Source organism: Cyprinodon tularosa, unplaced genomic scaffold (genome assembly GCF_016077235.1).
Source record: "Cyprinodon tularosa strain WSP-4 unplaced genomic scaffold, ASM1607723v1 ctg48, whole genome shotgun sequence".
In the NCBI taxonomy this organism is placed as follows: Eukaryota; Metazoa; Chordata; class Actinopteri; order Cyprinodontiformes; family Cyprinodontidae; genus Cyprinodon; species Cyprinodon tularosa.
The window spans coordinates 1494525-1638703 of record NW_024039207.1 but is presented as its reverse complement, the minus strand read 5'-3'; the positions used below and the strand labels follow the sequence as shown (position 1 = coordinate 1638703).

The window sequence follows — 144179 nt, the reverse complement described above, 5'->3', positions numbered from 1 at the left end:
AATCAGCCTGTTTTGCTTTTACGGCTATGTTACATGTGCTGGCACTAATTATACAAGCTAGGTAGTCCTCGCATATTCAAAAAAGAAAACTCGACCATTTTTGACATGTTCATTTAAAGTTACTAATCAGATGTAAATATGCAAAGCAGGTCCCGATGGGATTTCTTTGATATGCAAATGGAAAGTGCAAACAAAGGTGGAGGAGATGAAGGTTTTGTTCTTTTAAAAAAAAAAAAAAAAAATTAAAAAGGGGGAGAAAAAAAAATACCTGAGATGGCTTTGTATGACATTCTGTTCCGAAGAGAAAAATGTAAGATAATAAGTCTAACAGCATTTTGTAGGCAAAATCAAATTCTGCATGCATCTTTGGAAAGGATTGCACTGCTTTGCTTTTTAAATGTCGTCTTTTTGCAACATTTCATTTCTTTTATTGGATTTTTATTGTTGAGTGTAAGAAAAACTATGACTGGATTCAAGATTTTTATAGCAAAAAAATCTGAAAGGTGTGGCATGCACATGCATGTTTAATACATTGGAATAAAATCCAGTGCAATCAACCCAAACAGAAAAATGTAGGCGTGCAAATTAATTCAATCACTTTTATTTAATAATTATAAATATCTATTTATCTGCATGAGTCCCCTAATTATTTAATTTATAGAAGTAGCTGCTTTTTGAGGGTCTTTCTTTTATATATTAATGATCAAGCAGCTAAAAAAACATGGAGGGTTGGACTTCAAGCAAAGAAAATAAAAAACAGGACATCACCCAGTGAAAAAAAAGGTTATGGATATTAATGTCGGGGATGAATCGAGAGGAAATTCTAGAACACGGGTCACCAACGCGGTGCCCGTGGGCACCAAGGTTCCCCTTAAGGACCACATGGGGGGCCCTCAGAGTCTTCTAAATAAACAACAACCCACCAGTGGGCTAAGTTTGAAATTTTATTTTATTCTGTTGCTCTTCTTTTTAATCATTTATAGAGATTTCAAAATGACAATGTCTAAATAAACCTAGAAATTAACAGAAACAATAAAAATATGTTGATAATGAGCAACGTTTAGGCTAACACTAACCCTTGCAGCTTATGGGTCAGTCTCCTACGTCTCGGTACCCTTGAAGTGGCCCTCAGCCTTAAAACGGTTGGTGACCCCTGTTCTAGAAGAAGCTTTCTTTGGGATTTTTATTTGTGGAAACATTTTGAAAAGTTAGAATGATTTATCTATTACTGTTTTTGTGAGACCAGTGTCCAATTCTGAGAAATTCCCCAGCCAAACAGATTACCCTGGTGCATAAATCAAAAGGAAGCATTTGATACAGATCTCTTCCTGTTTGATTTTGACTGCACTACAACATGCAAACAGACATGACAGTGATCCCCCCCTCCCCTTCTATCATAGCAGCACCTTACTGGTCGCTTATCTGTTTGATGGGATGTTAATGGAAGGTCAGCGTTTCCATAATTTACCCCTGACCCATAGATCGCATTATATGATATATTTTCCGCGATTTTAAAGGCTTTGTTTTCTCCTTTGTTTCACTTACTGTCAGCCTCCGCGTTCAGATTAATCGCTGGACGGATTTGTCTTTTCTGAATGCGTGAACAACATCAGCCGTCCTCCTCTCTTACTGTATGCCGACAGAAGTCCCTTTGTGGTCAAGCAACGGGAAGCAGTGGAGGGAAACTGACTTTTATTGACACAAGGCTGTCAGAATGGAGACGGCACCGCTGTTCATTTCCAATTTCAGCCCGCAGATTGGAATCTGCCACTGGGCTCTCCAGTGTCTCAAGCACCATTTTCCGAACCTATGGTGTGGAAAACATGATTTAATTCCTGTTCAATGCTTTTCATCAGATTCTCCATCTCTCCAAATCGTCTTTCAGTGGCATCATTTTGAAGGAGTAATTGTGCATCACTGTGGATGGAGGAGTGCAGCATCCTCTGGTAAAGCAGGAGGTGAAATTACAGCTGAATGCCAGGGAAAAAAAAAAGGAAATAACAATGAAGTGGAACTGTAAAGAGAAAAGTTACAGCTTGATTTGACATTCCAGTTTTTATACCAACGTCAACTCTGGGCTGTTTTTTTTTAAAGTGACTGTAATTGCAAGAACAGACTAATGTTTAAAGCTATCAGCCACAATAAGTTAATATAGTCTATAACTATTACATCTCACTAATTTACTATAGATGTAGGTTGCAATTAAAAAATGACAATAACTAACTAAAATGTTGATTCTTTCTGTTTAAAGTTAATCATTTTCTAAACAGTGATGCTGATCTAATACTTTAGATTAAAGGAAGTACACTTGCAAAACGATACAGAAATAAGTAAAATATACTTAAATTAAGTGTATTTACCCTTAATTTGAGTAGTTAAATGAGATAGTTTGCCAATGGAATTAGTATTTTTACTCTTAAAATAAGATAATTACATAATATGCACTTGAAATAAGACAATGCAATTTTTTTTTTCTTATTTTAAGTGTAAATTGTCTTGTTTCATTGGCAAAATGTCTCTTTTACCTCCTTAATTAAAAAAATTAGTTATCTAGATTTCGTTTTTTTCCCCAGTGTAATTGGACTTTCTTTCCAGGGTTTGAAATATAAGTGTTCTTACTCAATAATATCTTGTACTACCTTGTCTTTAAAGCTAAATGTAAGTTTACACTCCTATAAATGTTTCATTTTTACAAGTAAACCCACTGAAGCAAGAGAGCTTGTGATGCTAGCCAGGGAAATTCGTGGCTTCCCCTCTTGCTCTGCTTCAAGGACATAGCAACGTAAATGAACAACTTCAGCAACAAAAGAAAAAAACAATTAGATGTAGCCCTGATTTTAATAAGAACAAAAAAAAAGCAATTAAACAGATCCTTCAATATTTGTTGCTGCTTCCATACAAGCAAGCAAAGCGAAGTGAACTTCCATAAGACTCAGCTTGAAAGCTATTAAATGGCTTGTCAATGATTCACTGGCCGCCGTAATTATTATAATATAGTCTCTATTGCTGTTGCTGGGGATGTTGCTTTAACAAACAGTCATAGCATGCTGTTTTCTCAATTAAAGCGCCACAATTTCCAATTTTAAAATACCGTATTTTCACGACCATAAGGCGCACCGTACTAAAAGGCGCAGTCTTAGTTATGTGTGCCATTTCTGTATTTAACACACACATAAGGCGCCGGACTATAGGGCGCGGGTTTTATATAGCGGTACATATCCTCTACTACGTTTAAATACCTCTACTGCGTATTTAGAAATAGAGCGGGAGCAAAACTGAGTATGATTGTGCTTTATTCATGTATTTATTACAAAGTATTAATCAAACCCATCAAAGTCATCATCCTCTGTTTCTGAATTAAACAGCTGCGCTAAATCAGACATGCCAATTTCCCCTTCTTCGCTGTCAGAGTCACTTTCCGTGCAGCGCGGCTCCTCATAAATGATGCCGGCTTTTGCGAAAGCTCGAACAACAGCGCCAGCAGACACGTTAGCCCAAGCATCTACAATCCATCCGCAAACGGTGGAGTAACTTGCCCGGTGCTACCTTCCACTTTTCGTGAAACTGTGGTCTCCGTCGGTCATCCATCGCTCCCACGCCGCTCGCAGCCTTACTTTGAACGGCCGGTTCACACCGATGTCGAGCAGTTGAAGTTCCTTCGTCAGACCTTCAGGAATAACAGCAAGCACAGCGTTCATTTGTTTCACCTTTTTTTTCACATCAGCTGTGAGATGGGCACGCATGGAGTCACAGATTAACAGCGATGGTGATGCTCCTTACATTCACCTCCCTCAGCCACGCTTTCATCATCTCCTCATCCATCCAGCCCTTTTTATTTGCCTCAATAACGACTCCAGCTGGAAAAGTCTCTTTAGGCAAAGTCTTTCTCTCAAAAATCACCATAGGCGGCAGTTTCTGCCCACACTTCCCCTTTTAACGTTCTCATGGCGGTCTCAACAACGTCCGCAGTAACAACACACATAGGGCGCACCGCACTATAGGGCGCGCCACACATTTTGAGGGGGAAAAAAGACGTTTATATGCGCCTTATAGTCGCGAAAATACGGTAGCAGTTTTAACAAAACCAAGGCTTCAACATGAGTCCAAACTCTAGTCCAGAGGAAATCCAGAGAAATATATAGTTCGTCAATAAGATGTATACATCATTTTCAGTGTTGGGCACGTTACTTTGAAAAAGTTATTAGTTATAGTTACTAGTTATTTCTCCCAAAAAGTAACTGAGTTACTAACTGAGTTACTCCACAATAAAAGTAACTAGTTACTAGTAAAAGTAACTATTGCGTTACTTTTGCGTTTCTCGCCCCCGTAACCCTCACCACCCGGCCCCCACCTTCTCGCCGTGTGTTTCCAAAGCCAGCTGAATAGAGCGGACGACAAAGACAAGAACCTGCAGAGAGTTTAGCATTTATTGCAACTCAACATAAATGACATCAGGGGGGAACGCCATGTGAAGTTTTTTAACAGGGCATTCAGATCTGGTGAGTGTATGAAATTAATAACTGGGGATGTCTAATTCTGAAATCCTGTGTGTTTGGGTTGTTATAGATACTGCAACATCTATCTATCCATCTATCTATCTAGATGTATACTCTGTGTGTGACATAAAATATGGATCTCCATCCCTGCCACAAAGGCCATCAAATAATCTTTAAAATAAAAAATACAGTAGGTTGAAAAGGCAGAGTATCCATCCATCCATCCATCCATCCATCCATCCATCCATCCATCCATCCATCCATCCATCCATCCATCCATCCATCCATCCATCCATCCATCCATCCATCCATCCATCCATCCATCCAGATTTCTCTCTTTCTCCATGTAGGCTATCATTTGATCGTTCACGCTCTCCATAGTTCTCCTGTGGTGCAAGCACAGGGCGACTATTGCGCGCCTTTAGCGAGCATGCGCGTTTCCTGTCGCTTGCGCGATGAATCGTGCCGCCTGCGCTGTGCGGAGATGCAGAGGAAACCGTATGTGATGGAGAAACGCAGCTCGACATAACACCGGTATTTCCATCCGGAAAACGTTGTTTTGCTGCTGGAGTCATCCTCACTCTCCAACTCTCTGTGTGTGCTGTACGTTAACACCCACAAGCGGAAACACCCACCTACCCAACTGACAGACGTAATCTCACTATACATCAGCCATTCTCATCCTTCCCTCTCTCATGACAAGGCGCGCACGAGTCCTATCATGAAAAAAGGTTCATTGTGCGACCTGAGTAACGCGCAGTAACGGGGTGTCTTCATAGGTAACTGCGTTATAGTTACAGTCAAAGTAATTAGTTAGATTACTCGTTACTAAAACAAGATAACGGCGTTAGTAACGCCATTACTTTAAACGCCGTTAGTCCCATCACTGATCATTTTTAGCTGCACCATCCACTCCCTAAAATTAAATGGGGCAGTAGCATTCTGTGGTTATAGTTTTTCTTCTGCAGGAACAGCACAATAATATGCACAAAAAAAGTTAATTCATGTTACAAAGATTATGTGTAGGCCTACTTGTTGACTGGCTATTGTGGCTCACCATGGTCTGAAAGTATAGGAAGAAAAATAAAAAGAGAGGGATTTATTATCCTGTATTGAAGTTCACCCCAAAAGAGCTAGCATTTCACAGGAGCTGCATGCTGACCTTTCCAACAGCCAAAAATGTCATTGAAGGTTTAAGGCAAAGAAATGCAGTCGTATTTAACCAAGCCTTCAAAATCTTTGACATTTCTTCTGATGTTGCCACAGGATGGCACCCTGAAGACTGAGAGCTGGCCTCCTCATAGAGAGCTATAGCTTTCTACACATACAGGCGTCACATGGATGCTGCTCTTGTGCAAACACCAGTCTCCACAATGAAAGGAGAGGATTTAGAGATATGGCATTATGGCTGATAGGAGATACGATTTTATTCTTTTGCTAAAGCCTCTCTTTGTCCTTTTCTTTTCTTGCCTGAATGGATTACTAATTAGGAGAGACTTTGAGCATTTTAGAGGTATTTTACTTTTCAGCTCTCCTTTGTGTTTTCCATCAACACATACGATGTGTAAATATTTACCATTATTTACCTTTATACCCTTCTGTATCATTGGCTAGTGAGTGCATCCAATATTGAATCCAACCCCCATGTAGGTGTGTATGAGATTTATGTTACCTTAGAGAAAAGAAACAGCATTGTTTCACCGTAGGACAACATTTAGAAATCTAAAACAAAAAAAGAACATAACAGGCCGATTACTGTGGTTATTATACGTTCTACTTTTTTTCATTTTCACACATTGACCCATGCAAAAATGTAGAATAAAAATAGAATGTCAATTAAATTAATTAAATGGGATGTAACTAGGAGGTATTGAAATCAGATGCTTGAACCATTTCAGTTTCCATTTAATACAGATGAGTAGTAAACCACTACTTTAAGCTCCCCTTGATGATTTAGCTCATTATGGCTGATTTTAGCTTCTTATCCATGAGGTCCCAGTCCATCTGTCTGTTCCCAGTCCATCAGCTGGGAAAAAGACATCAAAATATTTGAACATTTCTGCTTTAGCCAGGGACCATCCCTTAACCCAGAGGGAATGAATTCAATTCAATTTCAATTCAGTTTATTTACATAGCGCCAATTCACAACACATTACAGAGACCATTCAACCAGATCAGACAGTCAGATTGATTCACAGTTTTCTATCCAAGGAAAAGCAGCTGATTGTATTGACTCATTGACTCAGTAGCAATCCCTCACACCAAGAATACTTATAGTGACAGTGGAGAGGAAAAACTTCCTTTTAACATGAGGAAACCTCCAGCAGAACCAGGCTCAGTGTGAGCGGCCATCTGCTGGGGCCGACTGGGGTTCAACGGGACAGAAGTAGACATACAGAAAGAGGCAAAGATACAAAAGGTAACTGTCTTTCAGCTCTACAGGCGGACCTATCCAGGAAGCACACAGCCAGGCCGGTCCAAAGCAGCTCCCATGTCAGAGATAGAGAAACAGGACTACACTGAAAAACAGACCAAGTTCCAACTTCTATAAACAAAGGTGTTGATGGCAGCAGAACAGCTGATATTCCTCTCCAGTATAGAATCACAGCCAAACAGGAACAGACCAGAGGAAGCTACAGTACTATGATGAGAAAAAGCAGAGAGAGCATAACGGTAGAGATTGAAATAACAATTTCTGCAGAATGGGAGAATTGAGATAGAATGATGCAGAATGATGAAAAGTGGTCCATATGTCTTCCAGCGGTCTAAGCCTATAGCAGCATGACTATAGACATAGCTCAAGATAAATGAAGGTTTTAAGCCTTGTCTTAAAAGTAGGCAGGGTTTCTAACCGTAATATTTTTTTTCTTTCTGAGAACCAAGGCGGCAGATGAAAGAAATGTATTCTAATTTTGGACAATTACACTTGACTACAAACTGCATTTGGAAAAAGTTTTACTTTGTGCTAAGATTCAGTAAAAGTAAAAAAAAAAAAAAAAAAACAATCCACTTGACTTGGTTTCCAAGGTTGAGAAAGCTTCCTGGAGGGGAAGTGAAACGTCTTCAAACCTTGGAAACCAAGTCCAGTGGATTGTTTTTTTTAAACATTTACGGAATGACTATGACCTGGATGACTGAGAATCTTCATCTGCATATTTGTGCTAAGATCACGCACCCAGTCCTTGTTTTTGGTATTCAAAAACCATGTAGTCCTTAAAAGCAACCCAGATAACTGATTTTCTTGGAGCATGTCACAAAAACTCCGATAACCTCCTCAACAACTCTACACAGTTACATTGATGACATGGAAGCTCCTGAATGAAAGGTTTGGCAATTTGTCCAACTATTGCTCCAGTGTCGCATGTAAAAGATATGCAGTAAACAGGGAGCATGAATCCACAGAGGAGGAAGTGTGTGGCCTGGTGGAGGTTGGTTATTTATTTACTTCGATCGCCTTTGTATTTGTTTCGGTTACAACCCCGTCAATGTCCAGAGCCTTCAGTGTCTCGTGTGAATGTCCCCTCCTGTCCCCTTGTCAACTTCTTACAAACCTCTGTAACCTTTGCCATGGTGATAGTCCCACCTTCCCCCGGAGACCTGGCTCTTCCTCCACCACCCAACAATGCCCTCAGTAAGCAGTCCTCTACCCCCACAAACCTCACAATCTACAGGATTATCTCTACTTTCTCTTCTTGAGTCATCAAGAGTTCTATAGAGTCTACTTAAGACCATCCTAAAGTCCATTTCTTATAGCATTTTAAAGTAGCATTAGTTAGCTATTCACTCAATATGTCTGTTTGGTGAACAGTAATAATCATTTAATTTTAAAACCTCATTAGCTTTATATAAGTAATATGTGGCACTACTTAAGCTACCAACCATTTTTTTTTGGGGGGAAATGTAAATTTTCTATAAGTAGTAAAAAAAGATGTATGAGAAGAGAATCCAGCTAACCAGCAGTGTGCAGCAACAAAAGGAGCTCGGGATCTTATCATAAGGATTGTAAAAAAATGTACTGGTCCATGCCTATACCTCCCCCACACACACACTTACAAACTCTCCATTGAATCAGTGTAGTGTCAGTCCGCATCTTCACTGCCACTCAGTAAATTGGAGAGAGATCTGCTCTGCGCTCAGGCAGACCTAAACTCGAATGTGCTAAAGCTGGAGGCAGAAACAAGGGACAGAAGTGGGGGAGCGAGGAGGGGAAAGGATGGGTTGTGAAAGAGAACAGAGGAGTGGAGGTGCTGAAGGTGGTAGAAGAAGGAGTTGGGGGTAGAGGGGTGTGACACACAGTCAACAGCACTGGGTACCTCCACGGTGGTCCCTCAACGATTCACATTCCCTTAATCTCAGTTGGCAACCTCTTGGACAGGCACACTAAATGCTGACATACACACACACCAACACGCACACCACCCCCACGCTGCTCTAACTCTCATTTTCTTTTAGAAAATGAAAACAATGGAGTGGATGCTCTAAGGAGAGGCAGAGCTCAGATTGAAGTCTTTCCTCTTGTGTAGTAATCTCACAGGATTGAGAACAGCTGAAAGAGACTGACAGCAAGTGACAGAACTGCTCAAGACTTAAACCTCAATCAAAGAGCACTCACTATAAGCTATTTATCTAATCACCGAAGCAAAAAAAAATACTATTTTTACTTTTAAATGTGTGTACACATTAAGGCTTCTTTGTCCGAGTTAACTCAGTTTATTGGTTTGTCATCCAGGGATCTGTCAAAAAAACTGAGGAAAACTTTTTGATGACATTTAAAAAAACTCAACAATGTGTACACAGATAACTCCCAACTTTATGTTTCTGTGTAAATTAGGACTGAAGCAATTAATTGGATTAATCCCAATTAATCGAATATAAAAATAATCCTAAACTAATTTAGTAGACTGTAAAATATACCTTTAGCTGACAGAGCGACCCAATTAGAGCAGTAATTATATAAAAACTGTAAAAATAATATATTTAAAAATGTTGTGTTTAAGATAAAAAACAAAATGTTTTCATCTGTCACTATGATCTATCCAGAACAACTCAAGTGGAAAAGTTTTAGTTCCACCGAGTTTAATTTAGCAAAAAGTCTTCTTTAAGGTACCTTGGCTATCAGATTATTAATTGAAAAAATAATTGACAGATTAATCAATTAGCACTTGCAGTCCTAGTGTAAATACCTAGTTGCCACATTTGCTAAGTCACTAAAAGATTACATCCATATTTGCAAAGAGTGAATGGTTGTAATTTCTTAATATTTGGCAGAAACACATTTTTGATTGTATGAAATGGAGAAAACAGTGTGAGCTAATGTTTCTTAAGTCTGCACAGTAGGTTTGTGGAATTTTGGCCAATTCCTCTTGATAGAACTGCCTGTAAACCAGGTTTGTAAGCCTCCATTCTTGCACACTTTACTATCATCACTCCAAACACTGATAATATCTAAGCATTCCCTTCCAAGCTGATGTGCTCCAATGTTTACTCAGAGTTTTTTCCTCGTGATGCTGTTGTTATAATTTTACTAAGGTTCAGACCCAAATGCTGAAGACCAAACAGACCAGGGAAAAAGGTTTAACAGGTTTTATTGAAGAGATAATTCAGAGAGAAGTGTTGCTCTGAACACTGCTCAACCGGAACTGAAAAGTGAGGGGAAGACACAGCGGTTAGTTCAGGCTCAGTGGGAAATTTGACTCGTTAACTTGGAGATGAGGATTTGGTTGCTGACTCACGTTTCCAGAGAAGTTGTTGAATACTTGACTCCAGTCTGTATGCTGTAGTTCCAGTGTTTGATTCGGTGGAGGGCAGCACAGGGTTTATCCAGAATGCGGTTGTTATAGGTGAATGGAGAAACTGACTGCCACTCAGATTTCCTGCGGTACTTGAACGGGTCGTAGTGGAGAATAATCACTTTCTCAGTGCGAAGCTCAAACGACCTCTTGGGGAAAGTGGATCCAAACCTGCTGTTTGAAACCCTGCTCAGTTTGTAGCTCAGTTAATCCTTCCAGGGAGAGAAGGTCCGAAAAATCCAGTTTGCAGGATGACTTCCTGCCGAGAGGCAAAGACAAAAAACAAAGTTAAAACTCAGGTTGACTAGAACTCATTTTGACTCAGCAAAACTCAGCTTGGCTAGAGTATCCAAAACTGGCAAACACTCTGGCTTCGAGGTAGTGGCAATCAGCAGTTTAAGAACACTCTGTTAACGAGGAGACTGTCGGCAGGTGTGTGAGGAGACAGACCAGAGCTAGGCGCCTCCTGGTGAAGGAAGGGAGACAAACACAGAAACACAAACACTCAGACAGGAGTCCTGACAGCTATCTGTTTTGTGTAATGCATCAGACTTTGATTCAGCAAAAAAACTTACAAAGCACAGTTTTCTCACCCACGTGGTTCAAAGTCAGGGTTGTGTTTTCAGGTGAGAGCTACCCTGTTTTTTTAAATAGTGACAAATCACAATTGCACTTGCAAGGCATAATCTTACTTTTTGTGTTGCTGTTCTTGCATTGGCTTCTTCTTTGCTGAATGGTCTTTCCGCAGTTGAGTTGTTTGATTGTACATAACCATTAACCAAACTTTGAGTTTATACCCAAGTATTTTTGAATTTTTTTCTTGAGTTGATTGTTGCACCTATACACTTTCATTCCTGGGACATAGAATCCATCTTCTGTCTAAAATGCTACAAACACAGCAGCAGCAAAATATTTTGCCTAAGTTTGAAAATTCTTGTCTCTGATCAGATCACAGGAGGTTAAAAAAGCTGGATCTGTCCTCTGAACTAACGGGCAGCTGGCCTTCTTCATGGTAATAAACATCTTGCAGTCATAACTTTTGCTATTTCTTCTTTTCATGTCGATTTCCTCTGAAGTTCTCCCTCATTTTGGGTAGCCTTCTGCCCCCACACTCTGTGATTCCCACTGATTGCCATGCCACAGAAAAGTAGTTATTGGCACAGATCATCCAGCATTGGGGTTAAAATAGTTTGCGACCATCTGATTGCTGGACATGTAGAACATATTGTGCTCCTAGCTCTGTTTAATCTCCACCAAAAACACTGGATGGTTGCATTATCTCTGTTGAGCATTAACTAACCCTCACCTCACAGGCCTACGGGTTTTTGGCACAGCTAGACTCATGTTGCGCTAATTAGTTGCTGCTACTGTAGCAGGAGAATGTGTGAGCCAACTGTTGCTCAGCTGAGCTGTTTACTGGGATTTGCTGGGGGCACATTTTGATATTTATGATTTTTACCAGCAAAACATCTAAAACCTCTAACTTTTTACTGGGTCTCTGTCACTTCTTAACTCTGACCTTTGTGGAAAAGCAGCAAGGAGAAATTCTGTGTGGAAAGAAAGTCATAAAAAGGCATGTATGCAGTTTTTACACATGCTAAAGGAGGCAGCAGACACAGCCAAAATCAAAATCAATGATTTTTGTCAACTGCAAATCAAAGTCTGGCAAATCCTGCTAATCACACTGAGGACACTATCACCATGTTAAAACATGGTAGTGGCAGCATTATTTTCCTTATCAGAGATAGAGAAAGTGGTCATTGTTGATGGGAAGATAAATGGAGTTAAAGAAATTGAAATCCTGGAGAAAACGGGCTGCTCAGTGGGGCAGTGGGTAGCAGCAAGAAGGTTCTGGGTTAGATTCCCGGCCCGGGGTCTTTCTGCATGGAGTTTGCATGTTCTCCCTGAGCATGCATGGGTTCTCTCCGGGTACTCCGGCTTCCTCCCACAGTCCAAAAACATGACAGTTAAGTTAATTGCCTTCTCTAAATTCTCCTTAGGTGTGTTGTATGTCCTGTTTGTCTCTGTGTTGCCCTGCGATGGACTGGCAACCTGTCCAGGGTGTACCCTGTCTCTCGCCCATTGACAGCTGGAGATAGGCACCAGCACCCCTCGCGACCCCAATCGGGACAAGCGTGTCAGATAATGGTTGGATAATGGATGGAGGAAACCCTGTTGATATTCAAAAGACTTGAGACTGATTTGGAGGTTCTCCTTTCAGCAGGACAACCCTAAATATACGTACAGGGCAACAATGTAGATTTAGATATGTAGTATTTATATATTCAAATGGTCCAGTCAAATTCCTAACCTTTAATCCAATTTTCCGCCACGCTTTATCCCTGCGGGACTCGCGAAGGGTGCTGGTGACTATCTCCAGGTGTGAGAGGCGGGGTACACCCTGGACAGGTCGCCAGTCTATCGCAGGGCAACACAGACACATAACAGGACAAACTATTCAAGCACACACCTAAGGAAAATTTAGAGAAACCAATTAACCTAACAGTCATGTTTTTGTACTGTGGGAGGAAGCCGGAGTACCCAGAGAGAACATGCGAACTCCACACAGAAAGACCCTGGGCTAGGAATTGAACCTGGAACCTTCTTGCTGTAAAGCGGCAGTGCTACCTGAGCAGGCTAACCCTTTCCACAATTGTTTATTTTCATAACACTGTTAAAAATGACTGTAGCAGGTAGAGTTATGTCTTGTTTTTTGGCTTTAATTTAGAAACAAATGATTTCTTTCCCCATTTAGTGTCTGGGAAAATGACTCCACAACTGATAGATCCATCACACGATAAACTATGTAAAAACCTATATTTCAGGGATTAATGTCTGGAGTGTTTTCTTAATTAAAATGGATACGGGGTCCGACAAAGTCCGACACACACCTGCGGGCTTGGCTCCCTGCCAGGAGCGGTGACATGCAGAGACACTTCGCTTTCATCCATCTGGCCGAGGCGCTTACATTTTACTTTCTTCTACATCTTTATTCCCGTTCAGAATCCCAAACATCTGCGATGGTATTCAGACCCTGACCACCTGCACAAGCCTATACCTTAAAGCTTGAATACATGATACAAAAGCATCTAGGAGGCTTTGACTTGAATACATATCTATATAAATAGGAGAAGGCATCGTAATTGAATTTTCCGCAAAGTATCAGGTGTAATTTTGACATTTTCGTCCTTTGCAGAAACAATAGCCTGGCAATAACAGGCCAGATTGTTCCCTTTTGATATAGACAGTTCGTGGCCAGTCATTTAGGAAAAGCTGGGAAAGATTTTCTATATGAATTAATTACAAATGCTTGGAAATGTCAAGTATAGATAAAGCTTAATACCCTGTCTCCTCCCTTCTGCAACAGAGAAGCTTTTAAATGGCTCTCTGCCAGCCCCTATCTGCCAAACGACACCAAGGTTACCAGGAGAAGCTGAAATATTCATAATATATGCAAAACCACCGCCGTCCATGGACAGTGTTCATTGGAATTCAAGAGCGAGCTTCAAACCTTTGACAACTGCTTAAGTAATTAGTTGCTGGGAGAGCGAACGAACCCCCCCCAACCCACCCTGGCTCCACCAGTCCAGCTCTCCCCCATTCCTCTCCCTCCCTACCCATAGCGCCTGAGTCTGGCAAGTAAATATTAGAGTATTTTATCTTTTCAGTTTGATAGCATAATTGAATGTGTTAAAAGAAAGGTTGTTAGGCATCTTGTAATCTAAATTCATCTAAAGATTGTTTGATATGAAACAAGCCACTGTTTAGGTTCTTAAATTGACTGGCTGAAGGGACTCAGCTGATTTAAACTACAAAGCTGGCTGTTATATTTCTGAAGAACAGGACCGAACTTCAAAGAGACTCTTCTTCTGTCTTTAAAACTCAAATCTGTGGTAAAAACTGAGAGATCGGAATGAACGAATCTGCAGGCTCTGCTGATTCTGATTGAGGACGGCCGTTTGCGAGAGTAAAGAATTCTCCCCAATTTGTGTTTATTTGACTTACAGATTTTGGCCAATGTATTATTAATAGAAGACAACAAAGAACAGCATGTTTTGTGCTGAAACAATAGTAGAATCCAGTGTCTAACACGGGCTGCTTGTCTGCAGCGCCCCCCACACACACACACCCAGCCCCACAACTGCTCCTCACCGGTCACTATCGTCAAGGCTGGAGAGCTGCTCGCACAATGGGAATCATGCCCGAATTGGAGCAGAGCCAGAAACCCATTCAGAGCAACTCCCCATGCCTAACGCATTACCCCGGCTTATTAATCTGAAGAGATCGTGTGTTTTTTTTGTGTTTACTAAGCACGATTCGCTCCTAATTACAGTGAAATAATTATACTTCAAAGGAGCAGGGAGGCAGGATAACTGTTCAAAGACGAGAGCACCTCTTGTCATGGGGAGAGTTGCTTGCCACAACAATTCACAGCAGCTAAATTAATCGCATGGCTTGCCAGGGATATTAAACACTATCTATTACAGAAACAAAATTAGAGAAATTATTAACACAAGCACCTGGACACTTTAAATATGTCATAAGGTTTTTTTTATACCTGCTAATAATCATGATTTTATATTAACTTATAGTTAACCTGAACATAAGAATAAACATCATTTGTTTTTTTTGTTTGTTTTTTTTAGGAAATAGGACAGTAATCTAATTATTTAATGTTTCATATAAATAGTGTAATGTTTTTTACTTTCCAAAATAATCAACAGACGGATCTTTAGAGACCAACTTTTTGCAATTCAGTGGCATCTTGATAATTTTTTGAGAGTTTGAAAACCTCTTTGTCATCACCCTAAGTTTTAGCCCCCCTTACAGATTGTCACTCAGATTTATTTCAGGGTTCTTCTTGGGGCGCTCCAAGACTTTAAAATTAGGAGTCTGATTTTTATCTTTAAGGTTTAAGAATGCAGTCCTTCAGGTCACTTTAAAATATCTAGACTCTTTAGATCTATCTACAACGAGTGTCTGTCAAAAGCTGTTGCGAACCTTAAAGCTTTAAAATATAAGTGTTTATATGACCTTAAGCTACAGTGATTAACTTTTTATACTCAGGAATGGTTTAAGGATTATTTTTTTTATTTATCCAAATGCAGCATTAAAGTAGTTTTATTAGAACTGATAAACTCCTGCTAAACTATAAGGGTTCTTAGAGACGTAAAAAAGGCCAGAATCAACAGGAGTCTTTCCCCAAACCAAATCCACAGGCGATTTAATCAATGTCTTTTTTTTTTAAATCTTTTAATTTGAATGAGTCTACTGTCACTCAACGTCTCAAATCAGGCTGGAAATGACGTCGGGGAAATTTTTTAGACACCTGTTCATAGCTACTTTTCCTAGCTCCTATCTCTTCACCTTCCACATAGTGAACAGGAAGAACACTATCCTAGGTAGGAAAAGAGCCTCTGAGTGCTGTGCTAAATCTGGACAGCCTTTGCCCTTCCGGGTGTCATTAAATGCCAGGAAGCTAATGGATGACGCTAGCCATAACCAGGAGTGCAGCCTTTAGAAAAATAACTACAATCAAATAAAGCTACACAGATTTAACAAATGGCTAAAGCTCTCTGTTATAAAACCCAAAACATATGAAGGTGTTTACATTAGGATGTGTCACACAGAGAAAAAATGAATAAAAATTAAATTTTTGTTAAACTGCATGAAGTGGGCTCTGCCTATAGGTCCTGTCACGCAAAGGATTGTGGGTAGGATAAATCCTATGTGCCACTTAAGAACGTCGGGAGCTCCCTATGCTAACTAGACTATAGATAGGAAGCACCCTACTTCCTTTCCCTACCTACAGTTCTTCCTTTACCAATTTGCACTATTCAGACTGAACCCCAGTATCGGTGCTGCTTCCCTTTTTAGAGCAGCAGACTGATTATCCCTCTAAAAGGAAGACATGGTGGCTGAATTTATGAGCAGGAAGGCAAGCGGTAAAAACTAAGCAAACAGCTTTGTCCGACCCACATAAATCAATAGCGGATCACAAACTTTGGATTCCTCATCGTTTTCCTTCAAATCATCACCTTTTAATAGAACCGAGATTCATCCCACCCTTTATTTATGATCTATTGAGTTTCTCTATGCTAGATAGAGTCCTTAATTAGGTTAATTTATTGTCCAAGATCTAAGTTTACACATTTAACAGCCAGACCTTTTTAGCCACAGCACCCTAACTGTGGAAGCAGCTTCCTCTGGATCGCTGCTCAATCACTGACCTGGGTTTTAAACCCAAACTTAAGGAACCTTTAATTTAGAGCTTATGATACTCTATATAGGCTATATAAGTAAACAAATGACTAAAGAATAGATGAATTAAAGTCCATAAAATATCTTCCTTCTTGAGATTTCTCTATTTTTCTACATAATACAATTCCTCATATGTTAGGTTGATCAATATTCATTTAATCCTTTAGTCGATTAATTACTTGTTGCTGTTGGTTGTTTTTATATTACTCAATTAAAAGGGATTTTTTACTTTTTAACATTTAAATCTTCATAAGATATCGTGTTTCTTTTATATTTTTTTAGTTGGAAGGAAAACATTCACTATACTGAATTACATTTAATGGATTATGATATTGACTTATTGATCTGGATTTATACAGCCTATGCTGTCTTGGGAAACTTTCTCACATCCAATCTTTGTGAATTGACCCCTTCATGCATATAATGATAATCCAATGCAGGATTTTCTCTCTTCCTGCTTGTTTCTCACTCCTCCTTGATCAGATCTGAGTCATGACTTTTTAGAGCCTCCTTTTTTCTACCTGTTTAATTTTGTATTTTAACACTTAGCATTTCAATAAGAACACATTAGAGTAGCGTTCATTAATTAAAAGAAAACTTCAAATGTAAATAAAACAGGTGGTGTGTAACCGTATAAAATACAGCAGTAAAAATTACGGAGCAGAAAGGCACAGCTCTTTGTGTTGTGGAATGTTGTGTAGTCCGGAAAAAGTGTTTTAACTTAAAGCACATCGAATAAAAGTTTAATTAATAAATAAGTAAATTATTTGTGTTGAACTAATGTTTTAAGACCATAAGAGTCACAATAATGCCGAAATTTGCAGGACACATTTTCCCAGTGATGCGTTATGCCTGGACAACGAAATAATGGAAGTTTTTTTCTTTCAAATAATCCTCACTTTAAAATTACAGCAAACATTTTAAGTTCTAGGTTGTTAATTACACCCAATGACAATGAACTGGTTATGATTTTGTTTTTATTTTGACATATACTAAAGAAGGACTTTAATGTACTTCCAAGATACGTACCTCTTATTTTTAATTTGTTTGTTGTTGACTGCCGTCTATGCTAGCATCAAGTTTTTCGGAACTTGTTTGGGCTGCGCAGAGGGGGGCAGTGTGTAGAGTAGGACACTTGCAGAATTTCCATTAACCATCAAATTTAGCAAATTTGAATTATGAAAATAAATTTGCACGCTTTGATGAGGTGATTTTTTTGGTTGTATTAAAATTCTTATACTACCAAGGAAAACACAAGCAAAACTACTAGAAAACACTTATCGCACTTTGTTTAGTGCCTTGTAAATAGACGAAGAAGAAGAAAGGAAGTAGCTAGAGGAGGATGGCACGGCATATTTTGATACATCGTTACATTTAGCTCATTAAGATTAGGACTAGAGCTGTGCCTTAAATATATATGGATATGTCTTGTGTGTTTACATCCTCCGCTGCCATGTTGTTTTTGTTGGGAGTTATTCCGTGAACGAAACTATTCATGTGAAATTTGTATCGTATTTCTCACTTAAAGGAATAATACACCCAAAACATGATTAGCCTTCATTTTCTACTCACCCCCATGCTGAACAACACTCTGGAGTACTTTTTTGATATCTCAAATGCATCTGGAGATCTGGGAGGCTTCTTGCTGTCTGCTGACATTCAAATAATGGAGGTCTATGGTGACTGAGACAGAAAGGTCCATAAAAGTCCACAAAAAACGTGTCAATATTCCTCTATACTGCTCTTCCAATGTATTCCAAGTGTCCTGAGTGGGTAGCATCCAGAATTTACTTGAAACGAAGTCATTTAGAATGTTTTTAGAGCATAAACAGTAGTGTATAGGATTTCCTAAAAGCGTGCACATGCGCGCTCACGACGCTATGGAAGCTGGCAGACCAAACCAGCGCATTCAGCTCGGCAAAGAACTCATGCTCTTCCTCAACACTGAAGTCCTCAGACATTTTTCTTTCGTTGTTTCTTTCTTTGCACAGGTAAACAGCACATTTCTTCTTCTACGCTTGCATCATCGGCAGAGCAGACGCTGAATGCGCACTTTCATCTGGCTTGGTCTGCCGGCTTCCGTAGCGTCGTGAGCGCGCATGTGCGCGCTTTCAGGAAATCCTATACACTACTGTTTATGCTCTAAAAACATTCTAAATGACTTCGTTTCGAGTAAATTCTGGATGCTACCCACTCAGGACACTTGGAATACATTGGACGAGCAGTATGGAGGAATATTGACACGTTTTTTGTGGACTTTTATGGACCTTTCTGTCTCGGGCACAATAGACCTCCATTATTTGAATGTCAGCAGACAGCAAGAAGCCTCCCAGATCTCCAGATGCATTTGAGATATCAAAAAAGTACTCCAGAGTGTTGTTCAGCATGGGGGTGAGTAGAAAATGAAGGCTAATCATGTTTTGGGTGTACTATTCCTTTAATGGAAATACCGCAATTGTGTAAAAATAGCATTTTCATAATTAGCAGATTATCAGCGTAGTTTTGCACTAATTTGTTATGAAACACAGCTACTGTTGTCTAATGAAACAGTATTAATATGTGGGACTATTTAGTTAACACCTACGCACACAAAAGCATCTGTTGAATTGAGGCTAGGCGGAAGTTCAACTGAAGAAACTGATTGCTCTCCTACATCCACCTGCCTGTTCATCTTAAAAGGCCTCTGATCCGCAACTTGTCTGCTGCTTGGTGCGCAGGCGGTGGTTGCGCTGTCTGACTTCATTCAGATTAGCCCGTTTCAATCCACCTCCAGCCCCTCCTCCACCATCGTAGCTAAAACTGCGTCTCATTTCAACCGGTCTGGCAGAAGCCATGTTGATCCTGGTTCTGCCAGAGGTTTCTTCGCAACAGGGGAGTTTTTCCTCTCCACTGTTGCTTCATGCTTGCTCATCATGGACAGGTTCTCTGAACCTGTGTTATCCAAGCTGTACTTCCATCTTTCAGGTCCCTGAGTGAAGCTCTAGTATCAGCTCATGCAGACCACTGGATCTCCCCATAAAGCTCAGCAGACCGTCTCACTAACCAGCAGTCTACAGACTGACCAACTTCATCTATTTCCACTCCATCACCAGTTTCACTCCTGGGGGGGAAACAGCACTATTCTTTGTTCCTGTTCATGCATATCTATCAAAATTCAGCGCTATGTTTCCTGCCGAGGTCTGAGCGCCAAAGACAAAGTTATTGTATTAGTAAATTTCTTCTAATAGTCTTTTCTATTTATGTGAGTTTTTCATATTGAAATAACTGTCCAATCAGCATAAAAGAATTAGTGCGTGGGAAAATGGTGCCCAGAACACAGCGTTCACTAATGAAGCCAACAGCTCACTGAACGTGGTAGCACCTACACTTAGAGAGGAAAAAATAAATCTGTTAAGTAAGAGGTGACTAACTGGGCATAGTACAGACACGTTCAGCCTGACTCTGAGGCTTGATTCAGCAGCCTTAGTTGGTGCGAACAATCGGACCTCCCCTTTTTATGAGCACAAGTGTCCTTGTCCTTGGCGAGGCGAAGGTCGATTCGTTCCCTCCTCTCTCCCCTGCTGTGGTGCTTCCACTGGCCATTCATTTGGGCCAGTGATGGCTCTAATAACATCTCCATCGAATTAAAGCCCAACCAGGCTGAGGAGATGTCAATACTCCCCCTGCACTTGCTGCCGGGAAATTGGTCATGTATTACAACAAGTGCTTTTTAAGAGCCGCTGTGGCCAAGCCTGTGGTAACGACAGATATTCACGGCTGCCTGCGTGTGAAGCTCTTAACACAGTGGATTTTCAAGTTGTGACAGTTCAAGGGAAGCGGCGCTGTTAACATATTCAGAATGGTGGCGTAGCAAGGCCGTTTCTCCAATTCCTCTTTGAATCCCCTCTGCTCGGCTGACAAGGTTGCCTGGGATTTTTTTTTTAAAGAAGATTACAGAGGAATGTTTTAAACACTGAACTCAAAGGCTGGGTCCCTTTTTACAAGGTAATACTAAGGTGAATAGATAAAGGCAGTGTCAACATTTTTACCGCCGGTTTGCTCTGAAACAGTTATTAATTAATGTTGTATGATTTAGAATCTGAAAACGGATAAATATTTGTTTAACAATGTTCTTTAAGTCAAGTGAAAAAAAATCGGTAAAACCTGTGACTTCCTCTGTATTTTCCTAACTGGTTTGAACGAATATATATTACTTTACTGGAATATTAAAGTAATGAAGAGGACAATAAAAACATAAAACAAACATCTGCAAAATCCTATAATGCTACGTTCACACCGGACGCAGCAGGCGCAGCAAAATCACGTCTGCTGCTTCCTTTTTGGTGCTTGTACCAGTTTAGTTCTGACGCGCGGCTGAAGCAGCTTTGCTGCTCTGGCTCTCTGACGCGCGTTGGGCGGAGCTACTCTATCCTTTTTCTGCCTTGCAGCTATATTTGCTGTGATCAGTGGGAATAAAGTAGTTTTAATATGTTTTTAAGTGAGAAAATACACCTGAAAACTTAATCATTGCAGGCAGTTCATCCAGATTACCATCCTGTCTTCCAATATTATTTCTGTCGGAGCCGCTCAGACCCCCACATACCAGAGGTGCGCCGACAGTAGGGCTGGGTATTGTTCAAAAATTTTCGGTTCCGGTACCAATACCGGTACCTTCACTTCGATACCAGTTCCTGAACGATACTTTTTTCAATACCAATTTTATAGTATCAATTCGAAAAAAAAAGAAAATTACACAACATAAAAAAGTACAAATCTTGAGTTTTATTTTAAGCTCTGATTTTTCCATTTACATTTTTCCTCTTACATAAAAAAATTAATTTTAGTGTCTAATATTCACTGTTACATTGGGAGGACCTTTTTACTTAGCAGTTTTCCTTTAGAAAAATTACCATGTCTGACAAACAAGCCCGTTGAATGGGATCCTATTGACAGCGCACCGCTCGTATGTGGGGGTCTGAGCGGCTCCGATAGAAATATTGGAAGGCAGGATGAACTGACTGCACTGATTAAGTTTTCAGGTGGATTTTCCCACTTAAAAACATAATAAAACTACTTTATTCCCACTGATCACAGCAAATATAGCTGCAAGGAGAATAAAGGATAGAGTAGCTCCGCCCAACGCGCGTCAGAGCCACTTTTCGACCGCGCAGCCAGAGCAGCAAAGCTGCTTCAGCCGCGCGTCAGAAGCTGGTACAAGCAGCAAAAAAGGAAGCAGCAGACATGATTTTGCTGCTCCTGCTGCGTCCAGTTTGAAAGCAGCATGATTCACTGCACTCTGGCTTTGCTCTGCCTACGGGCTGATGAGAGGAGGATGGTCGCGGCGGCTGCGGTCCGCTCTTCTTGCAGTCAAACACTGAGCAACTTTCTGCTCTTAAATAGTTTCCGTGCACGATGTATTGCATTGCGCACTATTGGCATCAGTTTTAATAAAGTGAAGTCGCACTTTTGACCTGGGGGGCATTTTAAAGGGGTTCCATGACGCTCGCAACCAGTTCACAACTGATACACATGAACCCTGGCTGTAGGCGTGACCACCTGTGTATTTTTCCTGGATGACGCAATCACGTTAAGTGTTACCCCTTGCTCACACTTGCTCCGGTGCAGTTACCGAGCCGACGGAGACCGCAACTCCCGCACACCCCCTCTCACACCGCCCTTTTGACTACGGTGCGGTGCGGCTCTGCGGCTCCGGCAACAGGTCCGGAGATTTAACAGAAGTTCACTTGAGTTCACGTAACTTCACGTGATAACACGGCCCAAATAAGGATATTTGGGAGAGCTTGTTGCGGAGGGCTCCGGCACGCCGCAAGGATAGCTTTCTTGCGGAATTTTCTGCAGCGCCGGAGTGTCCCGGTAACCGCAGCCGGACAGCTCAGCAGCCGATGAGAGAGGTTTACGTCTTTTTAATGACTTGGAATCACTGCGGCGCCGCACCCACCGCACCGCAACGGTAAGACCGGAGTCGGTGTGAGCCTGGGGTTACAGCCAATCACAGAAACTTGGTACCGAAAGACGAGGCATGTTTCGATACTCTGTAGAACCGAAGCATTTCGGTCGGTACCATAAAAGAACCAAAGTTCGGTACCCAGCCCTAGCCGACAGTAGGAATCCCATTCAACAGCAGCCTCTGGCCGGGTCGCCTCCTCACGGTAGGTGTTTTTTATCTAAATAATCTAAACTGCAGGCAGCAGGATAATAAAAGCGAACATATTCTGTCGGCAGGTTTCAGCATTCTAAGTTAATTTGTGCGTCAATAAACTGTTTCAGAGGAGTGATCACAGCGCTCTGTGTCATCAGCGATGTGTCTGTCTCCCTGCCAGCTCACAGATCAGCGTCTCTGATTGGTTGACGCGGCGCATCGAGCAGCAACAGTTCAATTTTTCCATCTCGAGCAGCAACGCGCCGCGCCTGCTGCTCAAAACGCCCTGCGGGACCTTTTGCTGAGCCTTGACGCGCGTCAACTATTGACTTTGCATGTAAACTCGCTGCGCCTGCTGCCTCCGGTGTGAACATAGCATGAGACTATTCCATTCATCCTGAAAAGTAGATTAGTTCTCACTAGATTCAGGTGGGTTAAATCAGGGACACATAAAATATGTTTTTTATTCAGAATTTTGTGGAGTTTGTCCTTTTCTAACTTCAGATGTTTAGTTTGGTGCTTTCCTGAGTGGTAAAGCTAGAATCAACCCCATGTTGAGGCTAAAAAAGGCTTTCTGATGCCCCCAGAAATCAGATTGTTCCAGATTGTGGAAGAATCAAGACACAAGATATTCAAATGTGTCTAAAAAGCAATAAATTACAATCGGCGGCATCGTCTTCCTTCAGTTGACATAAAAGTTCATGTCTAGTGAGAAAACATTACACAGGCCTGATTCACCTGTAAGAAAAACATAACATAATGCAGGGAGAAGGCAGACAAAGCATGGGACCTCTGTTGAATGCAGCGGATGAAATTGAGACTCATTAGAACCAGGCCACAATTTTTCCAATCTGTCAATGTCCAGTTTTAATGAGCCACTGTAAATCGTAATCTCATCTTAATGTGCTTATCTGAGAGGTGTGGCCTCTTCTGCCAGTTGGCCTCTGCTTCTAGCAGCGTTTGTAGATATTTTGTTGGAATATCTACAACAAAAATGTAGGCGAATATTATGATGATAACCTCTAATAATGGTAGAGAAATGTCTGTTATGGTGTGAACCAAACTCGACTAGGCAAGGCAAGGCGAATTTATTTGTATAGCACAACTCAGTACAGTGCTTTACATGATTAAAATACAGGAAGATAAAACAGAAACAATGCAAGTAGGAAAAAAAATAAATAAAATAAAACAAAAAATGCAGAAACAAAAAAGAATATTTAAAACAGTTTGATTAAAGAAAATATGTTTCAGTTGAACTGTTTAACTAAAACAGTCGAAGGCAATCCTAAACAAATGTGTTTTTAGTCTTGATTTAAAGGAACTCAGGCTTTTCCGCACTTTTACAGTTTTCCAGAAGTCATGAAGTTTGTTCCAAATAAGTGGAGCATAGGAACTAAATGCTGCTTCTCCATGTTTAGTTCTGGTTCTAGGTATGCAGAGCAGGCTGGAGCCAGAAGACCTGAGTGGTCTGGAGGGTTGATACACTGATAGCAAGTCTGTGATGTATTTAAGTGCTAAGCCATTCAGGGATTTATAGACTAATAGAAGTATTTTAAAGTCTATTCTCAGATACACAGGGAGCCAGTGTAAGGACTTTAAAACTGGGGTGATGTGCTCTACTTTCTTAGCCTTAGTGAGGACACTGGCAGCAGCGTTCTGGATCAGCTGCAGCTGTCTCATCCACTTTTTAGACAGACCTGTGAAAACACCGTTGCAGTAATCAATTCAACTAAAAATAAACGCATGGATTAGTTTTTCCAGATCATGCTGAGACATTAGTCCTTTAATCCTGGAAATGTTCTTCAGGTGATAGAAAGCCGACCTTGTAATTGTCTTTAAATGCTTTTGGAGGTTCAAGTCTGAATCCAGTACTACACCTAGATTTCGGGCCTGATCAGTGGTTACTAGCTGAAGCGACTGAAGCTGTTTGCTAACTAAGCCCCTTGGATACCAAAAATCATACCAGATTAATAAATCAAATCTAGAGTTACCTCTCATTGAGTAAGCAAACAGTTTAACTGGCCGCTAAGTATCAAAGTTGAATTAATTCATCCACGACATGAAGTGCAGTAGTGCACAATTTAATTTAATTTCCTTTGGCCAAATTGTAGAGTTTCTCATACATAGTGAGGCATTGTGTTGCAACCTTCAAATACTGTGTATTTTAGCGCAAATGAGCCATTACATAAAAGGATATTTGATGAGTCTCCTTTCACAAATCTGACAAATCGAGGTCCCATTGTATAAATGTATAAAGCTATCCATTGATTCAGCCTGCATTGATGGCAAAATGTTGCATTGAATCTTTATTACTGCAAATCTACAAATAACAATGACGGTTCCTCAGTCTGTAGATTTGATTTGCTTCAGACTTTTCTTTGACACCACCAAGGTAGCCTCTGACATTGGTACCCATTATTTTAACTCCAGGCTGCAATGTTTTATATGATTATCCTAAACAATGAATAATGTGCAATATTAACATCTACATCCTCTTTAAATTGATGAAGAAGCAGTATATTCCTTTCAGTATAAAGTTGGGCTTTTCTAGTCTCCATTAGACCGAGGCTGTGGTCCTTGGCTAGCTGTCACTGTCGGTCACCATGGTGAGGGAGGGATTGATGGCACCCGTTGGCTAGTGAAGACGTATACATCATGTTGGTCCAGGGCTGCTGCCTCCAGATGGACCTGGGCCATCCATTGTCTGTCAGGGACACAGCTGTCTGAAGAGCTGTCCTCCTTTCTCCTTCTTTCTTGTGCCTCTAACGAGTCTTTCATTCGCTACATGTAATAAAGTCATGGAGGCTACGTGTGTTTTCTGTCAGCCTGCAAGGTTGTACGGTCCTCTAGGTTTCTGACGTCTCTTTACAACATCAAAGCCAGATTTTATTTTATTTTTTGCAGAATTTAAAACAAATAGTTAAAAACATATTCATCTTTATGACGTTATTTTTCTAATTTATGTTTTATTTCAGTTTTGCTAGCTTCTTTGACTGTTAACTCTCAAAACAAACTTCTAGAGAGTGATAATGTGCTCACTGCAAAAAAATTTAATCGACATAAGTCATTTTTTCTTAAAATAATTTCATTTTTTCTTGAATTGAGGAGGAAAGTGAGACATTTTGCCAATGGAACTAGACAATTTACACTTAAGATAAGAAAAAACAATTGCGTTGTCTTATTTCAAGTGCCTATTATCTAATTATCTTAATACTAAGAGTGAAAATACTCATCCCATTGGCAAACTATCTCATTTACCTACTCAAAATAAGGGTAAATGAACTCAATTTAAGACATTTTTACTTATTTCTAGATAATTTTTCCAGTGCTGGCTTAGAGACAGAAAAAAAACAGAAAAGAACCCAAAAAAAACAAAACACATACATTTAGATTCAATGTATGTGTTAAAGTCAAACATATCAACCTATTCTCATTATGAGTGCGTATGAAATCGTACGAAAAGTTATGCACCGTAATTTCGTAGGTTTTGGACGTTTTTTTCGTCGTATGCACATGCGCATCTGATGCACCATTCACGAATATAGAATATAAATGACAATTAGACCTAACCCTGACCCTAAGATATAAAACAGCAAGCAACGTAGTTAGAGACATGAATAAGTGATGATTGCACTGTTTTTCCCAGTTTTACGTCCATCCACGGATCTGCTTTTTTTTTTTGTCTGCCAGCGCATGCGCACTGATGTGGTTTTTTGAGGAAAAACGTCCAAAACGTACGAAATAGTGTGCATAACTTTTCGTACGATTTCATACGCACTCATAATGAGAATATGCTGAACATATATATTTTTCTTCTTCTTATAGCCTGCGGTAGTTAGTATCACCCTCTGTCAACATGAATTATGTCCCAGATATCTGCTAGACCCTATACAGAGTTCATAAAATAGCATTTTCAAGATCAAATGTTTTAAGATAATGTGTTTTTTCACCTTCTTTCAAGAATTAAAAACAATTTTATTCAATTGTTGAGTAATATTGACACATTTCCAACTTATGGCACGCTAAGCTAACAATCTGTTTACCAAAACCGACTTATTACCAGTTGTTAGTGCAGCAGTTTAAGGGAAATATTTCTAGTATTTTGCTGAAATTGCTGTACCATTTATTTAATAGCAGCATCTTGGATAACTGTACACATACACACACATTCCAGCCAGTCAGCCAGCCGGCTAGTTCATCACTTCCCCCATGGTGTGAGGTGGGACCAGGGAAGCACAGAGTTATTCACTATATGCCTGCTTGGTTCTAATAGTCTGGCACAGCGTGACTGACGCTGCCCCTCTCAGCTGTGATTGAGTGTATTGATCCTGAGCTTCTGCCGCCGGCGCGCTCCCAGGACGTTGGGCAGGAGGAGACCGACAATCAGATCCTTCACTGGGGGAAAAAGCCCTCCTCATCTGCCTTAATCATCTGATCGATGATTAGCGCGCCGGCCCACTCCCGTCTTCCTCTCTCTGACAAAGACATCCCCTCAGCCTCCACTCACTGTTATTTTCTTAAATCCCCACTTCACACTATTTGTTTATTTCCTCTTTTTCTTCTGCACTCTTTCTGGGTTGTGTGTGTTTCTGTGTACTGTATGAGTGTGCTCCCTGAAGCCAAACAATAATATCCTTAGATAGGTCAGTGTTTTGCTGACCAATGAATTTGTTTGAGTGAAAGTGAGGATGACAGAGACAGAACTTGATTAGCGGGAGAAGAGGAAACCAGGCAGGTAAAGATGAAGAGGGTTTGTGGGAGGGGTGTAATGAAATCTAACAAAGGGAACTCTTGAATCACCGGCTGCTTTTGGTGGCTGGAATGCTTCCAACAATCTCGCCTCACCACCCCTTTGCCAACTGTAGCCAGAGCCACAGCTCTCCCTCCCTCACCCGTTCACTGTCGATTGGGCGGCAAATTGCTCCCATCACCTGGCATTACTCACCAGTCAAATCTCTTAATCTGATCATTATCTGGGTACTAAGCAGCAGCGCCGCAGATTGTGTTTGCTGGAGCAAGACGTTGTAAATGATTGAGTGAGGTGCGAATTCAAGCTCCATCAGAGTTGAGCGTTAAAGTGTGGGGATTATAAGACCCTCGTCTTGTGATGTGTCTGCTTTCAAATCAGTTTCAGCGTCAGTGGTGCTTGTTTTTTTTTTTACTTTTCCTTATATAAAATTCCAGTGTCACTTTTTAGTTTTTGCTGTCCAGATAAAGAGTGTTTCAGCTTAGTAACTGTACCTTACCTTCAGCATATTCTGGGAACAAAATTTTTACTTTAAAAAATACAGCAGAGACCTTGCCAAGTCCATCTAGGGTAGAACAAATCTGAGCGTCTTTAAAACCATGTACTTGTGGGGATTTATTGTGATAGAATGAGCAAAAAAGTCCTAACCCATCAAGCAGAAGCAAAAGGATATATGGTTTCAGCTGTCATTGTAGTTTTAAATGGAGCAACATCTGCAAAATTTGGTAAAATGTAATATTTAATGTACCAAATGACAGAGCTACATGGAGGATAGAGTCCACCATCCAGCTTTGTGACGCAGAGTCAATAGTCACAAACGTCTTGGCTGCATTTGGCCTTTATATCAGTTTGAAGACAGTGAGCAACGATCCTCATGGGTTCTCATGCTCCATCAGCTGCATCCAAGGCATACGGCCAATAGTGTAATGCTACATGTGGGCTACAGTAGTGTAAAACATGTCTGGTAATCCAATGGATGTGTCTCGGTTTAGCAGTTGTCAAAAGAGCAGCATTTGCCGGACTGCAATGACTCAAGCTTGAAACCTGGTAGGGAAGAAGATCGGCCTGAACCTTTTCAATCCTGCATAAAAATCCCTTGATGATTCCCAATATCAATATTTTTGGATATTGGAGAGTTTAATTTATGGAAACACTAAGGTCAACAAAGATATTGATGACTGAGTTTGGTAAGGAATGACTTACAGCTTGGTAATGTGTTAGAGAAAAGACTGTGAACCAGGCCTTCATGTGTAATACCAATGTCTGACCTCAAAGATGTTCCTCAGAAATTTGGCCAGAATAACCCATAAAAAAACTACACACGCTTGGTGATCGGATGATTCTCACGAACAACAGGAGAGAGAGCCATAACCAGGATGAGGGGGCCTGCCGTGCTGCCCTCTAGAGCCAAGAGCTACAGTGGGAGATAGGAGGAGTCTGCTGGGCCTACTTTACGGTAGAGCGGGGAGATAAGGCAGCTCAAGAATTGCGTAGCACAGTGGTAGATTGGGGAAGCACTGTGGAAACAGCACCAGGGCAGGTAAAGGCTATAACTGACTGAGACTAGCTAGGCTAACTGCAGAAGATTGAAGGAGCACGGCGGAAAATAAAAAAAGCGCCTGGGGAAACAGTAAGCTGAATACAGGGCAGAGGCTACTGCTGGCTGGGAGGAAGAAAGTAGTACTTTGGTGAGCCCACCAGGGAGAATGAGCAAAGAAGGGCTATGGCTAGCCAAGGCTAACCCCTAGAGGCTAACTTGTGGAAGTGAAAGAATGACAAGGGTGTTATGAAGTGCCTTTCAGGCAGAATGAGTGTCAGAGCGGGAGAGAAGGCAACTACTGGTCGATGTGGAGGTAGGACCACAAAACAACCCATTTAGGGCTAAATTAAAAGCCACCTACAAACCTCTTAAGAATATTTCTGTGGTCATCCTTTGTCAACATCTTCTCTATCTTCCATTTTGTTTTAAAAAAGCTTGCCGCTGCCTCCTACACTAAAACAGTATTTAATTTATGATACTTTCTAATCTCCAATAATTTGCCTGTAACTTAACCAGTGTAATGTGAATCAGAATTTAGTAATTTGATGCTGTGACTGGTAAAGAGCAATTGGTAGATACTGATTTTTGTAATCGACGCTCAGCTTCAAAAATCCGTACTTGTACATCTCCTAAAAAAACTCTAAAGCTTCTGAAGACCCTTCTTAGAGTAGTTGATGCAGTTTTAACTACAAACAGGGGCTTGAGATGATAAGTAAAAATCCACACCGATGTTAGATTATAATTTATAACGAGTATGAAAAATAGTACATAATACAGAATGTGAAAAAGTTCTATAGGTATTATACAGGCATAAACCTGCGATGTACAGAGGCTTTCAGCAGATGTACAAAGATAAGACTGAAAGTCTGGGAAGTTAGAGGAGCTTACTCTGAACCACCCACTTAGGGTGCTCAATCATTACATTTGTCACATTCCAGTACAACTCTTCAAGGCTTTAGCTTTCTGCCCAGGCAGTAGTGACAAAAAGTTCAGTGCTACGTCTGTGAAAGAAAGTTGACAGAATGAGCACCTGCTTTTCTTTTCTTTTAACTGCTAGTTGCGAATGTACACCTCTACAATCCTTAGGATCCACTAATGAGCCATTCCACTGCAAACTGAGTACGACCAAGCACATGATTGCTGTGGCCCTTCATTGCGCCTAAGGACAACACCGGCTTCTAAGTGCTCATTTTCAATTACCTTCTATTAGAAATTCCAGCGTTTGCTGGCCCCAGCAGAGAACCCACTCCTCCTGCCCACCCACTCACAGTTCGGCACCCAAATGGGCCAAGAGCCCGTAAAAAACCGGGGAACGGTGGAACAATGCATGATGTAAGTTTGGAGAGCATGGAGTACCACTTCATGGAGAAAATCAGCCCGCACCGTCTCTCGAGGTGTTAGTGCCGCAGAGTGGGGGAAGACACGGGGAACAAAATGACTGTTTTTAGAAGATCCACTTCTTCTTGATGAAGCAAAATCATTCTTTCCCTCTGTGAAAACGGCTCTTGTGGATCCAGAGGATAACTAACACTAGAGATGGGTTGTAATTGTTCGAGTGGCGTTCTCTAACGTTCAGATAGCCCCTCAAATCTGCGTGGAGGGCTTTTTTCTTGAATATAAATGGTGAAGTGCTCCCTCAAAGCAAATGAAGTAAAGCATTTAGAAGCAACAGTAGACAATGCAGTCATTTTCAGGGTGTGAGAAGTTAATCCAACACTTGCTGGAAGCAGAAACAACTGGTGTATGTCTTATAATGAGGGCTTGGGTTTGGAACCCCAACAAACAAGAAGATAAAGACGGAACAGAGGACAGAAGTAGAGCTCCTTTTGCCATTAAGGCACAACAGCAGTCCTCAATAGTGTGACACCATTCTGTTGTTTTGCTCACCCCTGATTGTTGCATTGTTCCAATGACAGAAAGGAGGCTTGGGAACTAATTTACTCGGATGCCTTCAATATGTCTTTTAATCACAATGGGACTCAACCTCACAGGGATCTTTACAGTGAAGTTGGCTAGCGTCCGAGATGTATTGAGCTGTAAAAGAAGGATTTGCTCTTTTACAAATCTCCTTTTAAACTTCAATATAATCAACATTTTATTTATATGACATGGTGTATATAACCTACATTCCCATTACGCAATGTTTTGAAAATATTTCCTCTCTTTCTTTAAGAGCATTTAATTGAAAAGTTCTTAATTACTAATCACATTCACGCCTGAATACAGCATGCTATGTATAATCCAGAAATCAATTAATTAGAATTCTTCTGATATCTTCAGTTTAAAAGAAATAAATAAATAAAAAAAACATTAAATATTAAAACATGTCAGAAACGTCTATTAACTTGTCAAAGAGTTACAAAGTCATCAGTAAAGATTTTAGATTCGTATATACAGTAATAAAAACCAACATACACAAAGAGAGAAAACATTAAACAGCAGAGAACCATCGCATAAGATGTCATCCTGCCAACATTTAACCAACAGTGAAGTAAAAACTAATCCAGGAGGTCGGAAAAGAACTCAGAACATTACATATAGCCCTGCAGGCCTCACTCTTCATACTTCATACTTACCCTCAGTTTACACCATTCAAGGCAGTAATGACCTCCGCTAGAGAGCTCTTAACCACCATTTACCAAAAAAGAAATAAAGCTTCAGATACCTCCAAATAATTCTTAATGAATCACCAGAAAAAATGTGGACAAAAAGACAAAACTGGAGCTTTTTAGTAGGTTTTCATCCCATTTCAAGGTGCAAGGTAAAAAACAAAGTAACAGAAAGGTAGAATAATGGTTTTGGCCGACTCTGCTTTGCTTCATGACCCAAATTAAGTTATCTTAACATGTCCAGATTACATTTCATTGACCTAGCTTACAATCCTGAGTTGGGATTCTATAAATTCATGGAATTAAATCTTAATTTCAGTTCTCACTGTTAGTTACTGTTAAGTGTGAGTAAATTATAGAAATAAGCCAATATGACTGATTGCTTTTTACACTGTACAAGTCCCAAGAATTTCAGATTTCTCTGCAAGTTTGAGTATTCAGTCCACTTTACTAACTGTGAGGTTGCAATTAGAGCTGAGTACATGCAACCAGTAAATTGTTTGTTGTGTGGGTCTGCATTAGAAGATTTATTGAGCATAACCCCAGACTTGCTCTGTTCTTTGGCACCCTGAATTTACCTTCTCCTGTTTACTTTAGTTTAGAAATGCCATTAATGGAGTCTTTTAACTTTAGAAAGTTCTGCCATTTGTTTTCATAGATATAAATTTATTTTCACATAGATATTTATATACCTTAGAGGCTTCAGATATACATTACAGCAGGGGTGCTCAAGTCTAGTCCTCAAGGGCTACTATCATGCAACTTTTTGATGCAACCATTCTTAACACACCTGAATCAAATGAGTGGCTCGTTAACATTCCTCTGCTGAGCTAAATGAGGGGACTGAGGCTTAGATTCAGGTGTGCTAGAAAAGAGATGCGTCTAAAAGTTACAGGATTGTAGCTCTTGAGGACTAGACTTGAGCACTCTTGCATTACAGCAACAGGCGGGGGAGGAGATGAGCCACTATGTGCTCTTTTAAAATGAGAAAAAAAGTTTAGACTGGGCCTTTTTTTAGAGCGCTGCTAAAATCTTACATGTATCGTAGTTTAATGCCATGCCTGTTGCAGAGGTCAGGCTGTAGCGTTCATTGATAACGCAACAGGACATGATTTCTTTCTTTTTTCATCGATGACCCCTGCACTTCTTCTCTTTGATGACTGAAGCTACTCCTTTGCTCACAAAGAGGGTCAGAAACGTGTCAGAGGGTCAGTGGCCACTCTGTTGATTCCAGCGATCTATCGTAAGTGGATCGAAGAATATCCCAGGAACTGAGTTCAGAACATGATGCCGCATTTCTACCATGTTTACTGAATATGAGAATTTAGTTTGCAGTTTATATTGTTTCCACCTGTTTTACTAAAGCTCTTAACTACATTTGATAAATTTGCTTCAGGTGTCTACTAGGGCTGAAACAATTGATCGTGATTAATCGATTATTGAAATGATAGTCAACTGATTTAGTAATCAAATAATCAGTTAAATGGAGAATAGAGACTTTAAAATGCCTTTAGCTGTCAGAGCAACCTAGTTAGAGCAGTAATTATATCAAGATTGTTAAAAAATACATATATATATACACTTTGGATTAAAGATAAAAAAAAATATCTACGCATCTCTTATCATGCTCTTTCCAGAACTCCTCAAGTGGACAAGTTTTAGTTTCACATGGTTTGTGTAATGTTCTTTTTAAGGGATCTGACCCACATGCAGGAAACCACTCAGACAACCAGAGTAAAAGTTTAACAGGTTTATTGAAAACACACGATGTGTAGGATCCAGGGTAACTCAGAGAGCTGGTCAACCAGAACTGGAATTGAGAAGGGAAGTTCAGAGTTAAGTTCAGGTTCTGTGGGTTACCCAAAAGGTTTTCTTCCCAGGATCCAGTCGGTGTGGGTTATTCCAGAACTTGGTTGATTCATTGGAGGGCGGACAGGTTTTACTTTGGTTAGGTTGGTTCCTTGGCGAGCAATGGAGCGTACTGCCACTTAGATATCCAGGAGAACTTAAACGGTACGTGTGGAGATTAATCCCCTGCTCAGTGTGAAGCTAAAACAATCCTTTCAGGGGGAGAAGGCCCAAACATCAGGTTGCATCCCCTGCTCAATGTGAAGCTCAAACGATCCTTCCAGGGGGAGAAGGCCAAACATCCAGTTTGCAAGATGACTTCCTGCCGAGAGGCAAAGACAAAACCAAGGTTTGAACTCAAAGAGACAAAGACTCAGTTAGACTCTGCTAAACTCAGCTTGGATAGAGTACCCAAAACTGGCATACACTCTGGCGTCGAGGTAGTGGCAGTCCACCGCTTAAGAGTCCTCAGATATTAAGCCAACCAGCCGCAGGTGTGTGGAAGGGCCAACGAGAACAGGGCGCCACCTGGTGGTGGAGGGGGAAAACACAAACAAAAACACAACCTACCCAGAACAGGATTCCTAACAGTTTGATTTTCAAAAAAGCCTTCTTTTAGAAACCTTTGGTTATCCAATTATTAATCGAAAAATTTTCAATCGTTAGTTGCAGCCTGATTGTCTACATTTCATAAGTTTAATGAACATCATTGAAGGCCATAATTATATCACATAACATTTAATCCTCAATTATTATTATTATTATTATTATTATAAGAAATAAGAGGCCACATAATGTAGTAATAGTTGTAGTATGTTTATGATTATTGCCTGTGTTATCTCTGTGGTGCGATTTGTTTACCTCAGATTAGGGGATGATGCCAACCATTATTCAGTTCAATGTAACTTTTATAAACTACGTTAGATTTTCTTTTGGTGAAGGACAATCAGTCAAAACAACACAAAATAAGTCCTGAATAATCTGCTTTTGCAATTAAATAAGTAAAAAGACACAAAAAAACTTTGTCCCTCCGTTTTGTGGTGGCTTTTATTGGCGTTCAGTCTAATCATTGCTGTGCTGGGCTGTTGCCGGCTACTAGACTTTGTGGTGCTGTTTCACCACTTGTGGCAGCTGCAAGCTCATGGGCCGACTTACTGAATTTGATGGATGATGAAAAGGCCTTTGGGCGCCGTGTTTGTTGGCCCTCACTGCACCAACCACCCTTCCCTGTCTTTCTCTCTTCCTCAACCACTTCCCCTCTGCGCTTATTGATTATCAGAACTTCCTCCCAACAACTTCCTCCTTGCCTCAGCGTGTCTTCCCCTCTCTGACTGCTGGAGCTTCTCCAGCTCCCTCCAAACAGATCTGATCCCTAACAAAGGTGAGAAAGGGGGGGGGTGTGCGGATGCCTGAGCTTGTTGTGTTCCAGCACGCCGCAGACGAACGGAGAGAGGTCTGTGTTTCTGGCACATGATTCCTTCAGCACACTGTCATGTCTTTTCAGCTCTCCCCTCCTTTGATGTTACCTGACAGGTTAGAAAGTGTGCACAGGTGCGTGTATGTGTGGATGTTTCATGCATTCTGCGGTTGGGGGGCATCAGTGAGGAGGACTCAGGGTGAGGAAGGGAGGACAAACAGCAGGATATGGAAGGGGTGGAAACTGGAGGGGGGCGCAATAGATACTGGGCAGTAAGCTTAGATAAGGAGTGTATATGTGCACCAAGGATGTATGTGGAAGTGTGTGTGTTTGTCTATTGATTTGTGTACTTGCGTGTGTACCATAGGCAGGGTACGTGTGTGATGGCAATGCCTTCAGGCTCCTCCAGGCGTAAGAATCAGTGAGCAGGTGGAGCGCACCGGCGGTGCTGTCTTCTGACGAGTCCCCGCCGTCTCCTATTTTGTCAGGACCCCTGGAGCGAAGACAAGGGTGTGTGTGCGCGTGCGCAGGCATCAACACGCCTATATTTTCGCATGTTGCGGGTTTGGGATGCACTGTGATCATTAGGATTCACAGTGGCTTTGACAGCAGGACTCTGGAGCAGTGGACACAGCATATGTCCAGGGAGATAACTGGTTGGCTGACTGGTTATGTTACAGACTGGCTGCTACGCTAACTGTATCCAGCAATAAATCCGAGCCCTTTGATTCAAACAGACTTCACTCTGGATGCGAGGTCAAGGCCAGGAAAAGCCCATGAGTCTGAATTACTTGCCTGCTCTCGCAGTTGTGATTCATTTTGCAGCAGCCTCACTTCTCTTCAAGCGATATCAAAGCCACAGACAGGAAGCACGTTTTTAATTTTGTATCACGGATCTTTGGAGCTGCTAGAAAAACATAAATTAGCCTTTTACATTTTTTTAAATATAATAAAACAACAACAGATACTGTAACATTTCTTTCATCTTTCTAAAGATGGTTTTATTTATTGCTTCTCAAATAATAATCAAATCCTCAAACCATGTGCAGCACCGCGTGCCACTCCCCCTCCCTGCGGTGCTGGCTGTCAGTCAGCTGTGTGCTGTGGCCGAACAACCCCAACCCACACAACTTTTTTTTCCTATCAAAAAATAAAAACTTGTTTGTTTGGAACTTTAGCTTTCTTTTTAAAACAAAACATCTCCGATATGTATGAAAATATAGCCCTATAATAAAGACGTTGATGTAAGAGGGGACGCAATATTGTAAGTATTTAACAGCGACAACTTGAATTAGTATTTAAAACTTAAAAAAAATAAAATAAAACTAGCCACATTTTCCGCCCTAATCCAGTAGTAGTTACTGTTCGTGGAATGAAGAAATTCCTGGAATCGTTGGGTTCTGCAGCCTTTCCCAGAGGTGCCAGCTGTCAGTCAGTTGTGTATTAGAGCCAAACTCAGCGAACCAAACAAACTTTTTCCAACTCATAAACAGAACAAACAAAAAAAAAACAGTATAGTAGAAAACTTTCAGAACTCAGAACAATACAGACACTGTTGCGAAAAAGTTGATCCAGCAGGTAAGATTAAATGCAACTGCAGGAAGAATCAAATTCAGGCGTGATTTTTTAAAATCATCGGTTCAACTTAGATTTCAATTATAATTCTTCATTTGCATATGATTTTACTTCTTAAAGAAAGAGGGAATAAAATCATGTGTTTACACGTACTAACACAGCTTGTCCTAGCACTGTTAGCAAACTCTTAATCGGGAAAAAAACATTTTTGGTGTCTTCGACATGTTCATGTAGGACTGTAAGTCTAATTTCTAATAGGATAGTTTTTCCAACTGGCTAAATATAGTGATTAAGCTCTCTTGCTACTAGAAGTCTGTCTCAGATTGGTTGATTAGGCGGCAGTGTTCTCTCCACTTCTGTATTTCATGGACTCGATGTTGATGGAGCTACAAAAAATATGTTTCTCTGGATTCCACTAGACCAAACGTTATGGATTAGCAGACGTGGTGCGGATCCGGACCCAACTGCTGGCCTAATCCGGACCCAACTGGATTCAAAACATTTATAAATTACCGCAAGTTGTCCGACGTCGGTGTCAAACTGCACTTCCACTTCTCGCTTCTCCTGTTAATATGGTAAAGCCTTCTTGAGTTTCCGGCATCAGGCTGCATGTGATCTAAATTAGCCAATGAGCTGCTGTCAGTCTGGGTTGCTGCTGCTGCTACTTTTAGACACAGCAGGCAAACCTGTGGCAAGCCGGGCGATGGGAAAGAAGGAGAAGATGATGAGAAAAAGAGAGCAGAGAAAGTGTGGGGGGATTTCAAAATCGTTCAGGATTTTGGTCGACTACAGTGCAGCATTACGTTGAAGCACACCGGGCATTCGAACCAAGCCATGAGCTCCGGGGTAAGGCAGGTGGAACTATCGTTCCAGAACTCAGTTTTGCATTCTATGACCCCTTTAAAGGTAAAGCTCCAATTTTGTGTCCATGCTCCCAATTGGTCTAACTATTACCAACTGAAACAATCAGAAATAAGGTCGGGTTGCCACCAGTTGGAGCCTATCAGCTATTACTTCTGCAGAGCAACCTGTCGTAAGCTTTATACTTCAATACTTAAAGTATGGGAACTCATTATCACTTCCCTCTGACATGCAAACTTATTTTCTATTGTTCTGAAAGTCTGAAAATACATTTTACTGTTCTTTATGGGTTTAACAGAAGCCTGTAAGGATATTTACTGCAGGGGTGATATAATTTTCTCAAGGTCCTCTTCTTAAAACAGCCTTTTTCATTATTTAGTCACTTGTCTTATTAAGAAGAAAAACATTATTCAGTTGATTAGTCCTTGATGCCTCACTATGTTAAACAAAAGCCTTGCATCTCTAATATCTCAGGTGAATTTATTATTTTTTTAAACAAGATTAGTGACTCAAACGATCTGCTAATGGTAAAACTCCACTCTTCTGTAAGCAGCCAGCAACAGGTGGGGAAGCAGCAGCTTTTTACCATACAATTAAATGTTAATAATTTATTTATCTAACCTAGATTTTGAAAAATTATCTAAATTTAACTTTTAGGGTAAATGCACAACCAAGTTTGTTGATAAAATATTTTTAGAATCTTGTTCTTGCTTACCTTATAGGCATAATTATTTGCTCTGATTAGATAAATTAGTTTTGTATGTTCAGACGAGACGGTGACTATCCTAAGCCTGTAAGTGGCTCAGGTGGTAAAGAAAGGACATCCTAATAATAGCCCCCCGTCTCCAACTGGTCCACAGGCTGTAGCCGTATCGATCCTCCTCTCCATCCTCAGCCGCTGCATCGTTATTTACCGGATAACCCAGGGTTTGCTTTGGATCCTCTTGCATTGTGGAGCAGCAATTTCTTCGACCTGAGCAGGGGGACGCTGACCGCCCTGGGGGGAGGCAGCCGCAGGTTTTTAATTGTTTGTACTGTTAGTTGGCCATGCTGAAAGCGAGCTCTCGGGGGACGAGCCTTGAGCCCGGGGTCCTGACCTCGCTACTCACGCGTAAACACCGGTGACAGTGAGGAAGCGCTAATTCACACAGTGTGTCTAATAAATACGTAGGCAGGAACAGAAAAAAAACACTAATATACATACAAGTACATGAGCAGTTCATGTTGGAGATTAACAACAAAACTTTTTAAAAGCATAATTCTTGAACAGTTCCACCTTATCTGTGTAAAAAAAAAACATACTTTTAATCATGTAAAATGGAAAAGTTAACATTTATCATGTTTAAGTGCTTCTTAATAGTTCAGAGAACGGTACTGATTCACTGGTAGAATCCAAATGGATTTCTCAGTAAAGAACATTTCAAATCTTTGAACTTCACTATTTTCCCCTCATCTGCACAAGTGGATGTTTTATCCTTTGATCTACAGTACATTAAAGTAATACTGATGGGTTGAAAGACGATTAGATGGCCTTTTGCAGGGCAGCAGGTCTCCTTTAAAAGCACAATGAACCTCTGTACAGATCAGGTTAGAAACTTAGTTAAAGGCACAATAACACATGGTCTCAAATTAGTCTTAAATGCTGTTAGCCCTCAAATAAGACCATTGACTCTTGACCTGTGCTGCAGCACTCCAATTACACCTACGGCTTTTACTCGTTTTTAGCAGTTTGGAGCAAGACGGAAGGTTCTTGCATTTGAATATGCACACGAGGTCTCTTATGTATATCTGACTGCCTGTCTGACCGTCTGTCTGTCAGTGTGGCAGGTCTTGTTGAAAGAAGAGTGGGTCAGCTCCCTGACAGAGCTCAACTGGTAGTTATGGCAGCCTTGCCACGGCTGGCTGGCTTCGCACAGTCACCGGGAGACAGGGGATCATCAAGTCTGTCCCGCTGCATCACACACACTTCAGGGTCCATGTGCTGTCATAAACACACAACATGCTCCCATAATTATTCTACGTTCCGTTTAAATACAGCACCTTGCCAAAGTATTCACACCTTTTGGACTTTTTAACATCAGTGCTTTTTATTAGGATTTCATGTGATGGACCAGTGCAGATTCAGGTTAGTATTTAGCCTCTTTAACTCAGATACAGAGAATATTTCTACCTAATGCTAAAGACACGTTATTTAAAAAAGATAAAATTACTTACCTATATCCTTACTGATATGAAGCCTACTAAACTACATTGTGTAAAATGCTGAAAATAACTTTAGTGAGAGAATAAATGTGTTCACATCCTTTCTGTTATGTCACCCGTCTGTCGCCGATCTGTCCCCACGATGCTGTCAGAGTTCTGGTTCTGTAACGTTTTTCTTTTAAATATTCAGCTTTGCTTGGCTTCTTGTTTTCTAGTTTTAGTGGTTTAATTCTCATTTTGTTGTGTTCCCTGGTTATTTCTCAGTTTCTGTCTCAGTCTTGGTTCTGTTATGTTTTCTTTTGAGTATTCAGTTTTGCTTTGCTCCATGTTTTCTAGTTTTAGTGGTTTGGTTCTTATTTTGTTGTGTTTTCTGGTTATTTTCAGTCTTCAGGTTTTTGTTTGTTGCCCTCTGCTGCCCTCTTGTGTTCTCCTTTTTCCCTAGCTCCTTTCTTGATTCTGCCCTGTTCACACCTGCTCCCAATCTGCTCTCCCAATTGGTCCTCTGTTTGTTTCAGTCTCCCTTAAATACTCTCTCTGTGCAGTTCTTCAGTGCTGGTTCCTCATCTAACTTCCTTCAACTTCGTCTCCCTCAGCCTTCCTCCTCATGATAGAATCCCCTCTGATGTCTCCATGGTTTCTGGTTTGTTTTGACTTTGTTTTCATGTTTGGATTTTTGGATTTCCTGCCTCTGTGTTCAGCTAACCTTTCATTAAACCCACAAGAAAATTACCTCTGCCTCCCTGCCTCTGCATTTGGATCAACAAACCACAACCAAATACTGACAGATGCAATCCCTTGTCCTGCTTACGGCAGCCACTTTGTAAAATATTTGTAAATAGTTAAACTCATTTTTGGTGTTTGTTTGAATTTCAATGACTCTTTATAGAATATAAAAATTTTGCCCCTTTTATCTTGGAGTAATCTATAAAAGAATCTTATTACATTGGGAGAAATTGAATAGATTGTAAAGGAGAGGAAGCTAAAGCCTCCTCCCCACTGGAGTTAGCAGGAATTCAAATATGGTTTGACCCGCACTGGAAAAACGATCTATTAATAAGTGAAAATGTCTTAAATTAAGTGCGTTTACCCTTAATTTGAGTAGGTTAATGAGATAGTTTGCCAATGGAATGAGTATTTTTACTCTTAAAATAAGATAATTAGAAAATACGCACTCGAAATAATACCATGCAATTGTGTTTTCAAAATCTTTTTTACCCTCCTCAATACAAGAACAAATGCACTTATTTAAAGAAAAATTTACTTATCTAGATTTCGATTTTTTCCAGTGCGCTAACATTCGGTATTGGGCTCCCTTCCTATTGACCAAATAAAACTGGGTCTGCCCCCCACTGCGTGGCCTCTGTGCCCTTGGCTCTGCGTGTCTGGTGAGACGATCACCCTGAGATAACATTGATGATGTCATCAATGGAGAGCAACATTTAAGGGGGCTGTGCCATGTTTATGGAATGTACGTTTTTGGAAAGTTTTTTCAGTTTGTTAGATCAGACGCAACAGTGTGTTGATGTCCGTACGTGGCGCTCAGCGGTATCATATAAATTAGCGTGTCGATCTAGGTCTAATGTTCACACTGTATGCGGATTGAAGGCGATTTTAACCCGGGTCGCTTGCCGAGTCGTTTAACCCGGGTCGACGTGGGCCAGTGACATGTTCCTACCGACACAAAGAGACGATCGTTCCCAGGTTTAAACGGGTTTTACGGCCAGTGGGAAAGGGGTCAATTCCATTGGTTAGTGTGTCTGCTTCTAGTATTCGCATATTTTATAGAAGTATTGTGTTTTTTGTGTATGATTGTTGTATGATTCTGTCTTTTACTGTTTTATGTTCTATGTTTCTGCTGCCTTCTTGCTGCTCATCACTGTGAATAGACCGTTCTTCAAGATGAAACAAGTTGATAGCAACACAATAGACAAAAAACTTACAAAGCAGCAAAAAAAAAAAAAAAAAAAAAATTAGCCTAAAGATACAGTCAAGGCTTTAATAGTTTGAATCAAACCAAGCTGACAAAAAGGAAAAGTCAAAGGTCAGTCTACATCCATTCAGAATCTGGGGCAAGACTTGAAAACAGATGTTCCCACAAACTCTCGGTCCAATCAGAGCTTCAGCTGTTTCACAAAGACGAATGTGTAAAACAAAGCCCTAAAGATTCAACACTGAATTAAGAGAATTGGAAAAATCTTCACCTTCATAATTTTACATCCATGTTTTTGTTCTTCTATTCACACCAAACAATTTCAATAAGAAACGTGGAAGTTTGAACCCCTATTGTGAAAATCCTGAAAGCCTTCTATAATCTCTGAAAAACGGCCTTCAACGTAAAATTTCCAGCAAGTAGTTGCTTACAAAAGTTTTGTTAAATCACTTCTTGTACGACGTTTTAATCTGTCTACACTGACTCACACTTCAAATTGACACAATGTCATTTGTTTCTGTAGGCACTTAAGCATTTCCACACGTTCCATCAATTGAAAACAATGCAGTGCTCGAAATTTAACAGAAAATTCAGCTTCAAGGTAAAAATTCAACATAAAGAATTGTGATTCCTTCGAATAGATGGATGACTTTAGTCACCGGCATTTGACAGCTGATACTAAGTAGACTCTTATATCAATGTTTGCAGGATAAGCATGATGATGTCCTCGGTTTCACCCGCATGTGATTTGACAGCTTGTTGACAGCTGACAATCTGAAAGCATCCCCCGTGTCTCAAAGCCAGGAAACTGAGAAAAGGCTCAAAAACCGCATAGCATTATCATAATTCATATCCCCTTGCATAAAAAGGGAAGAGATCTCAAATTTCAGCGTGACTTTAATATATTGTGATGCAGCAGAACATGTAAAAAAAAAGGAGGAAAATAAAAGAGCCATAACTCCGCTGGTGAATGTTCCAGTTATTCCACAAAGCCAATAGTGTTTTAATATTCTTTGCCACTTAATGTCCCATTTAAACGTTCTGCAGCGCTCAAAAATGAATCATGAATATCTACACCCGAAGGTTAGCCCGCTCAGTCTATTAGAATACATCACTATCCTACCAGGGGACCACTTTGTGCATCTCACTAAAATGTATCATATCTCCACTGTAGAGAGGGAGACATGACTTCATGTGTCTTGTGATGTAAGTATTATTACAATTCATGAAATTCAAACACTTATGGCAGGGCCATTAATTTGAACCATAAGCCATTGGGGAGAGATTTACAGTAGAGTTAAGGGCGATCACACCATTAAGAGACCCAGAGATAAAGACGGAGAGAGATTAAAGCTGGAGCTGCGGCTGCAGCTGTTTGAACGTCTTCGTGTGTGCAGCAGTTCACAGAACAAAACACACCTCTGATATAATTGCCAAAAACTGAAAGAAAAATACATATTTAAAAAAAAAAAGTGGTTGCACATAATCTGGAGAAATCATGAGAAAATTTGAGGAAAAGTTCACATATTTTATTTCAATCTGAAAAACTCACACAAAGAGAGAAGACAATTAAAAGAAATGTATTGATACAATTACATTGTAAAAGAATAGGGGCGTTTCCCCCCCAGGCCTGAAACTGGTGGTAGAGTGGAGATAGATGAAGTTGGTCAGTCTGTAGACTGCTGGTTACCGAGAAGTTCTGCTGAGCTTTATGGGAAGATCTAGTGGCTTGTGAGCTGAAGTCCAGCTTGGATAGCATAGGTTGAGAGAACCTGTCCATAATAAGCAAGCATGAAGCGACAGTAGAGAGGAAAAACTCCCCGTTGGGAAGAAACCTCTTGCAGAACCAGGCTCAACGTGGCGGTCTTCTAACCTGACTACGCCAGATGGATTTGCTCCGCATATCCATCTGGAAACCTTCCGTTGAAGTAATTTTGGGAAGGGGCGAAAATCCCGGCTAGCTGATTGGCCTATGTTGGTGATAAGACAGGCCAAATAAACCAATCAGATCAACGAAGCATATGACGTACTAACAGCCAGGCTACTCTTGCCGAAACCAGTCGAGAGAAGAGCAAAAACATCTTTTCCTCTGAGAAAAGCCTCCAGAGCAGTGTTTTGCTCTTCTTTCAGTGAAGAAATACTCTGTAATTCCGATAAAACTTGCTCGATAGCCATGCTAACGCTAGTCTCATCGGCTGAAGCCGCCATGTTCTTTAGACTGAACTGTCGCGCTTCTCGTTGCGTCACACCTCAACCCGCCTCAAAGCCAACACTGATTGGACGTTCGTTTGGTGAACGGCTCCAAATTTTCTTGAACGGAGAGTTTCCAGACTGATTAGCGAGTGAAACCTTGAAAGCTTGCGAGATCAGGATGTTCTCACGAGGCTACTGTTTCCCCCCCAGGGCTGAAACTGGTGGTAGAGTGGAAATAGAAGAAATTGGTCAGTCTGTAGACTGCTGGTTAGAGAGATGGTATGCTTAGCTTTATCGGGAGATCCAGTGGCTTGCATGAGCTGAAGTCCATCTTGGATAGCATAGGTTGAGAGAACCTGTCCATGATGAGCAAGCATGAAGCGACAGTAGAGAGGAAAAACTCCCCGATGGTAAGAACCTCTTGCAGAACCAGGCTCAACATGGAGGTCTTCTGCCAGACCTGTTGAAACAACATGTGGGATGCAGTAAGAGTCCTGGAGGAATGAAACCTGGAGTCCTGGAGGAGGGGCTGGAGGTGGGTTGAAACGGTGTCATCTGAATGAAGTCACATAGCGCCACCACCCCCTGCACACAGGAGCAGACAAGTTGCGGATCGGAGGCCTTTTAAGATGAACGTCGGATGCCGATTGGCTTTCGTGGAGGTGTGGTTCAAAGCTGATTGGCTGCGTCATAGGTGGATGTATCAGAGCAATAAGTTTCTTCAGGTAAACTTCCGCCTAGGCTCCATATTTCTGAAATCAACTTATCACGCCTTTTCTCATTTCAATAAATAAAATATATCACCTAAATGTACATTGCCAGTTATTGATTTGGACGCAAATTTATCACTCAATAGTTTTTCCCTATCTTTACTTCCCATAATGACAAAAAGACAAAAAAATAAATAAATACAAATATTAAAAGTATGAAGCTAAAATAATGCAGAAAAAAGAGAAAAAAAAGGAAATAAGTCAAAATCTCTTTAGTATTTTACAGTCTTCAAAATACTCCCCCTATATTTGGAGTACTGCTTCTTAGACATTTGTCGTTGTGTCGATGGGCTTCATGAGGTCCCCACCTGAGATGATTTTCCATCAGTCTTAAAGGAATTTCCAAATGTAGATATAAAATTAAACCATTGAATGAGAAGCTTTGTCCAAACTTCTGTCTGGTTGTGTTTATTTTCTTGCAGTTAGGACAGCCAAACCACTGACACATGCTCTCACACCTTTTGGCTAAAATTCCTTCAGTAAGGTGCTTTTTATCTCTCAATTGGTGCTTCCTCATCAGCTTTTTCTAATGTGCAATTTGAAGAATCGCATCAAAAAAGCTTGATGGAAACAGTCAAATTCAAATTCACAAAAAGTCTTTGCGCTTGCTTTAGTTTTTTTTTTTGGCTTTTGCGAAAAAGGGTTAATGCAGAAAATGGGAAATGGAAACACTTTTCGAATCAGTTCTGGCATAGTGAACTTTTAGCTCACGTGATTAATCAACTGTTTGCGATGTTGGTGTCTTCCTGGATGTTCCTATTAGGTGTATAGACATGGCTGGAAGCAACATCACCATTACTCGCTGATGTGTTTATGTATGAACAACTTCCACAATAGAAACACATCATTAAAACATTCCTCCATTACTGATCTGGGGTCAGTATTAGATTGCAGCCTCTACTTCCTGTTTATTACAGCCATCCTTGACGACGTAATGTAGGCGATAACATATGACGACATTACGCTTTGCGGTGTTTGGTCATTTCCGTTTAAACCAAATGAAAATACCACCATTAAAAGCGTTCCTTTCTTTTAAACTTTTTAAGGTTTGCTTTAAATTCATATTTCAGCTGAATGGAAACACGGCAAATTTTTTTAAGTCAGTCATAGTAAACTACCTCCTAAATCCAGTATCAGGTCAAGGAACTTTCTGTTTCTTAATCTACTGGTAGGTTTAGATTTAGGGTCCGGTTTAGCTTTAGCTTCTATTCTTAAGATCTTCTCAAACTCTATAATTCATGGATTCTATAATGGCAAGCTGCCCAACTTCTCTTTCAGGAAATCCTCTCCAAACCCTGGCACTCCCACCTCCCCGCTTCACGGTTGCTATGGGAATCTTGTCTTCGGTTAAGGCCAAACATGTCCTGTTTAATGATGTTCCAAAATGTAGCTTTAGACTCAAATTTACAAAGAACATTGGTCTAGATGTTCTGGTCTGCGTTCTGGCAACCATCACTGATTTTCTCTTTATAAGAGAGAAAATCTTTCCTCTTAGGAGGTCTTCCATTGAAGCTGAACCTATACATCCCCTTTTTCATGTTTTGTAACCTCTCTGCTGTTTTCAGCTAAAATGAATCGTATCTGATTCAAGAGATAACAGTCTTGAACTCAAAAAGACTGAATTCTGAGACTGAATTAGAACACGCTTTAACAGCTACTGGATATCTGTAATCTAAAGAGTAGAAAAACTCTGCAAAATGATCAATGTTTTGCCTTATTTCTATAATACGAGAAAGACTTGGCATTTGTAATGGATGCCCACACATTTGATAGCTGCTTTAAGTGCAGCAATTAATATTTCAGTTTTTTTAGCTTTTGGCAAAATTTCGTCCTGGATTAGATCGGATATTGCTGAGTTCTGAAGGCCTCCCAGTTAAAACATGACCCCTGCCTTCTGCCTTGCCTCCCTCTCAGTGTACATACAAAAGCGCTGAATTTTGAATGAGCGCCTGAGCATATAGCAACTGGAACCCTATAGTGTTGTTTACTGATACTTCCTCGAGGCGTCTCATTCGCGTAGCCCATTCTGATAAGAGCACGAGCAGCTGAGACCTGTCTCCCGTCGGTGCTGTGTGATGGTCTTGTTATACAGCAGAGCATGAAGAAACAACGGGCAGAGGTCAGGACATGCAGGCGTACTTCTCTGCTTCAAAATGACCAATCAGGAAGTGTGCTCCCTGACAATGTTTATTTCGAAAGAACTGCTACAAATTCACATATGACTCCGAGCAGAAATAGACTGGGCAGTAATGCTGCTGCAAAATGCCTATGGCAAAAACTTCTCCTTAAATTTATAAATTACATTGTCTGAGAAATAAATTTGTTTTAAAGAGGCAAAATAAAAAATAAAAACAAATAAACTTTGAATCGACCATTCTAACTAGAAACAGACTTTCTGTATCATCAGCCGATTCATACTTTCGTTCTCTGGTCTCAGGTGTCATGCTTTAATAAGATTTAATTTGGTATAATTTGATGTTTAATTTAATAAACGTTTATTTTTAAAATTGAAAGCTGTGCAACTTATTTTTCTAAATGGAGGAAGAAAACGTAATATCGGCTTTAAAAAAACATCCCAAAAAATTCTGTTGCCTATGTCGGGGATCGGTTAGACCGATGTCAAACTTATCAGTGTCGGCCTTAGGAAAATTAATATTTCCGTTGATCTCTAATTTAAATTAGGGGTGGGTATCGGCAAGGAACTCATGATTCGATTCGAATCACGATTCACATGCCACGATGCGATTCTATCACGATGCATCACGATACTTGAAATATTGCAATGCATCGCGATGCGTTGCGATATTTTCACTGAACACTGTAAGAATAGGATACAGCCATTACCAGTGGCTGACTGGCTGGGTATGATCTGGATAGTGTCTTCAATTGATACATAACTGAAAGCAACTGAATTCATACATAGCTGTATTTATTGAAACAACCTTTGGAGGTGTTGCCATGAAAACAAATACTGGACAGAAATATTACTATTACTGGCGTGGACACACTGACAAAAAGATCTTAGGATTCATCAAACTTAAAGTAACAAAATAAGGATAATCAGTACGTTTACACGTTACACGTTACACGTTACAATGAAATGAAAACATTCAAATGTATATTTCCCCTTTTACAAATTACGTGCGCCATATCAATTTCATTTTTACCTTCTTTGTTTTTAAAGCCAAAATGCATCCAAGCATCTGACTTGAAATGTGATGGAACCACGGGGCGAATTTTCTCAGTCTCCTCCATGTTTTGTTTACAAATGTCTCGTCTCAGTATCCCGCAGCCGGAAATGCTTGTGACACAAAGCAGCGGGCGTCAACACATCCGCAGCGACATCTGCTGGACTGGAAGTTGTATTCCACTTGATTTGGCTGATGTGCGCCAACCATTCATGTATTTTATTTGTAATTTTTTTTTAATTAAGAATCGATACTTGGCGTCAAGAATCGATGCAGTAGATCACAAGAATTAGAATCGCGATGCATCGTTTTGCACAACCCTAATTTAAATGTTAAATTCAGAAGCATCGAAAATGCGTGTGCTGCTTCATTTTGGATGATTGTACAAATTTAGTTCTGAAGCATATCTGCTGCTCTAGCTGCACGGTTGAAAAGTGGGTCTGATGCACATTGGGCGGAGCTACCCTATCCGTTCCTTGCCTGTAACAATGGCAGCTATATATGCTGTTATAAGTGGGTAAAAAGCAGTTTTAGTATGTTTTTAAGTGAGAAAGTCCACCTGAAAACCTTATCTGTCCAATCAGTTCATCAAGATTACAATCCTGCCTTCAAATATTATTTCTGTGTCGGGGCCGCTCAGAACCCCGTACACTGGCTGTGCTCTGTCTATGGTAATCCCATTTAACAGCAGCCTCTGGCGCAGTCGCCTCTTTGCGGTTTTCTGCTACTGTTCTCGGTGGCTGGACAGCATTTTTCAGGTATGTAATCCAGACTGCAGGCAACAGAATAATAAAATAAAACATATTTTGCTGAAAGGTTTCGACATTTTAAGTTAATTTTAGGCGTTGATGAACTGTTTCAGGGGAGTGTTCATAGCGATCTGTATCAGCAGCGCTGTGTCTGTCTCCCTGCCAGCTCAAAGATCAGCTTCTCTGATCTTCAAACTTGGAAACAAAGTCCAGTGGAATGTTTTTTCCCAAACTTTTTTAGGTTGAAAGCCTATGTTTATAGCGAATATCTTCATCAAATACAACCACGTCTGAGGTATTTTGTAAAACTGAATTTGCAGAAATTTCATACATACCCCAATGGACCCGCAGCTGTGACTGCAGTGTAAAATTAATTTCCAAAGTTCTGGGCTCAGGAGGACTGCATGCAGCTCCACAGCACACCTAAATGTGTTTTTTCACGTTCCACTTCATGATTACAGACTCCTTCTATTGGTCTACCACATTAAATTCCAGTCCTTTTATGCAGGTCTTTATTGTGTAGAAAGTTAGTTTGAAATACACCAACAGTCTCTCTGTGGAAGTGTTCTATTCCTAAGAGCCTTGGTTTAATTATGGCTTTACGATTTTCTATTAAAACTCACAAAACTACAAAAGAAGGACAGAATGCCACACGGACCGTTACGAGGACATTTATTTAACTTACTTTAACTTTGACAGCCAACCTTGTTTGCCGTCATGGAGAAAGTGCAGAGATACTTTCTGCGCTTTTTCCCAGAGACAAATGTTTCAAAGCAACAAACTGTTTTGTGCAAATTCCCATTTCAACCATCACAAAAGCATCATTTATGGCCACTGATGGAAAATACATCAGGTTGAAATAAACTGAAATTATCCTTGAAGGTTACCTGACTTGATGGGTTGTTGCAGAAATACAAATAGAGTCTGGTCAGCTGAACAGGGCCTAGAATGTAATTGCAAACGTGAACGGCGAACACCTCGAGCTGGAAAAAAGAAAGCACCTTTATGGAGAGGGGAGGGGTCGGGTTTGTGTCCAGCTGACTGTAATCTTCCTCGAATGGCTCAGGCTCTGTGTTTGCTATCATTTGTCACATGGGCACAGTGTTATGGGTTCAAACAGAAATTTGCAATGGCTCAGTGCACTCCAACAGCACAGTTTTCCATCTCCTCTCTCCTCTGGCCCACTTTCATTATCTTCAAGGTATTCAAGGAGTAATGGCTTCTAGGGGTGCAAACCTACTGGCCATTTCAAGTACTTCGGAGAGACCTTCAAAGTTATTGTGCTATACCTATGTGCAAATGTTTGGAGAGCCGCAACAGCATATTCAGCTGGAGCTGTGTTTTCTGAAACCCACTGCATCCATTGTGGAATACCTTTGATTTGAATAAGAAAATGCTGTGATATCCACATCAAACATTTCTGTTTTCATTTTCACCATTTTTTTCTCACACAAGGATAGTTTATTAGCAGGAATGACCAGTTTGAGTAAATTCCGAAGCAAGATCTCATTCAAACTAAATACAGTTTTCTTTTTGGAAGGGAACTAGCTGGGCTGCTTTGGATGATTGTCCTACTTTAAAACCCTGAGGCACTTGAGTGAAGGTAAAATGAATGCATGCTCTGTTAGAGAGCATCATAATTAAGGTCCTGAAACAACAAACCAGCCCCCAACCATTAAACTACCACCACCATGTTTGAAGTGTCTGTATAATCTTTTACTCCAGATATAACCTGACAAATAATTTTTTTTTTCTTCTGCTGCTAAACATTTTGGGAATTATCACTATGCTGTTGGCAAAATGTGAAATAGGCTATGATGTTACTTTTGTGGCTTTTAAACTTTAACTCTCCAATGGATGTCATTTAAGCCACAATGATAGATAAGAAATTTGTTTTTCTGTTCTTGAATTTCTTTCTTTTTGAGAAAATTTTGCCTAAATCTTGTCCTGATTTCCTGACTCTAAATGCCTGTCAGTACTAGGGGTGTAAATAATAATCGTTTTGTATCGATGCATCGATCCAACAGCCGACGATCCGATGCATCGACACGTCCGCAAGAGTATCGATTCGTGTTTTGTTTTCCTCCGGTCTACTTTTATCCATCTTCTCTTGGACTTAATTCTCCCTCACGTGCTGCGGTGGCGCTAAACCTATTTTGCCCTCCTACCGCGCTTCCTGGTTATACTCTTACGCAGTGTGTTGCAGTGAGCTTGAAACAGACCTTTTTGACTTATGCTCAATATTGAAGCTTGGTCTGTGCTACACGCTGTGGGTCTAGATATATCCGAGGCGGAGAGGAAGTGGGGGCTAGTTTAGCCCGACGACAGAGGGACATTAGGGCCAAAAAGAGCGAGGATCCAGGTGGAAAAAGGGTCCCAGCGTTCTCGTGTACCTCGCTCTTCTAGCGGGTCAAACTTCACGAGTTGTTTTCCACAATTTCGGTCATAAAAATAAAACAAGCTGGCCTCCTGTCAGCGGCACTGTCTGCGGTCAGCTACAATGTGGGAGAGGTGCAGCGGAGCGTCTGTGGAGGGGGCGGGGACATCTGGAGCCGAGGTGTTGCATTGCACTCATTGCACTGATTTTGTGCAGTATTTTTTGAAGCAAAGCCTTTGAGAATCTATAACGCAGGAGTATTATTATTTTTCAGTGAATGTTTCTCAAATAAAATGCATAACGATATTGCAGCTTTCATTGATTTATTTCAAATTTGAAACATTGTCTAGCCTGTAAGGTAGAAAAAAAAAAGAACCAATGAATCGAATCGTATCGTGATGTATTCTTGAGTATCAAAAATAATCTAATTGTTGGGTCAAGAAATCAATACTGAATCGAATCGCCATGATGGATGTGATTTACACTCCTAGTCAGTACCCACGTCTACTTTTGGTTCGGTTATGAATGTAAAGTGAAAGGCTGAAAAGTTCATTTGAAATTTAATACCGGTTTTAGCTTTTAAGGCTGTTAAAATTCCACAGTGAAAGGTGCAGTAGGAGATCTTTTCTGACGCATTTTTTACCATGTGGCTTGAAGATCTCCCCACAGCTGCGTAACAAGCAGTGACATACGTAGAAGGTCTGGAAGTGAAACAAAAACAAATGGTCCCCGCTACAGTGTGAAATCAATGAATAACGCCCACCAATCAAAAAACACGGTCCGTGGTCCACTATTGGTTCCTAACACGTCAATCAGGGTTGTCTGCTTGTCTGCTTGTTGTTATGTTATGTCGTTGTTAGCTTGTGTCAATAGCACACAGTCTCGGGTTAATTCAATCTTGGTCTCGGAAACATCTGAACTCCTCTACTGACAGCATGCGCGTTCATCCGTTCTTGTTTTGAAGGCGTGGTTTCGAGGTGTAGTCAGAAGGGAGAGGCATCGTTGTGTATTTTCAAAAATATACCTTGCTGGAACTGTTTTTCTTCTACGGCACCTTTAACACATGTGTCATTAAAGACATGATTATTGCCTGTTATAATCTACAAGAGCAGAAAGTGCATCGCTGTAAATAGCAAATTATTTAACAGAAACCATGCTCTTGGGCTGTTGTAGCTAACCGTAAAACCAAAACTCTTCATGGCTGCATGAAATGAATGATTTGGTGAAAAAATGTTTTGAACAAATCGTTTTAATCTACTGATTCTTGGGATCCTTTTCACAAAATATATGCTATTCTCATCACTATCCAGGCCAAGATATAACTTTTGATACTCAAATTAGCTCAAATCAACTGATGTATATTTAAATTGTTTAAATGATTTAAAATATACCGAAGCAACAAGAAAGCTAAAAAAAAAAATGTTTACAGCACTATCTTTTTTTGTTGTTTTTTTATTTTAGTTTGTGCTTTTTTCCCTATTGTTTATCCTCTTTAAAACATTTCTTACTAATGCTGCATCCACCAGAATTAAGCACGTTATTCAATTAGAAAACTACATATCAATAAATTTTTCACTTAAAAACAATAACTATATTGTGTCAGGAGAAACAATGTCTTTTTACATGGTTAAAATTCAGGCCTGCTGTCTTTACATGTAAACACCGTCTGAGAAGCGGCCTGTCTTTTCTCTAAGGAGCCGCTGTTGAGTAACTTCAGCTTCACTGAACATCACCCTTCACTGGGTCTGAGGTATCTGATTGAGTCCGTCCATGTGGAGCACTATTGAATCAAAGGAGTAAACCTCAAGGACATGGTCCGCCACACACAAATCAACTGTGAGCAATCCAGGAACAAAAAAGTTCTTAGTTCTGTAAATCAGATTCCATAAAAGACAGTAAATACTAACCAACTATGCAAAATGTACATTAAACATAGATTTTACATTGTGGCATTTGTGGTTAACTTTTCTAGAAGAAGAAAATACTGAATTTTTACTAGATTTTTACTTACTTCTTCTTCGTTTTTTTTTTTTTCGTTTTTCACTTTGCTGATCAACACCATGTATTAAAAGACAGTTTGCAGAGACAGTTTCATAACTGCATAGTTAGGAAACATCAGAAAAAGATAACTGTCAAATTAGGGCTTTTCAAACAGCAGGAGTTATTTTCAGTCTTTAGAGCAAATAAGACTGCTGGAACATTTTCACCCATTAGAAGGTCTTTTATAGTTCCTTGTATCTACACCCATGGAACTTCTCTCAAATTTTGTCCAGCTATGTTTACAAATGTTATTTTTGGGGGATTTTTTATGCTGGGGTATCAGAAAGCATTGCAGCATTGTTCTCAGTAAGATTGAATACTGTATGCAAACATGATGTGGTAACCGCTGATTTAGTACACTCTAGCAGGATTATAAACTATGCTAGTTTCTTTTTAAAGAGTTTTAGTTTCCGAAAAACTTCTGCTTAGTCTCGTACTGCCACAGATTCTCTGGATTTTATAGGGGTTATGTCAACATATAAACATCCTCTATTTTAAGCTTTCCTCTAGCAGCCACTACTTCAAATAAAGCAGGCCTCACTGTTTCTCTTAAATTGACAAAAACTAGGAAGAGCTCATGTTATATTTGCATATCAACAGATTTACCCTGATTGGTACCTCTCCTTTTGCCTGTTATCCTTCCCACTTATTAGATTAGCCTTGCAACTCATTTATGTTTAATCAACTTATGATTATTGGGGATTGTCTTCTGCACAGAAAAAGTAAGAAACGAATCAAACACGTGTATTTAATACAGACGCTTATAAATAATAAAACAACACAATAAAAAAAAAACAATACCATTAGTTTCTATCCAAATCACTGCTCTTGGTCTGCACACCATGTCTTCACACTGAGAGATAGTAGACATTTAAAAAACTGAATAGACCTGAGAGATTACTAATGTGCCCCATTGGTCTTAAACTTTCAGAATATGGTCAAACGGATCTTTTTATTTTTTCCAGTTTTAAACATAACATTTGGGAATATAACCAATGTTTGAGAGGGGGAGGGGCAGCGTCCCATCACCTGCTTAGAATAGTTGGCCACACCAGCGCAAAGATAAGACCCGTCTTTTAAAGGTGGACAAAGAAACTTTATGCCCTGCATACTATATTGCTTTATACTGAATTGGACAATGACACTCAAACAGTGATGCTCTGTAGAAAAGTATATACCAGCATGTCATTGGAGACAGTCAAGTCCAAATACTCCTCCCATAGTGTTTTAAGTTTTTGAAAGGAAGTGTGTGTCTCATTTAACTTTTTTATCATAAAGCAGCTAAATCATCCCTCTGAAGGTCGAACATAAGGAGAAATGTAGAACATAAGGAAGAACACTTTTCATAAGAAAGATAATAAAGGCAAGAGGGGACAAAGTAAAAGGGAAGGACAAAAAAGGACAGATGGAAGGCTACGAAGATGGATAAAAGGACCCAGAAAAGGACAGGGGGAAGGAGGAAAAGTGGGACAGTATGAATGAGACAAAAGGACAGTGAGGCAAGGAAACAAGGGAGATAGGAAAAAAGGTAGGATGTAGGGAAAGACAACGAAGGAGGGAGAAAAGGGACAGGACATGAAAAAAAGCAATATAGAAAAGTTAAAATGAAAGAAAGAAAGGCTCATGAAACTTCAAACAAAGGTGTGGAACTACAACTACCTTTTTCAAACTCTATAGAGACTTCTCCGGTGTGAACCATCTCTGAATAAGGTAGATAAACATAGGATGACAACCCAGTGAAAGTTATGGTCCTAATACAGTTCAAGATTTTAAGTCCCACTGTCATGATCTGACCCACATGCAGAGAACCACTCAGAGACCAAGGGAAAAAGTTTAACTGTTTTTTAAAATGTAGATGAATAACAGAAGTTGGATCTGGAACTCAGTGGATTGGTGAACCGGAACTGGAAAGTCTGAAGGGGAGATCACAGTGATCAGTTCAGGGACCATAGGGAATTTGACTGAGGCTTGAATATTACAGGAGAGGGACTCGTGTTTGAGGGGGTTCTTGTCAATCCTTGAATCAAGCTTGTTAGGGTAAATCCAGAGAAGAGGGAAACTCGTTGGAGGGCGGACAGATAGACAAGCGTTGGACCCAGAGGAGTAAAGGAGCGGACTGTCACTTGGATTTCCGAAGAGGACTTGAACAGATCATGTGGGGGTTTTACCCTGCTCAGTGTTCTCAGTTAATCCTTACAGGGGGAGAAGGTCAAGGTATCCAGTTACTCAAGAAGGCTTCCTGCCGAAGAGCAAAGAGAACTGCTAGATTAGTCTCAGAGGAACAAAGCTTATGTTAGACTCAGCTATTCTCAGCTTGGCTAGAGTACCCAAAACTGGCAAACTCTCTGACCTCGAGGTAGTGACAGCCCGCTGCTTAAATACTCCTCCAGTAATGGTCCAACGAGCCACAGGTGTGCAGGGAGACCCAACGAAGAACAGGGCACCACCTGGTGGTGGAGAGAGAAGAACACACAAACAACCGACACAAACTGAATTCCTAACACCCACACCTTTAATCCCAATATAAGCTGACAGATCGGGATCAGGGGATGCTAAGTGCATAGTGAAAAGAGGTGACCAACTTTCTGCAGAGTCGATCACTGCACACCACTAAACTTCATGTAGCCTTCATATTAGCTCCAGAGAGCTTCAGCGAATGGGTTTCCATGATCAAGCAGCTCCATCCAAGCCATACATCAACAAGTGCAATACAATGCATCAGATGCAGTGGGGTACAACTTTGCCACTTGACTCCAAAGCAGTGGAGAAATGTTCTCTGGAGTGACAAATCGCACGTATTCATCTGGAAATACGATGATCCAGTCTGGTTTTGCTGGTTACCAGCAGAGCAGTATGCGTCTGACTGCATTGCGCCAGTTTAAAGTTTGGTGGAGGGGGGGATTATGGTGTGGTTTTGTTTTTCATGAGCTGAGCTTGGCCCCTTAGTTCAAGTGAAAGGAACTCTGAATGCTTCAGCATACCAAGACATGTTGGACTGTTAGGTTAAAAAATGTAGGTTCATAAAAGAGAAACTGAGTCCACACAGAAGAGGGTTTTTTTAACGGCTTCTGCAGAAGGAGAGAGCTACATTCAGCTACATCTACTCTCTGACTGACTGATCATAACACATGGGTGGGTTACAAAATAGAGTGTTCTTCTGACAAGGCAATTGATCAGGTCATAGGACAAAAATGCTCCTCTGATTGAATCACAGAATAGAGTGATCTCCTGATAACTGTGATTAGCCTTGCACAAACATCAGTAATTTTCCACCACCTTTGCATGACAGTTTGCAGTAAACATGTAAAGCATCTCATTTCCTCAATGTTTTATATACACACACATTAACTTTATAACGTGGACAATTCCATGCTACCAACATTGGGGGAACATTTTGGAGCTGACCCCTTCCTCTTCCAACAGAACTGTCCACCAGTGCACAAAGCAAGTCCATGAAGACATGGACGGCAAAGTCTGCTGTGGATGAATTTGACTGACCTGGACAGATTTCTGACCTCAACCTGATAGAACAAAGTTGGGATGAATTACAGCAGAGACTGAGAGTGAAGCCTTCTCATCCAACATCAACGTGTGACCTCACAAATTCGCCTCTGGAAGAATAGTCAAAACCTCCTATAATAACTCCCATAAAGAGTTGAAGCTGTTTCAGTGGGAAGGGGTGGATGAAAATCATATTAAACCCTATGGATTAGGAATGGATGTTACTTAAGCTCATTTGAGAGTGAAGGCAGCTAAGTGAATACTTTTGACAGTATAGTCTATATATATTGTCTGGTTTACTGCAGCTGTTCTGATGTTTTTCTTGTCTGGGACATACGATGTTGTCTAACCCAATGAATTTGTTTGAGAGGTTCCCCTCCTTTAAGTATAATTATAGTCCAGACATTTCTTTTGTTTGATTTGTGATTCCGACTTTTGCTTTTTTCCCCCAAATTCCTCCTCTCAACTTAGAAGCTTTAAAACATCCTGTGATTTATCATTTAATCCCAGCATGTGTAATCTGTTCCTTTGCAACCCCGGTGAGAAAATTTTGTGATTATTTTATTACGCTTGATTGTCAGACGTTGGTTCACATTAGCGTTGGAAGGGAATATTCACACTCAGAGGGAGATTTGTCTGATTTCAAAGAGCCAACAGAGAGAAAGGCAGAGTGCTGCTGTGAGATGGACTGGTCAACAGCAATCACCTCCGCGCTCCCCACTGCAGGACACAACGGAAGACCACCGCAGACTCGGCTACACCTCTCAAGTGCTTAATTAAATGAGTGCACGCACAGAGCTCGCACACTACGCTTGGTTTACCATAAACAATGTGATTAAAGCGTCCACGGGCCAGCCAGAACGTGGAGTTGGTGAAAAAAGAAATTCAGATCACCATGGAGATGAGTGAGAAAAAGAGGTATGAATACAGGCAGGGATGTCATTATTACTTTTTTGTTCATTATTTTCATAATGACTATCATTATGTTGAGGCTCTGATTGAATTCTATTTTGTTAGTCAGGTTTGTGGTGAGCAGAAATAATTATCACTTAAGTGGTATTAAGATTAATGTTGAACATTTCTATAGTGCAGACACTGCCTATTTGGGAAATGGGTTTCCTATTCATAAACGAGCTGAGAAGACTACCGCTGATGAGAACCTGCGACGTTCAAGATCACTATAAATGGTGGAAGAAAAAATACAAAAAAACTCAAAAGCAATATTTTTAGTTTTCATTTTGATTGCTGCTTTTTCTGACCTCCTATGCAACATTTAAATGCAGTCACCTCTCAGTATAAAACTCATGATTACCTCATTGGGAAGGGAATCATCAGTGGACTTATTCGTTTACAGAGAGTGAAACAGCCTATAACAATTGATTAAATCTGTGCTGCCATTAAAAAAGACAATATGGCCGTTCAGCTGCAAAGAGACTTTCTGGATGTGACTGAAGAATCCAGTAGGGGATGGTTATTGACGAACTACAAAAAAATAGTACATTGCGACTCATTATTGCTTGCTCCTATGGGTCCTAAATGAACATTAAAAATCATTGTTGATTTCTTTAAGCTTTTTTTATTGAGTGAATATATTTTCTTTGGTTAACAACCTAATTAACATGCCCTCATGAAATATTTGAACTAGAAGCTACTTTTGATGGCAGCAGGATAAGTTAAGAGTAAAGGGCAGGTTATACTTCTGCAACCGCACACATCAAATGTCACACGGGTCTGGTCGCAAACCAGTTTTGCTGGTATGCTTCTGCACCATCCGTCTGGAATTTCTAGGGATGCACAGCAGTTTCCCGCCAAAGCGCAAGGGGGAAGCTATTCGAGAACTCGCAAGAATTTCGGCGGATGGTCACGAGAACTTCGGCGGTGCCGGCGGGAGTGTTTATCTTCCAAAAAAAACAATGGCGCTACATGTCGAAGAGTTGCTAGACATCGAAGAGGGACAGGTTCTGTTAATGGAGTTGGCAAAAACAGTTTTTCTAAAGTATATCAATTTCTAGTGAAGGTGAAGAATGATGGAAGTGTGAATTTTGGAACTTGGGATGTTTGTAACGTGGTGGTACACAGTCACTATTTTTCCGTGTGTGATGTGTGATCATATACTACTGAGAATTGCATAATTGTATCTTCTCGACCTTTATCACGTGTTGTTCTTCATTAACCCAGATAGTGTTGCTTACGTGTAATGATCTTGTTTCTGTTGGTTTTTGCTCTAAGTTTTTCAGTTTCAAGTTCATCCAGGTTTTTCCTTGTTTTCTAGCTTTATTGGTGTGTTCTAGATTTATTTAAGTTTCTTAGGTTTTTCTTTCTCTCACGATTTGGTTTTAAGGTTTTTGTTAGGACCCAGAAGCAGAAGCTGAGAGGCAGGGGTGAGATCTTGGAAGGTTTAATGAAAAATCAGGCAGCAAAAACAGGAATCCAAAAATCCAACTTAAAAATGTAAATCAAAACAGAAATCCAAAAAAAACAACATAAGAATTGAACACTAACCAGGACCATCGAAACATCAGGGGAAAAAGTCATGAGGAGCCAGGGTAGGATGAAATAAGACGAACAACCAGCACTGAGGGACTGCAGAGGGAGTGTATTTATGGCTGACTGAACAAAGGAAGGACTAACGAGCTGATAAGGAGCAGGTGTGAGTAGAGCTGAGGAGGAAGCCAAGGGAAAAGAAAACACAAGGGGGCAACAGTGGGCAGACAAAGAAAAACTTAAGAAACTTAAATAAATCTAGAACACACCAATAAAGCTAGAAAACAAAGAAAAACCTGGATGAACTTGAAACTGAAAACTTAGAGCAAAAACCAACAGAACCAAGGTCATTACATCACGGGCCTATTGTTGTGTCGTTACGCCATTGCTTCTGAATGTCCCTCCATGCTTCATTTGGAAACTCCTACAGCTACTAACAGGTTATTGGTGGATCATGCTTTTTTTTTCTGAATAAAACTCCATAAAATAAATAAGCTTTTCCAAGACATGAGTACCATGCTAAAAGACAAAGTGACTTTTCAGTGGCAGCCAATAAATTCTATGATAATCTATTTTTTAAGGGCCCAGAGTTATGAACCATCTGAAAAGGTTTTTAGAACACATTTCTAAACTTCCTCTCTGTTAGAATTTTATTTAATATACTGATTTTTAGCTGACTGGATTGTAATTTCTTGATTATTTGTTGTGCACAATATTTACTTTTAGTTGCTCTTTATATTTTATGAAAGTCGTTATTGAGGTTAATTTAATTACAGCCGGCCTTTGCAGTTCTTTTCTGCAACTAAAGTTGTTTAAATGTGCTTGGTGACATGAAAATAGTGAACCTTTTTTTAATGTCTATACACAGATATACCTCCAAACTGAATAATCCTGTCTTTAAATACCCTTCCATCTTGTCCTGTCTCCCCACCTAGCAGTAGCTAGTGGGCCTGCTGCTTACCAGTGCTTTCCGTTGGACTGAGGGATTTGGCCGGGCTCTAATCAATCACTGACAGATTGCCTCCAAAGCCACTTCCACGGCCATTAAAGCAGGACAAATGCAGAATTGCGACTGAACAAGTTGAAGTTTTTAAGCCAGCACCAGGACTTCCTGGTTATTTGTCAAAGTCAGAGCCGCTGGGCCGCATGAGTGGCCTCGCCGGTGTGTGCGGGGCGTGAGCCGAGCCAGCCAGCCGTTCACACTGCGTGTCAGGGAGAATGAGGGTGAGAGCAAGAGACAGTAACAGAGTGAGTGAGTTATTGTTAGTGTTTTTATGCTCTCAGGTGTGTGTGTGCGTAGACGCCGGCGGCTGCGTTGCTCTTGGCCCACTGGAGCTTACAGTAAATCACATTCCCTTCATTGCCAAATTTAGCAGCTTACGCTCAATAGGCTCTGCTCGAATCTACGCCGCGTCCCATCAGGGCGCTAGTCTGGGCTCATGAAAGGGGATTGGCCACACTCGAGTCTCTGAGCACAGGCGACTCATCCCCTCTTTTATTTTCCTACATTATTCTCTCTTCTTTATCTGAGCCACTGGAAACTGCCTGGGCTTTTCTAATCTCTCCTTTTTTTTTTTTTCTCCCCATGGATTTCCTGGCTTTGAGATTCCTCCTCCATTGTCCCCCATTCACGCGGGCTTTGTTTACATCAGGGTATATTTGATAGAAGACACTGTGAAATTGGATATCATCATTTTCATTGCTCGTATTACCAAGGGAACACAGCCTGCTTCAAATGTAACATAAGAGAGTAGACATTTTCATCCTATAAGCTTGCGTCGTTATCCAAATGGATTCTGGCATTTTTACGTCTTGGCAGACATGACAGGTTAAGTGCTGATAATTATTGGGAAGATGAATAGAAAAGACGAAAAACAGAAGAGGTGACATCAAAGCGACAGGCTTTTTTCTGCTTTTTTTTCCTCCCCTCCCTCTTATATACCGAGTTAGGTAGTAGAGGTTTGATTAGTGTGACGTTCGGGGATTAGACGTTTTGTTTCTACTGGGTATTAAAGATTATTCATCGTGTGGGGCAATGATTTCATAAATAATCAGATTTCTTTATTTTGCGGTTGATTTTTTTATATGCTTAAATTTCACAAGTCATCTACAGTAACTCAACCGGCCCACTTCTCTTTTCGACCCCTGATCAAGGGGGAGAAGTAGAGGGAGGATAAGGAGGGAGAAGAAGAAAACACCCACCACAGGAGGCAGAATTGTTTCTGCAGGTGTATCTGTGTGCAGTATTTTAGTGGACTTCTTTGGTTTCTGTCCAACATGTTGAGTTTTATATAGATATAGAAATGTGTGTGTGTGTGTGTGCATATCTAAGTGTTCTTCTACCCCCTCCTTTTCAATTAAGAGCCTAAGCTCATTAGTGGCAGACCTACATCATTACCTCTCCTATGGCTAATGAGTTAAAATCTATTTAGATTTATGTTGTCGTTAAATCATAGACCCGCAAAGCATCACAAAACTGAAAGTACTCTTACACAATGTTTTTTTTAACGTACCTGTGTGGGAGCCTTTTATAGCATAACTGCATATTCAACACACTCGAATTATACCTTTTTGCCTTCAGTATGGAAATCAGAGAGGAGAGAAAGCATGCTGGATAATGCAGTACCCGCACACTGCATCGTCACACAAAGAGCTGTTTTCTCTTACTTAAACATCAGAGATGCGAAACACTGAATGTCGACTAATATTTAGCGATGCGGTAGAAAAAGAGAAACCTATTCATGAAGCCATTAGCGGGGCTTTAACTGAGTTTTCAATCAAATCTAACTACTGGGAAATGATTGTTTGCATTCTGGGCTTGGCTAATTTAAATATATTAGAAGAGTAGACATTGATGGAGCTTTAACAGGTGAATAATACTAATAAACCATGGCTGTGAATTTTGCATGAATAGGCCATTATTTAAAAATGTAACTAACAGAAGCTGTTTATAAACTGTGGGGGGAAAAAAGCCATTAGTGCCACAATATATATAATTAACTAAAATTGGGAACTTTTAAAACTCAAAGGAAGCAGAATCTTCCTAAAAAGTTAGTAAGTAAGCTTTATTTATATAGCACCTTTAAGAGACCAAAACCACAAAGTGCTTAACAACACAGACCTGTTGGCAGTTTAAAGGTATACTATGCAACCGATGTTGATTTTCCAGCGAGGCTCCCCCCAGAGGGCGAAAGTAAAAGTGCACTGTCGTAAATATGCTCAGCTGTTGTCCTGGTTTCTCCGTCAAGCCAGGCGCGGTTGTTCTGAGTTTAGCAGACAGGCGAACGCAAAGAATCACCATGTCTACTGCGGTAAGTGACTATTTTGTTCCAATTTTCGAGTTTGAAAATTCTCGCTGGTTCCGCCATGATAACTGCACAAATATCGCCACTGCGCTAGCAACGAGCATGCCTTTCACTGGGGGCGTGTAACAGTTCTCGCCGTAAAGCAAGACCGACTCTCGCGATGCATGAGACTTCTGAGCCTGTGGGTGCAGGCCGAGGGCTCCTGCAATTGCAAGTACGGTATTTCCCCTACAGACCACCAGGGCGGCCGAGAAAACCTTTGTTCGACCTGAAATTACTCATTTAATCATCCAAAACGTTATGGAACACATTAATTAACTGAAAAATGTTGCATAGTATGCCTTTAAGACTCCATTTCCAACCAGTGGCTATTCAGTACCCGGCTTCTTTGAGTCTAAATTTCCACCTTCAAGTTTAAATTGAGTTTGCAAAGGCACTGGTTTCCATTAGGTACCTTTTAAAAGTTTGGGGAAATGTTTTCCCATGAGTAAAAATTGACGGAAGATTGGCACAAAGCATGTGACAGGGTTCTGTTTATGCCAGTTCAACATGCAAGAGAGGAGGCTCGGACTGGGACCGATTTTCGGCCCTGGCATTTTTTCATCTACATCGTAGCACAGTCAAACATGTGCGTCTCAAATGTTAAACACAATACGAATACACATTGTGGATTAACCGATCTATCTTCAAGCATCACACGACAACCATCACCAAGACTTCTATAATGCTATAATTCTCTAATGCAGATATTACAGGCTAACAATGGAACCAAACGACCCACTCATTGGTTTCTATTTGCATGTGTTATCAATATAAAGACTAAAACTCACTGCGGATCCAGACATTTGAATTGAGAAAGCTTCCTGGAGAGGTTGCGAAACATCTTAAAACTTTGGAAACCAAGTCCAGTGGATTTTTTTTTTTACTTTTACGGAAATTCTATAATGCGGTTTTACTGGCTTTGGTTATTAACTCGGACGCGACAATGACTGCTGCTACGTAACGTCCACACTTGCACGAAGCCAGGCAGACACCCACTCACACATAGTAGGTCTACAACGTAAGCCAGTGTTGGAAAAACACCAACATAGAACAATACATTATAGAGGCGGACAGGCAGTACTTCAGAAATTAATACATGAAAGCTCAGCAGTGTGTAAGCACTCACTGCCAGTCTAGGTGGCATGTTGGCAATGAATCATGTAAACAGATGCAAAGCCCCATCATGCACCGCAACATATTTTTGCAAAATATTCGAACATAATTTCGCCAAATATAAGAGGAACGTTGTAGTTTGGTTTAAAGAAAGAATTTTAGTTTTATTATAATTTAGTTTGTTGCAAGGATTTTACAGTTTGAAGGAATCAAAAATTACACCATATTCCAACCGTCACAAGGATGTGCATGAGAAGGAAGGGCTATATATACTGCATGCATCATTTAGGTAGTTAACATTGGATTACTTCTTGAACTCCTTGAGTTATTTACTCTCACAGGTAGGTGCTTCGGCCGGAGAGTAAGTGATGGGGCCGACCGGCCCACCGGGCAAATGCCCAGTATCACAGATTACCAGTCCGAGCCTGCAAAAGAGTGATAAGTGAGAGACTACCCCCTGAAAAAGCCCTCTGCATGGTAGGGAGTAAGGAAACAGTCAATGCTAAGATGGTAAAAGAGCTTTCCCATTATAACTCAGTAAACTCAGGTTTAGGGGAGTGTTGGCATAGTGTCCTCGATCCACTGCCTCTACTCTGGGTTCCTGAGCAAGACCCCTTAACCCCTGATTGCTCCGCGGGCGCCACACAATGGCAGCCCTCTGCTCCCCAAGGGGATGGGTTAAATGCAGAAAGTTAAAACCCACACACAGTGAAGCCAAACAGAGAGACTCAGTATAAAAGTTCAAACGGGTTTTATTGAAAGGTATTTGGAGTTCGGTGCAGAGTTCCTCCGAACTCTGCTCGGCCGGGAAACTGAAAGACGAGGGGAAGACAGACTGTTAGATTCAGGCTCAGTGGGGAATTGGAGTTGTTTATCTTGAAGGAGAGGATTTGTTGCCACTCACGTTTCCAGAGAAGAAGAGACACGTAGACTCCAGTCTGTGTGTTGGTCTTCCAGGGTTTGTTTGATTCGGTGGCGGGCGGAACAGGGTTTACCCAGAACTCGGACGGAGTGGAATGATGCAGCCGCTGGTTGCAACTCAGTTTTCCTGTAGTACTTGAACGGGTCGTGGTGAAGATGACTTCCTTACTCAGAGAGTGATCTCAGCGTGCTCAAAGGTGGCTGGATCCAAACCTCCTGTTTGGAATCCGTCACTCCGTGTAAGACTCAGTTGATCCCATTTGGGAGAAGGCGGTCCGAAAAGGTCCAGTTTGCAGGAAGGCTTCCTGCCGAAAGGCAAAGAACGAACAAAGTTGAGAATCGAAAACTCAATGTGATCTCAGCTTGGCTAGAGGACAAAAACTCAAAATGCAAAAACTCAGATTAGACTCAGCATAAACAAGGCTTGGCTAGCTAGCAGGTGTGTGAGGAGGCGAACCGGAGCCAGGCGCCTCCTGGTGGTGGCAGGGAGAAACACAAAAGAACAGAACAAACAGACGAACACAAAAACCGGGATCCTGACAAATATAAGATACATTTAAAAACAATAAAATTACTTAATGTGATTTGGTTGCGTCTATAAGTGATCCTATACATTCATTAGGGGTATTTTTTATGGTAAAAGATTAAAAAGAACAAAGCCACTCCCCTCAGCACCTTGCTGAGTTTTTGTCATATACTCTAAATCAGTGAGAAAGAGGAGAAGTAGGTGGAGAACTAAAAGATGTAAGAAAGAAAATCACCCACTCCAGGTAATTCAGATGTCGACCAAATGTTTGCATGCTTTAGGAAAAATCCTGTATGTTTTGCTTTGTTTTATCAACCTTATATAAGATTTCCCTTTCCTGCTCGGCACCCACACACGCGCAGGCTGTCAACCTAATGGGGGTGTTACTCGTACCAATGAACTGACAGCTCTTCCATCTTTGATATCTTGTTCAAACCTGGTCTCCCTGCTGATGCTTTGATAAGCCACTAACTGGGACATTTCCATTCTAATTAGAGCCTCATTTGCTAATTCCGTCTAGCCTCGCTGTAATTATCACTGGAAAATATATGATTTAGGCTGCTGGCGGATGATTTTCTCACCCTGTTCTAAGGTAAGTGCTTATGTTTGTCTTATGTGACTTTTTTTTAATGGGAAAAGCATGACACCCACCTGGTATTTGGATATAGTTTCAAAAGTTGTTAGGGTTTATAAAATGGTTGGAACTTTTAAGACGTTCATTACTACTGTACTTCTATGCAGATGATATTAAGTTTAACCGTTCATGTTGTGCCAAAGTAATGAGACCATAAACTTACAAAAAAAAGCTTCTAAAGCACAGTAAAAAAAATGTAAATCCTTGTTTCTGCTCAGATATAGAAAATATTCAATCCTTTAGCTTTTCATTAATATTCAATAGGGAACCTCATTGTATACTAAAAGGTTTTTGGATGCTCCAGTTGCCACAGTGTGGCATTAGCATTGCAAGTAAATTCTCACTAACCAAATAACAATGTTAAATCTTTCTTCAGGATGGACTAGGTACCCAAATTAAAAGCTATTACAAATTCATACACACAAAAATTCTGTCTTATCCTAGAAAAACTGCTGGAGGGAACAGATTTATCTTTGCTGCGTAGAGTGAGGTAGTGCTGCCCCCGCCATGTTGCTTCATACTGCCAAGCAGCTGGCTGAAAATAATGTTTCAACTCTTCTTTCGCGCTCTATAGAAAAAAGAAAGTAGAAGATGGAATTTGAAACAGAATATCAAAATTCAGAAATTTGATATAGTTTCTAAAAATGAATTGCAAACATAATTAACTTTCATACATTTTTTTTTTTGTAATTGTCTTTTTGCAGTAACACAGTCATTGTAAGAGATTTATTTTGGATGCATATAATAAAACACAATGCATTCAAACAATAATTAACCCCGTTTTTTATTTTTACTTTTTTTTTTGCTTTATAGCATTGCCACATTTGTGTTAGGCAATTATACAAAAAGGCAAGTTTACAGACTAACAATAATACAATGTAAAGTTATAAGCATCATGATCTTTGTTTTTTGTTTATTAGATTAAACTAAGTTTGTTTATTTTAGAAAGAAATAATTTCAAATAGCCAATCGTCTTGGAAACTATCAAGTGTCTCCTTTAGCTGTAAAGGAAAGAGAAGCCTACTTCCTCTATTATGGTTTACATCCAAGTCAGCCATGGGACTGGAACTGAGAAACCAGAGTCATGATATAAAATGTACCAAAACAAATGGCAGATTGGGGAAAATTGTGCAAGGTAGTTTTACCAAGTAAAGATTCTAATTAGGTTATGGGTGCTAACATATGTGTTTTAGCAAATTTTCAGTTTACTTAAAACTTATTCAAACAGATTAAGCCACCCTTTTTTCCATTTTATTTTATTTTTATTCTGATGTTTTGTGCAAATGAATGTATGGAAGAGGATTAGGGCCACTGAAAAATTAAAAAAAGTTCAGTTCAGTTTAATATGGGAAAAAAGTCAGAATTTTGACTTTAATCTGAGAATTCTGACTTTAATCTCGGAATTCTGACTTTAATCTCGGAATTCTGCATTTTTTTCCTCAGAATTCTGACTTAAATCTCAAAATTCTGAATTTTTTCTCAGAATTTTGACTGAATTCTGACAGCTAACAAGCATCAAGTCATAGCCATGTCTGTTTTAAAGACTAAACTAGCTCTCTTGTTTGAATCACCTTCTGCTCTTCCATTAATGAAATAGCATCATCAGGGACCCCTCAGGCATGTAAAAAGTCGCCTAATTTTGTCATTTTTCACCATTGTCTCACTGGCCCTCCAAAACAACTCACATCTTTGCCAGTGAAGCTGAGTGCTCCCACATCTCTTCATTTATGGTGCCCATCTACATTAAGATTGAAAATTCTGGGATTAAAGTCAGAATTCTGGGATTAAAGTCAGAATTCTGTACTTTTTTTCTCATATTATACTGAAATAAAATGTAAAATTTCATCTCTTAAAAAATCTTTTTTTTTGTTATTTTTTAATTCTTTTTCTATTTTTTTATTATAATATAGATATTATTAAATATATTTTTTAATGATATTATTCTTAATTATATAATAAAATAATTAAAAAAGATCTTTACAGTATCATAAATGCTCCTTAGATCTGTTTTACCTCACAGATCTGCAATTGTTACGCTTTTGGTTTTGGTTTGACAGCCACACATTATTAGTCCCCCCTCCCTCCTCTCTCTCTCTCTCTCCCTCTCTCCCTTTGCTGCTGTGTGCGCATGCGCACTGGGCAGCGCACTGGTCAGTCTGGGAAGCAGCTGTTCAGGGCTGGTGAAATTCCAACATGGCAGTGGCTGTGGTCAGTGTTTCCTGCGTTAACTTGGGATGGTTTCAGCTCGTGCGCAGCCCGGCTTAACCTCGACACCCTACAGAAGCCCCTCCTCGGGATCGATGCGACCCCAACTCACCCCTGCTTGAGGGGGTCAACTTGTCGCTGAATTATATTAAAAGTATATATTTATAAAAATAAAAAAAAGGAGGAAAACACACAGGTAAGAGAGGACGGTCCGGCTGGGCATCCGCTGCGGCTGCAGAGGAGCGCGCGCGCGTCAATTGAGAAGCATTATCGTGCGCACGCGACTTAATTCGGAATAATGCACGTGCTTTAAGCTATTTTAAGAAGTTTCCGTGCGCTTCAGGCGCTCTAAATGTTTTTATTTTTATTTGTGCCTTTTGTTAAACGGGTTCACCTGCGGCTAAAGGAGAGGACGGACACGTCTAGACTCGCTGGCCGTGTTCTGTGTGTGCGTATCGGATGCGCTGCTTACGCACACCGGGCTAAAAGAGGAACAAATATCCCCAAGTTGTGTGAGGCTAAAGCGGACTCCAGGCTGCTGCGACACGGTCACAACTAGTTGCATCCATAGAAGGCAGATTTAACTCCAAGCTGCGCCTCAACACCTGATTAATTTATCTTTTCCTTTACCTGTTCCACTTTCTAATCACATGCATGTAGGTTAGATGCCTCTCCTATTGGGTTGCAATGGGGCACGCCTCACATAGTGCAGAAATATATATAAATATATATGTTGTTATTTCATATCAGCATGCTTTGTTTTTACCTTATAATTGATTCCACTGCTTTCCTTTTTTTAACAGCACGTCATGATCAGCAGCAGCAGCGTCTATGGTAAGTCTGAACTTTTATTTTAATTATTAAATCGTTTAAAATGTGACTTTTCTGCTGTAAAAAGTATTTTTTCCCCCTCTCTGGTTATTTATATAAAAATGTATGTAGTGCAGACTGCATGACTGGTGACTGTTTTTAGATTTTATTCTATTTTTAAGACAAAAAAAATTGGCTTTAACATTTTTTAGATCTTCTTGCATGGATCTCATTCTGAAGTTATTTTTTATTTTATTTGAAGAGTGCTATAAACCATCCAAATTTCCTCTGGCAGGTGGATTGTATTAACGAAAGGCCTTGGATGCCGCAAAGAATTTAGATTTAATCTGTTTTATCAATCTCTAGCATTGCTCAGTTATCATTCCAGCCATCCTCGAATGTCGGAGTAAAAGGATTCACAAATAAAAATGGCAGGGGAAAATCTATAGGATTATTAACTGTAGGTATTTTGCGTTTGACAAGAATCCTGTTGATGCACGTTTCCTCCGCGCTGGTGATGGTGAGGTTGCAGCTATTAGGTGGGACTCGACCTTTCACCTTTGATCTCACTTTCTCTGCACACACAAACATATTTATTTGCTTCTTGACACACGCTCTCACCTGCTGCTGAGCTTCCATCTGTGTTTTGCACCAAACCGGGCCCAGCGTTCCCCTCATCGCGTGGTCATTCTCCCACTCTTTATTGAAAAGCTGTGGTGTATTAGGACTTTATTCCTTTTTAAGCTTCAGATACAGCTCGATCTTCAGGGTGTGAGAGAGCAACAGGTTAATGGAAGATGATAAAAACTGTAGCTGGAGGTCAGACTTGGAAATTTCTTTGTGCAGGATTTGTTTATATTTATATATATGTGTATATATATGTGTGTGTGTGTGTGTATGTATGTATGTGCGTATATGTATGTATGTAAATATATGTATGTGTATGTATATATATATACATATATGTATGTATAAATGTGTATATTTATGTATGTATGCAAATGAAAATTGTAACACACTGCTTTTTGCTTATATACCGGTAGATATATATCTATATATATAGATATATATCTATATATATAGATATATAGATATATATAAATATAAGCAAAACTATTTTGCATATATATATATATATATATATATATATAAACAAAACTATTTTACTTATACATATATATGTATGTATGTGCATATATGTGTATATGTATGTATGTAAATATATGTGTGTATATATATATATATATATATATATATATATATACATAAATACATACATAAATACATAGAGAGAGAGAGACATGTATATGTACATATGTATATATGTATAAGTAAAATAGTTTTGTGTGTGTGTATATGTATATATATGTATATATATATATATATATATATATAAGCTAATAGTGTGTTAAAATTTGCATTATATGGTTAAGGTATTAGTATTTGTTTTTCTTAACAGAGAAAGCACCTATAGTTTCTGTGCACTGCAGCTCAGCTGGCTGAAAGAAGCATATAAGATTTTTCCCTTTCTAAGAAAACATCAGTTTTTGTTTTTGTAATTTTGAGTCTTTGAGGCAGAAAAAAAGTAACTGGCAGCATCATGCTGCGGGGTTTTTAGGGTGGAGGAGCTGATTAGGTTTTTTTTCTATAATTCTAATTCTGGTTAAAACTAAATCATAGATGAATAAATGATAACTTGGTGTAATTAATTTAGTAACTGATATCGTAGATAAAAGCAGTCGGATAATTTGTTTTTCTTAAATTATGGGTGAATATTCCCTAACAGTATCCGAGCATGAGGCTCTCATAGCAGGCCTTGGGTAGAGTGATAGAAGTGGTAGAGCAGGCTTGTTTTTTAACGTGAATAATCAGATTTCAGTTTGTTCCTTTAACTTTGACCTTCCAGCAGCTTAAGATCTTACATCTGCTGTGTGCGAGTGTAACAGTGACAGTAGCAATAATCCCCCTCATTATACACAGAACATATTGCCTCACATCTCTGGCGGACCTCCAGTACAGTTAATAGGGACAGAGGGATAATAGGGAGCCAAGAAAAAGTGCCGCCTTTATTTATCTAAATGCGGACCCTCAAATGAACAAAGAGAGCCGGGGTGCCGCCAGGGTGCCTCCGCTTCTCCCAGAGGGGCCGTGTAAATAAATTATCCTGACACTTTCTATCACTCCGTAATGTTTACCATTAAAAGCTGCTTCACCGTCCCGGAGCCATCGGCGTGCGATGTCGCCGGCCCCTGCAGGACTTGTGTTAGTCGTAAGGAAAATATTTATTTGATTTCTTTTTATTTTATTTTTTTTTTCACACTCAGACATGGAAGTGAAGCCTCGGCTGTGTCCGTATCAGTAGATTTCTACTGTCGTAGCATCCTGACAAAGCCCCCCCCCCGCTTCAAACCAAATCCAGGCAGGGTTGTCATCTTTTAGCAAATATGTTAAGTGTTATCTTTTGTGCTCTTGGCTCGCCGAGCCGAACTCGGACCCCATGGGAGCCCGGCGCATGCAAATAGAACAAATCCCTCTCGGAGCTGCCTGTCTGTTTCCCCTCTCCTCCATCTCTCCCCCCCCCCCACCCTCCTTGCTGCCCCATCTATTTCTTTTTTTTCTTCTCCATGTTTGCTGGAGAGCGCGTCAGCCTGTCTTGTCTCCTCGCCGTTTCCCTCTTTGTCCACTTATTTCCCCCTCTCTCCATCCCAGAAGAGACAGAGCCTGGGCTTTGTGTCAGCTAACTGTAGCGTTAGACCCCCCCCCTCACTGGTTTAAGTTCTCCCTCCCAGAGATGGCAAGCAGCTGTCGGTAACGCTGCTGCCTTTGCTTCCTTCCTAGATGAGCGAACGCCAATTCCTGAAAAGCCTTGACACTGTGCTCCTCTCTCCTTGCTACACTAGGTTTTTATTTGGTTTCCTGTGGGGGGGGGGGTGTTTACCATGACAGTCTCCTTTTTCCCTTCTCTTTAAACTGTTTCCACACAGCCCTCTGAATTTGATTCATTGCTCCTTCACCACTCTCTCTCTCTCTCTCTCTCAGTGCTGACAGGTCAAAATCTGATGGCTGTACTTAAAGCTCAGGGTATCTGCACTGGTTTGAATCCAGGATGAAACAATGCCTTCGATTGGCGCTTCTACAATTGAGAAATCAGACTTTTTAAGTTATTGTTGTGGAAATACATCTATAACATAGAAAAAAATTGTAGAAATTAATAAAAATTGAAAAGCAGAGGTACAGGACCAGTGGAGGTTTTCAATTATTTCTGATCCTCAGATTCCCACATCTCCTCCATCCATCCTCCGCTCCAACTACAGAATTCATTCCCATGTTAATTTCCGCCCAATAAAAGCATTATCTGCCTCTGTTTGAACTCCTGATTCCCTCCGAAAGGTTTAAAGTCTCCCGTTTTATGTAACCTGTAAATTTCGTCGGGTTTTAATCAAATCAAAGCGGTGGATAATATTTTTTTTTTTTTTTTTCTCCTTCCCTCCTACCTTCTTTAGCGAAGAGCTTGCCCTCTCTTCTGAATTTTAAACAGACCCCCGCTCACCTCCCTTTTTGCTCTTCAGCAGCAATCTTCACCACCCATGGCCCGGATTCCCTGGTAGATATTAAAACATTCAGCTGGTGGAAGTGTTAAATATGCTAAGGACTTATTAAAAAAAAAAAAAAAAAAAAGAAAAATATCTTAACAGGGTGGAATATTTCACGCCATTAGTCCTCAATAGACACGGCAGCTAAGAGCTTTATACTTTACATTGTGGCTTAAAATGAGAGGGAGCCGTTTCTAATTAGGTTATTGCCATGCACGTCTGAAGTTAAATTGTACATTGATATGCGTAGGAGCTCGCCGGTCATTTGGCCCAACGACGAAAGAGGCCGTCGAGAGTCCCCATCTCTCTCTCTCTTTTTTTTTTCTTTTTAAAAAGACGCAGAGTAAAAAAGACGGAAAGCAAGATGACTGTAATCTCCGCTGCTCTTCTTAGCGGCTCTGGAGAAACTGATGAACAGGGAGCTTCGGAGAGATACTGGCCGTCTGCTGATGCATCAGATGTAGAAAGGAAAGAGCTGGTCACTCTGTGTTTTTCTCTTTCCTTAGAGCCAAAAGTGACTTTTTACTGTCTGTTTCAGCTTCTATCCTGAGCGGCTGCTTTTAGCCGTTTGACGTCAGGCGATCTTTGTCGTTTAGATTAAAACTCACAAAAGAAATGAGCAGAAATGAATTTAGCCTAAAATTAGTTCATTTTTCTGCTCGGGATCTCTTGACGTAGACCTATTTGTTTTAAAGATGATTGTTTTCACTTTCTTTCTTAATCTATTACAAATAAAACTGCTTTCCAGTCACATTTAGATACTGTTTCTTTCAGCCAGTGTTAATTTTGTCAGCTCTTCTTAATTTTAGTCTTAGTCAAAATGACGAAAATCAATTTTAGTCTTAGCCATATTTAGTCATTGCCTTCCCAATTTAGTCTTAGTCTAAATGATGAAAATCAGTTTTAGTCTTAGTCATATTTAGTCATTGCCTTCCTAATTTAGTCATAGTCTAAATGACGAAATCAGTTTTAGTCTTATTCATATTTAGTCATTGCCTTCCTAATTTAGTCTTAGTCTAAATGACGAAAATCAGTTTTAGTCTTAGCCATATTTAGTCATTGCCTTCGATTGTTTTCACTTTCTTTCTTAAACTATTACAAATAAAACTGCTTTCCAGTCACATTTAGATTCTGTTTCTTTCAGCCAGTGTTATTTTGTCAGCTTTTCTTAATTTTAACCTTCGTCATATTTAGTCATTGCCTTCCCAATTTAGTCTTAGTCTAAATGACGAAAATCAGTTTAGTCAGTTTAGTCAAATCTGTACAGAATAAAAGTTCTCCACACACTGATTCCCTTTTTTAAATATATCCCACTGTGAACGTTTTGTCGGCTTGTTTCATCATATCCACAAAGTCATTATCATGCAGTTTGTTGTCCTTTGTGTTGTAAACAAAATGGATCCAGGCGTTGTTTTCGCCCAGCTCCTCCAACAATCTGTACACTGGTATCCTAGCCCGACGCCATGACTGCGAAGTTGAGCTAGCTACGGTTAACTACTACCAGCGATTCTAGGAGTATTAGCCCTCTGCTACTACTGACTGAGAGGCGCGAGGCACTGTGGGACAGGCACCGTGTAGGGACAAGCAGGGCAACAACGCGTAATCTTCCATGAAGTTCAAGAAACAATTATATTAACAATTACAACTTAATTATAAACAATTACATTTTTTAATTCCATTCATCCATGGCTTGTAAATTTCATCTGGTCTTCGTCTCATTAACTAAAATAATTTTTTTATTCTCGTCATATTTTTATTTTCTGGAAACATTCTTTGTGCGTCGTTATCTCGTCATCGTCATGGTAAGAAGGGGCGTTAACGAAATATTTTCATCATTTAAATTAACACCGCTTTCAGCTAAATGTTTTCTGAGCATTTAAATCCCAGGATACTGTTATCAGACAGTGGTTAAGAATTAATTTTTAAACCGTAGAAACAATCATCTCCTAAAATTGTACTTTTTCATAATTCTTTTATCTAACTTTGATTCATATTAGGATTCACGGCTCCTTTCAGGACAAATGATGTTGTAACGTTTTAATATTTATATTTCCATACTACCATACTATAATCCATTAGTACTCCCTCTAACTAATATTAATTAGTTTGATTTTTGCTGTTAATCAACAATAGAAGGTTTTTAATCCTGCTGAATGGTAGTGTGCAGAAACAAGTTGGGGAGGGGGGTTTCCTAGTTCCTGTGCCATACATTTATTTTACTCTTTCCTTTCATACCTTAACTCCACGTATTTTTGTAATGTTTATAAATGGAAACTAGGCGGAAATTCAACACATCCACCTACGACACAGCCTATCAGCTTTGAACCACACCTCCACGAAAGCCAATCGGCATCCGAAGTTTATCTTAAAAGGCCTCCGATTCACAACTCGTCTGCTACGTAGTGCGCAGGTGGTGGTTGCACTGTGTGATGCATTCCGCGTCTCATTTCAACCGGTCCGGAAGAAGACCGCCATGTTGAGCCTGGTTCTGCCAGAGGTTTCTTCCCAATTGGGAGTTTTTCCTCTCCACTGTCGCTTTATGCTTGCTTATTTCAGACAGGTTCTCTCAACCTGAGTCCAAACTGGACTTCCATCTTCCAGGGCCCTGAGTGAAGCTCTCCCCATAAAGCTCAGCATACCGTCTCTCTAACCAGCAGTCTACAGACTGACCAACTTCATCTATCTCCACTCCACCACCAGCTTCAGGTCTGGAGGGAAACAGCCCTATTCTTTACTCCTGTTCATGCATATCTATCAATATTAAGCGCTATGTTTCCTGCCGAGGTCTGAGCGCCAAAGACAAAGTAATTGTATCAATAAATTTCTCCTAATTGTGTTTTCTCTTCGTTTGAGTTTTGTTTAGATTGAAATAATCTAACAAAAAACAGAAAGTTTTAAAACGGAGCCTTTAAAAACCATTTTAATGGATTGCAATCCTTATAATGAAAGAAAGAAATGGTGAATGTATTCATACGTTGTTTCACTATGTATGATGTTTGTTGGGCGAGTTTCCCCACAGGAAGCAGGCGAGAGCATTAGGATGTTGCTTGTATGACTCCGCCGGCTGGACGGACACATGTGGTACATAGCTAATGATAGCACGCAGCGCATAATGAGATCCTACCCTCTGTCTGTCTCCTCTACCTGGCATCATGCATTAACCATACAAGAGGAAGAGGAGGCATGCATGGTATTGACTTTTGAGTGGGTGTCTGCTTGTCCGTTGCCGGGTTTTGTTTGGCACTCGGAGGTCAGCATGGCTGCAAGCGCCGCACATTTATAACAAGTTATTTATTTTCTCTCTCTGTTTTTTTTTTTTCTCCAGTTTTTTCCTGGTTTTATTTATGCATTTGCTTCCCTCTTTCTCTCTCCGCTCGTCTACACCTCCTGAGCTCTGTTAAATGGTTGTAAATTGATTTTGGACGCCATGCAATGTGTACACTTAACAAGCCAAATGGGTTCAGTTTGCAGGTTAGTTTGTGTGGTCGGAAGATTGCGCTATTAATGTATTCCTCACGCTGTAATCCACGATATGTTGTGAATGAGGGGAGGCACTGGCAGCGCTCCACGTTCTTACCCAGTAACATTTATTTATCCTCTTCACTACACAATCCTCTAGACTGCTCAAATCCCCCAGGGGGGTCCCAATGACATGCCTACTAATGTGTGCTTTGGAAACCGAGTGCTATTGTATCCCCTAAATCTCACAAAGCACTGTATGATTTGCCCATTGTCGCTAAATCGCTTTGCTTGTGCCAAGTACTTGCATCTCACAGAGGCTTAATGCTTTGAGGGTTTCAGGGACAGTTTCGAGTTCCTCTTTTGTTGCTTTCGGGGGGAAAAGTGCCAAGACTGCTGCGCTGAATATTGTTTTGAGTACGGGGAGGGGAAGGAGGGCCACTGCCAAGCGACTGCATTGAGGCCCTCGTGAATGGGGCCATTCATATTTAGGAGAATCACCCAGATGCCATATTGTTGGCTCAACAACGCTAAATATTCTCCAACAAGGATTGGATTGTAGCAGGTTTTTGAATTGTGAAATGGTAGAAAAAGGATGCTGGGAGGAGAGAGAGGGAGAGTCGGGAAAGTAGAGACCTTTTATTTATTTGGGGTCCTCCTCCTGAGAATTTCTGCGTAATAAATTTGTTTAAGAAGCGGAGAACCTCAGGGTTTAACGTTACACTTAAAATAAAACTATATAGCATTTATTCTATTAGCGAATTAAACATGCTTTTGCTGATACAGCTCTGCATATTGATAAAGGGAATACAGACCTTACTCAAACCTCTTCCCCTCTTGCTGCAACTCCATAGCAACAAGTGGGGAGGGGGCGTGCATTAGTCTGTGCTCCAGTCAGCTATTCTTACAGATAAAGTCCTTTTTATATGATTTAGAAGAGAAATAGACGACTTGTTCTGCTTTTCTCTCAAATAAAATCGCCAAAAAGAAAGCTGGGTGGTGGGAGTATCATGCTGTGGGAGGACACCACGTAATATTTTTACAAAGCTAAAGATGCTGCACCTTTTTAACGTTTTTTTTCCATCCATTAATATTAGAATAAGAAGAGAGGAGGAGGTAATAGCTGCTGTTTCCTGGTCCAGCCGTACATTAAAGGCGTACCTCCTGTAGACGGGAATCCAGGCAGACTCTAGACACAAATGTTGGGCTGTTTTAAGACTTTCTTTCAAGTGGAATAACAAAAACGAGGGTGTGGCCTCGGAAGCAGAGGTGAGATTTGACACCCTAAGCAATATAAAGTTTACAGTGTTTTTCTTGAAAACCAACGCCGTGCTTAGCGCCTAAAAACCAGCCGCAGTTTTTTTTTTTTTGTCCCTGAACTCTTCCAGCAGTTTGATCAAAATATCATTGTGTTCCTTCACGTCTCGCAAGCACTGGGTATTAATCACGGCTGGATCTGCGCCTGAGACGCTGATCAAATTTATTGTTTGGCTGCACGGGACAGTAATGGGTGTTTAATTACTCAATAAAAGCCCTTTTATAGATTCCCGGGCCTCCTGTGTGTTGAGCAAATGGTATTGATCCGTCTCCAGGCTGCAACACGATAGCCTGTGAAGGAGAATTAGAGCCGCTAGCCTGCTAGCTTTCTCATTCATTAGTTGCATTAGCCAGAGGGTGGTTAATACGCGGCATCGTGGTTAAAACCAACGTCTCACGGGCTTTCCTTCCTGCCGTGTGTTGTAAAGCTCTCTGCAGCTCATTTAGGCAAATATAGATCATCTGAGAGATATTGCTGTGAAAAGTGAGTAAATAATTTCCTGGAGAGCCCTTTGCTTTTGAACCGCGCTGTCAGTAACTACTTTGTAATCCACAGGCTGTATTAGATGGTCTACCTTGTCGTCCGCATCTTTAATCCCACCTCTCCCCCTCCCTCTAATCTCTAATCTGACCGCTCCTCCTCCTCTTTCTCCTCATAAGCTTAATTTCGGATCTCTCTCCTTCGGCTCGGCTTGTTTCTGAACTCTAGCTGAGAGAAGCTGAGCGGTAACGACAGTCAGCCTTGTTTCCACCTGCTTTTTCTTTTTTTTTCCCGCTGTATTTATAAAAACAGACAATTGTTCTTCTCCCATGCAGGTCTGCATGGTGCTCACTTTGTCCTTTTTTTTTTCTCTGCCTTGCATCCATTGTTTCTTTTATGTTCAGAGCATATCGCTTCCTCTGTGAACCAGCTCCACTCCTCTTGATGCACGGCGAAAACCACTGCAGCATCTCCCTTGATGTGCCTATATCAAATGAATGTGGCCTATTACAGACGTGGCAGAGTCAGTTGGGCGGCTTTGTGGACCCAAAAAGAAAAAAAAAAGGGCCCACAAGGGACCATGAAAGAGACATTGTCCAACACAGACCATACAGTTGCTTTGTAGATAAATGGATTTTCATGCTTATCAAGTGGGACAGTAACATGAGTGAAAACTGTGGAGAATGTGGAATTATGCTCTCTGTTCGCTCCGACATACGGAGAACCGGAGCTACAGGAGTGTGTGGTCTCTCTTTGTTTCGCAACAAACCGGCATCGCGCGTGGACTAAATAATACCTAACATCAGCCGTATGGCGAGCGTTATGGCTCAGCTCTATGCCGACCCGCTGCTTCTTCAGCGGTTGTGTAGGACGAAGAGAGCAAACGAACATATTAGCTTACCTTTTAATAGCAGCCTGGTTAATTAAAGTGTAACAGAAAACAAAGTGGGAAGATGATGTGGAAGGAAATAGATTTAACACCCACTGTTTTCATTTCTGATGTGATTAGCAAATCTAAAATGGATTTAGATTTCAACTTTATGCTTTATGTTTAGCTTTAATGAAAAGGATATTTACTCTTAGCTGTTATTAATAAATAATGATCACATTATCTTAATTTCTAGTATTTTATGAACCTTCCTGCAAATAAAGACAACCAGTTTGTTAAACAATAAAGATCTGGAGTAGTTTATGGTTATATTTATACTGTAAACTGTGCAAAGTCGTTAAGCCAACGTCACACAAAAGTTGCATGAGAATTACAACATGTTTTTAATTTAGACAAGTTGTGGAGTAGGGCTGCAACTTGCAAGTATTTTGCAAATCGAATAATCTGTTGATTAATTTCTCAGTTAATCGATAGTGAAAGTTCCTAAAAGAAGACTTTTTGCGAAATTAAACCAGGTGAAACTGAAACTTTTCCACTTTATTTTTATTTTTTTTCCCCACGTTTATTTATGCTTTAACATGTGGCACAATGTACAGATGGAGCAACAGTTATACAGTTAATAATGTACCTTTAGCATACAAACATAATTGGGCTAGAACAAACCCATATAAACCCACATACTGTACAAACACACACTCATTACAAAAAAAAAAAAAAAAAAAGAATAGATAAAGAAATAAGCAAATGATCAAGTCAAGGCAAGCACAATGAGATACCGGGGACAGATATATATATAAAAAAATAAAATAAATAAGTAAAAGTAAAAAGGTCCACAGTATTAAAATTATGTAAATGTTTTTCCTCAGTCCGTACACACAAAAAAAAAACAAAAAAAGAAAAACTTCTCAGGTGCCAGGGGACCCTACTGTTAATAAATCAGACAAACTTAACTCAAAGAAGAAGACAAAAGAAAAAATAGATAAGAATAATAAAAATCAGCTACATACATACAACTTTATCAGTCTGGAATATTAGGGAAATCAATCTTCCTAAGGGCTTTTAACAAGGAACTCCACAAACCCAAAAATCTTGCAGAAGAGCCTCTTAAGGTAAGACGGATCTTCTCAAGTTTTATAAAATACAATGTATCTCGAAGCCAGTGGATGTTTGATGGGGGTTGAGGCGACTTCCATTTCATTATGATCACTCTCCGAGCCAGAAAGGTCAGGAAAGCCAAGGAGGACCTCTGAAGAGAGGACAAGATGGGCTGTGGAGGTGCAACCCCAAACAACGCAATCAGGGGACAAAGCTCAAATTTTACGCCAAAAACGTCCGATAGAACAACAAAAACTTTAGACCAATAACTAGAAAGCTGAGGACAACTTTTCCACTTTAGATGGAGCATATTAGCAGATTTTTTTTTATTAGAAATGCAAAATGTTTACATATATTTTTTTTTTACAATTTTTATATAATTGCTGCTCTACCTGAGTTGCTCTGTCAGCTAAAGGCATGTCTTAGAGTCTCTATAGTCCAATTAACGATTAATCGATTTCTAAAGTAGTTGACGGTTATTTCAATACTCGGCTTAATCCAAATAATTTTTTCATCCCTAAAGGGGACCATAAACTATTGTTAGTATTCTGTTTTATTCATACCAATTCACAACACATCCAATCCATCAGATAATCAAATCAGCTCAGTCAGATTCAGTCAGTTCAAATTTCACTATCTAAGGAAAACCTGCTGCTTCAATTGACTAATTTATAATATCACAATATAATTCCATTAATAAATAACGTTGATTTGACTTTTAATAAGCACATTAATATTTTTCAACATATGTTTTATGTTTTCAGCATTTATTTCTAAGTGACTTTGTGCGTTTTATGTAGTTTTGTTTTCTTTTCACGGCAATATTTCTAAAAAGTATTGAAGTTTGTACAGGATTCTGCTGAGAGCATTCTTTTAGTTTCTATATATTTACTAAATTTACAAATATTGTCCAACTCTAACTTAGAGTGTGTTGTTTTTCCTATAAAGGAGCAATTTCCACATGGAAATTATGAAAGCAAGACCAAAACTTGATGGAAACCAGAGCTTTCAGAAGCTAATCTATCATCTGGTTCTGTATCAAATGGGTTAATTGATGGTAAACTGATTTTTATTTAGAAAAGGAACTGAAAGACCCCTTTGTTGTTCTTAGAAAAAGTCTAAATTAAACTTTGTTTTTTATAAACCAAACATTTATTCATTTGCTTTGCTGCTTACAGGAATAAGACATTATTGTTTATTATCAAAATGCTTTCTGGAACCCCCCCCCCCAAAAAAAATTTCAAACAGATCTTCAGGCGTAGATGAAGCTAGTAGCATAGTAAGTAATAAAACAATTCCTGCACTTGTTGAGCTGCTGCAGACCCCCCTGTCATCTGTGTGCCTCTCAGGAGAGTATAGTTCACCTGGAAAACATCCTGTTAGCTTTTTTTCTCCAGTGATTAGTTTGCAAAAAGGTAAAATCATTTAAAAAAGAGGCAAAATCTTCCACTGGAAACATCATATTCACCGATGTGGACTAATTTGTCCAACATTGATTTAAAAGTCTATACATTTCCTCTTGAAACTGATGAAGAGGACTGAAGAGCTTCCACTTTGGTACAGAGTTTGTTTGGTTCTTATTTGGACGTAGCTGAGAAACATCTTAACTTTCTCATGTGAATTTGAGCACTTTATACATTTTTGATTGGCTCTGTTTTTGAAATATCAAGGAACCACCAAAAATCCCAGCTGTGTTACAATTACAGTGATACTATACACTCACCAGCCACTTTATTAGGTACCCCATGCTGGTAACGGGTTGGACCCCCTTTTGCCTTCAGAACTGCCTCAATTCTTCGTGGCATAGATTCAACAAGGTGCTGGAAGCATTCCTCAGGGAGTTTGGTCCATATTGACATGATGGCATCACACAGTTGCCGCAGATTTGTCGGCTGCACATCCATGATGCGAATCTCCCGTTCCACCACATCCCAAAGATGCTCTATTGGATTGAGATCTGGTGACTGTGGAGGCCATTTGAGTACAGTGAACTCATTGTCATGTTCAAGAAACAAGTCTGAGATGATTCCAGCTTTATGACATGGTGCATTATCCTGCTGAAAGTAGCCATCAGAAGTTGGGTACATTGTGGTCATAAAGGGATGGACATGGTCAGCAACAATACTCAGGTAGGCTGTGGCGTTGCAACGATGCTCAATTGGTACCAAGGGGCCCAAAGAGTGCCGAGAAAATATTCCCCACACCATGACACCACCACCACCAGCCTGAACCGTTGATACAAGGCAGGATGGATCCATGCTTTCATGCCGCTCACTGGATGTTTTTTCTTTTTCGGACCATTCTCTGTAAACCCTAGAGATGGTTGTGCGTGAAAATCCCAGTAGATCAGCAGTTTCTGAAATACTCAGACCAGCCCTTTTGGCACCAACAATCATGCCACGTTCAAAGTCACTCAAATCACCTTTCTTCCCCATACTGATGCTCGGTTTGAACTGCAGGAGATTGTCTTGACCATGTCTACACGCCTAAATGCACTGAGTTGCTGCCATGTGATTGGCTGCTCAGAAATTAAGTGTTCACTCCAGAACACTGGAGTGATGGTTGCTGGAAATAGGCCTCTATACACCTTTGTAGATATTGCACCAAAACCAGCTAGAATAGCCATTTACCACATTAGCAATGTATAGAGTGTATTTCTTTAAGTTAAGACTAGTTGAAAGTACAAAGCTTTTCCTTCAAAAATAAGGACATTTCAATGTGACCCCAAACTTTTGAACGGTGGTGTGTATATATATATATATATATATATATATATATATATATATATATATATATATATATATATATATATATATACACACATTAGCCTAAATCAAAGTGAGCAAAGTTATCCAGGCGGCAGAAGTAATCACCCTTTTACCCCAAACCCATTTACAAATATGCAAGCTTTGCCCGAACGCAGCAGCACATTAAACCCTGTTCGCTTTCTGTTGCCTGTAGGGCACCAATGAGAAGCGATGTCTGCTCAATGCAGAGCCAGTGATCTAGGTAATCTGCTTGTGCTGTGGGACAGGTCTATTGGTCCACAAATCAATTGGCTTCATGTCCGTACCATTAGGCTAACACGGTGCTGCTGAGGCGCTGAGAGCAGTAAACAGCCTGTTTAATTCCCCTGGACACCGGCCAGGTGGACACTCCTCCTGCTTCCTCTTGATCCCTTTGCTTTTCTTCCCTCGTTCTATCATCCTCTTACACTCTTTCCTCCTCTCCACTTCAGTCAATGCGGTTTATTCTCAGTGGACGAGTGCTTACAGGAATATTGCTAGGAGGGAATGTGCGAGTGTATGTGCGTGTAAAGAGGAAAGATTTTGGCCAATGAACCCTTGTTGTGCTCTGTCCTCCAGTACTGTGTCTATACTGAGTAAGTGATCCCTTGAGATGCAGAACACACATCCAGCATCCCTCCCTATCTCTCCCTCTGTGTCTCCATCTCCCTATCACTGTATGTGTTTGTCCGAGTCTTTGTTTCTCTCTGTTTGTATCTGCTTGGCATTCTGTTTCTGTCTCTATTTCGCTCCTCTTTATATATGTCCTACCCACTGTGTTTTTCTCTCCACGTCCAGACAGGGAGGGAAAACAAGCAAAGGAGCGGCTTAAAACAGACACTCTCATGACTACACAATGCTAATTTAACGTTCGGGTAACAAGTTTAAAATGCCCAGCTTCAACCGGCATCTTTGTCCTCTTGGTTTTCCAAGTTCTTTTCTTTTTTTTGCTGTGCGGTCTATTTGCAGCTGATCTGTAGACTGAGCTACTGCGTCTTGGCGGATGTGTCGGCTGGATCATATTTCCTGCTGGTTTTTTTTGCAGATTGACCAACGGGCTAAAAGGCCCGTAGCAACGTCCGCCTAGCGAGGCTCCAAATTTTAAAAAAAGCATGCACAATAGAGGGAACCTGCAAAGTCGATTTTGATTAGAACCCACATTCTTCCTGACACGCTGTCCCCAATACGCTCTGGTAGTTTTAGTGCTCCTGCCTCTAAAAATGTTCATCCACTGTAGGCGTCAAGGGCAGTTAGTCCACTCTGCTGGTTAAATATATGATCAATGTGCTCAGTGTGAATGCATTATGTATGAAACAGAAACCCGGCCAGGAAATGTGTGCTGTTGGTTCCTTTGCTGAAGGATAATCACTGATACTGGGATGACGATTCTACATGTTGTTCAGCTCTTCTTGCTCTTTTCCCCGTGCAAAGACATGGATGTTTACTTATCTGCTGAATGGAAAAGGAAAAGGTGAGTTGAGGGATGACCAAACTGGTGGGTAATTGTGCGCACACCCTACCTGATGATTTAAAGTCGTAGGGAAGCGGCTGTTCCAACCGTTGCATATCCGAATTCTCCCGAGTGGTGCACGGCCTTACACGAATGAATAAAGTGAACGTGATTCATTTGACATATCAATGGGGCGGGATTGTTGTGGCGGAAGGTTCACAAGAAAGTTTGGTTGCGGCTGATGTCACGGAAACATCTTGCTAACCAGTTAGCAACTTAGTGCTAGCAGGTTCCCAATGGGAAATTCCATTGGGACCAAGTAGCACTTAGCAACGACACTGTCAAGGAACGCTATTGACAGCGGAAACATGCAAGAGGAGGAGAGTTTTGTGTCGGAGGTCGTGAATGAGTCTCCTCCATCATACATTTTTTATTTAGAGGAAGAAAAGCGGGGACGAAGATGTTGTGGAAGAGGACGCCAGGGCGGCAGAAGCTTGGTTTGGTGTAGAAGGCTTACAGCCGTACATGTTTGAGCCCTTGCCTCGCTACGCTGCCAGTTCTGTTAGCTCTACGCCTGCTGAAGACACAGACGTCCATCAGCGTGAACACTGGGACGGAACTCAATGGGAAAGGAAATGATTCTTATTTCAACCGTTGCGTATATTCGCTGGGACATATGAAAAAAGATGCTATGACCAAAATTTTTTTATTGACAGATGACCGTTGATATATGATTGGCCGAATTTAGGTGTTCAGGCTGACGTATAACTAACTGGAGCACTGGTGCTCTCTGTCTGCCTAGTTACAAGGAAGTACCGCCAAATCCGACCATCATCCAGAGCTCTATCTGGATAAACCAAAGTGGGAATTTTTCAGTTCTTCGTGTGCTTTTCCGACAATTGCAAAGTTGTGCATAGAGAACAATGTAGCAGCAGTTTGTAATGTTATGCTATGTTATGGCCTGGTTCTGCTGAAGGTTTCTTCCTGTTAAAAAGGAGTTTTTCCTCTCCACTGTCGCTACAAGCATGCTTAGAGTGAGGGATTGTATTTGAGTCAATGAGTCAATGCAATCAACTGGTTTTCCTTAGATAGAAAACTTTGAATTAAATTGATTGTATGATCTGGTTGAACTGTAAAGTTTATTTAGATGACTTGTGTTGTGAGTTTGGCGCTATACAAATAAACTGAATTGAATTGAATTGAATTGAATTGAATTGCTCTTAATGTCAAGTCCTAATAGTGAACTTTTGACTGGAAATACTATGAGGTTGCCAGGAGTAACTGTAAATACAAACTGAAGGATCTAGGAGGCTGATGAACCATTATACATTGCTTTCTAATCATTACACCCACTTCATTAGGTAAACATGCCAACTATTGCCGAAAAAAAAAAAAAGACTTAAAGACTAAAGCTGCACAAACAATAATTTTTACCTGAACAAACCTGCACTTAAAAGGTGACCACTTTGGTTCATTTTGAGCTTAATGGGGGGATGGTAACATGGATAAAGCATATTTAAAAAAAATAATAATAATGATGATTTTAGCTACACAAATTTGCACTAGGCATTCAATCTATTTACAGAACTTTTTTTTTTTTTGCGTAGTTTGTGTGTTAGTTTCACGCAGCCTGTTCCATCCCTGTTCCTGTTTGGTAGAAACCTGAATTATCTTTTTCCTTTTGTTTAATTAAAAGCAGTTAGTCTTCAGCCACGCTGGCAGTTTCTTTGAATTTCACAGTGCACTGCAGGGCGTTGGAGCTCTATTATTGCCACCAACTGGATTTCTGGTAGTTCTGCTGTGACGTTTCTGTTTATGTATGTTCATTTTGCCTGGTGCTGGAATTCTATTTAGGCACAAAATAGACCATCAAAGGCTACGTTCACACTGCAGCCTGAAGAATCCGATTTTTTGGCCCATATGCGACCTGGATCTGATCTTTTCATGGCAGTCTGATCCAGTTTTTTTTTCTCCGATGCAACCCAGGCCGCTCCGCTATGTGGTCCTGAATCCGATCCGAATCTGATTTTTTCAAATGCGACCTGTGTTTGAACGTCCAGGTCGCATTCATCCGACCTGAACGCCATTAATACCCGACAAAGGTCACTATTCTGCTTCTTGCTATGAAGAAGCGGCAAGAAAAACCATGGCGGACGATGATGCGGATGTATTTATGTTTAACCATCTTGAAAAGATTGTGTTTTTATGGTTGGGAAAGATTGCTAGATGCGCTCCGGCACTACCATCCTTGGGCTGTGATGTCATAGCGTCCTCTACTACACATGCGGGAAATTGCGTTGTATGACTGCAGTTCACACTAACCTGACTCCGCCATCTGTTGAAGTAATTTTGGGAAGGGTCGAAAATACTGGTTAGCTGATTGGCCTATGTTGGTGATAGACGGGCCAAATAAACCAATCAGATCAACGAAGCATATGACGTACTAACAGAGCGACAACGAAGAGGAGCCAATTGATAGATCAAACTCTTGCCGAAACCAGTCGGGAGAAGAGCAAAAACATCTTTTCCTCTGAGAAAAGCCTCCAGAGCAGTGTTTTGCTCTTCTTTCAGTGAAGAAATACTCTGTAATTCCGATAAAACTTGCTCGATAGCCACGCTAACGCTAGTTTCATCGGCTGAAGCCACCATGTTCTTTAGATTGAACTGTCGCGCTTCTCGTTGCGCCACACCTCAACCCGCCTCAAAGCCAACGCTGATTGGATGTTCGTTTGGTGAACGGCTCCAAATTTTCTTCAACGGAGAGTCTCCAGACTGATCTGCGAGTGAAATCTTGAAAGCTCGCGAGATCAGGATGGTCTCACGAGGCTAAGTTCACACAGGATATCATATGAAAATCGCATCAATTTAGAAATGTGAACGGCAACGCAAAAAAATCAGAATCGGAATTTAGCATCAAGGCCTGCAGTGTGAACGTAGCCTAAATGAAATCGGGACAGACGCTTGGTGTGTATAACAATATTTTATCACAATCATATGGGTTTTGGTCTTTTTTATTTTATTTTATAGAAGTATAAGGTGACCATGGCCCTTTAAGTTTACTAAGAGCTTCCAGGGTTTCCTTCTCCTCCAACAACATGGATGATTGAGTTGTGATGCAGACTGTCATCAAGTCCTTGAATGTTTGCTTGCTCACAGTGTTCAATGCCATCAATAACCGAACCAGAATCTGTGATTTGTGGATTAATTCAGTGCAGTCAGTAAAAGGAGTTCCCATCATGCCACACAGGCTTTTTGTGTAAATATTCGGACGTTTGTTTGCTCCTAGTTATTAAGCCGTATGAATCTCACGCCTCTACATGACAGGTTAGCCTTGATCTATCAATGCAGGTTTGCACTGCGTCACTTGAAGTTCTTCCGATCAGTAAAATCTTAACAAACTACAGCGTTGAAATTTGTGTTGAGGTTTCAGCTTTGGCTTAACGTTTCCCAGTTGCTAGGAGACGCTGCAACCCTTGGACACATCTGGTCAGCTGTTAGCACAGGTTGTCGACAACAGCCGGGGCATCTGCAGCGGCTTGATATTGCTTACAGAATGAAAGCGTTTATACACTGAATGTCAACTGGGTTTCTGTGGCTGAATCTGGTTCGGTTCAGAAGGTAAAAGGCAAATATATAGGAGTTTTTCTTTAAAGCTGCAATTAGAGGAGAAATCCTTCCAATCTCTACAAGTTTTTGTTATTTTCTTGTTTAGAAAATGATATTTGATCTCATCCAAAATTGAAATATTAGAGCTTGGATTTCTGTCAGTTGGTAGCTCTCAAGCCTTGACTCATCCCCCCTCTGGGATCTCCGCAGGGGACCGACATTCATTTCAGAACGTTCAGTCGTTATGTTACGTCCTAACTCATCTCTTTATTAAATATAACCTTTTCCTTTATCTTACCGCCCAGTCATATTCCCATCTCCTGTCCAGCGCACACAGCATGCCTGCTAGAGTCAAAGTTCAGTCAGAGAGCTGCACAGAAAGTACCAGAGAGCTGAAGGAACAACGCACAACATTGTTCAGAGTTGGGCTCAACGTTTTCAGGGTCCTGGGAGCCGAGTGGACGATCCAAAACGGTGTTAAAATCAGATTTTTTTTCTCCTAAAGAGATTTCTGTTTTGCTGCTTTTAGTACAGAATATGTTCCAGACATATGATCATTTAACTTTTGTAAAAAATGCATTTAGATGGAAGGTAACACATGTGATGTGTGGACACACTGGTAAAAACGATCTAGAAATAAGTAAAAATGTCTTAAATTAAGTGTATTTATCCTTATTTTGAGTAGGTACATGAGATAGTTTGCCAATGGAATTAGTATTTTTACTCTTAAAATGATATAAATAGATAATATGCACTTGAAATAAGACAATTGCAATTGTGTTTTCTTATTTTAAATGTAAATTGTCTTGTTCCATTGGCGAAGTGTCTCTTTTACCTCCTCAATCCAAGAACAAATGCACTTATTTTAAGAAAAAATGACTTATCTAGATTTCGATTTTTTCTAGGGAGCTGGTATGAGATTAAGACGAGATTAGGACTGCCCCGATTTTATTAGAGAATATTACAACAATAATAATTGTGATTAACCTTCATTACCCTCACTATGCTGTCCTTTCTATCATCACTAAGTCTTCATCTCTCCGTTTTAGAATATAGATCATAGGATCCAACTCAGGGAAGCACATTAAATACATTTAGAAGCCATCTAAGTGGTCGTATAGATTATTAGAGAGCAGTTGTAACCCTTTCCAGGCTAAAAGAGGTCCTGTTCTTCAGATCAGAGATGATCTGAGATGATGAATTTAAACAGCTGGTTTCTTATTTGTTTTTATTTTGATGCATGAAAACTAAAGAACACAGTCACTCATATATTTATTAATTATAGGGCTGCAGATGTTATCTAAAAAAAAAATTGGGGTTAGTTTTACATTTATATGCTGATGAAGGTTCTCAGCCTATTTTTACGGAATGACTATGACCTGGATGACTGACGATGGAACCAAACGACCCATTCATCAGTTACCATTTGCATGTTTCCAAGCGATACAAGGCGTTGTCTATATAAGACTCAAACTCATTGCGGATCCAGACATTTGAATTGAGAAAACTTCCTGGAGAGGTGGCGAAACGTCTTCAAATCTTGGAAACCAAATCCAGTGGATATTTTTTGAATTTTTACGGAATTTACATTTATAGTTATTCAATAAAGTTTACTCCTTAAGTTTTGGGACAAAACAGTGAATTTAATTAATTGAAAGGACTCTGAGTGACTTTCAAAGCAAAAAATAATCCCTGACAATTTATCGTTTCAAATAAAGGAGATTCCATAAAATTAAACCTCACATTTAAACAGATTCTGGAAAACATTGTGTGCATCTGGAAAAAAAAAAATACATCCACATTTCAAAGCATGTGAATTTTAAGAAAATAGTATATCTAAAGAAAATGTTTTATCAGGAAAAAAAAAGAAGAAATTGCTGTTTTTATCTTGATAAAATATTCTGATATTAGTAGTATGGATGGGCTGATATGGTTTATTCATGAAAAGAAGGATAAACTACATGAGGATCTTTACTTTTTACAAAACTATCAGGATTGTATGGATGCTAACTTTTTCTGTTACTTTCCTTTTCGATTTGTAGCAGTTGTATTAGAAATAAATAATTACTTTTAATGGAGTTTTATGGATTCTGGATGTGCTCTAATTAATGTTGCAGCTCGTGTTTTGAATGAACTTTGCAATAAGTTAGTCTGAGTGGTTTTAATTTGATAATTAGGACTCCATACTGCCGCTATGTGATGTCAGGTCCGTACGGTTTATAGCTGCATCATTGCTACTGTATTATTTTGTGCAGTTAGATTGTAGTTGTCTGCACTGAGCAGAAAATACTGTCTTTAAATCTGAAAACAAATAAAATAAAAAAATAAAAATTATATTTAAACTCTGCAGCCACTGTTCATTTTCCTTTTACCTTCCATTTCTTTGCATTTTTTTTGTCTTTTCATGTGTTTTTCACCATATATGAGGGCATGTCTGAAACTTTTTTTATTTTCACTGGATTTTAAGAACAGGACTGCAAAATTCCTCCATCAGCTGGCAGACAAAAACAAAACAGAAAACACAAAACCAACTGGTCTTGGATTGGTTTTAAATCTGTGGTCAACTTTGGAAAACACGGGAAAGTTATTATTATTAGCTGTTTTTTTTCATACAATCATAGTAAACAATTTAAATTGACCAAAATTGTACTTTCGCTGCTGACTGTGAGCGGATTGTCCCGTAGAGGCGATTGATTTGCAGTCTGGACGCGGAGGAAGTGCGTCTAGCTCCTGCTGGGAAGAGGCTGCTGCGTGAGGCTCAACCATCTGTGAGAGCTTCGGGACAAGGGAGGGGGAACCTAGCAGCTTGTTGAGAAGAATAAAAACCTATCATTAGCCTGCTTAGCCGTCCTATAAAAACATTAAAAGATTTTAGATTTATCACTTTAAAAACAAAGTTCAAATATCTGGGTTTGTAAAAAAAACGAAGGGGACACAGTGGCTAAAGTTCTGATAAAAGGGAAGCATGCATCAGTTGACATACATTACAAAATAAAAGCACAATTTTTAAAGACAGATGTAGGAAAAATGATTAAATTACTAACAAAAATAAAACTTTTTGAAATATGTCAGTAAAGCTGCAGTAAGAATTATAGTTGCTTTTCTTTTTTAAATGAAACCCTTAGATCCTCAAACCATCTTTAGTTCTGCTGTTTTCATTTTCATTTGCAAACATTGCCTCTGAGTTACATTTCATACATGCTAGCTCAGCCCACAGCAGAGCTTTTTTTATTTACTGGAAGGAAATTCTGTGTGTTTTTCATTTCCTTGCGAGCGCAGCGAGAAGCGGTTGTCGCCTTAGCCCGTAAAATCAGCAGGCGGGCGATAAACTGAGAAACATGTGTATGCAGCGGGCGGCCCCGCTGCCATGTTCGCCGCCCCTGAATGTGATTACAGCTACCGATCGATAGAGAATGACACCATGCTGCTGGATGTCACCTAAAGTAAGAGGGTGTATGTGTGGGTGCCCCAGAAATGGAGGATATACAAAAGGAGAAGGAGAGGGCGGCGCTTTGAGCCCCATATGTTGGTGTGTGTTGGTCCATATGCTGGTGTTCATGAGTGTGCGTGCTCCTGTTGCCCGCCCGTGTGTGTTTAAGCGTGTTAAACCTAGATCCAGTGCGGTAATGTGAGATCAGACGTAGCCTGTTAGCCGGAGTCTTACATCTGCTGTCAGCCACTCGCTCTAACTCTGTTAAGGACGTTATTGATTGCTCATTATTACCCCGTTCCCTGAAAGATGAGCGTCCCCTATGATCACATTAAATCTCTCCCTTGTCCAATTCTCCTGAGATGCCTTCTGCTCATCGGTGCCCATCAAATTTCTCCTCCGAGATCTGATATCAAGCAGCCCGAAGTTCTTTATTGTCTTTGCGGTCCGTTTGATTTATTCCAAATAACTGTCTATTTTCTTCCTTTGCTTTTATTTATTTATTTATTTAACGGATTAGCTAATTGATGTCCCCTGTCTGTGTAGTGGAAATCAGCAACATTAGAAATTATTTGTCTTCTTTTCATTTGTGGAAAGCCATGCTCAAGGTTTTCATGTTAACTTTGTGATCCTTGTTTAATGTCTTGATTGCAAACAAGAGGAGCTGACAGGAAAGTGATCATGTGAGCTTTATTTATCACTGCTGCCATGTTTCATCTGAACGAACCACCACTCAAGCGGTGAAAGGAGCGCCTTAAAACTATACTTAGCCTCCCTTATTTTTAATTGAACGCCCTTTCTTGTGTCATTTCTGCTGACGGTAAACAGTTGTTGAAGGTGTCAGGCGTCCGCCGGACCCAGTAAAGTTTCGGGACTGCTGAAATCCAGCCCTCAGCGAGAGGCCATCTCATCGGCCCCCGCTGTCCCCATGAATAATGCAGAGCTATCGACTGTGTCAGTTGAGCACGGGGGAGACGAGGCGGCAGCCAGCTTTGTATTCAGCTGCCGAAGCTGACTGGATGCCCTCACTTTGAGACAAACTGCTGGCAGACTGCTTGGACTTGAACAGACAGGACCCGAATCTGCTCAGATGAGATGAGCGCCGCAGTTTGTGGGGAGGGAATATGTCCCAAAAAAAAAAAGAAATAAGGCACCAAGTGCTCTCTCTAAAGGTTGGAAATGTGTCTATAAATCTGCTTGCCTGCCTTCGTGAACTAATCCAGTCCTCCTGTGTTTGAGTCCAGGAGGCTGCTGCAGGGTTCTAGTGAGAATCTCCTGCCCCCTCGACACGACCAGTTCAGTCTCAATGCCACCGATCGATGCTTGTATTGATCCGCTGTTTGACTGTTTAGACAACCTGTGTGAATTCAAAAATTTTTCCTAACACAGCGGCTTTAAAGATGCATGCACAGCCCCTACTAGCTTGTGTTTACATATGTACCTTTTTAGTTCTTTATTCTTTAAACTCCTTTACCTAAAAGTATAGAAATTCAGTATGAAATTTTGTTTTGGTCCTGAGAAATATGGACATGGAAATATAGATGACATAGAGTTGCACAATGTATTCAAAATGAAATATCAGTGGGGGAGATATAAGCCAATTCTACAACCGTCCTAGATGGCCACATTTCATATATGCCTTTATGTGCTAGAGCTCTGAAACTGTGGTGGCAACACTGATGAGGGAAACAAAATGGAAAAAAAGAGTTGATTACCATCATCCTTGCAATATTGAGGAACTACGACACAATTACATGTTTTCCCTATAATAGAGAAGCCCCAGTGTGCGAATGCAAAAAAAATCCCTGAACAAAACACGGTGGTGGATGCATGATGCTATGGGGATGAGATTGTTTTAGAGGTATGCAGGTATTTAGGAAGGCTACATAGGGGCAGACTGTTGCCTTCTAGCCAGAAGGTAACAGTCTAAGCTAACAGTATAATGTTGTGCTGACACCAAATGTAAATTACGCTACTTTGGCGAGTAATTTCGTGTTATCTATCTGAGTAGAGTTGCGTTCACGAGCAAAGCAATAAGATGTATGTGTTCCTAGAGATGTGAACGACGTGATTAGGGCAAATGGAGCAAAGCAACACCTGTAGTGGATGCATTGTTCTCATGTAGGGCGAAGGAGCAAATGGGAAAGTAGTCTTTTTTTTCTTTTTTTGTGGAGAGGGATCTTTAGAAGCTTGTGAGTGGCTTTCAATAAAGCTGTTTTAATTTAGCCCTTAAAGTCGTAGGGCAGTCATATTTAAATGTCAAATCATTCTGGCTTAAACATGTATATAAAAGTACTCTTTATCAGAAAATTTCTGTTTTAATTAAAAAATTCTGTCTTAAAATCTGTTTTTTTTTTTTGTTTTTCTCTTTCGTTATCTTATGCTGGCCAGCTAGTTATACGTCAGCTTGTACACCTAAATTTGGCCAATCTTATATCAACGATCATCTGTCAATCAAATTTTTTGATTCAGATGTCGCAGCTAATATACGCAACGGTTGAAATAAGGAATAAGAATAATTTACTTTACCATTAAGTTCCGTCCCAGTGTTCACGGGGATGGACGTCTGTGTCTTCAGCAGGCGTAGAGCTAACAGAACTGGCAGCGTTGCGAGGCAAGGGCTCAAACATGTACAGCTGTAAGCCTTCTACACCAAACCAAGCTTCTGCCGCCCTGGCGTCCTCTTCCACAACATCTTCGTCCCGCTTTCCTCCTCTTAATAAAAAATGGATGACGGAGGAGACTCATCCATGACCTCCGACACTAAACTCTCCTCCTCTTGCATGTTTCCGCTGTTAATAGCGTTCCTTGACAGCGTCGTTGACTTCTTTTACTTGGTCCCAATGTAATTTCCCATTGGGAACCTACTAGCACTACGTTGCTAACTGGTTAGCAAGATGCTTCCGACAAACCGGCCACAACCAAAAACTCTCGCAAACCTCTCGGGAGAATTCGGAAATGCAACCGTTGCATCTTACGACTTTGTACGGATTTTAAAATAGAGCTGATCCTGGTCGGCTGCCACCTTTGCACAGCTGATCCATCACTGAAGAGAGATAACTGGTGCAGATGCTGGACGGCCGGAAGCACCACCGGACTACCCGAACTGGTATCCTAGCTAACAGTTGAAGCTTAGAAAGAAAATAAAGTTGCTTTTGGCAATCATAAAAGTATCTAAAAGTGGCTAGATGAGGTCATCACCTAAAATGTATATTAGGTAATGCTTTGCTCCAGCAGTAGGAGAGATTATCATCATCGACAAGAGAGAAAGTGATTGAAACACTTTAAATAAACACTTTAAGTTTAAAGACAAAGAATAACTCCTTATAATAATATTTTATTTGAACCTAGGCTACAAAAAAATAAATCTTATGTTCAGTTTGCAGAGGCAAACACAACAGACGAGGCTGTGAATGAATTGAATTGTCAACCTGCGGGCTAACAATGTTTGAAAATCAACAAACCGAACTAATCTTTGAAAAGATTATGTCAAAACAAACATCATTTAGTTGTTAGCACCAGAAGTGGCTGATTTTAGAGATAAAAGCAGGTAGCTTAAGTCTTATATTATTAATATGATGCCGTAAAATGATGCTGTTTTTTAACGAAGGCTATGAAACCATAAATATCTCATACTGGCCCAGCTGATGGGTCAAGGGCTCCACTTTTACCAAAGCCTGCGAGCTCAGATGGACACTAATTAGGAGCTTATAGAGTCTCCCGCCAAACTCTGTAGCCTCACATAACATGTGTTTAGTTTCCTAGAAAATAACAGAGAAAGATGTGTAATTTATAGAAAACATTCCAATTATGTAAAAAAAAAAACAGCCACTCTCCTGTAGCCAATAATCTAATGACGAGAACAGCATAGCTAGAGAATTGATAAAGTGGTGATAGATTTATAAAATAAGGCAAGGCAAATGTATTTGTATAGCACAATTCAGTACAAAGACAATGCAAAGGGCTTTACATGATTAAAATACAGGAAAATAAAACAGAATCAAAGCAAGTAGAAAAAATAAATAAATAAATAAAATAAAATAAAAAATGCAGAAACAAAAACTGAATATTAAAACCAGATGGAAGTTTTTGTTAGATTACATTTATTTATTAGATTTTTTTTATAGGGTCTTATTTTTTTTATATAAATAAGACGCCCTTGAGTAAAAATTTCCTATTTAATAGGGCTATTGATCAAAAATCAACCATTTATCTATATAATATCTTAAATATATGTATATTTTTTGCCATTTTCTTCATAAAAATTAAGGATAAACACACGTGCAACACGTGTAGGCCGAAAAGAAGACCATAAACTTAAATTTAATAAAGACCATTTTAACTGTTTTTATGTGTTTCTTTAAAAAAAAGCTCAATCTTGATATGGGAACTAAAACATTTTCAAACTGTTATGAGTGAGCTCAGTGACAGATCTGTTAAGCCGCTGGCTGCAGGCTAGCTTTTGGCAGAAGGTAATGTCTCACTGCAGTTATACGTTTTATACTGCTTTAACATCAATATAAATTATGAAATCAATTTGATCATTTTCAGTGTACAAATTTAGTTTTTCTTAAAGGTTTTGCATACCATGAGAATCTGAAGATGCTTTAATAATTGTGCTCATGTTTAGCCTTACTTCATAAAACCTCTAATCTTGCTGCATCTTGAGAACTAAGGAGGAAACCAGTTTCTCTTTTTATGTGTTTTTTTTTATTGACCAAACCTAAGATTTGGTTGTTGTACGTCGCACAAAGTGTCATCAAGTGTTCTCTGCAAAATTTGTCCAAAGTGCGCATTCATTTGATCAATGAAAGATGCGTAAAGGATCCAGAAAAGAACCCAGCCTAGGGTCGGAGGTTACCCCTGCAGACCCTTCTCATTCACGCGGTACTTCCTGCACGTAAATGCACACAGACATGCAGCCTGGCACGTGCATCACTCGACCAGGAGCTAATCTCCAACTGCTGTGGATCTCTAATCTTGCTTCCTTGCCAGGTGTTTAATTGGCTGCAGAATCCTTCTTAAAGCAGTCGTTGAAGCTTTTTTTTTCTTTCCTGCTTCGAGTGGAGCTTAAAATCACTCTTAATGGGAACATAGTGGCGACAGTTTGTTCAGAAAACCACATCTGGGCTGATTCATGGAAAAAGAAAAGGAGGAAGAAAGAAAAACAATTAAAGAATGAAATAAAAGGAAAAAATAAAGGAGGAAAGGTATGATTATTAAAAAAGAGAAAGGAACAGATAAATATCTAGATTAACAAAATGATTGGTTGATGCATGGATAATTGCATGGATTGTTGCAACTCTATATTTACTCCCAGCCTAATCCAGACCTGGAAAATACTTCAATTAAATTCCAGACTTTTCCAGACTGCGTAGGAACTCTGTGTCTGAGTGTGTGCCCCCCCCTCATCCCACATCTCTGCCACCAGCACTGCTCACACAAACACACAAATAAGCCCGCTGCAGACAGACATAAACGACTCCACAGATGGTGGCTCTCCGGCAGTCACTCCTGGGCTGTCTGTCTACGTGCCAGCCGCGACAACGCACACACACACACTTGCAGATGCCTGCCGGCCACAAACACGGTGATGCATCATTGAGCATCGGCTGTTTTTTCCTCTAACTGCTGAGGGGAAATCAGTGTGGTGTTAAGTAACCGCTCATGTGGAGCCGAGACCACACACAAACAAACATGGCACCTACCTCTTCTTAAAATACATTCACCTTCCCTCTAAAACTGTTTCATAAAGTGCTGTGAAAACTATTTGCCCCTTTTAGATTTCTTCTTTCTGCCCCCTTTTGTCACGCTTTAATAGTTCAGCTCATCAAACACAGTTTAGGTTCAGAGATAAACAGTGATAATGATTTAGAGCTATTCCAACCAACCTAGCTCTGTGTTTAAACAGTCTATGTCCCTTCCTAGATCTGAAATTTAATTTAATCAAACATATTTTTTGTTAATTGTATTATTCACACTAATTACTACCAGACTGGAGAATCAGATTCTCAGATTTCACACACACCCCTCCTCAGACACACATAAACATCCCTGCTGACACTAAACAACAGTTCATCCGATGGACCGGACTGCTTCTAGCTACACTCTATCATTACACTATAAATACAAATCAATATTCATATTTTATCTCTTAGGATGTTTTTCATATTTGTATTATTTGTGCCTTCTAAGCGGGAGTATTTTCCCAATTTGCTTTTATAATGAAAATAAAGGTTTATTGCTTCAAGAATCACTTTTCTCTAAGCCAGAAACTAACAAATATTAAAAAAACAACAACTTTATTTTGGACTGGATGTTTTTAGACAGGCTTGTTTTCAGTGAAAAAAAATTAAATATGTATAAAATAGAATGGTCATTGTCAGTTTTGAAAATGTCCAATCTACCCATTCGATAATGAGTGGAAAAATCTTTATTGGCATGACAGCATTCAGACTTTTTCTCATGACTAATGCTAACTAATTTATGTTATTGAGTTCCAGTTCTTTGAGTTTTACCCTCAACTTAATCAGATATGTTTGAACTTGCACCAAAAGGTCAATATTACTTCCGGTACTTCCATTACTCCCTGCCAAATAATGTTGGTAAAATCTGCTAGTGATATTGGTAATGCTGATTTAGCTTTAAGTTAAACCTGTAATTTTGTAAAATATTCAACAAAAGAACACGTTTAGGTGGAGGTCTTCAACAGGGGGTCCGCGACCCCTAGGAGGTCCATTGAGGTACTGCATTGTGGTCACGAAAGTTTTGGTTGTTTAGACTTTTTTTTATATATTTCCACCTGCAATTTTTTCCACTAATTGAAATGTCTCTAAATCCACATTAACATGAATTCAACACACAGTGGTAAACAGATAAATGGAGGCAGAAGATGTCTTTCAGTTATCAATGCACACATTAAGTGACACACGTAGCCTAGTCAACTAGCTCCACCTGCCAGCGGCCAAAATAATTTTTGCCTGCAAGTGGTCTAGCCTCGATCAATGCCCCAGACCCTAGAACTGGCGGGCCAATCCAGCGACGCTGGAGAAAGCACAACCAGGAAGATGGCAACAACTATTGAACAGTTTTGGTTTGACTCAGCTTTGGAATCAGTTTTGGAAGAATTAGACTTGGGGTTTTCATGGAAACGTGAACAGGAAAAGGCTCTACGCTTATTCATTTTTAAGAAAGACGTATTCGCCGTTTTACTGACAGGCTGTTTGTTTACACTCCACCACCAGCTTTCTGCCGTGCTTACTATGTCACAGTCAGTTGCCCTCATTGGTCAGAGCGTTGACCAATAGGCACAGACATAGTTTGAAAAACAACAGGTTGCTCTCATCAACAATCTTCCGACGTCTCATTAATCGGGGCCAGACTAAATTACACATTTAATCTCACATTTATTTTATTTCTTTATTTAACCAGGAAAAGTCCCATTGAGATTAACAATCTCTTTTTCAAGGGAGTCCTGGCCAAGACAGCGGCAAAAGATTACATTACAAATTACATTACAGTTTACAATTACATCTATAATTAAAAATTCATAAAACAGTTACAAACCATAGATCTCCTTTCCAAACCTTTGAGCAATCATTTAAAATGTCTGATTGGAATCAAATCCTTCAACTTCCAGTCCTTCTGAAGATTGTTCCATGCTGTCTTTCCAGCTTCAGTGCGGACACTAGGTACAGACAGAAGCAAAGACTCTTGAGAACCTAGAAAATAAGGTCCAGCCGCTCTTGGTTGAATGTACTCACAGAGGTATGAGGGGAGCAGACGCAGAATACCCTTATAAATGATCATATACCAGTGAGTGAGTCTACGAGTCTCTAATGCTGGCCAGCCCACATGTATGTAAAACATTTAGTCTAGTTTATCGGGCTAACACACAGGAGCTCTTTCAAGCTGGGCACCGTTTCATTCACAACACCTGTCCAATCAACCAGGAATCAGAATCAGAAATCCTTTAATAATCCCAGGGCTTTAGTAATTACTTTTGTTACATTAGTCCATATCTAATAGAGTGACTGTAGGACCAGTTTGATATACCAAAATTTCATACAAAATATATAAAACTAGGGGATCCCCGCTCCATCTCACCATCAGTTTGGGGGTCCTTGGCCTGGAAAACTTTTAGGACCCCTGCATTAAGACAAAGAGACTATAGGACAGATGAGAAACAAACTCTTAACTGTCTGGGGTGGGCTAAAAATAGAGCGAGCCAACGAAACTACACATCAGCAGCTCATCATGAAGGTCACAGTAGAATTCAGGACATCTAAAGCTCTGCCGGCCTCTAAGGCTTCAGTTAAGGTTAATTTTCATTATTTAATAGAAAAAAAAGGTGGATATCTTTCAGAAAGTCCCAACCCAGAACCACTAAGCAAAGAGAAGTTAAAAGTCTCTCTCACAACTGACAAAAAGGACTCTTCAAGTATAAAACCAGCTCTGCATTTTAGAAAAAGATGCTCATAAAAGGCGGTGGTGGAAATGTGATGGTCCAGCCTCCTTTGCAGCTTCAGGACCTGGACGACCCGTAACTGATTTAACCATAAATTCTGCTCTCTGGCAGAAAATCCTGAAAGACGACATCCAGCTCTTACCTGCAGGCTCAAGTAAACGTCTGTTACCAACGACACAAACTCTCGTAGTCCGTGTTTGCTGCAAAGGGTAGGACGATGAGTGGTAATGACTTTTTATTTAAACAGGACCAGTTTTCCCAATTTCTTAAGAATCTTTGTCCCCCAAGGAAAATTTTATTTGATCTGAAACATTCAAGTGTCTGCAGAAAAGAAGTCTGCGTGGTGATAAATCACTTTTTGCTGCACCGCATGATCGAATAAAGGGAAACTTTTCCCACTCACCAGACTCATGTTTGTGCAGCCTACTTCTTCTCCACAAGTGATCATTAATATGTTAATACATCTCTAGTGTCACTATTTCATCCCGGTGACAAATATCTCTTTCAAACTCCAACTTGGATTGTGATATATTCATTTGTTGATGCATTGTTAATGCCTCCTCTCCGGTTCGTAGCGTGCTGTGCAGGTAATCACCCACTCTGGGGCCGCCGCGCCACTGTTTGTGATGTGGATCTTTCTGAGGATTGTATTTGAATAATGAGGGAGGCTGGAGCATTTCTCTTGTGCGGAGTGTCTCAGCGCAGCCGCTGTGAGTGACCTCTGAATAGTTGTTTTGGATTAGCCATCAAAGTCTTCTCTCGAAGTGGCCAATAGACAGGTACTTCCAGAAATGAGTCACTTGAAAATGATCATTGCCGCCGTTGCTGTATAAGATAATGGATAACCATTACACTCCATTTTCCCCCAGCTCCTCACCCACACAACGCCTGCTCTTGAAATATGATGCATCCACTGTGCTTAGTGAGCACTTAATGTCCAAAAGCACCGTGTTTGTTGAGATTTACAACTGCGCCGGCTGGAGGGGGGGTTAGAAGAAAGAGTATGTCGTCGGCGTATAATGTTGTTCGCTCAATAATTATCTCATTTTATTTACGAAGACAGACAGCTTTAGACGAGGTTAGAGGCTTCCTCTCTATTATCTCCACCTGCGCTACCATCCCCTCCACCCCCTCCCCGACTGCCACTAAATGACGCCCTTCATGTCGAGGACTTTCCAAAGTTTTCACACAGGAGAAAGGAGGGAGCAGAGATGACAAAATTACACCCTGGCTCTCTTCAATTGCAAGTCGGATCAATGTCATTTCTAAAAGGATTAGACCTCCTCTCAGAAATCTATTTTAATTACTGAACACACAGGTAAACAAAGTAGTGTTGGTTCGCAGGTATGGATCGGGATTGATAGCATGTGGCCCCACGTTAACCTCAGGGCAGCTTTGAAAGATCCAGCTTGTTCCACCTTGAGTGAATGTAGCAGAGGACTTTTAGTGGGGAATACCGATGTAGTGGTAGAAACGTTCCTGCTGTCTGTAGGAAAGAAAAAAAAAACAAGCAAAAAAGAAACACTGCAGCCTCGAGGGAAAGCGGCTAACTGACACCAGAGGTGTTCTTGGCAGGCAGAGGAATCTGTTGGGTTTAGTAGCTGTTTCTTGAAATACCTTAAAGCTGTCACAGCAAAAGTAGCAGAGAGACATTGCTGCAGTCACTTGAACCCAGACTAAGCTGCTAAAAGTTGGTTCAGTTCACCTTTTTTTTTTTTTTTTATGTTGTCAAATCTTTCACTCACTGGAACAGCTGATATTAGAGTTTACCTCAAAGTACCCGCAAAAAGTATTTGCACTTAATGGAGATTATTTTCTGACAGACCAACACACAGGAGAGCAACAAAACCAAAGCAAGTGTTGAGAGGAAGGGTTATGATGAAAGTTGGTGGAGACCGATGGACCTACAGTTACTCAAACCGAACGCTTTCAATAGGTTATTTATATATATATATATATATATATATATATATATATATATATATATATAGGGCAGAAAAACATGAATTTATAAAAAGATAACAAATAACAGCCGATTGCAATGCCAAAAAGTCAATATATCCCTAGTACTTACAATTTCAATTCCATCCATCCAGAAAAATATGGATATGTTGCATTTTAAATATAGCATATCTTATTCTTTTGTTGTAAACCTTCTGGTAAACTTGGAGATATATTTTATTGCGTGTTGCATATCCCAGTAAATCTGTTTCCCTTTTAAATCTGCAGCTCTCCTTACTTCTCTCTGTGCTCTGTTTAAAAAAGAATTATGAACCTATTTACTAATATAATGATGCTAGAAACAAAATTTCAAGATATGTAGAAGCTCTGCAGTCTGATTCTATCTGTACAATAAAAAAACATTTTAACCTGTAACTGGGAGTCATGGTCCTCTGAGAAGCCAAGATTTTTCTAACTAGTAAAGAAGAATAAACTGTTTTCTCAAGCTTCTTGCATTATAATACTAACTTGTATAAACGTACAATTTGTTGCCATTTTTTTGATTTAGATTTTTCAGATTTTTCAGTGGTTTGATCTTTAATTGTTTTAGCCAATCCGTCTCCTAACTTTTACTTAAACATAAAAGTAGCTGCTGGTTAATATTCACTGAGTGCTGCTGTGTGTCTCTCCTCCTCCACGTAACTACTTGGTATGCAGTTAAATGCGACCGCAAATCAGATGTCTCAATGCGACAGATCCGATGATGTCACACCGAAAGGTGGGACACAGGAGCAGTGCGAGAGAGGAAAAAAAAAATAAATAAACTGACTCAAAACACTCTGAACTAGGGGTGAGTATTGGGATGGGTGTTGCGATACGATGCTTGTCACGATACTCGGGTCACGATACGATATTATCACTTTATTGCATTATAACCATATATTGCGATTTTTTCCCCTGCTAAATTTAATGCATAGATAAAAAAGCAACCTCTGTATATGTTCATCAGATGATATTGATGGTTGAGTTATTTTGGTATCCATGTTGTTTGGGGTTTAAGTGAGTCCATGTGAACGCCTCAACTATAAATAATATGCTGCACCGCACAGCAAAAGGGCGCCACAGCGCCATCTGCCAGGGTGGCGGAACAAAGGTAGCCCATTTTCCCTCAGTTTTAGGTAAAATATTTTTCCTTTTTATAAAAATCAATACTAGGAACTAAAAGATCGATATCATATCAGGCAGCCAAAAATCGCGATATATTGCCAAAATGATTTTTTCCCTCACCCCTGCTCTAAACACAGATAGCTGCTCCCAACTCTGCTACCTTTGGCTAAAGCAAATAAGAGGAAAGGGGGAAAAAAAGCGGAAATTATTGGTGGGGACATGTCCACCCAAGTCCTTCAGAAAATAACCACAGTGATATAAAACGGCTAATCTGTTGCCTGTTGAGAAATTAATTGAATGAGTTGAATAAGCATCGCTCAGAGCATTTGCTCCGTCTTAAGTTTTTAAACCTGGGAAAGCTTCCTTTATGATTTCAGCTTCTACAGAGTTGCCTTTCAATAGTTGTTTGTTAATAATCCACAATTCTAGTAACTTGAAACAAAAATTTCAGTTGTTAAATTTTGGTAAATTTATCACCAAGTTTTATTAAAGAATTGAGAAAAATATGTGTTTTTTTCCACACTTGGAAAACAATCGACTGTTTAAAGGCAACAAAAATCCAAATTCTCTCTTGTTTAATTGTTAGTACATTACCTAATAGAACATGAAGTATTTACAGCTACATTAAGGGGTTATATTAATTCTATAAAATTAGGGATTCATCACACTGCCGTACAGTATTTAACAAGTTTTGGCTAAATATGACAAAATGCTAAATACAATACTGCAGCAAATTGAATCTTAGATTGTGAATCTCCTGTTTTTTTTATTAGTCTCAATAGTATGATTTAAGTTTCTGAGAAGTTAGTAAAGATGATAACCTTTTAAGTTTTAAAAGTTGTTTTCTATATTTTAACTTGATAAATAATTCATTTAATGCTCTCCGGATCAACATGGAGCTTCAGGTCATAGGAGAAGTTTCGATCTGACTGCTTTGGGTTTACAGGGAAGTTTAGAGGGAATTTACATAAAGAACACATTTTAGTGTTTTTGCTTTTTTTTTTCCTTCTTTTTTTCTCTCTCCAGCAGATGAAATAAGGGTAAAATTGTGCCAACGAGGCAGCCAGTTTAAGTCACATGAGTCTTGTTCCTTCTTGATGATGCGTTGGTAGGTTGTTGCCCGGTTTTTCTTTTCTGAGTGATGAAACGGACGCTGCAGAGATGTTCTCGGGGTCGTGACACTGTTAGAGCACAGTTGTGTTGGTAGTCGTTACAGATGTTTTGTCTGCCAAATAAGAATCCTCCGTTTGCCTCAGCGGGCCTGATGCTGCCGTGTCTGTCTTCATTTTCCCCTGTGTGTGTCTCTGCGTGTGTGCGCGTGCGGATTTGAGGGTTGCATTGCAACTCTGTGTGGTGGCGGGTGATTAGGCACGCTGCGCTAGTCACAGGAAATGGAGTATCTGACGGACAGGCCGAGTGCATTATAGATGAATGCCATGCATTAGCGGCTCGGGGGGCCCCCGCCGAATATCTCTCAATTTCCTTTCTGAATGACAAAAGAAGCCACGCACAATTTCCTTGATCCGGAGCATTTGTTTAACTGCGCCCTACCCATTTAACCCACCCATTCAATAGTCCGCCTTGTAAAAGGAAATTTAGACTGTGTCAATTTATACAGCTCTAAGGAAGATCTGATACCCGCAGTCGGGGGCAGCAATGATACGGCGCCAGAATTAAGTTAGAGATTTATTCTGCTTAAGCTGGATTCCTTCAAATTTAGATTCATCTTTAAATATCTCTCTTTTTTTTTTTCTTTCTATACGGCAGTGAAGCTGAATCTCCACAGACATTTCAAAGTTTTCTGGTCAAAGCTGTGCAAACTTATCACACGGTCAAAGATCACCGATTACAATGAATATTTGATTTTCTTCTATAAAGCTGCTGTCATTTGTCAAATACTCTTATATCGTAACTCGGAGCTGTCATCTCTGGAGCCCCCCCCCCCCCCCCCCCCCCCCCCTCCATTTACTGTCTTTGAGTTAGTGACAGCTCATCTCTCCTGGTCACTGCTCGCTGCCGAGACTTTGAACTCCCTCAGCTCCCTCCCTTTCCTGTTGTTGCTATAGCTGTTGTAATGCTTTGCTGCAGCTAAGCTTGAATGGAAATGTTTTATTAAGTAAATTACTTTCCATGAAAATATATTGTAAGCATTATTAAAAAAATGTTTTGCTGCTTTTAGAGATAGCCCAGCCTAATTTGTTTATATCTTAATCCCTATATGTATGTTTAAAGGCATCATCACCAGGAAATCTGACTTTTTCAAGTTAAGAAGTTGTCGGAAAATCTAAATTTCTCTTATTTAATATAGTAATTTATCCAATTTACTCACTATAAAAAATTTCACTCTGTCTGTTTCACCTGTAAGGCCACACAATTCTCTGCAGGATGGTGTTTGTAGATCAGACATAGCTTCTTCCCAAAACAAGCCAGATTCTTTCTCAAGGTTTATTCATAACATGTTACTGTTAACCAAAGTGTCTGTAATTTGTTTTGACTCTGTTTTCTATTGTTGTAAGTAAGGGGGAACGGACGCTGCTCAGGCAGAACAGGGCTGAATACTATGCCATAACGCCGTATGATGAACTGTTCTCTCTTTGGGAAAAAAATATCATTAATTAAGTGCCGACTGAGTGAAATCCATGGATCTCTGTTTATTTAACTAGGGTGAATAGTTGAATACTTTTTTTCCCTCTACAGAAGTGTGCTTGTGTTGGGATTTATTTAAAACATGCTGGAGAACCTGGAGCATAACAGTGGCTTGGCTTGTTTCATTTGTTCAAACCAAAAACTCCACAAAGCTAAATTTTTGGTTATTCTCCTTGATTTACCTCAATCATGGATGGTGCTAACATTAGCCCACCTTGCTATTACCACTTCCATCTCTGTTCCATTAAAAGGGGCAAATCCACCAATCAGGGTCACCTGCAGGTGGTCTGTATCACTGCTTGTTTAACTTTTTACCTTTTGTTCAAGAGACCGTAAGTTCTAACAAAAATGACATGTATGCTTTCAAAAACTAGCTCTTATTTAATTAATCCCACCTGGAAGGTGATTTACTTAAAGGGCAACAAAGTTCGAGCTGTGAAAAAAAGCTTAGAATCATATTTCAAAAGAAACAATGAAAGTATTAAACACTAAATGTTTGCATTGGGTGGTGCCGCACAGCGAGCTAGCTTATCATTGATTAGTGGACATCCAAGTGCAAAAGTAATTGACTGATGTCAGTCCTGTCAATGGAAGTTAATTGGGGTGGAAAAAAAATCTGAATTTAAATCTTCATAAACAAAAAGCTGAAATTTTCTTCCAGCGCTGGGTTGTAAAATGTAAGATACCAAGTAATGAGTCAATGATAAACAAATATAGAAAAAACATAATGAATATAATCTAATGATATGGATAGAATTAGTATGAACGATGCAGTAGTAGGGCCAGGCTAGAGATTTGTTTCCCTCTTTTTGAGAATAAAGTCGTAACATTACGAGAGTAAAGTCGTAACATTACGAGAGTAAAGTCGTCACATTACGAGAATAAGGCGTAACATTACGAGTAAAGTTGTAACATTACGAGAGTAAAGTCGTAACATTACGAAAGTAAAGTCGTCACATTACGAGAACAACGTCGTCACATTACGAGAACAACGTCGTCACATTACGAGAGTAAAGTCGTCACATTACGAGAACAACGTCGTCACATTACGAGAACAACGTCGTCACATTACGAGAACAACGTCGTCACATTACGAGAACAACGTCGTCACATTACGAGAGTAAAGTCGTCACATTACGAGAACAACGTCGTCACATTACGAGAACAACGTCGTCACATTACGAGAACAACGTCGTCACATTACGAGAACAAAGTCGTAACATTACGAGAGTAAAGTCGTAACATTACGAGAATTTTGTTGCTGGTGCTAAAAGATTTCCTTATTTTTCAAACCAGAACCAAAGTATAACTTCACATAATGCTCAACATTCCTCATTCCTCAAAGTGCTTCTTGTAGGAGTTGTTATAAAATACAACTTGTTTATGGTAATTTTAGGACTAATTATCTTAATATTGTGATTTTATTCTCCTAATTTTACGACTTTATTCTCATGTGACTTTGTTCTCGTAATGTTACATCTTTATTCTCCCAATTTTATGACTTTATTCTCGTAATGTTACAACTTTTTTCTCATAATATTATGACTTTATTCTTGTAATTTTACATCTTTATTCTCTTAATTTCACAACTTTATTCTCTTAGTGTTACAACTTTATACTATAAAAAAGATGGAAAAAAAATCTCTAGCCTTGCCATAATCTCATTCTTATGCAGCAAGAATGAGATTATGGGTTTAAGGGAAGTTTTCTGCAATATTTATATTAAAATAAAAAAAAGGATAATTGAAAAAAATATTGTAACTTCTACACCTGCTCTTTATTTACTGCTATATTTTTCTAGTACTATGAAACTACTTCCACTGAAAACCGTACGACCAGAGGGGAGACTTTAACAAAAGTTTAACACATGCCGTATATTAAACAAACAAATCTCTAACTTTATAATTGTTTTATTATCTATTTACAGTCTGCAGCAGAAACCCACAATCCACACAGCATTTAGGCTGCTGTTTTTTATTTATTTTTACAAATAAGTTTATATTACCTGTGAAATATATAGGCCTAAACTGGTGATGAATCTATGGATCATTCAGAGATCGGAGTCTCACTGTTTCCCTTTCATTGGCTCTGATCTGATGGGAATTACTAAGAAATTAGAAGATGAGTCAAAGCTCTCACCTTTTTTTGTCATTAAATATACCTGCTTGTCCTCCACTTGTTTCTGCAGATTAGCCAATAGAATATACACTTGGACCCCCCCCCCCCTTTTTTTTTTTCCTTTCTCTTAAAAAATGACATTGGAAATATTCCAATTAATACACATCTGACTGCATACTGCAGATATTCCCACTCTTTGATCGGATTGTGAGGATGTCCCTAGTGGACTCCCCTAGATTTAATCCTGGATGATTCCAAGATAGAAATTATCCTCTTATAAAGGCTTTTGATAGTTGATTATTTTTTTTTCTTTTTAAGCTCTTTAGCAGACAATGAAATGCTTTAAAAGCTAATTCCATCTAGTTTTAGCTGAAGAAAGATAACCCCAGACCATGATGTGACCTCCACCATGTTTCACTATCTGTAAGTGTTTTTAGGTGCTGTGATTGTCGCCACATTTACCTCTTGGTTTTTTGGCTACAGCAGTGTTGTCCTGCATGTTATAGTCCGATTCACTTTGATAAACTGACCTTTTAGATAAAGTCCTTCAAAGACAGCTGAACTTTTTTATGGCATTTCACAATCAACAACCTATGCTAAGTATTAAGGGCTGGGGTTCAAAACTTTTAAGAGCTATTGTATAAACGTAATATCAGAAAAGGATAACATTTTATAACCTATGGTATTTTCTGGACTATAGAGCGCACCTCACTATAAGCCTTACCCACTCAATTATTTGAAAAAAACTGGAAACATACATATATAAGCCACACCTTATATCTACTGAACTGTTTCTCACCAAACCTGTAGGGGGAGCTCTACATTAGAGCCCTCGCAGGACCCAACGCAAAGCAGTGCGGGGCGGGACAAATGTTGAAAGCTCATTGTGGGTGCGGGCGAGAGGGAGAGCGCACAGTGCGGGTGTGGGTGCAGGCGGGAGCGGTGATAAGTGGCAGTCCCGCGAACTAAAAATGTGTTTTAAAACGTAAAATAAATTACACTGGATATTGCAACCTAACGCTCGTCATGCGCTATGCGGTAAAGAATCGGCCAGTATTGTGCTCAGCTAAGCACAGCGTGTTTAATTCCTCAAACTAATTTTACGAATTGTCTTAAGCAGTAGGCGAACGTCAGAATCATACGGGACTTGCGGACGGGAGCGGGACAAACTATTACAGGTGCGAGCGGGACTGACAATCGTAATTCTTTGCCGGAGCGGTGTTGAACACTGCGGGAGCGGGCGGGTGCGGGACTGGAAAATCTGTCCCGCCCAGGCCCCTACTCTACATATAGCCCCTGAAGTAAGGACAAAGAAGAATGCTAGCTCCTGTTAGCTTGTTTGTTCATAGCAGTAAGAGCTTCTACTGAAAGATGGGGCTTAGTCCAGTCTCTTCATTAGTTCAGCACAGAGGCGTAGCCAGAACATTGTAATAAGGGTGGCCAGGCAATAACCAGTGCACAGAGGGGTGGCCGAAAGGGGAAAGGTGCCAGAACCTCAGGGTCAATTTACACTGTTCCAACAGGAAAATGAACGAGAACAACTATATTTTCTAAATAAAGTCCAACTATACTTTCCTACAGCCTTTGCTAACAAATATACGCATATATTTAGACATCTATGCTGTCTAAATTAAAGGTGTAGCAGACAAAATTCTTTCAGGTTTGAGTTCTGGTGCGAACATCTTATTCATCGTCATTACTAACATACTTAAATCGATAATCGTTATGCGTTAAATTAGTAATTACATGTAGTTATATCTAAATTAAATGGGTTATTATTAAAGTAGTTATTAATCTCTAATTTCACTGAAGGATGTGGTTGTGAAAAGAGCATGAATTCTGTATTTATCATCTTTAATGAGAATAATTAACCACAGGGTTTTTTTTTGTTAATATACGAAGAATTAAAATGTTAAATTTGTTAGAACAATTCAATTCAATTGAATTCAATTTATTTATATAGCGCCAAATTCACAACACATGTCATCTCAAGGCACTTTACAGTTCAACCAGATCATCCAGTCAAATTGATACAAAGTTTTCTAATCTAAGGAAAACCAGTTGATTGCATTGACTCATTGACTCAAATGCAATCCCTCACACCAAGCATGCTTGTAGCGACAGTGGAGAGGAAAAAGTCCCTTTTAACAGGAAGAAATCTCCAGCAGAACCAGGCTCAGTGTGAGCGGCCATCTGCTGAGGCAGACTGGGGAACATTCCCCTTAAGTGTATTACTGCTGCCACCGTCTGACTAAGGGTGGCTATGGCCACCCCTCGCCCCCCATCTAGCTCCGCCCCTGGTTCAGCAGCCTTAATGCGACAAATAAATGTCAAAATGTGTGAATTCGGGACATTTGTTCTCCGTTGTGTCTGCTGCTACTGCTGCCTTTACTAAATGAAAATTATCACCTTTTTCTTTCATTTCCAACTTTGACCTCCCCCTCTGTCGGTTAAGATAAGAAAAGCCGCACATGCTTATAAACTGCATGGTTCAAAGCGTGGGGGAAAAAAGTAGCGACGTATAGTCCGGAAAATATGGTATTTTAAATGTTTCTCTTCTATTGACTTAATTTATGTTCACCGAAAATCTATGCATTTTTTTTTATTTACTTGTAAAATTATTTGCTGCATTTTAAACATAAGTCTAACTCGACACTGCGATGTAACCAGAACCAGGCCTAAGCCTCGATGTAATAAGGTTTTAATCATGTATTGGTTGTTGGCTGCAGCTGAAAAGGAAACATAATCGTATTTGTTCTGTTCTTAACAAACAAAGCTTGTTAATAATGATTCTCAGGGTGACGGATGAACCCGGTTCTGATTCGCGTGTGTGTCGGCAATCACATGAGCTCATGACTAATTTGGTAATTAATTGCCTTTTGGAGGACCTAATCACATTATTTGACTCTGTACTGCAGGTTGTGTTCCAGCGCCGCGTAGCCTGTGGCTTAGTCACAGCGTGCAGGACTCATTAACAAGGCTGTTGAACACACATATGTACGAACATGTCATTAAACAAAAGCTACGTACAGCGCGGCACACGTTGAGGTGTTGCAATTGAGAGGTTAAAAGATGCCCTCTGGTGTATTTGATAAGGATTTGAATAACTGGCTGCTTAGATTTCCCAGGTGGTGTGTGAAAGCAGGTCTCTCCTGATGAAGTTATCGCCTGTCATGCAGCTCCTCCTCCTCTAACGGACCAGTAAAAAAAAAAAAGAAAAAGAAAAGTACTACATGATAATTTGTTTTTGAAGGTCTCCTGTGTGTGTTTATGTTAAAAAGACAAAGAAGGGCGCGCGCATTCGTCTCGTCGTGAGTGTTGTTTCTTTTTTCCGACACATTCAGCTTAATTATGACGTTACCGAAATGGGCAGTTTGCTCCGACGCCCTGCTTGCAGAATCACACAGCAGACAGACTTAAAAGAGCTCATTAGCTCTCTCTAAAGAGCTGTTTACTGCATATACACACACGCGGGCCCGCGCCGTAATGGGCAGCGCTGTTGATGCAGATGGACGGCGAGCATAATGAGAATGATTAGGCTTCTCTACGTGGAGGCCTGGAGGAGGACGAGGGAAACGCTGGCAGGCTTCAGAAGGTGGAAAGGATTTTTCTGTTGGATGTTGTTTCAGCTGAGTGCACCATCTAAATCCCCCCCCCCCCCACACACACTCTTTTTTTTTTTTCCTCCTTTTTCTCTGCAGCACACTGATCCTCTGCCTTTTTTGTAATTTTGCTTTCTGTAGACATGTTTCTGCAAGTGTCCACTTGTAAGTCCCTGTGGATGAAAGGGAAATCATTATATGTAAATGCATTGAAATTATCCACCTGGTCCTCTTTAGAAAGATTAATCATAAAATTAATACAAAGACCTAAATGATGCCTCTAAAGTCTCATCTGCATGGAAGGCCATCCATTGTTATATTCAACTCGGGTTTTGCTTCCAAAGTAACAGATTTCTTAATGATTTTTTTTTTAAAAGCCAGAGGCCTTGATAGTTTCAGAAATCTGTTTAAAAACTTCCATCTTAGACGCTAAGTCTTCTCCGATTCTTTGAATCATTTGGCATTGAAATGCCCCCCCTTTCAAGGCTGCTGTAGAAAAGTAAAGGGGTGCAGCGAGCCTCCCCCCCCTTACATCCAAGCCTTCACGGTCACAATAAGTGTCATTGCCTGCTCGTTGCCCCTGGTTTACATCACATTGAATTAGAGGCCGAACCCCTGAACGATCCCTAAGTCAATCCTCTCTGCCATATGTTTTGGAGAAGGAGCAGAGAGTTCAAAGCGCTCCGTTCAAAGCGCCTCACCTCATTTGAATAACGTAGCGTAATCGTTATTACCTTATTTAAATAGTGCAAGTTATCATTTGGCCTTCATTTGCATTGCTAGGGTAATCACAGCGTCTCTGCATTAACCTCATTAAAGACCAGATGAAAGCCTTGATGGAGCCTGACACTCTTTCATTTACATTATCTTTATTAATGATGGTATTAGAAACATCCATGTTTCTTCAAATATACTTTAGATTTTCTCATCATCTGTTCTTATTTCTGTCCCTTGTAAAAAAAGATGCTCTGAAACTCGGGAGTAACTTGAATCGAATAGTTTTAGCTTTTTTTAGCATCAATAAAGTAATTAATAAAGAAATGACACAAGAAAAAGCATCAAGATGTTTCTACCTCTATCAGGCTATATGGCAGCAAGGGAGAGCGAGATGTCGAGAAGATAACAGGAAGGCTGAGCGAAGTAGCACAGGGTGTTTTAGTAATGCTAGCTTTGCGCAGCAATTTCCTTTTTTTTGTTTTTGTTTTTTTGGAACAAAAAAGCAATTTTTGTTTAAATTTTAATGCCACACCAACCATAAGCGTATGGATGTTTGGATCTTTAGTGCTGTGTGGAAAAGTGCTTGCTTTCAGCTTTTTAATGCATGGATCTGCATGCTAGGTGCAACGGTTTCCTCCCTACTGTGAGGTGCTAGCACACTTTCTGGACATTATCTCCTTTTTCCCATGCTTATTGCTAGTACACAATGCTAATAACACTTTATAATATAAAGTTCAAGTTTTAAAAGCTCATAAAACTTGGATTTTGCAACCTTTAATATATATATATATATATATATATATATTCACAAAATCCACGGTTCTGTTCATGCTCTCGTGGTCACGGTTTTTGGTTCGGTATATGTTGATTGTTACACTGGAAAAAAATCGAAAATTAGATACGTTTTTTTTTCTTAAAATAAGTGTATTTGTTCTTGGATTTAGTAGGTAAAAGAGAGATTTTGCCAATGGAACAAGACAATTTACACTTACAATAAGAAAACACAATTGCATTGTCTTATTTCAGGTGCATTTTATCTAATTTTCTTATTTTAAGAGCAAAAATACTCATTCCATTGGCAAACTATCTCATTTACCCACTCAAATTAAGCGTAAATAGAGTTAATTTAAGACATTTCTACTTTTTTTTAGATCATTTTTCCAATGTACCCTGAAATCCCATAAAAAAATAATGAAATTAATGAAAAAATCCCCAAAAAATTAATGAATTGTAATTATTTTTAATGATCCACGGAAACCCTGGATCATTTGCCGCTTTGAATTTAATCATCTGGCGCATGCCCTCTACGATCTCCAAGGAACTCAGAGCGGAGCGGACGGGAGCCACAGCGGAGGCTGTAGGCTTTGCTTTAAGAAGGCGGTCTGGAGCGCAGCGGGGCGGTGCGCTGACAGAGTATAAGGGATTTCAGGGTTTTCATGACATGTTGGTCATGTTGCTGTTAGCATAAACAAAACGTGTTGCGCAATGCTTGCACACTGTTGCACTTTTATCCACAACTTTCTTTCCGCCGTCATCGTAGGTCACTCTAAATGCAAAGTGGTCCCATACAGCAGACCTATAAAGTGCTGCTGGCGCGTCTTCCAACTCCTGTTCTTTCCCACTCGCCATACCCACACAATTCTCCACAACAACTGATTTTTTTCTGCTACACCCGGCTACGCTGCTTCGCTTCTTCTTCTTCTTGTTTACTACTGGCGGTTGGCTTTAGTCGCAGTACCGCCACCTTCTGCTCTGGAGTGTAAACGCTTCGCCTATGAGAAAAAGAAGCAGCGCATGAACCGAACGAAACGCATGAGAATCGAACCGAGACAGTCGAACCGAACGGTTCTGACGGTTTTCATAAACCGTTCCATCCCTAATATATATATCATCCCGACAAGAATGCCAGCAAAAATCTCACACCTGATTGATACTGTTTACATAATTTTTAAAGATTCATTATGTTATAGACTTATTATCAGTCGATAAACACGAGACAATATTTTACTTACCTTAACCTACCTAGTATGGGGTGCACTGCATGTTTTATTGTTTCTGTCCAGTCCCCTTTTTACTACTTAACCACATTTGCTGTTTTCTTTCTTTCTTTCTTTCTTTCTGGCAGCAGCTGATATGTGATCAAAATTTCAATTGTCTGAACTCTGAACTCTAGCTGTCTGTTTGTTTCACCTCCAACTATACCTTTAACGAAACCGTGATGACGGCAGAAGATGAATCGAGTCATAGGCCGTTTCTCAATATGTGTACTTGAGCGTTCTCATGTGCTCGTGAAACATCAACCTCAACCCTAGTACTGTTCCAATTCACAAGAAAAGCAGACGGAGAACAGACAAATTCCCCCGGATGTCGTTCTCTGGAGATTGACAGCTTTCCCAGCATGCACTGCGGCAGCAGCAGCTTTCAATGGAGCGCTCCATAGATAGTTAAAAGTTCTCTTTTCTGTTGCTGTTGTTTAATAAAAGTACGTTTTAAGATTATTTGAGGTGAGAACATTATACTTTAATATATGGTCCATTTACTGATTTAATGCGTAATTTAAAAAAAGAGACCCCGAGGCTAACGGCAGCCAGGGCTAACCGTAGCCCGTCTGCAGCGGCCCTCTCTCTCTCTCGAGATAGCCGTGTGTGAAGTACCGCTGGCTCTGATGGCGATTTATTTGTTTTGTTTGGCAAAATGTTAATTTAATTTGTGTTTATCTGACTGTGTTAATTATTATTCCCCCAATAAATTAAAAAAAGTAATCATTTATTATTATCTAGAGACTATTAATAACGGGAGGTGAAATGCAGCTCCAGACGAGCTGAGCCTATGGTGGCGTTACTATATTTATGCTGCGTTCTCCCGTTCTCACCAAGTCCAGGCTTTCCTGTGTTCTTCTCAACAACACACTTGGCGAGGACACAAATCCGTACTCGCATTCTTGTGAATTGAGAAACGGCCATATTTTGGTGTGTTTGAGTGAGTTTGTTGCCGTCCATTTAAGATATTTAAAGCGGCTGTCCCACATGTTCACAGCAGGTCAAAGTTTGCATGGGCTGCAGCAACATTTTGGAGATTTGAAACTTCACCACAAGGGTTTTGATCTTATGCAAAGTTAATATATGAGGGTTCGGCATCAAATTTCTTCCATCAGGACCTGAAAGACTTTATTAATTGCAGCAGAAATGGAATGGAATATTTGATCCCCAGTTAGTGATAATAACATTAGATAGATGCAAGTCCAACTCATTGATAGAACATTGTTGTTTTTTAGGATGGTCTAGTTAAAGTCCAGACCTAAATCTAATGCAGACGTAGTGTCATGACCTCAATCAGGATGTATGTGCTCAAAAAAAACGAACCAATATGGCTGAAATCTCTTCAATGATGCTTAACAAGAACAAAAAAACAAAAGGCATTTATTTACTCGGATTATCTCTCTCTCTGATATATAAATTTATCTGGCCTGTTTAGATAAAAATCACCAGGAAACACAAGTTTTTGCACGTCGTGACAAATTTGTCCCTGGATTCGGACACAGATACACACTAAGTTTTCTGCTTATTTACCAGATTCAGATTGTTAAACTTTCCAAATGTTTGTTGGTTTGTTATGATGTTTGCAGGATCTATTTATTATTTCCAGATGCTGAAGCTTTTTAAGGATCTCTGCTGCACAGCTGTAACTTTCTCACACTTATTACACACAGATGGCATCATCACCCCCGCTGTGGGTAACGTTAGACACACGCTGGGCTAAACTGAGAAAAGACAAAATAATCCGAGTCTGTTTTTGTGTTTTGGTCTGATGCTTTATATACACTAAAACATGTGAGTATAGATGTGTAGCGACTAAACTTTAAAGCATCCTGATATGTAGAGACGATGAATTTGTTTATAGAGCAGACCACGCTGCAGATGGTGTCGGGTTCACTCTTTAACCTCAGCAGGAAAAACAAAGCAAAAACTTGAACAGGTCTAATAGTTTTAGTATTGCTATTATGTGCTGAATAAATCCGTTTATGCTGAATCTGCTCAATGAATATTGACAGAATTATTTTCTCCAGTTTGTGCAGAGCTAGAGTGGATGATTCACTCATCAATAATGCTCAATATCCAGATTTCTGCTGCTGTAAAATGACACAAAGATGGATCTCGCTGCAGATGCGTCACCGCAGGTCGACGCGGCATCGAGGGAAGGGCGCTTCATAGCCCGCCTGTTTATCAGGAGAGTTGCTGCGAGAACACGTGCGTTTATTAGAGCTCCCGAGCCGGACGGCGGTGGGCGGGGGGGCATTTACACACATCTATTTTGTTAGAGAGAGTTTGTGTTTTCTGATGCAGAGGACGAGGCGGGGACTCCCCAAAAGCATTACTTTATGAATGTTATCCTTGCTATCCACAGCTATATATTATTTAGTGGTGCTGAAAAGCTAAAGGGAGAAATATAGTTTAAATAGTTTAAGTGTTGCTTTTGGCAACAGATCAGAGAGTAGGAGCACCTGCGAAAAACAGCTTCAGATCACTTCATCGCAGAAAAAATAGATTATTTGGCGCCGATTTGTGTCTCACTGGAAAATAAAAAATCCACTTTTCTATATTTCTTTTTATTATTATTATAATTCAAAATGCTGCCAGGAACTTGTTTTTTAGACCGAAACAAAGGAGTTTACTGGGCCCTATAAAATCCGTATTATTTTTTCCCAAATTCTGTTTTTTCCGTTTTAATTTTTGAAAATTCCGTTTTAATGTTCGAGAATTCAGTTTTTTTTTACCCTTTACTGTTTTTTCAGTCGTAAAAAGAATGTGCTTTTACTGTTAATGATTAAAATTAGGGATGCACGATATAATCGGCCCCTTATCGGTATCGGCCTGTATCGGCCTTAAAACTGAATATCGGACATCGGCCACCCCACCGATATTTAACCCGATATTTGATCAGCTTCTGAGTTTCCAAAGTCAAAAAAAAAAAATACTACTTCTTCTTCTTCCTCAAAAACTTCTTTTTTACAGACTTAAAAACTTCTAAAGACGAGGGAAAAAATATTGATACATTAAAATATCACAATATCTTCATATGCTGATATATTGCCATTTAAAAACACCATATCAATCTCTTTTACTAACGAAATATTGCTATATGTCATCGTTATGCTACGAAATCCCCCGAAAATTCACGAAATTTTGCCATATTTTTATATGTTGATATATTGACGCGGTATCGATCTATTTTACTAACAAAATCTAACAAGAATTTGCAAAATATCACGAGAGTTTGTAACAGAACGATTAAATTTCACGAGATTTTGAAAGTAAAATAGATTGATACCGCGTTTTTAAAAAGCTATTTGATATCAGCATATGAAAATATATTTGAGTATATTATTTTTCAAAGTGTCAGAAATGGATAACAAAACTGCTATTTTCAATGACTACTTATTTTTGTCCAGCTTTAACATCGGTATCGATATCGGCTACATGAGTTTGAAAATATCGGATATCGGCCAAAATCCCAATATCGTGCATCCCTAATTAAAATGTACACAAATAAAATAGGAATTACCTTAAATTTATTGAGATAAAAAAAACACATTTACTCAGTACTTTTACTGCATGATGCAACATAACACTGCACTCTTACGTACTAACAAAATATTAATGGTTATGAACCAATGGGTATAAATAAAAGTGCTCCATTAGCTTTTTCAAGTAAAAAAAATAAAATAGGACCTTTCAATTTTAAAATTATAAAGTATTTAATAAAGAATCATATTTTCCATACAGTATATTAAAGTGCATAAAAAACAAGGCAAAATACAGCAAGTATGTAAGCAAGTGTTTCTCAACGTTTTCGCCGAAAGCGGAGCTATGGAGAGCCGCTTCGCCATTTTTTCAATGTTTTGATGGGTGAGCGGAAATGACGGAGATCGCCCAGATTTGCATCCCCCGGTGTGCATTTCCCCCCCGACGTACGTTCTTCTCCCACACAAAAACAGAATTTCATTTCAAATGTAGAAATTCCGCATTTACACTACACGGGAAAAACGATTTAGAAATAAGTAAACATTTCTTAAATTAAGTGTATTTACCCTTCATTTGAGTAGATAAATGAAATAGTTTGCCAATGGAATGAGAATTTGACCTCTTAAAATAAGATAATTAGATTATATGCACTAGAAATAAGACAATGAAATAGCTTTTTATTATTTTAAGTGTAAATTGTCTTGTTCCATTGGCAAAAAGTCTCTTTTACCTCCTCAATCCAAGAACAAATGGACTTATTTCAAGAAAAAAATGACTTATCTAGATTTCCATTTTTTCCAGTGTAGATTCTGGGTTAATATGCGAATTCCGCGATTCCGTCCGCTATTCCGTGATCGCGGAAATTATAGGGCCCTAAGTTTAGACTGAATAAATAAGTTGCTCGGCTTTAAACCGTGTTAGGCTGTTCCGACGAAAAACAGCTTCTGTCTTTACCTGGAGTAAATAAAGCAAATAAAACATTTTAAGAATAAAATCCCAAAGAAAAGAAGAAGAAAGAAAAACAAACAAGTCCATGTCTGTGTAGTTTACTCTCATATTTCACACATTTGATTACAGGCTTCCAAACATGCACATCCAGGCTATTAACCTCAAGGAAGAGCGTTTTAGTGTTCCACACAGGTTCGCCATGGCAACATACCTGCTATTAAAAGCATCATGGGTTTCTGTTTTCCATTCAACAAACTAATTTCTGTTAAATCTGCAGTTAGCAAGATAAGAAATTACTATATAATGTTTAGATATATAGTTAAGGAGTTTAAAATCAAATGATAAATGAGAATTTCCTTTTTTTTTAACTCTATTCCTGGATTTATGCATGCATGCTTCCCACTCATTTATCCTGTAGATTCTACCGACTAGATCCTCAGTAATAAAGCAGCATCTTCTAGAAAAGTCTAGATCTGCTCTTCCTCGATGCAGTGGGAGGATGATGGGCTCAGCAGCCCCTGCAAGACTCCCCTCGGCTAAAATGTTGTAAATTAACACAATTAGCAGAGCGCTATTCTGCTAATTAGCCACTGGTGTCTGCAGAGAGATGGTTAGAGAGGAGAATACGAGAGGAAATGGGAGTCTAGGGATGGGGGTCCCCCCCCCCCCGTTTCATTCCCTGCCCGCATTGTTACCAAACAAACACAGAGCCTTGGAGAAGACGGCGAAAGATTGTTAATGTGTCTGCCTTTTCTCCCATGTGTATGTGTCTGAGGAAGCATAAATGGATGACAGGAAGGGAAGAGCTTTTATTTGGCCAGCCTGATTTACTCACACATCCACACATACAAACCAATTCTGTAGTGGGGACTGCTCAGCAGACCCCCAGCTGTGGGTCTCTCTGCATGCAACTGCCGCCAGTCAATAAGTCGCAGGAAGCAGCCTAAATGACACCGATATTATCCTTTATTTGTGTGCACTAAGTCAAATCAAACAGGGTTCAATCTGCCGTGCGGCTGCTGTGATTACGCCCCGTTCAGCCTTTGATAGCATCAAGGCTTTGATAGTGAGACAACGATGGAGTTGCCGTGCGACTGTCAGTGTTTGCAGATGGCATTGGCTGGGATTAAAGGAAACAGTGGCTCTCCAGCCTCCCAAGGCAATAAAGGGGAGAGCCAGGTGAGCGTGTCTGAGATGAGATGGAGCAAGGAGGGGGAGGGGGAGGCGACGTGAGCACAGGCGGAGTAAATAAGAGGAGGGGCGGACGCACAGAGAGGGAATGAAAGCAGGGAGATATATATCGAAATAGATTGAGTCAGAATAAAAGAAGGTGAGGAGAAATGAAGAGGGAGGTGGGGAGAAAACAGCAAGGATGGGAGCGGGGGAAAGAGGGAAGACAAGGCAACGGGGAGGTGTGAAGAAGAGAGGCAGACGGAGAAGAAGAGGTCAAGGTGGAGCTGTGCAGACAGGAACTAAGCTTGAGACACAATGTGTTGTAATTCATAGCTCGCCACAGCTGCTGTGTGCGTGCCTGTGTTTGTCCGTCTGGGTCAGTGCATGCAGGCTACTGTGTGTGTGTGTGTACTATTGCACGCCCGAGTGAAGCCACAGAGGGTTTTTTTTCTAAGTGTCAGTGTGTATGAGCACAGGTGTGTGTGTGTTGCATGAAAGCACTCTGAACAAATCAGTGTGTGCGTGTTGCTTAGTCGCAGCGCGAGGCACATTTTCAAACCCATCTCCAGCCACCTCAGATGAGCTGCGGATTATAGAGTGACCCTCGACGCCTCTGTCTTATTGGTCTGGCTGTGGTGCATTAGGCTGCCCCAACCAGCTCTCTGCTGCAGTGCACAGAGCCTCCCAAAAGTTTTCAAACCCCATGAACTTTTACACTTTCAACATGCTACAAAACAAGCTTTTAGGTATTTGGTTTAATGATCTAGACGTAATCGGCGTTTAATCTGCATCTGCTGTAAGTCATTAATCGTGGACTCTACAAAACTGACATTTCTGGAGAGATTTGAGAAGAAATGGTGGCGTTTAAAGATATAGCAGTACTGTGGGCATTTTAATGGATTAGATAGCTGCTTAGAACTGATTGGAATGAGACACAATGTGTGGTGAAAAACCACACATGCATACCAAACACCTTTCCCTCTATTAAACATGAAGGTTACAGTTTCTAGATGTGGTCTAGATGCAACCTGCGGCTCTTTGGATGCTTTACAGTGGCTACAAAAGTATATAAAGAGCTAAATAATGAACTATAATTAAAAAAATTTCTTAAAAGTAGGGATGCACGATATAATCGGCCCCCTATCGGTATCGGCCTGTATCGGCCTTAAATCTGAATATCGGACATCGGAGTTTCTAAAGTCTAAAAAAAACTACTTCTTCCTCAAAAACTTCTTTTATACAGACTTAAAAACTTCTAAAGACGAGGGAAAAAATATTGATACATTAAAATATCCCAATATCTTCATATGCTGATATATTGCCATTTAAAAACACCATATCAATCTCTTTTACTAATGAAATATTGCTATATGTCATCGTTATGCTACAAAATCCCCCGAAAATCCACGAAATTTTGCCATATTTTTATATGTTGATATATTGACGCGGTATCGATCTATTTTACTAACAAAATCTCACAAGAATTTGCAAAATATCACGAGATTTTGAAAGTAAAATAGATCGATACCGCGTTTATAAAAATCAATTTGATATCAGCATATGAAAATATATTTGAGTATATTATTTTTCCAAAGTGTCAGAAATGGATAACAAAACTGCTATTTTCAATGATTACTTATTTTTGTCCAGCTTTAACATCGGTATCGTCATCGGCTACATGAGTTTTAAAATATCGGCATATCGGATATCGGCCAAAATCCCAATATCGTGCATCCCTACTTAAAAGCTTTAGTGTCTTTATAAGACAGAACAGAATGACATTAAAAGAGCCATTTTTCTTTTAATTTGCTTGGAAATTATTTGTTTTAATAGTATTTTAAAAGCTACACTGAAAAAACAATCTAGAAATAAGTTAGAATTTCCTAAATTAAGTGTATTTACCCTTAAATTGAGTAGGTAAGTAAGATTGATGCCAATAGGATAAGTATTTTTACTCTTAAAATAAGATCATTAGATAATGTACACTTAAAATTAGACAATGCAATTGTGTTTTCTTATTTAAAGCGTAAATTCTCTTGTTCCATTGGCAAAATGTCTCTTTAACCTCCTCAATCCATGAACAAATGCACCAATTTTAAGAAAAAATTACTTATCTAGATTTGGATTTTTTTGCAGTGTAAAAATAAATATAAATTGTTGGTTGTTTAAGATGGCTACAGATTTCCTATGGGAGATAATTAACAAAAATAATAGGTTGTTTTAATAAAAAGCTCTATTTTAAGGATAATCAGGATGAAGACAAACCCACGAGTCTGAACACATGAAGTCTATCAAAAGCGTGCATGTTTTGATAAACATTTATAAAAGCAGTTTCATTTAAAGTAAGAACCTGTAAACTACTCTCCACGCGCATTTTGAACGTTTTCATTTGCAGATCCAGCAGCACGAGACCCTCCTATATATCACACAAGTGCGTGCTACTTCTCTGCACTCGTGGTTTGATTTCCACGCCACCGTAGCGTCTCTCTTACTCCTTAGTGGATCTGTTTCGCCGCCATTGAATCAACTTTTCCCACTTAAGAATAATAACCTCTAGAGAAAGTAACAATCCTGTTATCGGTCACTTTTAAGGAAATCCCGGCTGTCAGACTCCACTGTTTTCTTCCTGGTTGTAAAGCTTGCAAAACATTCTTCAAACTAATTCCTGTTCTCTTTAAGCATCAAAAATGGGTTTAGCCAAATCATTTGATAAATAACTTACTTTAAACCAGTTAGAAATTTGTTGATTATTATTTAAAAATCATAATCTTACATTTTTAACATCCGTATAGGCTACACCAACATTAGCTTCATTGTTAAAATTAAGAAGCGTGATGCTAATCCTTTTTTTTTTCATGCCAAACATCTTTACATAATTCAGTTGATGACTGATATGGCTGTTGGATATGAAGTCTGACTCTTGAGGAGAACAGATATTTACCTGAAGATGCTTTGGTAATATTACTAGTAGGGGTGTAAATCACACCCATCAAGGCGATTCAATTCAGTATTAATTTCCTGACCCAACGATTCCCTAGAATACAACACGATAGGATTCGATTCCATTAATTGGTTAATTTTATAATACAATATTGGAATTTGTAATAAATCAATGAAAGCTGTAATATTCTAACATTTTATTTGAGAAACAGCAAATAACATAAGTGGCAAAGTGGTACTAGTCCTATGAAAACCTCAGTCAAGTCAGAATTCTGTGATTTAAGTCAGAATTCTGTGATAAAAGTCAGAATTCTGTGAATGAAGTCAGAATTCTGAGATTAACGTCAGAATTCTGTGATTAACGTCAGAATTCTGTGATTAACGTCAGAATTCTAAGATTAAAGTCAGAATTCTGTGAATGAAGTCAGAATTCTGAGATTAACGTCAGAATTCTGTGATTAACGTCAGAATTCTGTGATTAACGTCAGAATTCTGAGATTAAAGTCAGAATTCTGTGATTAAAGTCAGAATTCTGTGATTAACGTCAGAATTCTGAGATTAAAGTCAGAATTCTGTGATTTCTGAGATTAAAGTCAGAATTCTGAGATTAAAGTCAGAATTCTGTGATTAAAGTCAGAATTCTGTGATTTCTGAGATTAAAGTCAGAATTCTGAGATTAAAGTCAGAATTCTGTGATTAAAGTCAGAATTCTGTGATTAACGTCAGAATTCCGAGATTAAAGTCAGAATTCTGAGATTAAAGTCAGAATTCTGTGATTTCTGAGATTAAAGTCAGAATTCTGAGATTAAAGTCAGAATTCTGTGATTAACGTCAGAATTCCGAGATTAAAGTCAGAATTCTGAGATTAAAGTCAGAATTCTGTGATTTCTGAGATTAACGTCAGAATTCTGAGATTAACGTCAGAATTCTGTGATTAACGTCAGAATTCTGTGATTAACGTCAGAATTCTGAGATTAAAGTCAGAATTCTGTGATTAAAGTCAGAATTCTGTGATTAACGTCAGAATTCTGAGATTAAAGTCAAAATTCTGAGATTAACGTCAGAATTCCGAGATTAAAGTCAGAATTCTGAGATTAAAGTCAGAATTCTGAGATTAAAGTCAGAATTCTGAGATTAAAGTCAGAATTCTGAGATTAAAGTGAGAATTCTGTGATTAAAGTCAGAATTCTGAGATTAAAGTCAGAATTCTGAGATTAACGTCAGAATTCTGTGATTAAAGTCAGAATTCTGAGATTAAAGTCAGAATTCTGAGATTAAAGTCAGAATTCTGTGATTAAAGTCGGAATTCTGACTTTTTTCCCATACTATGCTGAAATAAAATAAAAAAATCTGTTAACTTTTTTTTTTCCAGTGGCCCTAATCCTCTTCCATAGTAATCACAGTAAAAAATAGATCTGCATATTTGTGAGTCAGAGGAGTTGATTGTGAATGATGCCGTTCTTTTCAATTTTCCTTTATTTGCAGATATTTCTGATTATCCTATTACTTTATACTATGTTCCATGTCTTATAAAAGTTTGTGGATCCACTAAGAGAAAATATGAAAAAATCAGTGTTTTATTTTTAACTTTATCTAAAATAGTCTTGTCCTGATTCTGAAGTTATGTTTCTGTGTCTGTCCTCTCAGGCTTGAAGATGCAGTGGACCCCAGAGCACAGCCAGTGGGCCGAACAGCATTTCGACATCTCCTCTACCACCCGCTCACCAGCCCACAAGGCTGAGGCCTACAGGGCGGTGTCTGGCCACCTGCAGCGCTCCTCCACCTACCAGTACGCCTGGGCCAACGACGACATATCTGCCCTCACCGCCTCCAACCTGCTGAAGAAGTACGCAGAGAAATACTCCGGTATCCTTGAGATGCCGGCGTCTTACTCCGAGGTGCCCGGAGTGATGAACGGCCGGAAAGGTGAGTCGGAGCCCTGGCAGGATGGCGTCTACTCCATGAGCTGCATCCCGGAGGGCGTTTCCGTCAGGAAGGGGGGCGTGGCCGCGGCCTCCGAAGTGGTCTCTGGCATCTGCAGCTCGCCCGGCCTGGCTTCCAGCACCCTCAGCGAGCCCAGCTACTCCAGCAGCAGCTGTGGGAGCCACTCTGCTACGGCGCTCCACTCCTCCTCCATGACCTCTCAGGAATACGGCCCCACCTACAGCGGCTCATACCTGCACAGTAGTTACAGCTCCCAGTCTACCCCCTCCGCGGCCCTTCCCTCTCCACTGCACAGCTCTGGGCTGCTGCAGCCCCCTCCGCCACCTCCCCACCCCACCATTGTTCCAGCTTACAATGGAGGCTCCCCCAACTTGTCTAGTTATAATTACCCCCCAGCAGGCTACCCAGCTCAGAGCTCTGTTGGGCCTGGATACAGCCCTGGAGGAGCACCCCCTCCCTCCTCATACCTCCCCTCAGGCATCGCCGCTCCCACTCCTCTCCCTCCGTCCTCTGGCTTACCCGGATACCCATATCAGAGCCACAACCTGACGCCCATCGCACCCACTCCCCTCAACAGCAGCTCCTCCAACACGTTGAAGCGCAAAGCCTTCTACATGACAGGCCAAGGAGAGATGGACCCATCCTATGGGAACTTTGGCTATCCCCAGGCACGGAGCTCAGCAGAGAGCCCCATGTACAGGGTGGCGGACAGCAGCAGTGCAAACGGAGGCTCCAACAGCGGGGGCGGCTTCGACAGGAACCCAGAGAAGTCATCCTTACCCTTTAATCCTCAGAAACAATCCACAATGCCATCCGAGCAGAGAAAGTACAGCAACCAGGCAACAGGTGGGCCGCTGACCCCCCCTGCCTACGTGTCCTCCACCCTGGGGGGTTCACGCTCCACAGACTCTCTCGCCAGCTTCACTTCCCCCTCCCTTAGTGAGCAAGGTGCTGATGATCACCGCCTCCACCTTTCCCACTCAGCACCAGGGCCTACCTCCTCCTCCTCATCCTCTGCCTCATCCCGCCCAACCGAGGAGCAATTAAAAACCTGTGACCCTCACCTCTTGGACCTTGTGACCTCAGAAATCGTTCAGCAGGGTCCCCCTGTGGACTGGAGCGACATTGCAGGTCTAGAACTGGCCAAAGTTACCTTAAAGGAGGAGGTCCTGTGGCCCATTCTGCGTCCAGACATGTTTAACGGTTTAGGATTGGCCCCTCGCTGCGTGTTGCTGTTTGGCCCGCGGGGCAGCGGCAGGACGTTGCTGGGCCGCTGCCTCGCCAGTCAGCTGGGGGCGACTTTTCTCCAGCTCAGCGGCTCCACTTTGGCCACCAAGTGGCTGGCCGACGGAGAGGAAATTATCCGCGCCTCGTTCCTGGTGGCCCGTTGCCGGCAGCCCTCAGTGCTCTTTATTAGCGAGGTGGACATGCTCCTCTCCGCCCACATCAGTGAAGAGAGTCCGATTACCCAGCTGAAGGGGGAACTGCTCGCCCAGCTGGACTCTCTGCTCATGAGCTCAGGTGAAGACGGAGGAAACCAAGTCCTGGTCATTTGCTCCACAAGCAGACCTCAAGACATGGATGAAGGCCTGCGGAGGTACTTTACTCGGAGGGTTCTAGTGCCCTTACCGGACAGCGCAGCTCGACACCAGATCATGAACCAGGTCTTGGCCCAGTCCCAGCACAAATTCTGCTTAAGCGAGGAGGAGCTGGCGCTGCTGGTGCGGCGCACCGAGGGTTTCTCTGGACTGGATTTGGCCAGACTCTGCCAGGAGGCCCTCGTGGGTCTGTTACACGCATCGGCACAGGGCATGGACATGACGGGCATGATGCCCCGGGGCCAGATCAGGCCCCTCACCTACCAGGACATTGAAGGCGTCTGTTGTAAATTCCAAGCCAGTATATCGCAGAAAGAGATTGACACGTACACTGAGTGGAACAAAATGTTCGGCTGCAGCCAGTGAACAAATAAGCACTGCCCTTGAGAAAAAGAGGCTTCCACAATTCCTCCCCTCAGGGCGTTAGCATTGTGCTAGAGGGAAAGGCCCCACAGAGGGCCGACGGGACTCGCTGTGTCCTCACAGAGACCTGGTTTTGACGTGACAAGCAGTTTTGAAGTCAATGAAAGAATCTGAATCCAAATGCGTATCAAGCCAGGCACCGTTTACACATTTCAAGCAAGTCAGCTTCACGTGAGACGCCCTAGTGTCCGTGTACATATATCGTATGTCGTCATTCTCGAGATTTAGTTGGCTATCCAAGTGCCTGAAGTGGTGCTTTGCTGAGTTCCCTTAATTTGCCTCATAATCTAAATACATGGCATGAGCTGATGATTATTAAGAGCTTTAAACCTTCAGCAGAGAGTCTGAAACAGATCGACGGTATTCATCCTTTATTTTGTGTTGTTGTGACAGTCCGTTGGGGAAGCCGCAGTCTGGGCCCCAAATCACGTCTCTGCAAAACAAACAAACCTAAACAAAAAGCAAATAACACTCAGGAAAGCATTTGTAAATTGTACAGTACCTCGAGAAATCTCAACAAAGAAGCACTAAGATTTGAGAAGAGAATCCTTCACATTTAGGTGGACCTCGAGCGGCTTGGATAAAATCACAAAGAGGTGACAATGAATGTATTTAGATGTGATCTACAGTGAGAGTAAAGCATTGTGTCTTTTATTTTACCATCAGAAAAGGATATTAATTTTCCTACATCTTCTTGACCAATCCTGAAATGCATTTCTTTCCTTCTACAGAAACAGACAGCATCTGCTTCCTGGTTTAGGTTGAGGTTATGAAGCAGGCGGGTGCATTGAGGCCGGTAGGTGCTGTAGATAAACTTGTTCATATGAAACAATCTAGGCTATGCGATCATGCTGCTTGGAAGCTCTGTCAGTTTTCCAAACAATCACTTATTTATAATTCTTTTTCATACCACTTAACGATTTATCTTTATGGAAGAGGATAAGGGCCACTGAAAAAAAAAAAGTTAACTGATTTTTACATTTTATTTCAGTTTAATATGGGAAAAAAGTCAGAATTCTGACTTTAATCTCAGAAATCGACTTTTTTTCTTAGAAGTACGACTTTTGTTCTCAGAATTCTGACTTTAATCTAAGAATTCTGATTTTTTTTTCTCAGAATTCTGACTTTAATCTCAAATTTCTGACTTTTTTCTTAGAATTCTGATTTTAATCTCAGAATTCTGATTTTTTTTTTCCTCATAATTCTGACTTTAATTCCAGAGTTCTGACTTTAATTCCAGAATTCTGACTTTAATTCCAGAATTCTGACTTTTTTTCTCAGGATTCAACTTTTTTTCTTAGAATTCCGACTTTCGTTCTCAGAATTCTGACTTTAATCTAAGAATTCTGATTTTTTTTCTTAGAATTCTGACTTTAATCTCAGAATTCTGACTTTAATCTCAAATTTCTGACTTTATTCTTAGAATTCTTTCATCTCAGCATTCTGACTTTTTTCCTAGAATTCTTTCATCTCAGAATTCTGACTTTAATCTCAGAAATCGACTTTTTTTCTTAGAAGTACGACTTTTGTTCTCAGAATTCTGACTTTAATCTAAGAATTCTGATTTTTTTTTTCTCAGAATTCTGACTTTAATCTCAAATTTCTGACTTTTTTCTTAGAATTCTGATTTTAATCTCAGAATTCTGATTTTTTTTTTCCTCATAATTCTGACTTTAATTCCAGAGTTCTGACTTTAATTCCAGAATTCTGACTTTAATTCCAGAATTCTGACTTTTTTTCTCAGGATTCAACTTTTTTTCTTAGAATTCCGACTTTCGTTCTCAGAATTCTGACTTTAATCTAAGAATTCTGATTTTTTTTCTTAGAATTCTGACTTTAATCTCAGAATTCTGACTTTAATCTCAAATTTCTGACTTTATTCTTAGAATTCTTTCATCTCAGCATTCTGACTTTTTTCCTAGAATTCTTTCATCTCAGAATTCTGACTTTAATCTCAGAAATCGACTTTTTTTCTTAGAAGTACGACTTTTGTTCTCAGAATTCTGACTTTAATCTAAGAATTCTGATTTTTTTTCTCAGAATTCTGACTTTAATCTCAAATTTCTGACTTTTTTCTTAGAATTCTGATTTTAATCTCAGAATTCTGATTTTTTTTCCTCATAATTCTGACTTTAATTCCAGAGTTCTGACTTTAATTCCAGAATTCTGACTTTAATTCCAGAATTCTGACTTTTTTTCTCAGGATTCAACTTTTTTTCTTAGAATTCCGACTTTCGTTCTCAGAATTCTGACTTTAATCTAAGAATTCTGATTTTTTTTCTTAGAATTCTGACTTTAATCTCAGAATTCTGACTTTAATCTCAAATTTCTGACTTTATTCTTAGAATTCTTTCATCTCAGCATTCTGACTTTTTTCCTAGAATTCTTTCATCTCAGAATTCTGACTTTAATCTCAGAAATCGACTTTTTTTCTTAGAAGTACGACTTTTGTTCTCAGAATTCTGACTTTAATCTAAGAATTCTGATTTTTTTTCTCAGAATTCTGACTTTAATTCCAGAGTTCTGACTTCAATTCCAGAATTCTGACTTTAATTCCAGAATTCTGACTTTAATCTCAGAATTCAGATTTTTTTTCTCAGAATTCTGACTTTAATCTCAGAATTCTGACTTTTTTCTCAGAATTCTGATTTTAATCTCAGAATTCAGATTTTTTTCTCAGAATTCTGACTTTTTTCTCAGAATTCTGACAGCTAACAAACATGTTAGCATCAAGCCGTAGCCATGTCTGTTTTAGAGACTAGCTCTCTTGTTTTAATCACCTTCTGCTCCTCCATTAATGAGGGGACCCTTTGGGCACGTAAAATGTGTCACTGGCCACCTCAAACAACTCACATCTTTGTCAGTGAAGCTGAGTGCTTCCACATCTCTACCTTCATGGTGCCCATCTACATTAAGATTGAAAATTCTGACTTTAATCTAAGAATTCTGATTTTTTTTCTTAGAATTCTGACTTTAATCTCAGAATTCTGACTTTAATCTCAAATTTCTGACTTTATTCTTAGAATTCTTTCATCTCAGCATTCTGACTTTTTTCCTAGAATTCTTTCATCTCAGAATTCTGACTTTAATCTCAGAAATCGACTTTTTTTCTTAGAAGTACGACTTTTGTTCTCAGAATTCTGACTTTAATCTAAGAATTCTGATTTTTTTTTTCTCAGAATTCTGACTTTAATCTCAAATTTCTGACTTTTTTCTTAGAATTCTGATTTTAATCTCAGAATTCTGATTTTTTTTCCTCATAATTCTGACTTTAATTCCAGAGTTCTGACTTTAATTCCAGAATTCTGACTTTAATTCCAGAATTCTGACTTTTTTTCTCAGGATTCAACTTTTTTTCTTAGAATTCCGACTTTCGTTCTCAGAATTCTGACTTTAATCTAAGAATTCTGATTTTTTTTCTTAGAATTCTGACTTTAATCTCAGAATTCTGACTTTAATCTCAAATTTCTGACTTTATTCTTAGAATTCTTTCATCTCAGCATTCTGACTTTTTTCCTAGAATTCTTTCATCTCAGAATTCTGACTTTAATCTCAGAAATCGACTTTTTTTCTTAGAAGTACGACTTTTGTTCTCAGAATTCTGACTTTAATCTAAGAATTCTGATTTTTTTTTCTCAGAATTCTGACTTTAATCTCAAATTTCTGACTTTTTTCTTAGAATTCTGATTTTAATCTCAGAATTCTGATTTTTTTTCCTCATAATTCTGACTTTAATTCCAGAGTTCTGACTTTAATTCCAGAATTCTGACTTTAATTCCAGAATTCTGACTTTTTTTCTCAGGATTCAACTTTTTTTCTTAGAATTCCGACTTTCGTTCTCAGAATTCTGACTTTAATCTAAGAATTCTGATTTTTTTTCTTAGAATTCTGACTTTAATCTCAGAATTCTGACTTTAATCTCAAATTTCTGACTTTATTCTTAGAATTCTTTCATCTCAGCATTCTGACTTTTTTCCTAGAATTCTTTCATCTCAGAATTCTGACTTTAATCTCAGAAATCGACTTTTTTTCTTAGAAGTACGACTTTTGTTCTCAGAATTCTGACTTTAATCTAAGAATTCTGATTTTTTTTCTCAGAATTCTGACTTTAATTCCAGAGTTCTGACTTCAATTCCAGAATTCTGACTTTAATTCCAGAATTCTGACTTTAATCTCAGAATTCAGATTTTTTTTCTCAGAATTCTGACTTTAATCTCAGAATTCTGACTTTTTTCTCAGAATTCTGATTTTAATCTCAGAATTCAGATTTTTTTCTCAGAATTCTGACTTTTTTCTCAGAATTCTGACAGCTAACAAACATGTTAGCATCAAGCCGTAGCCATGTCTGTTTTAGAGACTAGCTCTCTTGTTTTAATCACCTTCTGCTCCTCCATTAATGAGGGGACCCTTTGGGCACGTAAAATGTGTCACTGGCCACCTCAAACAACTCACATCTTTGTCAGTGAAGCTGAGTGCTTCCACATCTCTACCTTCATGGTGCCCATCTACATTAAGATTGAAAATTCTGACTTTAATCTCAGAATTCTGAGGGGAAAAAAAATCAGAATTCTGACTTTTTTCCTATGTTAAACTGAAATAAAATTTAAAAAGCAGTTAACTTTTATTTTTTTTCAGTGGCCCTAATCCTCTTCCGTACATCTTGGATTTAGAAAAATATAAAAAATGGAATGTAAAGATAAACAGGCGAGGGACTTTCAAAAGCATTTATTTGACATTTGATCTTTTCCAATTCTTTCAAATTACGATGAAAATATTTGACTTAAAGAAAATCTGAAAAGTGTGGCAGGCATTTGTGTCCGACCCTTTTAAAAGTCTCAGCCATGAACATACAGATGTTAACCGCAATCTTCCTCAGAAATCCCCTAAGTAGGTAGCTAAACTCATAAATGCAGCTGTTCTGTGAAATACGGTGATGGCAGCATCATGCTGTGGGGATTCTCATGGCATTTAGGTGGCCTAATATTGTGGAGGAATATTATTAAGAAAGCGTCATAAGATTTTAACAAGCGTATTATGTTCCTCCCATGTCACAAGTCACACTTTTGTGTTGATTTATCTCTTTATGTTTAGTAAAATACATTATACCAGGGGTGTGAAAACTTTTGCAAGCCTTGAAATGAAGATTTACCATAACTTTGATATCAATGAGTTCCTTTATCACTGTAATGATGTATTAAATCAGTTCTTATCGGGCACCGATACCATTTTGAGAGCCAAAAGTTAATTCAGCTATTGTCACCCAAAAAAATGGGATCGGTGCAACACTAGTTCTTATTATTTCTTAGATTGTTTTTCATTTCGGACAGCTTCCAGGGAGCTGATATTTGGGTCAGAAACACAAGAAGCATCCAGCCACCTGCTCATTAATATCTATGGAGGGTCAACCCTAATTTAAAAAAAATAAATAAAAATGAGCATCTTCAAAAGGACTAAAGTGAGGAAAGAGAAAGTTATCCAAAATTTGTTATTATTTGCATTCATTGCTTTCATAATGTATTAATGTGCGTCACGGCGTTATTTATTTGAAATTAGGTTAAAGCTTTTACTAAACCAGAACAAAGCATGGACATAACGGTGACCTTAAACTTCAATCTTAAATGATAAGCTCCCTTTTTGATCACAAAAAACAGTAATATTTCATCTGTGTTGTCTTTAGAGTAACCGCTGCCATTGATCTTAGGTCTAAAGACCACCCCACATCCTATAACCCATTTAGATGAAGAAGAGCTTTAAGGATTCCAGTATAAAGTCCAGCATTCATGTATGGTAATAATAATGTCTTGATGGGACATGATAAAAGAGTGTAATCTGAAAAGTGTGGCTTTAATTTGCATTCGACTCCCTCTGCTCTGATAGCCCTACATAGGCAAACAGGGATCGTCATAAAACATCTGCAGTTTTCCACAAATGGAAAACTGTTCGGATTAGACCCAAACTGAAAAGTATTTAAACAGAGGGGGGGTGGCTTAACCCAATAGCCCCACTGTGAAACACAGAGGTTGGCAGCATCATGCTGTGGGATGATGTCTACAGATCATCTCCAGCTAAAATGGTTGAACTTTGGCTCAGAAATGTGGAAGCTTTTAGAAACAAACCTCAAAGGACTTATAGATGCAAATACAGCAAAAGATCAATTTAAAATATCAATAAAGGGAGGTAGAAAACAGTAAAAAATTAGTGTTCATCTATGAGATGAAATCCCAATAAGATACAATGAAGTTGGACAAAAAGTAAGGACTTTCTAGGAGTATGAAAACTTTTGCCAGGTATTTTTTGCACTCTTAAGTGCATTTTCAGTTTGATTTCTTAGTATTTTCACATGCCAGCCAAGTTCATGGTGATGTTAGAGGAGAAACTAGCACAAATCAGTTTATGCCCTTCACTGTATTAGCAGGATTTATGACCTCTCTTTGTATTAAGCTCCATGGGGAGACCCCATTTTCCTGACGTCATTTGTGGTAACGCTTTTTTTTCTTCGTTAGTAGTTCGGCCAAACATGCTCTGAATCTTTCTGTAACGTATGCTCGGGTCTATTTTCATGGGCTCCATGAGTGCAGCTCCTGACGTAAAGGGTAAGAGGGGAGGAGAGTTCTGCTGAGCATCAGCAAAACTGACGAGGAGCAGAGAGATAGGCAGGCTGCGCGGCAGCACAAGAGGGGGGGGGGAAGCAAAGTAGTCCGTCAGAAAAACCACCCTCAAAAACAATCTGTGTGAGAATTCCTTCTGTCAGCAAATCCTCTGGAGAAAGAGTCTCTTTGGATAGAAAAAAACCCCAGTAATGCACTTCAGAGCGCGCAGCAGCGGCGCAGGCGTTCCCTTTCTCCCCTTGTTCTCTACAGCGGACCGGCAAACGACTTGAAAACGCTGCGGTCAATGCTGTGCTTTGGTTCCAACATGCTCTGTGATCCACTTTCTGTTTGCTCTTATTTTCACTACATGCCGTGCAAACATTTTTTTCTTTGTTATTTTCAGCTTTTCTACCTCATAGCTGCAGAACACTTGTGCTTTTTTTTGATCTGTGTTTCCAAATCTCAACATTTCTGTGAAAATGAACAAAAAAAAAACAACAAAAAAAAGAATACCACCATGAAGTTTGCGCAGTCTACCTCAGATGACTGTACTTTAAAAAAAAAAAACATTTAGCTGATGGTGCAACCGCAGGCTGCAGCATAGCCTAGACTGTGTGTGTGTGTGTGTGTGTGTGTCACCATTTGTCTGAGCTATTTTGCAGCACACACACACAGACTCATGATATGAGAAAATAAAACAAACCTTGCAAGCAATTTGTAAGCAGTTGGGGTCAACTTAAAGACTTAAAGGTGACCTGGAAATGTATAATCCAATACATTTGCTTTAATCCTTTGTGAACTACTGTGGTTGTGCGCGTGTGAATGTGTATATACATGGGGACACTCCTTTTTTTTTTCTTCATTTTAATTTAGTGTGTTGAATTTTATAAATCGTTAGTATATATAACACACTTGCACAACTTTAAACCAGAGTGTAACGTGTTTCTGTTGTACATACCTATACATACAATACAAATGCACCACTTGTTTATATGTGTGAATATGTTGCCATACTTGCAGTCAACTTAAATGTATTTTCATGTAATCTGAGGTACAAACGGCAACAAACGATTCATTAAAGACGTTTTCTTGGGAGTTTGTATCTTGTTTCCTTTTTCTTGGTAACCATGATACTCTAAGGGATGAACCGGGGGGGGGGCAAGATTAATAACTGAATGTATTTATCAGTACAGTGGATAAATAAATGTATTGTCCTGCCAAAAAAAATAGCCAAGCTGATAAATCGCCTTAATGAGCCTTGAGTTAGTCACCCTTGTGTGCAATTAGAAACCCATCCGTGTTGCGCAGGAAGCCGGCGCTGTCGCTTCTCTCATTAAAATGTAACAATTCATTTCTCTTGCCGCGCTAAGAGTGGCAAGACCAAAACATTAAAGCATTAATTATATTTCTCGCACACGACGAATTTGGATTATGCAAGCGCTCCTAATGAAAATGATGTGCATTTGCCCGCTCCATTTCCAATGTATCATTATATAGCTGGCGGTGAGGTGTGGGAAGCTGCTGTATAGCCTCTGTAATTATCTGTGAAAACTCCAAATGCCTCACAAGAGGTTAAAGTTCAGCCAGAGCTGCTGTTTTCTTTAGTTTCTCACTTAGAAATATGCTATAGCTATCAGAAATCAAACTCTTTCTCGCTCATACTCCTGGTAAAAATAAAGATCACTCTCTGAGAAGAAAATGAGCCAGTCTGGGAACGCCCAGACGGTAATTTATGTGTTTCTTATCATGCCAACCTCCTAAGGGGGGTGATCTGATGGCACAATGCTTTGAGAGTCGATAACATAGTCTTATATTTTTATAACTTAAGAAAGTAGTTAGAGTGATAATGGCTACTGTAAGGAAGTGGAAGTCTAAGGTGGTGGTCTTCAACAGGGAGACCCCTAGGGGGTCCTCAGAGGTACTGCATGGGGGTTGCAAAAGTTTTGGTTGATTAAACTTTTTATTTTATATTCCCCCTCCAATTTTTCCACTAATTGAAATGTCTTTAAATACACATTAACATGAACTTAACACACTGTAGTAAACAGATAAATGGAGTCTTTCAGTCATCAATGCACACATTCAGCGACACACAGGAACTCTTTCAAGCTGGGCACCATTTCATTCACAACACCTCTCCCATCAACCAGGAATCTGAGTCAGAAATACTTTAATAATCCCAGGGAGAAATTACTTTAGTTACATTTAGGGGTGTAAATCACATCCATCATGGCGATTCGATTCAGTATCGATTTCCTGATCCAACGATTCGATTATTTTCGATACTCAGGAATACACCACGATACGTTTAGATTAATTGGTTCGGTTTTTTTTGTGTTTTTTTTTTTAACACCTTACAGGCTAGACAATGTTTCAAATTTGAAATAAATCAACGAAAGCTGTAAAATTGTTCTTTTTTTTTTTGAGAAACTACAGAAAATAACAGAAGTAGAAAAGTTGCACTCCATCTGTTCCTATTAAAACCTCATTTACTGAAAAATAATAATACCCCTGCGTTATAGATTCTGAAAGGCTTCGCATAAAAAAATACTGCACAAAATCAGTGCAATGAGTGCAGTTCAATACCTCGGCTCCAGAGTGTCGACGTCCCCTCCGCAGACACTCCGCTGCACCTCCCATATTGTAGCTGACCGCAGACAGGAGGCCGGCTTGTTTTGTTTTTATGACCGAAATTGCGGAACACAACTCGTGAAGTTTGACCCGCTAGAAGAGTGAGGTACGCGGGAACGCTGGGACCCTTTTTCCACCTGGATCTCCGCTCTTTTTGGCCCTCATGTCCATCCATTGTCAGACTAAACTCGCCCCCACTTCCTCGCCGCCTCAGCCGTATCTAGACCCACAGTGTGTAGCACAGACCACGCTTCAATATTGAGCAAAAATAAAAAATGTCTGTTTCAAGCTCACTGCAACAAACTGCTGTAAGAGTATAACCAGGAAGCGAGGTAGGAGGGCAAAATAGGTTTCGTGCCACCGCAGCACAGGAGGAGAATTACGCCCAGGAGCAAAATGGATAAAAATAGAAAAAAACATGAATCGATTCTCTTGCGGACGTGTCGATGCATCGGATCGTCAGCTGGTTGATCGATGCATCGATACAAAATGATTATTATTTACACCCCTAATTACATGACTACATCTGTAATAGAGTGACTATAGCACCAGTTTGATTTAACACAATATATATAATTAGGGGGTCCCCGCTCCATCTCGCCATCAGTTTGGGGGTCCTTGGCCTGGAAAACATTGAAGACCCCTGATCCAAGGTAATGGTTCTGAACAGGTAAAACTGGTGTCCTCTTGAAAACGATAACAGGATGATTTGGAGCGAAATCCAGTCAGCCACATTAAAAGAGATGAGCTAAAAGGCTAACTTCTTGTGTCATTGCTCTATCTTTATTATTAAGCAAAGGAGATGAAGTGCCTCGCTGTCTTCTTCAAAAATGAATGCAGGATGCAGCAGGACAGAATTGGGCTTTGTCGTGAAGAGGACATTCCTCTGGTCTGTCATCGTAACCGAGGAGCTCAGCCGCAAGCAAATACTGGTTTAGAGGAGGGACTCAAGTATTTAGATTTGTTTGCATAAGAAATGGCGGGATTTGTTTAGTTTGGGGCTTCATCTCAATTTAAGTCAAAGCCTTTTGAATAAGAGGCAACTTAACAAACAGCCGAGGCCCTTTATTTAAAGTTCTATCTACGTCCAAATCTTTAACTTGGTTGTTTGAATCATAATAAAAAGCTTTACTGAAGCCAGACTCCTTAAGCTGGTGAAGATTCTCAATCATCCAAGAAATAGTCATTCTGAAAAAGTTAGTTTGAAGTCGTTACAATTTGCATGTTTTCCAAGCCAAAACAGGCTTTATTGAAGGCTTTGTTTTTGGACCACTCTATTAAGCCTCGAACTCAACTCTATTTCTGACATTTTGAATTGAAAAAGCTTCCTGGATGAGAAGCGAAACGCCTTCAAACTTGGGAAAACAAAGTCCAGTGGATTGTTTCAAACTCCTTACGTTATTTCCAGGCTCTAACTTTGCATAAAGCACTTCAGGGAGACTTTATATTAGAGTCAAGCATTAAAATGAGTAATTTAGGGTAGTTATGTGGTCTGTCCTAAAGGAATCATGCCTTTACTCTAATCCTTAAATGAATAGTACACCCAAAACATGATTAGCCTTCATTTTCTACTCACCCACATGCTGAACAACACTCTGGAGTACTTTTTTGATATCTCAAATGCATCTGGAGATCTGGGAGGCTTCTTGCTGTCTGCTGACATTCAAATAATGGAGGTCTATTGTGCCCGAGACAGAAAGGTCCATAAAAGTCCACAAAAACGTGTCAATATTCCTCCATACTGCTCGTCCAATGTATTCCAAGTGTCCTGAGTGGGTAGCATCCAGAATTTACTCGAAACGAAGTCATTTAGAATGTTTTTAGAGCATAAACAGTAGTGTATAGGATTTCCTGAAAGCGCGTTCATGAGTCTACGGAAACTGCGGCAGACCAAACCAGACGAAAGTGCGCATTCAGCTCGGCAAAGAACTCATGCTCTTCCTCAACACTGAAGTCCTCAGACATTTTTCTTTCGTTGTTTTCTTTCTTTGCACAGGTAAACAGCACATTTCTTCTTCTACGCTTGCATTATCGGCAGAGCAGACGCTGAATGCGCACTTTCATCTGGTTTGGTCTGCCGGCTTCCGTAGCGTCCTGAACGCGCTTTTAGGAAATCCTATACACTACTGTTTAGGCTCTAAAAACATTCTAAATGACTTAGTTTCGAGTAAATTCTGGATGCTACCCACTCAGGACACTTGGAATACATTGAACGAGCAGTATGGAGGAATATTGACACGGTTTTTGTGGACTTTTATGGACCTTTCTGTCTCGGTCACCATAGACCTCCATTATTTGAATGTCAGCAGACAGCAAGAAGCCTCCCAGATCTCCAGATGCATTTGAGATATCAAAAAAGTACTCCAGGGTGTTGTTCAGCATGGGGGTGAGTAGAAAATGAAGGCTAATCATGTTTTGGGTGTACTATTCCTTTAATACTCAAACTATGAGCTCAAGAATACAGCTAAATGAAATGCGCATCCTCCATAAGGTGAGTGGGCTCTTTCTTGGGAGCACCTGCTCCTCGACATCGAAAGGAGCCAGTAGAGGAAGGGATTAGTGCTTAATGTACTTTTCTGTCTAACTAATACTCCATTTTAGTTAAGAGATATTGTCCATGTAAAAAAAAAAAAAAGCTAGATCAAGTATTCATGGATGATCTTTACTTGTAGGGTTGCCATCAAAAATTTTCTGTCGAAATGACTTGGACATATCCCTCTGGAGGCCGTTCAGAGGGGAGAACCCAGGGCAGACCAAAAACCTAGTGGAGGATCGATATTTACCCTGTGGTTTATACCCCAGACTGACCAGGAGAGGGTCTTCTATTGTAGAAATGTCTGGGTTTCCTCTGAACCCATTATCTCAATGATAGACAATGTATGGAGGGAGGCCTCGGCTTACCTCAGCAGGGGAAATGACATCAACCAACAACCCCTAGAAGTTTAAAACCAAAGTGTCAAGAAACAGTCATACTTTCATCTTAAATCTTTCCCTTTTTCCTTAGTCTAAAGGTTATCTTCCAGACACCGTTGCATCCTCTTCACCTTAAAGGGTCTCCACTCCAAAAGCTTTGCCTTGCACCTCTGCACACTCTTTTACACAACAATTAAAATATGCTAAGTGGTCGTTTTCCTTAAGTAGTCTTAAATGTGCAATCCATTCAAATATGAGAAGAAATTGCCCACAGCTCAAGAAGAAAAAAAAAGAATACAGAGGTGGTAAAGCAGGGGGTAAAGCTGGAATAAATTATGCAAATAACACAAAGGACTTTACCACTTGAAAGCCTAATTTTCCTATAATCAGCAGACTGTCGCCTAATATTTTCTCCCCTACCTCTTATTAAAAGTGACGGTTCTTTTCCTGACCATCAGACGGCTCTATCTGTCTAGTGGCTCGGTGAAATGACTGCAGCCTGCCAGACTAAATGCTAAAGCATTTTGCCGGAGCTTTTAGATGATGGTTACATTCCCACACAAGTAATTATGCGGACGGAGAGTCCAGAAATAAGGTTTAATTATACAGTAATCGTCCGTGATGGACACTAGGAAGTGGCGAGAAGCGCCAGACTGCAATCCATCAATGACAAACCCCTGGCCAGTTTTAATTCCTCCTCATTTGCATCCTAACCTCCACACCAAGTTGCGCAAATGCTGTTAAATGTTAATAGGACCTGTCTAGCCACTCAAAACGAATGCTTAAGTCATTTTTTTAGTCACTTTTCTGCAGCCCCCCCTCTTTTTTCCTCATCTCCTGCCCCCTTTTTATCTTGCTGCCTCTCTCACCCACTCCTGTCTTTCATGCCACCATCTCCTCTTTTTCCCGTCGCCACTACCTCACATCTCTCTGCCGCCCATCCTCCCTTCATTTCCCATCCTTTTCCCATACCTCGCAGGCCTCGCCGTGGAGGAGGCACGGAGCGGTCACTGATGCACTAATTGGGAGCAACACTTACAGTTTTATCTCCCCCCGCCGCTAATAGCAGTCTGCACTGAAGCATCTCACCTTAGCATGAGGAATGGATGGATGAGCTGGAGGTGGGAGGTAGTGGGAAGGAATTGGGGGGGGTTATTGAAGGCAGCCGAGGCCTTGAATGAGAAATTCCTCCATGCAGACTGCAGCAGAGACTCTGTGTGAGATTGGGCCCTCAAGCCATCATGGTTAATCCATATCCCGCCCGGACCTCCGACTCAATTCCCTGCTTCATTAATTGAAAACGATGGCCTTTTTTTGGTGTGTGTGAATAAACCAAGGAGCCATTTAGGAGAAAAAAGCACTTTGTCTGGTTTTGTTCCTGAAGTAGCTGCAATCTCATTATGCCGCTGTGCTGCATTTCAAACCGCACTATCATCTTTGTCTTGATTGTCTCGCAGCGTCGAGAGAGATAAATACACACGCTGCTTTGCTGTGCCAATGCCAGGACTGTTTTTCACTGAATCATTTGAAGTCTTATCAGCCTTTATGGAAATAAAGCCTTTGCTTAATAAACTGTTTCACAGGCTTTGGAAGACTAGCACATAAACACCTTTTTTTTCCTCCAGACAACGCCATCATTAGCGCATCTTGTTCAATGCTTTACACATAATTGGAATCAACATCTATTGTTCGTGTTCTTGACCTTCCACTTGTTTTCCTGCAGACACTTGGAAACATGGTATTACTGAAGAGAAGGAATCTTAACTAGGACAAAGCATGCTAAGTGCCTTTGCTTTGTTTTATCAGGGGCACACTGCCTCACTTTGGCTATACTAGCAGCAGTTACGGAATACTTATTGATTATCAATGTTATATTGCATATTCAGACGTCTAACAGGAACAGAAGTTTTCTGCAAACGGATACCTATAGAGCAACCTAGACTGACCTGGAAATAGAAGAACAGATGGAATTGTTCTTAAGAGGTTTGTTGAGCATTTTTATGCTCCTTAAGAAAATTCAGTTAACTTAAAACCACCTGTTGAACTATTTTGAGAGCAAAATTCATCTTTCTGCTCTATATACATTACATCCTAATGGTGAAGCATGGTGGTGGCACTATCATGCAGTTGGGATGTTTTTCCTTAATGGGTAAAGAAAAGTTAATTTGTGTGGATTCAAATCATAGGCTCATAAAAGAAAAATCATAGGAAAATAAACAACTCTAAAATACAGCAATAGCTTTAGGATCATAACATATCTCTGAGTCCGAAAGGCCAAGTGAGAATCTTGCAAAACTTTGACAAGACTTAAAAGTTTCTATTCACCAATACTTTCTATTAGGGATGGAACGGTTTATGAAAACCATCCGAACCGTTCGGTTTGATTCACGTGTGTTTCGTTCGGTTCATGCGCTGCTTCTTTTTCTCATAGGCGAAGCGTTTACACTCCAGAGCAGAAGGTGGCGGTACTGCGACCAAAGCCAACCACCAGTAGTAAACAAGAAGAATAAAAAGCGAAGCAGCTTAGCCGGGTGTAGCAGAAAAAAATCAGTTGTTGTGGAGAATTGTGTGGGTATGGCGAGTGGGAAAGAACAGGAGTTGGAAGAAGCCCCAGCAGCACTTTATAGGTCTGCTGTATGGGACCACTTTGCATTTAGAGTGACCTACGATGACGGCGGAAAGCAAGCATTGTGCAACACGTTTGTTTATGCTAACAGCAACACGACCAACATGTCAGGCTAACAATTAACATATACCGAACTGAAAACCGTGACCACGAAACCGTGAACCGAACCGAACCGTGGATTTTGTGAACCGTTCCACCGCTACTTTCTATCCAAAGGGCTTAATTTCAACTTAAATGTGTCTAAACGTCAGAAGCTGCAACTTCTACGAGTGTTGTGTTTAATTGTGTTTATTCATTGCCATCAGTCCGATCTTGGGCTTGATTTGGACCCCCTCATTGTCTTTGTTTGACTTGGTCTGGGCTTCCTTACAAGCTTGATCTTGGATTTGGCCCAGGCTATCTCCAGATCTAGGTCTTAACTTTGCCTGGACTTCCTTAAAGTCTTCGTCTTGGACTCGGTCCTGGCTTCCTCCAGGACTTGATATCGACTTGAATTGGCTTCCTGAAGGTCTTGGTCTTGTCTTGATTTCACATTAGGGGATCTTGCCTTTAACAATACCTACATACCTACTTTCAAATATGCCTTTCTTCAAATCCTCCATATTGCTTTATTGTCAGCAAACCAATAAGACAACTTGGTTAAAAATAATGTATTTGGACCAAATGACCAACCTCAAGCTTTTATGCTGCATCTAAATGACTTACCCAATTTTAAATCCGTTATTCATGCCTCCAACTCAGCTAATCCATCAAACCCAGCTGGAAGTTGCTGGGTAAATAGCAACTGCATATACAGCCCACTCAAATAACAAGTTGGGGTCACCTAAATGCACACATATAAAGACTATTGATGTGATTGAGTTTCCAAACGCCTTCTAAGTAAAATACATGAGAGGGCTTCACCTTCTCTTAAAGTACTGAGGTCTTGCATGCTTTACTGCAATATCTCCCTTGCAAATAGTGATGTTGATTATGCTAATTTATTATTATGTTAATTTCTATATCTTTAATAATGCATGATGTTGGCATATTGATAATACTTTGCATTTATTGTTATGGATATTAAAAATTAAGAGCTTCATAAAGACCGTTTGGAATCAGAGAGAGAAATCAGGTTTGATTAAAAAAGGTATGATCAGTGATTTTCTAAGTGAAATGCTAATGTTTTACTTTGACTTTGAGAAATTTTTCACGTTGACCCGTCTGACTGTTAACTGTTCAAGATCACTTTTTTTTTCTTTTAGCTGATGTTTGTTCAGGTCTTCTTAGGTGCAGTACCTTAAAAGTCTGCTCTACATACCATTTTCATGTAAGAACCACAAACTTCTCTGTGTTTCTCTTGGATTTGATGCATTAGACAAACACAAAGCAGGTCAACCTATTCAAGTGTTTTACCTTTGCACATCAGAGATTGCAATATGTGTCAGTTTTTTTTTTCCCTAAATTATACAAGCTCAGTCAGCTTAGATGGAGAGCAATCATAGAGATCCGTTTTTATGCCTTGGCATTGATTTTCATTTGGATTATTGCCCAGATTATGACTGGGCCACCCCTATGCATGAGTGTTCTTTAGTGCATCTTTGCTTAATTAATATCCAGCCCAGTGTCCATTTTTTACCACTTCTACAAACCTTTATCCCAGAATTGTCTAGGCCCTTTAATTTCCGCGATCACGGAATCGGGGACGGAATCGCGGAATTGGCAAATTAATGCGGAATCTAGTGTAAACGCGGAATTTCTACATTTAAAATGAAATTCTGTTTTTGTGTGGGAGAAGAACGTACGTCCGGGGGAAATGCACACCGGGGGACGCAAATCTGGGCGACACAACCCCTCCCGCTCTGTCATTTCCGCTCACCCTCCCTCATCAAAACATTGAAAAAATGGCGAAGTGGCTCTCCACAGCTCCGCTTTCGGCAAAAAAGTTAAGAAACCCAACGCTAAGCCCTGAGTACCTAGCCGAGCAGTTCCCTCGTGACTTTTACGTGTCCGGTGAACTGTTGTTTTGCAACTTTTGTCAACATTCCATTGATTTGAAGCACACAAATACATACATAAAATGGAAAAAACAGAATTTTCAAAAATTAAAACGGAAAAAATGGAATTTGGGAAAAAATAAAACGGAATTTGGGAAAAAATAAAACGGATTTTATAGGGCCCTAATTGTCTTTGATTTAGATCCATCTATCTTCTAAACAACATGAGCTTAACTTCCTCTGCTTAAATTAAGCCTTTCTTTAGGGTCTGGGGGGGCCTCAAGAAGATATGCAGTGTTATTCCTGATCTGTCTGTTGTCTGCTTTGGTCTTTATTGAATTTGTCTCCAACAAATCTCTTGGACTTTCTGAAGGTAGGTGGCTACTCAGGGCTCGATGTTAACCATCGCCCGATCTCCCGGGGCAAGTAGTTTTTATTGTTGGGAGAGTACAAATTTCATTGCATTTGCCCGCCGGGCAATAATCGCAAAAAAAATTTATTTATCACTCAAAATTACTTTAAAATCACCCACATTCGATGAAAACGACCCAGAAGCATTGCCGGCGCCATTTTTGTTGTTTTGTACACATTCTCGCTTGATTTGAAAAAGCCGGGTGATTTTCCGCCAGATGGCGGATTTTTGTCCACCTAGCGGTAATTTTGATGTAGTTACCAAAACGACAAACGGCTGCATTTATTTTGTCAGGGAAAACTAATCCTGAGGCAGTTAAAAGTCAGGGAATTCTGGAATTATGTGGAAACCCTGTATAAAATAACTATGTATAATGATTCTCTAGAAAAGTCACATTATATTAATACTGTTATCTTGTATAAACATACCGTGACTCTAAAATAAAAGTTAATCATTTGTGACATTGACTTCTGACTTATTAAGTTTTTAACCTGTCAAGTTTTTTTTAGATTTTTAACATTACAATTTATATTTTTCCAAGCACAGAACAGTTTAAAGCAAAGTTTAGTTTGAAAAGAATGTGCAGGAAGGATTGAAAAGCATGTTAACACGGTAATGTAGGCTTGAGTTCATTATCTGACGCATGCAGATACACACCAGGAACCTGGAAACTTAAAAAATACTGAATTACAAAAAACATTTTAAAAAACAAACATGTTTCATTAATATATATATACAAAAATGAATATTAGGGACTATATTTATCAAACATTATACTGGGCAAGTAAAAATTGTTTCTTGGCTAATTAAATGTGAAAGTCACTTGCCCAAAGGACGTCAACCCCTGCTACTGGTGGCTATTGAATCACTTGGATCAAATCAGGTGTATTTGATCACCCAGCCCTGCTATTACTAGTAAGTTGGGCATGACTTATCCCTACTCCAATCCCCAGCACTTCAACAGATGAAGAAAACCATAAAAAGAGCCTTTTTGGATGCCCCCCCCTCCTTTGTTGTTGTCATTGTCAGATCAGTGAAGCCTGCAGAGTGTTTGCAGACACTAGGGGACGGGCTGTCGTGTTACCTGTGAGTGGCAGACGGACCAACTGACAGCCTGTGAGACTGTCTCTGGAGGATTTCTCCTGAGGATGTGTCGCTTAGTGAACTATCAGGGACTGTGATGCGCATTAGGCTGGGCATCAGACCTCCACTTGAAGATTTGTTTTTTCGGGAGCTTGTGTTTTACAGGGTGACTGCATAAAAGAATCATTAGTTTCATCCCCCATCAAAGCCTTCAGCATTTCCAGAAAGCAACAGAGGTAGAAATCACTCAGTCTCCGTCTGCCGTTTTTATCAAACCACCTGATCTGATCAGTTCCTTCACTGCCAGCAGATTCCATCAACACCGAGTTTTCTCCCCAGCGTTGGAAGTCATTTCTCTCTCGTC

At 39.9% G+C, this 144179-nt stretch overlaps 1 protein-coding gene across 5 annotated transcripts; it reads left to right on the top strand.

The window, feature by feature from the left end:
- Positions 1-65158: 65158 nt before the first annotated feature.
- On the top strand, positions 65159-126566 carry LOC119794454 (fidgetin-like). 5 transcript variants are annotated; one of them, XM_038302037.1, is made up of 3 exons: positions 65159-65215; positions 68266-68296; positions 123267-126566. In XM_038302037.1, exons 1-3 carry the CDS (start codon positions 65192-65194, stop codon positions 125525-125527), a joined length of 2316 nt encoding a protein of 771 aa, XP_038157965.1. In that variant the 5' UTR covers positions 65159-65191; the 3' UTR covers positions 125528-126566. The 5 variants fall into 5 exon arrangements, with proteins under 5 accessions (XP_038157965.1, XP_038157968.1, XP_038157967.1 ...); XM_038302040.1 differs by lacking the exon at positions 65159-65215 and adding an exon at positions 67403-67658; XM_038302039.1 differs by lacking the exon at positions 65159-65215 and adding an exon at positions 68098-68118.
- Positions 126567-144179: the final 17613 nt, after the last annotated feature.

Coding starts and splice junctions, on each gene's coding strand:
- LOC119794454 (XM_038302037.1), top strand. CDS start 65,192: ATGATTTTCTCACCCTGTTCTAAG. Junction 65,216..68,265: donor TTTTCTCACCCTGTTCTAAG/GTAAGTGCTTAT, acceptor TTTTTTTAACAG/CACGTCATGATCAGCAGCAG. Junction 68,297..123,266: donor CAGCAGCAGCAGCGTCTATG/GTAAGTCTGAAC, acceptor CTGTCCTCTCAG/GCTTGAAGATGCAGTGGACC.